Source organism: Equus asinus, chromosome 8 (assembly GCF_041296235.1).
Source record: "Equus asinus isolate D_3611 breed Donkey chromosome 8, EquAss-T2T_v2, whole genome shotgun sequence".
Lineage (NCBI taxonomy): Eukaryota > Metazoa > Chordata > Mammalia > Perissodactyla > Equidae > Equus > Equus asinus.
In genome coordinates this window covers 67,795,891-67,940,069 of record NC_091797.1, presented here as the reverse complement: position 1 = coordinate 67,940,069, position 144,179 = coordinate 67,795,891, and the positions used below count along the sequence as shown (strand labels likewise).

General features: G+C 39.7%; 1 long non-coding RNA gene and 1 pseudogene across 1 annotated transcript; both read left to right on the top strand.

The window, feature by feature from the left end:
* Positions 1 to 30,287: 30,287 nt before the first annotated feature.
* LOC123287043 (uncharacterized) lies at positions 30,288 to 90,697 on the top strand. The gene is made up of 4 exons (XR_011505271.1): positions 30,288 to 30,329; positions 32,215 to 32,334; positions 49,511 to 49,585; positions 90,398 to 90,697. It is a non-coding gene; the product is annotated as an uncharacterized lncRNA (long non-coding RNA).
* A 6,421-nt stretch (positions 90,698 to 97,118) lies between these two features.
* On the top strand, positions 97,119 to 129,830 carry LOC106848034 (protein PBDC1-like; annotated as a pseudogene).
* The last annotated feature ends 14,349 nt before the right edge of the window (positions 129,831 to 144,179 follow it).

Here is a 144,179-nt window from a genome sequence, read left to right as displayed (position 1 = left end):
GAACATAAGAATCTGGAGTTACTGGGGATAGGTCAGGGCTGGAGTTATAGATTTGATCTTTAAAGCAAGAGTCCCGAATGAGATCATGAACATGGAGAGATTGAGGGAAAGAGGAAGATCCAGGAGGAGGAGTAACAAGAAGGAGGCACTTATCTTGGAAGGAAATAAGAATGCATTTTCTAAGGAAAATGGTGCTTCAAGAAAGGTATGGTCAGCGGTGTTCTCACTGAGAAATCAAGTACTGAGTTCTGAGGCTTGACCGTGGAATGGAATGTGCTAAGTAGAGGTACCTGGTGACTTGGCAGGAGGGGCTTCAGTGTCCTCGTGAGGTCAGAAGCCCATGTGGACTGAGCCACAGAGAATAGGGAGGTAAAGAGGTACGCACATCCCAGCAAAAGACCGCATGTAGGCACGGGCTCCAGACCCTTGGCGTCCATCCTGCCTGGGTCCATGCAAGCTCAAGCTCTCCAAACCCTTGAACTTCAGGCTGGCACTTCTCTAAGGCCCATGGTATTCTCAGGTCCTTCCCAATTCTTTCAAGAAGGATTGAGAAGCAGCGGTGACGGTTCTGTTGCCTAAAACTAGTAGAGTAGACCAACACACTCATCTAAATAATGCACAAATTGGCACAAAGAGATTGGTGAGTGTAATTCGGAAGTTGAGGGATTCTGTGTCCTGAGACCAATCTCTAGATTCTTCAAGTAATAGAAAGTTTTCCTGACCTCTGTAATGATCATAATGTGCTTAATATGTAAAATAAATAAGACGTTTGTAATAGCCATGAAGAACAATTAGACAAATCGTGTAATTTTGGAAGTCATCATTGCTGCTTCTTAACCTAAACAAGTCTTCTTTCCTGTTATGGACTGAGTTGTGTCCCCCCACAAATTCTCATGTTGAATGCCTAACCCCCAAAGTGACTGTATTTGGCCATAAGCTCAGAGACATGCTGGGGAAGGGGCAGCTCACAGCAGCCATGCATGGCACGTGAGTTGGGCATGTTGCCAGTCAGGCTGAGGAATTTATTCATTGATTGATTTGTTAAATAAGTATATAATGAGCCCTTGGCACCCAGAACCCTAGTGGTGACTAAACAAGAAGAGATCCCTGAGATCTCTAAGAGATGGCTAAGCAAAGAGACTTCGTTGAGCTTAGATTCTGCTTGGTAGAGACACGAAACAGACATAAATCAGCGAGATGATTTAAGATAGAGAGAGGTGCTGTGAAGATTATGGAAAAGGGTAAAGGGATGGTAGAAAGGCCTACTTTTGACAGAGTGTTCAGAGAAGCAGACAGAGGAAGTGACACTGTGCCCCGGGTAGGAAGGTGAGAAGGAGCCAGGAATGCCAGGGCAGTGACATGCCCAGCAGAGTAAAGCGGGTGAGGGGGATGAAACCTCAAGGCAGGCCAGAGGGGCTTCAGAGGGAAGGTCTGGCCAGAGCTGATGATGTGGGGTCCTGTGGCCGTGGGGAGTGCTTTTCTTCTAGAGTGGGCAGCCACCGAGGGTTGTAAACTGGGAGATGGTAAGCTTCTATCTATATTTTAAAAGGTGATTCCGGCTGCGGTGGAGACGAGTCGTCGAAGGTGAGCCCAGTGGAGGCAGTGCGGTGCCGCAGGGGCTCCGGGCAGAGATGAGGGTCATTCGGGATCCGGGCTGGCAGCAGAAGCAATGAGGAGATGTGAGGGTCAGAATTCATTTTGGTGCAAAAGTTGCCAGGATTTGCTGTTGGATGGGATGTGCCTGTGAGGAGAAGAGAGGAGTTGAAAACACTCCTAGGGATTTGTGGATGTACAATAAACTGAGAAGTATAAGCAGGACTAGGGGAACAAAGCTAGAGTTGTGATTTAGCTCCGTTAAGTCTGGGGTCTTCATTAGATATTAAAGAAAGGGAGGCTGGTCAAGTGTGTCAAATGCCACTTTGGAGGTAAGAAAGAGAGCCCAGGAGAGACCACTGACTTTGGCCAGATAAAAATGGTGGGTGCTTTGGATAAGCGCCGGTTTCGCTGAGCCATGGGGTTGAAAACTGCTTTAAACTAGAGCGTTAAAGAAAGGATGTGAAGCGTGACAAATAAAAATGGCAAGCAATAGGATATATTGGAGTATATGAGGAAGCCATTTGGTATAAACCTAATTCGGCCTGACTTTTTTTTTTCAAAAGGGCCTGACTGTGGCTGTTGAGCACGCATTGCATATCTACTTAGACATTTCCTATGGCCAGAACAAAGGCCCTTGAGATAAAGGTGCAACTTTCCCCCACATTAGCATTTCCTTAGGGATAAGCATTTTTCCTTAGGCTGGGAACTGATTGCTGCACTCACCTCCCAGCTCACCTGTGACCACCCAGCTGGAGACAACAGACTGCCACCCTGCTGTGTTCACCAAGACAGCAGACCTACCTGCTATTTCCATCAATCGCTGTGGCGACAGAGCAGTCTCGCGACTATTGTAAAAGGGACATTTCAATCCTACGTGAAACATCCTCTTTGAGGGTATATAACCACCCTTATACCCCGACTTCTTTGGAGTGCTCTGTTCCTTTGTGGAAAGACTCTCCCAGGTTATAATCCTCAGATTTAAGCTCAGAATAAACTCACCCAAATTTTCATTTATAGATTGGTTATGGATTATTTTCGTCGACAGTTCTTGGCGTAGTCGCGGCAGGATTTCAGAGAAACCCACCAGAGGCCACCTGGAATCTACACTGAACCGGCATTCGGTACCAATAAGGGCCCATTGAGCCCCCCGGATCACTGCATTCTTCAGGTGACCTTGGTGAGTTCTCCTGAAACCCGGACCTCCTTATTTTAAGTCGATGGTCCAAGAGTTTATATGAGCTGGGTAAGGTCTTAAGACTAGAGGTTTTGAGGGGTACCGGTACAGTTCCTAGGTGGAGAAAAACCTAGAGAGAATTCCTAAGCCTCAGGGGCTTAGAGGAGCTTGGAGTGAGCTGGGTTGGTTGTCCTTTTAATTTGGCTTTGAATTGGAAAGAATTGTATTTATAAAGTCTGAACAAACTGCTTGATAGAGAAATGAGAGACTGAATGTCTTCAGCTCCGAAGAAAAGGGACACTTGCTCCTCCCGGCCTTTACCAAAAGGCGCCCTTAGGTGACTAAGGACCTCAGCGGGAGTGTCAGAGGATCAATCCTCGCGACGTGCAGCGGTCCCATAGGGAACTCCACTCTCATTCACGGTAATTAATTACAGGCTTGTCCGGGGACGCGCACATAAGGGCTGGTCACCTGCGCTCCGAGCTCCCACGGCAGTATTAGGCGGCCGGAGGGAAAAACCGAGGCACGTAAGAGTGTTTATGACCTTTCTATGGGGAGTAACACTCACAAGCAGCACACTTCTGACCCACTACACTGTCCTTAGAAGTTGTTCAGACTTTATTAAAAAAAAAAAAACAGACAAGCAAAAAGAAAATGGGAAAACCGTGCTTTTTAAAGCCGGCCAGCTCCCGGATGGACGACCTCCCAATGGAACTCCAGCTGGTTTGCTGTGTGGAAACAATGCTTGCAAGTATCTAACAAAATGGGAAGGATTAACTAAGAATGACTTAAGTGGCCAAAGTGGGGAACGTTCGATATCTCAAAGCTACTGTATTTGTGCACACAAGTAGAAAGAGCCGGCTCTAAAACTAAAGCAAAAGAATGGGAAGCTTATTATGATTGGCATTTAGAGGCTTCAAAACGTAATAATGATAAAGTGAATTCTTTACAGGAGACTAACCGTAAATTGGCAGAGACTGTATCTGAATTTAAAAAGGATAAGAAGCCAGAAACCGTCCCACCCCGTTTATCCCTTCCATCTCCTCCGCAGCTGCCTTTGGAATCTCAGAGCTCATCTCCTTCTTTTCTAAAGAGCTCTATTCCTTCTATTAAAGTAAGTGCTTACAAAAAGTTTTTCTGAATAGAACTAACCCAAATGTCTTCATCTCTCTTAAGAGTTACAATGGCCATTTTCGCCTCCTTTTGAGCCTTGCAACCGGGAAACAAAGAAATCTTTAAGGAGTAAAAGGCTCCACCCCTGGGAGCCCCAACTTTGGGTTTCTGGGCCTGATGACCCCAGCAACCCTAAGTGGGGTGCCCTCTCTTGACAGTTGACTCATTGAGTGTTTTAGTCACCTACTGAGTCAGTTATAAGGGTAGGAGACCTGTGATTTATTCTGTGAACTGTCCTGCTGGGGTTGTGTGCCCAGCATGGGAACTGTTGTGTGACTCTTATCTTGATAACCCTCTGGAAGAGGCCATGAGGGTGAGGTCTGATCTCATCTCTTCTTTTCTTTGTCTGTTTTGCTCATCATCTCTTCTGTTGTCACCAAGTCGAGGTTAAGTTCAGGCTGGACCTGACCAGAACCTGGACCTCCTGTAAAATCGAAAACTTGGGTTTCTCTGTGCCTTTGTGATGCAGTTGGACAGGTAGATCAACCTGGAATGTAATTTGAGTTAAAACCCAGTTTCTGAGAAATCAAGAGTTTTGGCATAAAGTAAGTGCTTACATAAATTCTAAATGTAGTAGAAATTAACCCAGTATCTTTCAAAGTTAACGTCTTGTGAATTAACCTTTGGTAAATGAAAGCTTGTTTAAGTTTGTTGGTTTGATTGAAAATAGTCTTGTTGTCAGAGTTGTCGGTGTTTGCATAACGATGCAGGCATGCAGCCTGGGTTTACTAGTCAAATAAGTTCATGTTGTCTGTTAGAAATTCGTCAGCAAAATAATAGCTTTAAATGAGGACCAGTTTTGTCTCATGTCTCATGAGGTTTTCATAGGTAATCTGAACATAAGTGTTGGAAACAAATGGTTTAAATAGATAAAAGTGGGTACAATAACTGTTTTATGGTCTGTATACTTGGAAAAAAAAAAACACCTTTGAAATTCTTTTTGGTTTTGCCAAGTCAAGTTAAATGATAAAAATCTGAGCATCTGGGTAATTTTTGGATTGGATAGAACAAACGTTGCTAAACATCTAAGTTTATCTGCTTTTGGTTTTTATTGCAGAGATGCTAAAGTCTATGGGTCTTTTACTGTAAAGTGATGTGTTCCTAGAAATTATGAAGTGTTTAGAATGCTGATATAAAAGACAATTTGTAATTGCTTACCTTTTAGTGTTTACTAGGGTCTGTTAATGGTTAAAAGTTCTAATTAACATATGTAATTAAAGCCATTGGAAATTAATAAGGAAAACAGCTCTGCATTCAAGGAAAGTTAAAATGTAAGTTTTCAGTAAAGAAGGTATAAAGAATGGAAATATTTTTGTTTGGTTGGTTAAGAAAGATAAATTTGTCCTAATGTACTAGAAGAGAAGAAAGAAAGCATGGGACAAATTCTGAAGGCAAAAAGAAAGTTGTAGAAGGTTTGTGAAGGAGAAATTCTGAAAGGAGTTTTATGCTTGGTCACATAGACTGAGATTAAAGTAAATCCAATTAAGCAAATGAGTTTTAATGTTAAAAAACAAAACTGCTAACAGATTAAGATCAAGAACCAGTTATACAGGACTGAATGAACTGAGGATGATTATAATTTTTTTACAACTTTTGTTTGGAATATTGTTTTTGATGTGTTGTTTTGTTTTCTCAGATTTAAGGAAATCTTTTCTCTTATGCTAACCATGTCTTATAGCAATCAGTGAAATTATACCTTTGTGAGCAAAACTGAAACATTTGTCTTTTTCTCCCTACCTGATCCCTCCAGAATTTGGAAACTCTTTGTGAGTGAGTATGGCTATTTCTTGGCAATATAGTTATTTGCATAAGTTCAATAAGAATCTGTTCTCCTTGTAACAGTATACATTTGTTATCTTACCAAAACTTTGACTGGAATGTCATGTTTGAGAGAAAGATACAGACTCAGATATGACAATACTGCCTTTGAGGAATAAGGTTGACTTTCTGGAAATAAAGCCACTTGGAAATATGGGCCTGGTACCTTGCTTTACAGAGAGAGATTCCAGCAATCTTACCTGGTAAGTAAGGAAGCTTGCTTATCTGGCAGGTGCAATGAACTTCGAAATATTCTGGGGAATCTCAAGAAAGGAGAGAAGTCACCCAAATCTAAGGTATTGCAGGCAAGGCCTCATGGCACAAATCCTTGGCTTGGCTTTTCTGGCCTCAAGAAGTCTTTAAAGTTCAATCTGAGATTCCTCATGAAAAATTCCAGCAAAGCAGATTTAAGAACCTATATGATCAATTGCTATTCTTGCTGCACTTATGTAAATAATTGGGCCAAGTTTCTTGAAACTAAACTTATTTTGGCAAACCAATTAGTCTTAACTTGACTATCTTTGGTAAAAATGAGGGTGATTTTAGAGAGAAGAATTGTTTCAGTGAAAAATTATAATACGCATTTGTGGATATTAGATCCTAGTTCTGTTAATTGTCTTTGAGGCTTTTTCTACCTGTGAAGTGAACTGCATCCTGAATTCTTCTACTGAAATATCTGGTTACAAACCTCCAAACTAATGTTTTCAATTTTTCCCTCATTTTCATTTGGAATCATTGAGAATTGATCATGCTCTTTTTCCTGAAACCTTGCAAACTGAAGCTGAACAACTTGATAGAAACTTAAGAGAGATTCCTATCTGTTGCTGTGTAAGCTGTAAGCCACTCAAAAAGATACCTGAATGCCCGATGACATCATCAGACATTTCAAGCTGCAAAAAGATGCTTTGACTCTGACATCTAGAAGTCTTCTTGACTGCCTGCGCCCTGGATGCAGGAACTAACTTATAATTTGCTCCAACCATTAACCTTGTTACCTTCCAACATCACAAGGGAGAGAAGACCACGACTGCATTCTATTGTTTAATTTGGTTTACAAATGAGTCTTACTTAAGTGTAGGTGAGGATGTTACACTGTCTAGCCTCAAGAATGCCTGCTACTTTCTGTTAACTCTGCTAACCCAGTAAAAGATTTCCTTCTACAGGCTCAAGAAATTGCCACAGAACAAGAGAAACAGATGTGGCAGTCAAAAGGGGGAATTTTTGACACGCCCTCGCAGATGTGGTTCGGGCCCAATAAGAAACCCACTCCATGGGTCACAAGGCCACTTTCCCTTCCTAAGGGACCCTTTGAGGTATGACAATTGGACTTTGTCCAAATGCCACCATCTCAAGGATAAACATATCTTGTAATGATCTGTATGTTCTCACATTGTTTTGAGGCCTTTCCTTGCAGAGGAGCGATGGCTTTAGGTAAATTATTATCAAAAAGAATAAATTCCTGTTTGAGGAATTCCTCCCGAGTTACACAGTGACTGGGGGAACTCAAATCTATTTGTAATGTTTGGCCAATATTGCAGCATTTCTACTGTGCCTACCATCCTCAATCCTCAGTATTGGTAAAAGGAACTAATGGCACAACCAAAACTTAAATGGCAAGCTTTCAGAAACATTTACTCTCTCATGGCCAAAAGCTCTTATGCTAGTGCTCTTTAATCTTAGATCTATACTTTTTGTAAACATCGGCTGTCTCCTTTTTAAATAATACAACAGCCTATGCAATTAAATGAAGAAATATATAAACCAGGTTTGCTTAAGGGATGTATTACATTGTTTTCATGGTCTTATTGTGGTGCTTAAAAGAAATGAAAGATTTGTAGCTGATTCTTTCACAGAGAAGTCCCAGAACTTTAGGATCATGGACTGTAACCTGAAGAATTTATTTATTGAAAGAGACATCAAATAAGACTCTTTGCAGCCCTGTTGAAAAGGACAATACCAGGAGGAGAAGAAGACGACATCTGTTGTAGACAGCTGTCCCAAGACTCCGGACCAGGCCTGTATTCCCAACCTTATATCTCCTCATTTAAACCTTTGTTATGCTTAAACTGTATACCTATTTTATAATTGTTTGGAATCCTATCATACTTAAAGTGATTAATTTGGAACAGACTGGTCTTGAAGGCCAGGAATTTATCGAGTGACTCCTAATGGAACTCAATGGTTATGTGGAACAAATCTTTGGCCTTGGCTACTGCCTGGATGGCTAAAACATTGCACCCCGAGTTTCCTTTAAAAGCAGGGAAGGAGTCAGGCTGAGTTAAAACCTGTCGCCAATCTCCCTCTCTTTAAGGCCGGATGGGCTTGTTCAGTGTTCCACTGGTATGGCTATATTTGCAGCCATATTTGCTCCTTCTTTGGAGCTAAAAGATGTCATTATTACATATGGAAGATCTGACTAAATTTACTCAAGAAGCCCTTAACGATAGTCAAGCAGGAATAGTCTCATTAAATACTGAAATGCCTTTAATGAGAAGGGCTGTCATTCAAAACAGAATGGCTTTAGATATTCTTACTGCATCCCAAGGTGGTACATAGACAATCATTCAGACTGAATGCTGTGCTTTTATACGTCGTGAATCTTCCAATGTGTCATCTCTGAAGAAGCAAGTGGATGCCTTATGCGATCCGACACGCAGTCTTGAGTTGTTTGGTTAGCTCCCTTCTGGTATCAGTTCCCTTTTCCAATCCAGATTGGAATTCCTATTTCTACTACTTCTTGGAATTCTTGTACTAGCATAATATTCAAACTAATTGTTGTTTTCTTTACTCAGTGTTGTAAGAGTAGCATACAAACTAGAGTAATGATTGCTCGACGGCTTGAGATGGTTGATCTGTCTTATAACCCTGGACAAATTTCCTTTTCTGCTAGAGACTATGACTAAGAATGCATTTCAGACTAATCTTTTCAAAAATGCTGTTATTATCGTTACTGTACTTGTTCTATAATCATATACAATGTAAATGCAAGGTGTCATAGAAAAGCGCATATGCAATGTTTGTGCAACAATCTAAATTAATTACATAACATATGAAATGCTTCCTCTGTTAATAAATATACTTCCATGCTTGTCCACTATTTCCCCCCAACGTGGACAACTAGGCAAATAAATGAAATAAAAGCCTAGCACCGAGGGACATGATGGACCCAGGGCAGGCAGCAACCACCCTGGCGCCGAGGGACAATATTTTGATCATCAATGCTTTCTATCGAAAGATTAGAGATCAAAAGGGGGAAATGACAAATAAAAATGGCAAGCAATAGGATATATTGGAGTATATGAGGAAGCCATTTGGTATAAACCTAATTCGGCCTGACTTTTTTTTTTTCAAAAGGGCCTGACTGTGGCTATTGAGCACGCATTGCATATCTACTTAGACATTTCCTATGGCCAGAACAAAGGTCCTTGAGATAAAGGTGCAACTTTCCCCCACATTAGCATTTCCTTAGGGATAAGCATTTTTCCTTAGGCTGGGAACTGATTGCTGCACTCACCTCCCAGCTCACCTGTGACCACCCAGCTGGAGACAACAGACTGCCACCCTGCTGTGTTCACCAAGACAGCAGACCTACCTGCTATTTCCATCAATCGCTGTGGCGACAGAGCAGTCTCGCGACTATTGTAAAAGGGACATTTCAATCCTACGTGAAACATCCTCTTTGAGGGTATATAACCACCCTTATACCCCGACTTCTTTGGAGTGCTCTGTTCCTTTGTGGAAAGACTCTCCCGGGTTATAATCCTCAGATTTAAGCTCAGAATAAACTCACCCAAATTTTCATTTATAGATTGGTTATGGATTATTTTCGTCGACAAGCGAGAACATGGGAAAGTTCTACCCGGAAGAGGAATAGAGAGACGGGCACAAGGCAGCTGGAGGAGATGGGGGGTAAAGGGAGACGTTGTTAACGACAAGCGAGAACAAGGTTTCTTTATAAGCGACTGGGAACCTGGCGTTCAGAGAAGTGGGACTACAGTCAGCCCTCGCATTTTCACGTTCCACATCTGCAGATTCAACCAACCACAGATCCACAGGCCTACAATGGTTGTGTCTGTCCTAAATATATACATCCGTTTTCTTCTTGTCATTATTCCCTAATCAGTACAGTGTAACAGCTACTTACATAGCACTTACATGGTATTGTTACTGCCCCAGGAGGAGATCCTCTGCTCTCCGCAGGACATGCCAGTAGCCAGGAGGCAAGTGGCAAGAGAGAAAGAACTTTATTACAGCTTGCTAGCAAGAGGGAAGATGGCCCACTCATGTCCAAAAGAACCATCTCCCAGAACAAAGCCTACAGCCCAGTTATATATGGGGCTGGTCTCCAGGTGGGGGAGGTGGCGGGTCTCTGGGTGGGGCAGACATCTGGTCCCAGTTCCCGATAGTCCTTTGTTTTACTGGATATGCATCAGAGAGTGGAGCAATGCCCTAGACCCTAATCTTTCAGTTGTCATTGATGATGGCTATCAGCATGGGCTCTCTGCCTGAGGGGTCGTCACATTCCTAGGATTGTGTCATCCACAATCCTGGAGAACTCAAAAGAACAAAGTTATCAATTTGTAGCACCTGGGAGGGCCCACAGAATCTACAGAGCATTACTGGGTTAGTTAATCAGAGGTCATTTCAAGTTACGTGTTTTCTTTTCTACAATATATCTTCCCTTATGTCAACCTTGTGTTGAGCTGGTATCAGTATTAGGTATTATAAGTGATCTAGAAATGATTTAAAGTGTACGGGAGGGAGGATGTGCATGGATTATAAGCAAATACCACACTGTTTTATATAACGGACTTCAGCATACTCGGATTTTGGTATCCCTGTTGGTCCTGGAACCAATTCCTTGTGGGTGGACTGTATTTGAAGGACTAGGTTGCTAAGTAGGCTGGAAGAGAAGGGACCTGGAGCATAAATAATAATGCTGAAAAAGCTAAAGTTGACAATTGGAGAATTGAAGTTTTCTCCTAAGTTGAATATTGCTCTTGTAAGGAATTTCTGTTTAAGAAGTTGAATATGTTTAAAGTCTTTGCAAATATATATGTTTCTGTCTGTAGCAATCTATTCATTTTTGTAGAACAAACAATTCGAAATTAAAGAATTAGCTTTTGTCTTTCTGAGCTGTGTGTATTCAACACTGCTTTTGGTGGTGACATATATAAATGACTTATACTATAAGTATTAACATTATAATCATAATTTTAAGAAATAATTTAGAGAATTTAATGATTATTCAAATATTGCACTAGAGACTTACCACAAAGTAAAAAAGCTTCTTACTATATTTCAAGCAGATTTTTAAAAAGGTAGTTTTTTTTTTAAGGGGGAGCAGGCATTAGCAATAGAGCAATTTTTGGATTTGAAAATTCACCTTAGATTCTATTGTACAGACTTCTGAAGAGCCCATTGCCCTGCAGCTCCACAGCAGTCACCACTAGAGGGAGCAGAAAACGCCTTTGAAAAAACGGTCAGGGAGCCTCTGAAACGGCTCCTCTGGAATGAAGCCTGAAACAAAATTTCAACAAAGTTTGTGTTGTAATGATTATTGCTTACTTGTTGCTACCTTCTCTTAGGTAGAAGATTTAATAGTAATAGTCTGAAAGCTAAAGTTGGAGAATTGACGTTTTCTCCTTATTTAAATATTTCTCTTGTAAAAGCATTTCTATTAAAAAAAAGTTCAATATTTTAAAACTTTTGCAGAGACATATAAGTCCCTAATGTCTATAAAGATGAAGAAATGAATTCAAAATACAAAACAAATAATGAAATATTTTGAAATAAGCCCCTCTGTGGTATTCTCTAATTAGCCAGCCCTAATGGGAAATAAAAATATAGGCTTTAACTGCCATTTCTTTGTGGAATTAAAGCCAAGGAGATCCCCTTCCCTTTCTGACCAGTCTGTTCCCTGATTTTAAATATTCAATAAGTTCCCAGCCAAGGAATGCATTTTTTCCCCTTTTGATGCTTTTCTGTGGTTCCTTGTTACTCTGTGTAGAATATACTGTGGTTCTGTTTACCTCTGCCTGCAGTGTCCAGGCCTTCGTGGTTTCCTCTACAGCTGTGGGTGTTTCTCATAGGAAACCACAGGTCAGTACAGAACCACAGAACTGATCCTGACAATTAGAATTTTAGCCACTGTCCTGTGGGGTTTTCAGAGCCACAACTGATTCCATACTTTAAATCCAGATCCTTAAATTACTACCATCTGATGCTTGAAATAATCGTGGTTTCTCCAGGGGTCCTGGATCAGCTTTTCTCAGTGTTATTGAAAGTTGATGTGTGCCCATCTCTAAATGGAGCTCTCACAAACCCCCTCGGTAGATGTGAAATCTCTGTGATGAGGATTTGGTTGTTTCTGTGTGTTCTTGCACCCGTCCCATTGCCCGTATGTTGTCTTTGCAGCACAAGTGCACCCTTCCTTATGGTCTCTTTTCCAGCAGTGGGTCTCAAACTTTAGAGAGTGTCAGATTCTGCCGAAAAGCTTGATAAATCATGGATTGCTGGGCCCCAGCAGGGTTTCTGCTTCAGAGTTTCTGATTTAGTAGGGCTGAGAAGGGGCGTTAAAGAAGTAATTATTCATGACACTTGTTAAAGATGGTAAGGAAGACTTTATTCAAAGGGGCTACTTCAACAGAGTTTGTAGTAAGGGCAAGAGATTGGGCTCAACTCTGAATACAGCAGGAAGAGTGGGGATTTAGAGCCGAGGAGTAGAGCAGGGGTCAGTGGATGGAACATTACTAGGAGGAAACATCAGGGGTAAAGGAGGATTCTGGCTAAACTGACCTCACAGGATTCTTGCTGTAGGAGGCTGGAGTGATCAGACATCACTGGGGGGTGCTGGGGGATTAAGACGATATGATTAGATATCAAGAGTGACCAGATATCGAGTGGGGGAGTCTGGGTAAACCAACTTCGCAGGATTCTTGCTAAACTTGGACAATGCAGAGAAGAATATGGAAGCGCAAAAGTCAGGGCCTAGTGGAGAAGAGGGTTCAGAGGCGCCTCACTAGGGTTTGGTCAAGGAGGATCTTTGTCAGAGGGCAAGAATTTGTATTCCTAACAAGTTTCCCAGCGATGCTGATGCTCTTGGTCTGGAGATGAAGTTTTGAGACCCAGAGTTTTAGAAAGTGATGAGTTTGTGCGGAACTGGAATTGGCCACCCCAAGATATGTCTCTTTGGCATGAGGATTATTTTGGGTTAGTTACTTTTAAAAACTGCAGACAGGAAAGAAACTCTGAAAAGTAGAATTTACTTATCCTTTGTAAGAGACATTTACTTTTGTAAGGGAAATCTCCATCTGTAAAGATGTCTCTCTCTCTGTACCAGGAAGGAGGGGGGATGACCTTATCTCTAGAAACTCTTATCAATGGGGAAGGCAAGGACTTAAATCTGCATAATAACCTTACTCATGTTTACTGTGCTTTTTTAGTAATCTCCCACAACTGACTCCCCAACCCCCAACATCCTCCTTTGCCTTTAGCTAAAGATGATATTTAAGGTGGTGGCTTCAGCCATTTTGACGAGTTGCTCAGCTTGCCTGAGCATCTCCCATGTATACATGTTATAAAGATTTGTTTAATTTTCTCCTATTATTCTGTCTCATGTGAATTTAATTCATTTTCCAGCCAGAAGGACCCAGAGCGGGTAGAGGAAATGTCTTCCTCCCCTACAAGTTCCAACAGAAAGAAGAAAACACATGTGTTTGGCTGGTCTACTTGTGGAAAGAGAGCCCTTGTTAGGGACATCGTGAACTTTGAGCCAAGGAGCACATGCAATACCTGTCAGTGTGAGGGGGCCCATGGGCATAGAGAGGGGATGGCATGGAGGCAGGCAGATTTTTAGTTTGGAAGTGAGTAAACAGTTATTTCTCATTGATACCTTGTACCATTAATACAATGACAACATTTAAATGGTGAATTGCTAACTGCTTACGCTATTTAACAAAGCCAGTGTTTGCCTCAATGATGGTGTCAGCGGAGGTGTTAATTTCCCCATTCATTTTTGTGAGGTGTGGGTTTGGTCCTGGCTTTGAAATAGCAAGCAGGGGTTGGTAGGACAAGGGATCTCTGTTCCCATCAGCATGTGTCAGTCTCTTAGTGGTAACCCAGGCTCTCTGCCTCTGAGTGGAGTCCACCTGGCCTACTCCCTCACTTGGCCTGGGCTGCTGGGGGCTGAGCCTGATGGAGTCAGTTTCCACAGATGGCCTGGACTTTTTTGAGCCTGTTTGTCATTTCTTTAAAGACATCTGTATACACAGCTTCTAAGCTCATGCTTCTCAAACAGGGGTGTGTGCTCCCTCCATGTGCTAGGGGATATGAGAAAGTGCAGGATCAGCATGGCAATTCCTGGAGTGATAATTCTATCAGAGACTTTGGTAGAAGGAGGACGCTCTCTGTGCGACACTGCCACTGCAGTGCTTCCTCCTGCAGGGTGGTAGACAGTCTCTGTGGATGCTTCCTGCCCCCCCCCCCACCCCCAAGTTCCCAGCTTCTCTCAACTCTTCTACCAGGGGCTTTCTCCAAAACAGAAGTCCTTCCTCAGCCAGCTGGTAGACAGCTGTCAGTCAATAGGCACAAGAGTCAATGCGCACATTCCCCAGCTTCCAGTCCTTCAAAATGATGGCTCTGAAGTGCACTCTGTGTGGTTCCTCAAAAGATCCTAATGGGATTCAATGCCATTTGCCCACAGTGGCAGCCAGCTCAACTACACACACACACACAAAACAGCATTTATAAGACAAAGTGAACAGAAAAGCCACACTCCAGTGGGTTTAAGCAAGAAAGGGAAGAGAGAGACCGCAAATCCGTGTCCAACAGAAGGAAGGAAAGCAAGTTTCAAGAAGGAGATGGCAGGCATTGCCATCAAAGGCAGTAGAGAAGTCTGGGAAAATAAGAACTCAAAACTTAGAGCTCAACTATACCCTCCTTATGGCTTTTTTTTCCTTCCTTGTCTTGTTTTCTCTGCTCTCTCACTTGCACCCAAGTTCTTTCACAGGCTCTGCTTGGGGAAAAATTCAAAACCGGATAAAGAAGACTCAATATCACTCAAATGTGAAATAAGTAGAGTGCAAAGTTCACACAAAATTTTATGATACACAATAGCACTTAAAGAACTGTGAGTGGATCTGTAATGACGTACTAAGCATTCACTTTTCCTTCCATGGAAAAAATAGAGAACAATTGCTCTAAGTCTGTGAAAATTCTTTATTGCTGTCTCTTTTGTTGTGACACATTCACACCTTAAACCCCCACACTCTGGCTTCAGACCCCACCTCTCCGCTGAAACTCCTAATCAGTAACTTCTGATTGGCGAAACCCAATGGACAGTTTTGAGTTCTTATTTTCCCAGACTTCTCTACTGCCTTTGATGGCAATGCCTGCCATCTCCTTCTTGAAACTTGCTTTCCTTCCTTCTGTTGGACACGGATTTGCGGTCTCTCTCTTCCCTTTCTTGCTTAAACCCACTGGAGTGTGGCTTTTCTGTTCACTTTGTCTTATAAATGCTGTTTTGTGTGTGTGTGTGTTCCACTTATTTGGGCTATTTATTTTCAGCTGCCTTATTCTAGAATAAACATTAAAAGGCAAATCATTTAAAAGTAAGTTTCCTTAATTCATAGTGTTTCCTTTTGTATCAGAACAGAAATAGGATTGGAACACCTGGGAAATTCAGACTTGCCCCCAGACATGCTGTAGCACTTCTTGTAGCACCCCCTGTGCAGAGTGAGTGATTGATGTGTTAACTGATAGGATTTGTCATTTTTGAACCATGTATTGTGACCTGTTTGACACACAGAAAATTTTATAGGAGATGATTAAATGGTATAATCCTGTATAAGAGATTATAGTGAAGTGTTTTTAATAAGGAGAATAATGATGGAAAAAAATTTGACACTCAAGAAAAAAGATTTAGATGTCTTAATAAAATTATAACATGGTTCTTCCAAAATGTATCTGATATTATAAGTGAAAAAAATCTTCAATAATTTTAATTTTATTTTTCACTCTTTTATTTTTTGGTGAAGAAGGTTGGCCTTGAGCTAACACCTGTGCCAGTCTTCCTTTATTTTCTATGTAGGATGTGCCACAGCACGGCTTGATGAGCGGTGTGTAGGTCCACGCCTGGGATCCAAATCCATGAACCCCAGGCCTCTGAAGCAGAGTGTGCGAACTTAACCGCTATACCACCAGGCTGGCCCCAATAGTATTATTTTTATGTGAGAAGATTGAAAAATATCTTTTAGCCTAATGCTGCCAAGCAGGCTGTCATTTTTGGGCCAGAAATTCCTAGACTTGACTAAGCATCAAAACACAGATGTTTCACCAATAAGAGGAAACAATCTCAACCTGGAGCTGGAAAAAAGAACTTGCCACAGTGACATGATTATTTCACTTTTTTTCCATCAAGAGTGTAGATTGAGAAGTTATTACTTTATTAGAATACTTATTTTACTCCAAGTATCTGTTTTAATAATCGTTTAATATTTCTATTCAAAGTAACTAGAGATGTCACATCTTCTTAAGCAACAATTTATGCGTCACAGGAAGGGCATTCTTCATTTGTCGGAAACAAGGTCACTAATCGGTTATTTTACATGTGTTTCTCTTCTTATGTTATCTGGTCACCGTCTCTGCTCTCCTCTGCTCTCCCCTTCCCTCCTCTGCTCTCCCCTTCCCTCCTCTCCTCTCCCCTCTCTTCTTGACACTCAGAGGCTCCGGTATTTGTGAGTTAACTGTTTGTACTCATCCCTCTTTATCAATTTTGTGCTCTTCTCTTTAGCTCATGCCTGAGTTCCTTGGCCAAGTGCTTTGTGGAAAGTGTAGGGAATAGAAATGTCACATAAAGATGGAATGAGTGGTGAAATCAGGCAGTTTCTGTCTCTCCCGAGATAGGCAGATCTTTGAATGCCCTCCCTGGCAGGAGAGAGCCAATGGCATATTCCAACTTTACAGCACAAGGTTCAGGATATTAAATGAAAAACAGTTATGACATGATTGAAAATGAAATGCTTTTCAGAACGTCTTTAAACGTCCAACAGTGCTAAGATAAATGTTACTATATTCATAATTAATTCATTTTACCATTTCTCTTTCCAGTTATTCACCATGGATCTCATGTGAAACCTGTGGCAGAATGAAACAAAGCACTATTCCTGCTTTCCGGAGAGTTTAGTAAATACATTCAAACCATTGTCATTTTCCTGTCAAAGGGGCCATTGTTGAGGGAACAGACATAAACTTTCTTTCCCGCTGAGTAGACCATGTGGAAAAATGCTTATTTTATTTTTTCTTATAAGAATAAAATTGCAATCTTTCAACAGAACATGTTGATTATGCCATCTGGCACATAATTTCTATGCTTAAATTAAGCTGAGAAATCAATTCAGTGTTGAAAGATATTATCCGTTTAACATTTTTTTTTCACTTCCAAGCAATTTGAGAAAGTAGGGCAAAAGATAAGTTGTTTTCATTTCAAAGTATGTGAATTCTATAGGTCTTGAATATTTTCTTCCACATAGAGGGAAATTATAATTTATAAGTGGATAGCTAGGATCTACGGGGATTTCTCATCCTGCGGTTCTGCCGAAACCATACTGTATTACCGGAAGCGCCCTGCAAGATGGGGTGGTGTCAGTTGGAGAGTAGCATCAATTAGTGAACGGGGATTAAGTATAAAGACCTGTCTTAGGGAGTCCTTTACATTTTTTTCAGAGTTTCTTTGTGAGTTCCGGTCATTGCCAATAACAAAGGCACAAAATAAATGAGTATAATACACAAATCAAGCTGCACCTGGAGCTCCCTAACCAGATTAAGTAACTAACGGGTCATGGGAGCTCGAAAGAAGGGAAGTGAAAATGGCTACTTTTTTAACCGGGGAAAAGGAGGACTCCTCATCTAGGACCCTTTGTCATTCTCTTCTTTCCCTCTCTCTTCCTGTGTGTGACAATGAAAATCAATGCTCATTCACCTAAGAACTGCCCAGTGAATAGCTTAAGCCTCAAATAACCTGGGACCAGCCTTTAGCTGCTAAGACAGAGTGGAGCTGATTAATGAACGGTGGTACTGGGAAGCTCAAACATTTGCCACAAATTGTCAGCAAAAAAGAGCTTGAACTGAACGTATAGATTCATATGGTAGAAAAATGGGGAAAATACAAGTTAGAATTCTGCTTTTATTTCTTCGAGTTATTTTAAAAAGTCATCTTTAAAATAGTGGTTAAACATTGTTTTGCTGTTTAAATAAAGAGTAATTATTTTTTTAATTAAGAAAGAAAGAATGGGAAATTCACATTTATTAGCGGAGGAAGAGTCATACAGGTTCAACCATCTGGCGTTGCACTATCTTGAGTCTTTGATGTCACCTGCCTGTTGAGGTCATGGCACACCTGTCCGCTGCCTGGGGCGCTCAGGAGAAAAGAAAACTTAAGTGCTTTCCATACCAAAGGAAGTTTATGAAGTAACTGCAGGCATTGCACATGGAGTAACAGAAAGTCTAGCGTGTAGCTCCAGCTCCATGAGCGAGTCACAATATATTTGGAAAATAGATACTGTAATTTTTGCTACATGGACTTTGCATAGTATAGCAATAACAGTAGTAGTAATATTTTCCATGGCACTTAATGGTTTCAAAGCACATTCATGTGAATTATGTGCCGTGCCTCTCCTTAACCTGCTCTGAGCTGGTATAGTAGCGAGACAGAGAACATAATAGTAGATGCAGAATTGGAGAGACAGCCAAAGTTTTGGAGCTAAGGAAGCTGAAGTACTGTGTCCACTATAGAAAAATGGCATAGCGTAATTGGCACATACGCTTAGGAAATGCTCTCTCACTGTGGTACTAAAATCATGGTTAATTTTTTGCATTTTTAAAAACAAGAGTATCCTGGAGTCTGGCATTGAAAGTTCTCTCAGGTGCTGCTCCAGATGTCATTGACTCTGAGCTGTGAGGACCAGAGAGCAGGCGGACGGAAGGCCCTCTCCTGACTGATGACTCAGCTCGCTGCCCCAGCTCCGGGCTTCCCATGCTGCTACCTCTGGGCAAGCTCGTTGTGACTTAGAACAGTCCCCCTGAGCACTGCTCTGTACTTTTTGGGAATTGGACACCATCCCCTTGGCCCTCAACAAATGAGAGAGAGGAAATGAGAGAGAAAGGGAAACCAGGCAAGAAATGAGAAAAGATCAAGTGCACATTGACCAGAAACGATGAAAGGCACTTTGGCGAGGACAAGCATGACGTAGCGATCCGGCTGGAGACACCAGCGATGGAGCAGTTTGGAAGGACTGGTATCCAGGTGCACCTGGGAAAGAGTTTCTCTGATTGACACCTTAGCTTTCAGATCTTTTTAGCAGTGAATCACCCAGTCCTGCTGGAGGAAAGAAGAAAGCTGACGTCATGAGCTCTAGAAGAACCCACCTCATTGTTTAAAGGGCAGAGCCAGGTGCCTCCCTTGCCCTTGCCCAGCCCTTTATCTCAAATGTAACCACCAGGGGGCTTCTCCAAAGTTTCCATTTGTTCAAGAAACTAATTTTAAAAAGTGAATTAGAACACTATTAAGTTCAAATTCAACCTCCTTCATCTCTTTGCCATGGTTTATAGTCCCGGCGATGCCTCCTGGCTCTCTTGACCACTTTGTTAACTGTTGCCAAACGTTACAAGATACAAAAAATGATGATAGGAAATGAATTGCCCACATTTTCAAGGCTGGAAAAAGGCATGAGCTGAAGAAATTCTAATAAAATTCTGACTCTCACACAATTTGAACTTCCTACCTTTGCAATATGAAATGTACATTTTATATACAATTTCCATGGCAATTTACAGGTGTTAAATTAGGAACAGGAGTAGAGCACAGACAAGGGGATCGTTTAATATAACAGCTACAGAGTTCAAACAAAGTTGGTTTCCTTTTTTTATTATCATCTGGGTGTCTGCAAAATTTCATGCAAATCAATCTTAATTTACTATGTGTTTTGGCTCTTTCATAAAAATATTCTGACTGCGATATTGCTACATTTTGGCTGTAAAATTCTCCATAAATAAGGCACTTATTACATTTTTTAATATGTGGAATGATTCCGTTAGTACGAGTCCAGAAGAAGAAATTACTTACTCCAAGTAGAGAAATCTAGCTTTTTACCAGTTCCCAGGAGCACTGCTGATCCTGTCTGTTGTTCAGATGTAGAGGAGCGTATCAGGAAGACAGTGTCGGATTGCACTGTCCTGAGTGTTTCCCTGTGTTTTTTCTACCACAAGTCTAGGTTAACTTTGGCCCAACTCTGCAGATCTACAAATTGTCAAGCTAAGTAAGCATTTTGCAAGAACTCTCAGGTAAATTTGGGCTGAATCAAAAGATTTTGTTGGTAACATTGGTAACCTAACCCTGTGTTTAATGAGCCTGGGCTCAGCTCTGTGCTGAAATTTACCCCTTGAGATTCATTTTGGAGGATGGGTGAGCAGAGGCCATTGAGTGATAAGCACCTTCCCTGGCCATCATAGTTTCAGTCAATGAAAGAAAATGAAGTATTAATCTGGGGAGGTTATTCTTTTTTTTTTTTTTTTTTTGAGGAAGATTAGCCCTGAGCTAACTGCTGTCAATCCTCCTCTTTTTGCTGAGGAAGACTGGCCCTGAGCTAACATCTGTGCCCACCTTCCTCTACTTTATACGTGGGACGCCTGCCACAGCATGGCATGCCAACCGGCGCCATGTCCACACCTGGGATCCGAACCAGTGAACCCCGGGCCACCGAAGCAGAACATGCACACTTAAGTGCTGGACCACTGGGCAGGCCCCAGGGGAAGTTATTCTCAGATGGTGGCCGATTAGGCTGATCAACTAAGTATCAAGTCAAGAAAGCACAGCAAAGTCCAACATTTGATGTTGCTTAGCGAGAGTTTGAGAACTTAGGGAGAGTTTGAGAACTTGGAGGCACAGAGATTCCTTGGACGACCTCCTCTGAGAAGTTTTTACAAGTGTGTGTGTGTCCATGCTCTTGTTTTTACAGGAGAATTGCATCTTTCAGACCACCCGTCTGTCTCACGCAGGCAGAGCGTGGCAGGGACCGTGTCTCACATCACTGAGCCATTGCTATTGTACTCACTTGTGACTAAAACAGATCAGGGCTGCGTTATTGGGATTTAGTACGAGCAAACTCATTTCTTTTCCACATTCCAAGAGGATTTCTTCCATGAAAAAAAAGGGGGGATAGGAAAGCAAGTTCTAGTGTTTTTATTCAAACATAAGCCTTAATATCCTTTCTGGGCACTCCCAAAAAGGACAGTTGTTTGTAAAAGGAAAATATTAGTTAAGACATACCATGTCACTAAAGGGACCTTTAAAAAGCCATTTGGCCTCCTAGCAGGACCACACTCAAGGCAGAGATCACAATCTATCCCTTTCTTTAAAATCTCCAAAGTGTTTTTGGAAATGGTTAATAATAATAAACGAGATAAGGGAATCCAGGTGGCATGGCCACGCGGGCACCAACAGCAGTTCCTCTGTGTTAGGCGTCAGCCAATTTGCAGAACAAAGCTGACTGCGTTTACAAGCAGTATTTTAAGAATTGAGGTATTATGTACCTTTCAGAACATGTGCTTCTATTTACGCTTTGTCAGCATGCTGGGGCACCACGTTGGTTTTATGCCACTGCATGCGGGTTCTTTGATGAGTATAATTCTGCAAGTTCCAGCTGTTATTTCACCTGTGGGAGCACAAGAGCAAAGACCTCCCAGAGCTTTGAATCTGAAGCACTAAAATTATTTGGAAAACAGCACCACATTTACAGTATATTAATTCTGTTTATTAAATGCCTGATTTAAAAAGAAATTGGTTGTTCTTAAAGGTAATAACAGTGGTAACTAAAAATGAGCAAACATACTTATAGATGTTAACATAGTGTTGGTTGTGGTTATTGTGCGAAGAGAAAACAAGAACTGGATGTCTCCATAAATTATATTGTTTCCAGATATATAATGGTCATTATTTATTATCTGCTAAGTACTGCACATATATTATCCCATTGAATACAGTCAGCATCCTCATTATCTAGACAAAGAAATGGAAACTTGAAAGGTAACTTGCAAAAGGTCTGCCAGGCAGTGAGTCGAGCAGTGACCTCCAACCCTAGCACTCTGATTTCAGAGCCTGAAGTTGGACCATACATCAGAGTCTCGCAAAAGGTGGCACCAGAATACCAGGTGTGAGATACTTTCAGACAGAACGTGGAGGAACTTTAAACTTTTTAAAATAGTTGTGTGTTTATTTTGATGTGTATTAAAGAAAAAAATAAAACTAACTAGCCAATCCATCATTTCCTCCCACCTCCACCATTTCTGCTGCCCTGCTCCCCTCTTCCCTCCACGTCACTGCAGAAACCTTCTAACTGGTTTCCAGAATCTGCTACGTTAGGGTTAGTTCTTCCCACTGAAGCCTGAGTGACGACTGAATGGAAAACACTTGCAGTCACTCCCCTGCTGAAAACCCTCCAGCGGCTGCCCCTCACACCTGAAGGAAATCTCAGCTCCTTCCCGGACCAATGAGGGCCTGTGGCCCTGGCGCTGCTGCTGCAGGAGCCTGGCCTCCAGGCCTCTCGGTCTCCTGCCTTTGTCCCAGCCACCCTAGCTTGCTCGCTGCTTCTGAGCGCAGTGGACTCAGCCTCACAGTGGGCACTGACCCGTCCATTCTCCCTGCCGAGGCCTTCCCAGCTTGCACTCAGGTACAGCTCCTTCAGAGGGTCGCTCACCCACTTCATCTCTTCTCGTCCTTACCTTCCTTCAGTTTTCTCTAGAGCACTTAGCTGACACTATATTTGTAGAATGCCCTATATTGATTTGTTTATTAACTCTCTTCTCCATTAGAACGTAGTCTCTCTGAGAGAAGGTCTCTGTCCATCTCAGTCAGAGACACATTTCCAGCTCCCAAAAATGTGTCACGAAGTACATGCTCAATAAATATTTGTTAAGTGTAATGAATCAAACTGATGATTTCTTAGCTACTGTTGCTTAGAATGAAGATGAATGTGGATTTGTAAAGAAAAATATTAAGGGAAATTAAAGAGTGTTCTTAAGAACTGACAGTACAACGGAGATGACAAAAGCCATGAAAGTAGAATGAGAATGCCTACATTGGGACAACATTATATTTGCTATAGTCCACATAATTAGTTAAAAGTGAGCTTACTTCATTTTCTGTAAACTTTAAGTAATGAGCAAGATTCATACATAAATTAGCCCCCTCAGTTAGAGATATGTGCCTGCCTACGTGGACTAGTACATTTCTACAGAAGGTTAGGTCTGTATCTAGAGTTTGAGTAACTAACTAGAATTATTAAACAAATTGAGAAATCTTGTTATACTCCCTTCTGAATTTTCTGGGATAAATGACATTAACTGATGTGCAGACAAATAAATAAATCTCTCTCTGACTTACACACTGAGCAGTGGCTGTTTGGTAACATCCTTTTCACTCCACTGTGTGTGACTGTCACCAATCCCTGTATACGATCAAGTTCTATAAATTAGGTAAATTGTGTTGAATTAATACCTGGATGGAACCAGTGAGAAACCAATGTGTTAAAAGAGGAAATATTGATTATTCTATTTATATTCACTTTACTGTTGAGCCAGCCATAGAAATTGAATGTGGAGCTTGTTTTAGATCAGCAGTAGTGTGTGGGGTTGAAGTCTCCTGCTTTGGTGGGCGTTTCAAACCCAGTAAGGTCTGTCGCCATCACTCAGAGCTCGTGTGCTGCTCACTTTCATCATCATCACAGCATGCTTTAGCCCTCTCAATCGTGATTCTAATCACCTTTCATCATTCTTGTAGTGAACATGTACCACTAAAAATACCAATAATTAAATCTCTCACCAGAATAAATGAACAGAACTTGAAGGATTAAGAATTTTAAATGGGGGGCAAAAAACAAGGTGTGGAACGTAACCTAAGAATGGCAGCTGCTAATGGATTGCTCAGCTCAGTCCCAGCGCTGGGTTTCTTCTTTAGGGAGCTGGTGTTGAAACATTGTTTGGAAGGTTTTGGCAAGTTCTATTGGAAATAAGGGAAGTTTCTATGATGTTCATTTGATTTAAAAAGTGGGCAAAAGGAGAAAAATCTTTGAATGAGTGTGCCTTGCTCCACAATTCTGATTCAGCAGTGAGGCATGGAAGCCAGAGGGCAGCAGAGAGTGTTCCTCAATGATTGCACTGGCAGACTCGAGCAACTGCAGTTGTTGGATAATAACTGTCTTAGTAACCACAGGTATTAGATAACACAGTTATAACTGTATTAATAACTATAGTTATTGAAATACTTGACCCACTCTCTAAGGTCCTTAGGTGCAATTTTTCCTCTCGTCATTATTTGAAATAAGTGAACTTAGGTAACCTCCTTTCATTCATTCATTCAAGAATATTTAGTGCATATCTACTGTGTGCTGGGTACTGGAGGTGCTGGCAACACAGTAGGAACAAAATGACAAAAATTCTCACACCCACAGGGTTTACATTCCAGTAGGAGAAATAGACAATAAAAACATTGAAAAATGTATAGTATATTAGATATGACAAATACTATGGAGAAATTAAGAAGGAATAGGGGCTTTAAGCCAAAGAACATGAAGAGATAAAGAAGGCCATTGTATAATCATAAAGAGTCAATCCAACAAGAGGATATAACATTTATAAATATTTTTGCACCCAACGTAGGAGAACCTAAATATATAAAGCAAGTATTAACAGATCTGAAGGGAGAAATAGACAGCAATACAATAATAGTAGGGTACTTTAATATCCCACTTTCAACAATGGATAGATTATCCAGACAGAAAATCAATAAGGAAACATGGGACTTAAACTACACGTTAGACCAGATGCACTTAACAGATACTTATGGAACATTCCATCCAACAGCAGCAAGATACACATTCTTCTCAAGCACACATGAACATTCCAATAAGTCATATGTTAGGCCACAAAACAAGTCTTAATAAATTTAAGAAGATTGAAATCATGTAAAACATCTTTTCTGAACACAATGGTATGAAACTACGAATCAATTACATGGAGAAAACTGGAAAATTCACAAATACATGGAGATTTAACAACATGCTACTGAACAACCTATGGGTCAAAGAAGAAATTAAAAAATCTTAAGAACAAATGAAAATGGAAACACATCATACCAAAACTTATGAGTTGTAACAAAAGCAGTTATAAGAGGGATGTTGATAACAATAAATGCCTACACTGAGGGGAAAAAAAGAGCTCAAATAAACAATCTAACTTTACACTTCAAGGAACTAGAAAAAGAAGAACAATGTAAGCTCAAAGTTAGTAGAAGGAAGGAAATAAAGATCTGAGCAGAAATAAATGAAGCAGAGAATAAAAAGACACGAGGCAAGAACAGTGAAACTAAGCGATTTTTTTTTTTGAAAAGATAAACAAAATAGACAAACCTTTAGCTAGACTTACCAGGAAAAAAAGAAGACTCAAATAAATAAAATTAGAAATGAAAGAGGAGATGTCACAACTGACATCACACAAAGAACAAAAGACGATAAGAGATTACTATAAACAATTATGTGCCAAAAACTTGGAAAACCTAGAAGTGGATGAATTCCTACAAATATACAATCAAACAAGACTGAATTATGAAGAAATTGAAAATTTGGACAGACCAATTACCAGAAAAGCGAATGAATCAGTAAGAAAAAAACTTTCCAAGAAATAAAAGTCCAGGACCAGGTGGCTTCACTGGTAAATTCTACCAAACATTTAAAGAGGAGTTAATACTAAGCCTTCCTAAACTCTTCTAAAAAATAGAAGAGGAGGGAACACCTCTAGACTGATTTTATGATACTAAAACCAACCAAGAACACTACAAGAAAAAAAATTACAGGCCAATATCCCTGATGAACATAAATACTAAAATCCTCAACAAAATATTAGCAAGCTGAATTCAACAGAACTTTAAAAGGATCATACATCATGATCATGTGGAATTTATTCCAGGACTGCAAGGATGGTTCAAAATCTGCAAATCAATTGATACAGCACATTAACAAAATGAACGATAAAAATTATATGATCATTTCAATAGATGCAGAAAAAGCATTTGACAAAATTCAACATCAATTCCTGATAAAAACTCTCAACAAACTGGGTACACAGGAAATATACCTCAACATAATAAAGGCTATATATGACAAGCCCACAGCTAACATCATACTCAATGGTGAAAAGATGAAAGCTTTTTCTCTAAGATCAGGAACAAGACACTCTCACCACCTTTATTCAACATATTACTGGAAGTCCTAGCCAAAGCAATTGGGCAAGAAAAAGAAATAAAAGACATACAAGTTAGAAAGGAAGAAATAGAACTGTCTCTATTTACAGATAACATGTCATTATATAGCAAAAGCTCCAAAGACTCCACCAAAAAACTGTTAGAGCTAATATATTCAGAACAGTTGTAGGATACAAAATTAATATACAAAAATCAGTTGTGTTTCTATGCACTAACAATGAACTATCAGAGAGAAAAATTAAGAAAACAATCCCATTTAGAACTGTGTCAAAAAGAATAAACTACCTTGGAATATATTTAACCAAGGAGGTGAAAGATCTGTACACTGGAAACTGTAAGACATTGATGAAAGAAATCAAAGAAGACACAAATAAGTGGAAAGAATTGATATTGTTAAAATGTCCATACAACTCAAAGCAATCTGCAGATTCAATTCAATCCCTATCAAAATTCCAACGGCATTTTTCACAGAAATAAAATAAACAATCCTAGAGTTTGTAAAAAACCACAAAGCTCTTGAATATCCAAAGTCATCTTGAGAAAGAAGAACAAAGCCAGAGGCATCACATTCCCTGATTTCAAGCTATATTACAAAGCTATAGTAATCAAAAGTATGGTATTGGCATAAAATCAGACACATAGATCAATGAAACATAATAGAGAGCCCAGAAATAAACCCATACATATTTACGACCCATAGGTGTTTACAACCCAGAGTTTACAACAAAGGAGCCAAGAATATACAATAAAGGAAGGATAGTCTCTTCAATTAATGGTGCTGGGAAAACTGGACAGCCAGATGCAAAAGAATGAAACTGGACCCCTATCTTACATGACATACAAAAATCAATTCAAAACAGACTAAAGACTTGAATGTAAGACCTGAAACCATCAAACTCCTAGAAGAAAACAGGGGGGTAAGCTCCTTGACATCACTCTTGGCAATGATTTTTTGAATTTGACACCAAAAGCAAAGGCAACAAAAGCAAAAATATAAATGTGGAACTACATCAAACTAAAAAGCTCTGTACAGCAAAGGAAATCATTAACAAAATGAAAAGGCAATCTATGGAATGTGAGAAAATATTTGCAAATCACATACTGATAAGGGGTTAAGATCAAAATATATAAAGAACTCATACAACTCAATAGCAAAAAAAACCAATCTGATTAAAAAGTGGGATAGAGGAACTGAATAGGTATTTTTCTAAAGAAGATATACAGATGGCCAAGAGGTACAAGAACAGGTGGTCAACATCACTCATCATCAGGGAAATGCAAATCAAAACCACAGTGATATCACCTCACACCTGTTAGACTGGCTATCGTCAAAAAAGCAAGAGATAATAAGTGTTGGTGAGGATGTGGAGAAAAGAGAATCCTTGTGCACTGTTGGTGGGAATGTAAATTGGTGCAGCTACTATGGAAAACAGTTTGGAGGTTCCTAAAAAAAAATTTTTAAAGAATAACCATATGATCCAGCAATCCCACTTCTTGGTATATATCCAAAGGAAATGAAAATAGAATATTGAAGAGATATCTGCACTTTCATGTTCATTGCAGCATTATTTGCAATTGCCAAGGTATTAGAAACAACCTAAGTATCCATCAGCAGAAGCATGGATAAATAAAATGTGGTGTACAAGCAAAGGGGCAGTATTCAGCCATGAGGAAGAAGGAAAACCTGCCATTTGTGGACAACATGGATGGACCTTGAGGGTGTTATGCTAAGGGAAGTAAGCCAGACAGAGAAAGACAAATACTGCATGGTATCACTTAGATGTAGAATCTAAAAAAAAAGTCAAACTCATAGAAACAGAGAGTAGAAAAGTGGCTTCCAGCAGCTCGGGAGTGAGCTAAATAGGGGGAGGTTTTCAAAAGGGTACAAACTTTCAGCTATAAGAGAAATAAGATCTTAGGGTTTAATGTAAAACACAGTGGTTGTAGTTGACAACATTGTATTGTATAATTGAAATTTGCTAAGAGAATACAACTTAAATGTTCTCAACCCCCTCCCCCAAAACAGAAAACCTCTAATGAACAGAGATGTGAGGATATGTTAGTTAACTAGATGGGGCAAATCTTTTCACAATGTATATGTGTATGAAATCACAACGATGTACCCTTTAAATGTCTTACAATTTTATTTGTCAATTATACCTCAATAAAATTGAAATCAAAAAGAAAAAGAGGAAGAAGAAGGAATGGAGGACAGGGAATGCTGGGGGAAGGTTTAGTGTTTAAATAAGATGTCAGAGAAGGCTCACAGAAAAAGATGACTCTTGAGAAAAGAGCTGAACAGATGAGCCTGTGGGGTATCAGTCTGAAGAGTGTCAGGCAGAAGGAACAAGTGCAAAGATCCTAAGGCAAGAATATGCCTGATATGTTTGGGGTGTAAACAGGAGGCTAATTTGACTGGATTGGAGTTCTTCCTCTAAGAATACAGCTGGAGGGGCTGGCCCCGTGGCCGAGTGGTTAAGTTCGCGCGCTCCGCTGCAGGCGGCCCAATGTTTCGTTGGTTCGAATCCTGGGCTTGGACACAGCAGTGCTCATCAAACCACACTGAGGCAGCGTCCCACATGCCACAACTAGAAGGGCCCACAACAAAGAATATACAACTATGTACTGGGGGACTTTGGGGAGAAAAAGGAAAAAAATTAAAAAAAAAAAGAATACTGCTGGAAGGGAGTGGCATTACTTTTAGCTTCCTGTTGTACTTTAGGATGCTAGGGCTGAAGGGTACAGATCACATTTTAAGTGAATGTAATTAAAATTGCAACATCTATTTTGATTTCTTCAAGTACTTAAAAGAGAAAATATTAACTTTAATATTTCAACAGCTGGTATTTTATGTAAGTAGTTTGTGGGCTGTCAGAAACAATTTTCCACTAATAAAGCACTATTTGGGTATAATATAGATTAAAGAAATTGATTCTTTAAAACAGAACACAAAGTTTTTGACATTTGAGTAAATGTTGGCTTCTCTGGGGTTGTTTAGGAAGCTGGACACATTCTGGTGAGTGGCTATTCCTCGAAATATTTTGCATTTCCTATTTTGGAATTGTTTTCAAAGATTGGGAAATTAAAATAAAGCGTTATTTTTGATCATTCTCCGCTTTGGGTATATGAATTTGATTTTTGACAATTCCGAGTCATCTGCAGCTGGTCCTGGTGATGGCAGAGGGCCGTCTTACAGACTGATGAGAAGGAAGAGCGTGGTGGAGCTGGGGACAGAGTTGAGCTTCATCTAACTGGACGAGCCATTGTGCACTATCTTCTCTGATTGTTCAAGCACAGGAATGGTGATGATGAGGCTGGGTAGGAAGGTTATTGTAAAGCTGTCATTAAGCACATCCTCTGGGCTGACTTTAGATAAACAGATACTTTAGCATATTAGCTGTGCTTTTTGTGGGCAAAAAAGATTGTTTTTTAAATTGAAATTACCCTTGATATTTTGACATGGGTTTGACTTCAGCAAAGTTATTTCACTTTAGACTAAAACAATTTTATGGAAAGAATGCATGTATAATTTGGGGAATAAAAAGAAAATGAGTGCTCATGTACCCAACATCCAACTTAAGAGTAAAAAGGCAGCAGCACCACTGCAGTCTCCTCTGTGTTTTTCTCCACTATCCCTTCTCTCCTCCCTGGAAGTAACCACTCTTCTCCAGCTTGTCTCTCATCTTCTCTAGCTTGTCTCTCATCTAATCTTCTAGCCTGTTCAGGGCCTGGCTTTGTCTGTTCTCTCTCTGACGGATAGTCCCTGAAAATCCAGAATCTAGGCTCCCAAGTTTGGGCACAGACCTGAAGGCAACCTCTGGCTTCAGGGCCTGCTTACTTCTGTGGATAAGAACTTTCTTGTTCTAGCTTCTGAGGAATTCCTTTACTTTCTGCCAGCCCAGTCATGCGGCGTAGGGCCTGGGCCTTGCTTGCTCGGCAGAAACCCCCAGGCCCATTGCAACCATGTGTCCTTCTGGCTCCTTTCTGGGCAGGCAGCCCAGCCTCCGGGATTTGTAACCATCTGGGCCTGACCAGCCTGGATCCTCACTTATCCCAAGAAAAGACCATCACATCTTACAGGGATGCAAAGCCCCTCCACGTGAGCCACTGTTCTGGGAACGCTGGTTGTACCAAGGACAGCCCTTTGGCAAGCATGTAGCCTTTGTTCCTCTGCCTACTTAAGCAAGCTTTTCTTAGCGGGTGATTGCAGGCGTACCCATACTTCCATCCAGCTGGCTGCCACTGGACACTCTCCCAGTAAGTAAGGCCCGATAAACCTATATGTCTTGTTGGCAGTCTCCCGTCGTTTCTTCAGTCTCTTCGTGCAATATCCTGCCACCCTAGCCCAGCTGGGCTTGTGGCGGAACACTTGGCAAGCCAGCGAGGAGACCAAGGAAACCCCCACGAGTGCCGAAACTATGGGGGATGGGAAAGGGAGATCCATGGGGGAAATCCTGGGTTGGCCGGTGTCCTCCGTGTGGGGGCTGATTACCACCATCCTAGATGGATGGGGCCCACTGCGTGATTACGGGACGCCCAGAAAACTGCAAAGGGCCTAGGGGAAATCCTGCGCGTGATTGATGTGGGAAAACGGAAAGTAGAAGTCCGGGCGGTAGCTGCTGCGGTGGGGGCGCCCTCCTTGGGGCTGTTCGCTGAGCAACAGAAGCTGAAATGGAAGCTAGAGCGAGGGTGAGGCAGCTACAAGAGGAGTTAACGTTAGAGAGGGAAGCAGCTGGTTCAAGTCAGAACCACCAAGGCTCTGTGTACACGCCCATGGCAGTCTGAGGAGAGGACAGAGGTCTGAGCAGCCCCCTGCGGCAGGGGCGGATCCCACCACCTGCCTCTGCGCTTTCAGCAGTTGCATTTCCCCAGGAGGGGTTCCACTGCTGCGGAGCTGGTGGAGCCGGGAACAAGTGAGCTAAATAGATGTGAAAAGGATAAAAATTGGGGGGGGGGGAGGACTTTTTAACAATAGTTATGTTTTATGGTATAAACACTTGAAAAACAGCTTCAAAATCTTTTTGGTAACTTGAAACTTTAGAGTTTTGCTGAATTAAGTTAAATGATAAAAATTCATTGAGTATCTAGGTCATTTTCCAAACAGGATAAAATATTAGAGATTGATTACTAAACACAGATTTGTCTGCCTTTGGTTACTTATCTCAAAGAAACTAAAAGATGCTTGCATTCCTTAATAAACATGTTTTGTACATGCTGGGGGAATTTTCTATAAGAAAACATATTTCTAGAAAGTTTCTATACAAGGAAAGTAAAATGTATGTTTTCAATAAAGAAGGTGTAAAGAGTAAAGATATTTTTCTTTGTTTTGTTAAAAAAGATAAATTTGTCCTAAAGTACTAGGAAGGAAAAAAAAAAGCATGGGACAAATTCTAAATGTAAACAGTAAGTGACAGAAGGTTTGTGAAAGTAAAACCTGGAGGAGTTTTGTGTACGGTCACACTGGCTGAGATTAAAATAAATGTTTCAATATCAAAAGTAAGGCAGTCACAGAAACAGCCACTGGCTCCCGTGGCTGCGCAGGAGCAAGGACAGGCCAAGAGCGTGCTGGCCAGGGCAGAAAGTGCCTGCGGGGGCAGGGCGAAGCGGTGAATGCTGGTCCAGCCACCTGGCCCTGGCAGAAATGGAGGCCAGCCGTGACTCCCCGCCCCTCCCTCCTCTCCAGCGCAGCTTGGCTGAGGCCGAGCAAGGCGGGGACAGAGTCGTCTGCCCAGCGACTGACTGCTGCAGACCAGGGAGCAGCAAGCACCCCTTGGGAAAAAATAAATAAATTAATGAACAACCAAATGCTGTTCTGGTGGCTTTAACAGCGCCCCCACACAGCCTGGGAACACCTAGGCCCCTCAGCTAGAGGGAAGGGCCAAAGGGCCTTGACCCACCCTTCCAGCGCTGTGCAGGTGGCTGAGGTCTTGGGCACCTGGAGGCCACATGTGGAAATAATGTCCTGGTCTACAGGAGTGAAAAGCACTTTGCTCTCTGGGGTGGAAACGAGCAAAATGACTTGCATCACTTCCCACCCCACCCTATGGCAATGCTTCTAGAACACCACAGATGGACAAAACCCCCGTGGTTGCCTTGTTTCATTATATTGGTGATGTCATGTTAACCTCTGAGTCTTTTCCAGACCCTCCAGAAGCCTCCAGTTCCCTCATGGCCCACCTATGCCGACGAGGATGAGTGGTCAATGACAACGAAGTACAAGGGTCTGGATTGTCTGTCGAATACTTGGGTGTTGTCTGGTCAGGTAAGACAAAAGTGGTTCCTGCTACTGTTAGAGATGCGATACAGGCTGACTATCCTCTTTCAAAGTTGGTGCCAAAGGGTATTATCTGGGACTGGGGGACCACCAAGCAGGAGGCCCTTGACCAAGCCAAAGCAGCACTAAAGCAAATCCAGCCCGCAGGTGTTTCAACACAAGCACAACCATGTGAATTGGATGTTTCCAGTTACCCAGAGGGCTTCTGATGGGGTCTCTGGCAGAGGCAAGACAATAAACGAGTGTCCCTCGCTCTGGTCCCAATGGGGAAAGGGGCTGAAAACTGCTACAGTGCCCTGGAACAATTCTGTGCTGCTTACCTGGCCCTTCAGCAGGTGGAGCCCGTAACCCGCTCTCTGCCAGTCACGGTCCGCACTCATTTGCCCATTGCGGGGTGGCTGCAGGATGCTTTCCAAAAGCCCCCCTCTGGAACAGCAGACACTAGCCAAATGGCATGCATAGTTACAACAACAAGGGACCTTCATGAGTAGTCCCCTAAGTGCAGAATTGCATGCCATCCTAGGCCCAGTAACATACATCACAGAAGAACCAAACCCATTAGATGAGGTGCCCATGCCTGGAACTCTGCCAAATGTACCGCAACCAGAAGGACCAGTCCCGGCAGAGGCCTGGTATACAGATGGCTCTGCAAGGGGAAACCCCTCCAGTGGACAGCAGTGGCCATCCAGCCTTTGACCGACAGCATGTGGTTGGACTCTGGCTCTGGATACAGTAGTCAATGGGCTGAATTGCGGGCTGCCTGGATGGTGTTGACTCGTGAGCCCGATCTGATATGCTTCTGTATGGACAGTTGGGCAGTCTGTAAAGGGCTCACCTTGCGGATGGCCCAATGGGCACAACAACAGTGGACTATTAACGGTCGCCCGTTGTGGGGGGCAGAACTCTGGAATGATATCTGGCAAGGGATCCAGGGAATGATGATAACAGTATACTGTGTGTCTGCACATCAGGCGACAACGCTGCCAGGAAACCAGCAGGCAGATGAGTTAGCTCGAATTCGCCTCCTGGAAGAAGCACCAGCGGAGAGAGTGGCAGAATGGCTACACAAGAAGACTGGACATAGAGGGTGAAGAACCTTCTGGGCTATTGCTAAGGCCTGGGGCCTCCCCCTGCGCTATGCTGACGTGGTGCAGGACTGTCAGACATGCCCTTCCTGCTCCTTGTGGAGACCCCGGGCCATTCCCCGGGACACAGGCCAAATAGCCAGAGGCAACCAGCCTACTCAACGCTGGCGGGTGGACTACATCGGCCCCTTGCCTCTCTCTGATGGCTGTTGGTATGCCCTTACTTATGTGGACACGTGTACAGGACTGCTGCAGGCATATCCCAGCCAGAGGGCCACATAGAAGACTACCATAAGAGGCCTGGAGCACCTCTGTGCTGGAGGGTGCCATTTTTTTTAACTCTCCTTCCGTCTAGCGCCATTTCTGACACTCTCCATTTACCTTGCTAGCGCAGCTTGCCCTGACCCAGCGTTCCCCTATGGGCGCACCCCCCAAAGGTGCCTCCCACCCTGCCATACCCAATGGGTAGCCTCAGCCAGGACAGGTGTGCCCCCAAAGTGGCTTCCGCCCTGCAGGGGGAGGATCATCCCTGCACTCCAGAGCTCCTGCAATAGTCACAGCTGCACTGGAGGCCTGCCCACTCACCAGTGTGCCCACAGTTGTTGCAGCTGAGCCTCTCAGCCAGTTGGGCTGGAGGCAGCCTCACCAACCAGTGTGCCCGCAGCAGTCATGGCTGGGTCTTGCAGACAGCCCTGCTGGGGGCCAGCCCTGCACACCATGTGACTGTAGCAATTGCAGTCCAGCCACAACAGGAGGGTGCACACACTCACACAGGGGACACCCCCTGGAGCACGTGGCTCTCATGACCAGGGTGGGTTGTGCTACCGGGTCCCACAGGACACCTTTTATACAAGCCCACTCCTTCAAGACCAGGAGTGGTAGCTGATTGACCTAATATGTAGAAACAAATACAGAGAGTTGGGCAAAATGAGAGACAGAGAAATATGTTCCAAATGAAAGAACAAGAAAAACCTTAGAAAAAGAACTGAACGAAATGTAGGTAGGCAATCTACCAGAAAGAGTTCAAAGTAGTGGTCGTAAGGATACAGCAAAGGAGACAAAAATACACAAAGGGGAAAAGATAGTCTCTTCAATAAATAGTGTTGGGAAAACTGAACAGCTACATGCAAAAAAATGAAAATGGACTACTTTCTTACACCATGTACAAAAATAAACTCAAAATAAGTTAAAGGCTTAAATTTAAGACCTGAAACTATAAAATTCCTGGAAGAATACATAGGGAATAACTCTCTGACATCAATCTTAGTGATGTATTTTTGGGTATGTCTCCTCAGGTAAGGGCAACAAAAGCAAAAATAAACAAGTGGGATTACAGCAAGCTTAAAAAGCTTTTGCACAGTGAAGGAAACCATCAATAAGATGAAAAGGCAACCTACTGAATGGGAGAGATGTTTGCAAATGATATACCTGATAAAGGGTTAATATCCAAAATATACAAAGAATGCATACAACTCAATATCAAAAAATCAAACAGCAAGATTAAAAAATGGGTGGAAGACCTGCATAGACATTTTTCCAAAGATATACAGATGGCCAACAGGCACATGAAAAGATGCTCAGCATCACTAATCCTCAGGGAAAGGCAAATCAAAACGACAATGAGATATCACCTCACACCTGTCAGAATGGCTATTATCAAAAAGACAAAAAATAACAAGTGTTGTCAAGAATGTGGGGAAAAAGGAACTCTTGTACACTGTTGGTGGGAATGTAAATTGGTGCAGCCACTATGGAAAACAGTATGGAGGTTCCCCCCAAATTAAAAATAGAACTACCATACAATCCAGCAATTCCACTTCTGATTATTTATCTGAGAAAAAACAAAAACACTAATTCAAAAAGATATATGCACCCTCATGTTCATTGCAGCATTATTCACAATAGCCAAGATATGGAAACAACCTAAGTGTCCATCAACAGATGAATGGACAAGGGAGATGTCATATATATACATGTATGTACACACAAACACACACACAATAGGATATTACTCATCCATAAAAAGAATGAAATCTTGCCGTTTCTGACTACTGGATGGACCTAGAGGGTGTTATTCAAGTGAAATAAGACAAAGAAACACAAATACTGTATGATTTCACTTATATGTGGAATCTAAAAAACAAAACAAATGAACAAACAAAATAAAACACAAAGAAACTCATACAGGGAACAAACTGGTGGTCACCAGAGAGAAGGGGATGAGGGAATGGGCAAAATAGGTGAGAGGATTAAGAGGTACAGACTTCCAGTTATAAAATAAATGTCACAGGGATTAATATACAGCATAGGGAACTTAGTCAATAATATTTTAATAACTTTGTATGAGGACAGATTACTAGACTTATCACTTTGATCACTTCATAGTGTACATAAATGTCAAATCATTCTGTTGTATACCTGAAACTGATACAATATTATATGTCAGTTATAGTTCAATTAAAAAATTATAATTAGGAAAAAATGATTTAATGAAATATTTACCTCCATATCAGCATGTAGAAACCAGGTTGAAGGAAGAGCATGTTAATCATTATGAGTATTTGGAAGTGGGGAAATACTTGGTTTCTTTAATGTGGGTGACTTGGGCTTTTGCTTTAATTAACTAATTTCTTATCTAAATAAAAGTTGGAATACTCCTGAACATTCTTTAAATTATTTTTCCTACTTCTTCATCTGAACAGAAGTCTGGCTTTCCCTCCACTCTTCCTTCAGAAACCCTTCCAGGGGCTGGCTCTGTGGCTGAGTGGTTAAGTTCCTGTGTTCCGCTTTGGCGGCCCAGGGTTTGGCGGGTTCGGATCCTGGGCGTGGACATGGCACCGCTTGTCAGGCCACGTTGAGGTGGCGTCCCACATCCCACAACTAGAAGGACCTGCAACTTACGATAGACAACTGTGTACAGGGGGTTTGGGAAGATACAGTATTAAAAGAAAAAAAGAAATTGGCAACAGTTGTTAGCTCAGGTGCCAATCTTTAAAAAAAAGAAAGAAAGAAACCCTTCCAAAACGAGGCTATTCCTTCTTCTCCCCCTGCCTTGGGCTCGTTCTTTCTCTAGATTTCTCCTGTCTGCATTTCAGGTGGCAACACCTGGCATCTCTCTTTTCATATGTTCATCATTCACCACTTCTCTAACATTTGTGCTATCAGAGCTGATATCCTGGACACCCTCCTCAGTGATTTAGGCAACAAGTCTTCCTCCCTGACCCTTCTGCTGCCGTAATTCACCTACACTGAGGCAGCTTCCCATTTCCCAACCTTCTATGCTGCAGCCTTCATTTGTACTGCTCTTCACTCCATAGACATGGCCTTATATTCTCTTGGAACTGCTCCCTCTGACCCTCTGACCTTGGAAATCTCCTCTAGTACCTTCTACCCTTCCTACTTGCCCGGTCCACATTAACAAGAGAATGAAGCTCATTTGAGTAAAAAAAACAGTCTCTAGGTGTCTTTGCTTTTTATGAGATACTGTCTGTAAGTGCTTTGTAAATCAAAAATCATGGAAATAAGGTAAACAGAATTTTTCTTTCTAAGAATTTTTATCATCATTTCATTTTACCTTTTTGGAGGAAATTTTGACAAAAGAACATGTGGAAGAAGACCCAATTAATCTTTTCTTATACTGAGGTGGCTCTTTATATGATTAAATAACAAAATTTGCCACATTTAGTCTTTGTGTCAGTAGATGTGTTCTAAAGAATTGCAAACACACATTTTTGGGGTGCAGGGAAAAGTAAGCTGGTTAGGGATTCTGGCAAACTAGACAATGCTTGTTGCAATCAAAGTGTTACCGCTCAAGAGCCGTCTGCCTGCCACAAGACATGCCAGTAGTCAGGAGGCAAGATGGCAAAAGATTTTTATTATAGCTTGATAGCAAGAGGGAAGATGGCCGACATATCTGAAAGAACCATCTTACAGAACAAAGACTACAGGACAGTTATGGAGGGGGCTGATCTCCAGGTGGGGGCAGACATCTGGTCTTAGTTCCTGACAGTCTTTTGTTTTACTGGATATGCATCAGAGACTGGAACAATGCTCTATACCCTGATCTTTCATTTGTCATTGATGATGGCTATCAGCATAGACTCTCTGCCTGGGGGTCATTGCATTCCTAAGGAACTCAAAGGAACAGAGTTATCATCTTATCAAAGCTGGGAGGGACCATAAAATCTACAGAGCTTGCAAATCCCTCAGAGACAAACCCTTGCTTATCCAGGCAAACTAAAGCAAAGATTCAAGTGGGGCTGGTGAGTCAGGGTTAGTTACTCAGAAGTTATTCACAATTACAATATGGTTTCTTTTCTGCAATATGGCTTCCCTCCTGTCAACCTTGTGTCAAGCCAGTATCAATTCACCCCTTTTGTTATTCATCCTCAATCTTGAGGCATATCCTGTTGATGAGGGGCATAGGCTGTTCCATCTCCTTGAACCAGCCTCTTAGTAAGACAGTGATGCAGGTAGGTGGTCTCCCAAAGTCAGGCCTATATTGTGTAAGCAAGTCTCCAGGTATTTAATAAGAAGCATTTCTAGAGAGACAAAAAGAAAACCAAGATTAATGGTGGGAGCAAATTATAAACCAGTTTCTGAGTCCAGCCGGCATCCAGTCAAAAAGATTTCTAGCTATCAGAGTCAAGGCATCTTTTGCAGTTTGAAATATCTCTGATGATGACATCAGCTGTTCAAGTATCTTTCTGAGTGGCTTACACAGCAGCAGACATGAATCTCTCAAGTTTATACCAAGTCCTCCAGCTGCAGTTTGCAAGGCTTCAGGAAAAAGAGCAGGTTCAGTTCTCAATGATTCTAAATGAAAATAATGGAAAAAATTGAAAACATTGGTTTGGAGATTTGCAGCCAGATATTTCGGGAGACTAGAAGAATTCACAATCCAGTCCTGTTAACAGATATAAAAAAAAACCCTCAAAGACATTTAACAGAGCTAGAATCTAATATCCATGAATGCATGCTATAGTTTCTATTGAAACATAATTTTTCTCTCTAAATCACCCTCACTTTTTATAAAAGATAGCCAAATTAAGATTAACTGGTTTGCAAAATACGTCTCGTTTCAGTAAAACTTGGTCCAATTATTTACATAAGTGCCGCAAGAAGAGCAATTGATTATATAGGCTCTTTTAAATCTGCTTTGTTGGAACTTTTTATAAGGAATCTCAGATTGAACTTTAAAGGCCTCTTGAGGCCAGGAAAGCCAAGCTAAAGACTTGCCATCAGATTTTGCCTGCAATACCTACAAATCTGGGTGGATTTCTCTCTTCTTGAGGTCCCCCAAAATATTTCAAGGTTCCAGGCACCTGCCAGATAGGTGACCTTTCTTACTTACCCAGTAAGGTTGTTAGGAACTCTGTAATCAAGGTACCAGGCCAATATTTCCAAGTGGCATTGTTCCAGAAGGTCAACCGTTATTCCTCAAAAGCTGTCCTGTCATATCTGAGTCTGTATGTTTCTCTCAAATATGACATTCCAGTCAAAGCCTTGATAATATAACCAATGTCTCTAATTGTGTCCTGTTATAAGGAGAACAGATTCTTATTGAACTTATGCAAATAACTATATTGCTGTGAAAACAATACTCACTCACCGAGAGTTTCTAAATTCTTGAGGGATCAAGTAGGGAGAAAAAGATAAATGTTTCAATTCTGCTCACAAATGTATAATTTTACCAAATTGTTACAAGTCATAGTTAACATGACAGAAAAAAGAAAAAGATTTCCTTAAATCTCAAAAAACCAAAACATTTAAAAAATCAGCAATATTTCAAACAAAAGTCATAAAAATTATAATCATCCTCATTAGTTCATTCAGCACTGTGTAATTTGTTCCTAATCTTAATCTTCTGTTAGCAGATTTATGAGGTCATCAGTTTCTCTGTCAGAGTTCTTCAATTCCTTACCCAGTTCAGGTTTATGATCTGAAAGTTTATCAGAAACTTTAGAGTTTATCAGAATGCTCTAGAGTAAGCACCAGAGTCCTTTCCACGAATTTCTCCGAAGATGAAACATATTTTGCAAAGGCATCAGAGTAAAACAACAACTGTCTGTAAACAACAAAAGACCCAAAAATCGAAATTGACAAAGAAATTTGGTTAATTTTGTGACATATGACACTTTAAAATAACCAGAATTATGGCTGACAACCAGGACAGGCCAGACTTTTAGGTATGTTATATAACTTTAAAGACATTTATATCAATAACATTTACCTACATAATACCACCTAAGAAGGTTTATCATCACTTATTTGACAATGCTTTCCATGTAATTTAACACACCAAATAAGCCTAATTAGTTTAGTATTTTCCTCCTTATAGGAAGAGAGAGTAAATTTCTTTGAGAAGTCGCAGGGTCCCTCTGAAAATCCTCAGAGAAATTCTCTTCCTTCTTCCAGGTCAAAAGAAAGCCTTTACTCAGGATTTGAATACTTTTTGGCATGGTGGGGGAGAGCTTGTCAAAAATATCAAAAGAGTTTAAAACACTTCTTCAAATAGGAAACAATGCTCACTGTGAAACAATGCTCAGTTATCTATTCAATCAAAGTGACGACAGAAACAGTCAAGGGCAAACAGAGAATTAAAACAGTCAAAAAAAAGGAGAGACCTCAGTCTTTCTGAACATAGGAAATTATTTTAACAAAACATAGGTTTTCTGTAGACTTACTCAAAAAATAAAGAAAGACCTTTTATAAGCTCTTTATCAAGAGCAGACTAAAAGTTCAAGAAAATTATCCTTTTGAGAGAGAAAACCAAATTTTACTTTTTGCACCAGTTTATTTTTGACATAGGAACTCATTTAGTTAAGTGGATTTACTTTAATCTTAGCCAACTTGATCAGGCATAAAACTCGTTTCAGAATTTCTCTTTCACAAACCTGCTATAACTTTCTTTTTACATTCAGAATTTGTGCTTTCTTTCTTCCCTTCTAGTACTTTAGGACAAATTTATCTTTCTTAACTCAACAAACAAAAATACTTCTATTCTTTATGCCTTCTTTACTGAAAACATAAATTTTTCTTTCCTTGCATACTAAGATGTTTGCCTTATTAATTTTTAGTTGTTTTAATTGCTTATGTTAATTAGAATTTTTAACCCTTACAGACCCTAGTAAAAACTAAAAATGTAAGCAATTATGAACTGTCTTTTATATCAGCATTCTAAACACTTTTCATAATTTCTAGAAACACACTACCTCATAGTAATAAAATACAAGGTGTGTTTGCTAATAGACCCAAACACTTTTTAGTTTCGCTGTAATAAGAACCCAAAAGTAGATAAACTTAGATAATTTTAGCAATAATGCTTCAGTATTTTATCTTATTTGAAAATGACCCAGAAACTCAATAAATTTTTATCATGTAACTTAATTTTAACTTAGTACAACTCTTAAGTTTTAAGTTACCAAAAAGAATTTGCAAGCTGTTTCCTTTTTCAAGTATATAGACCATAAAACATAATTATTGTACCCATAACCTCTTATCCATTTTCATCTATCTAAATCGTTTGTTTCATGGGGCCGGCCCGGTGGCGCAGCAGTTAAGTGTGCACGTTCCGCTTCTCGGCGGCCTGGGGTTCGCTGGTTTGGATCCTGGGTGTGGACATGGCACTGCTTGGCACGCCACGCTGTGGTAGGCATCCCACATATAAAGTAGAGGAAGATGGGCACGATGTTAGCTCAGGGCCAGGCTTCCTCAGCAAAAAGAGGGGGACTGGCAATAGTTAGCTCAGGGCTAATCTTCCTCAGGAAAAAAAAAATCATTTGTTTCCAACAATTACATTCAAATTACCCACAAAAACTTCATGAGACATTAGACAGAATTAGCTACTGTTTAAAGCTATTATTTTGCTGACAAATTTGTAACAGATAACAAGAGCTTATTTGATTAGTAAACCCAGGCTGGCTGCCTGCATCATATCCAAATACCGACAACTCTAAGAACATGCCTATTTCAATCAAACCGACAAACTTAAACAAGCTTTCATTTACCAAAGATTAATCTATATCATTTTAACGTGAAAGACATTGGGTTAAATTCTATTACATTTAGAATTTATGTGAGCTCTTACTTTAAGCCAGTTAAACAGAGCTTTTAATTCTGGCCATACTGTCCAGAGGTAAGATATCACACACATATAACATACATATAGACACACATACACAGAGTCTCCACAGCTATTGTTTTAAAATTACTGCCAAGAATCAGGTACAGTAGTACAAAGCTCCCTAGTTATGAATCCAAATTTTGTTTTAAGCCTTTTTACCAATATTTGTGTAGAAGACACCCAAGATGCTAGATTTTTGGTGAGAGTGCTCTTATGGCTGTTTTTTCCTTTTTTTTTTCTTTTTTTTGTCTTCAGTCCTAGGAATTAACTACATCACAAAGGCACAGAGAAACTACTCAAGTTTTCTCCAAGATGAAGCTTCTGGGGAATAAACAATCCAATTGAAAGTGTTTCTAATTAGTTAAAATGCACCCCAGGTGTGAGTCTCCGGGGATGCTTGGAGTGTTCCCTACAGCAGTAAAGCCGGCGTCTGACTGTCAGTGGGCCCAGAGAAGGGTGCAGAACCCGACTGCAGGCATCGATATAGTTACAAGATTTGGTCAAGTCCTGCTCAGCCCAGGCACTTGGTCCCTGAGTCAGCACAAGGCGAGCCAGGGAAGAGACAAAGGGCTGGAGTGGGTTAGGGGCTGGGGCTCCCAATGCCAGGGTTGAGAGTTAAGTCTCTGGCAAAAGGTTTTCAAGTTTTTGATTTTACAGAGAGTCCAGGTTCAGCTCAGGTGCAGGCTGAACTTGACCTCGACTTGGTGACAACAGAGGAAGTGGTGGACAAGACAGATAAAGAAGGGGAAGAGGTGATCAAGCCTTGCCCTCATAACCTCTTCCCAAGGCTTTATCAAGATAAGGGTCACACAAACAACAGTTCCTGTGCCAGGGCACACAGCACTGGCAGGACAGTTTACAGAATAAATTACAGGTCTCCTAGTCTCATAACCAACTCAGCAGGCATCTAAAATACCCAATGGGTCAACTTACAAGAGAGAACAACCAACTTGGGGTTGCCAGGATGATCAGGTACAGAAACCCGAAGGAGGGGCTGCCAGAGATGGAGCCTTTGACTCTAAAGATTTCTTTCTTTCTTGATTTGAAAGCTGAAAGGAGCCCAAAATGGCCACTGTAACTTTAAATTATCCCAGTTATCTTGCCAGCTGTTTACAGTTATTTCTATTTTGTGGGGATTTTCCCAAGGCGGCCACAACAAACAAGGTCATTTCTAAAGAAAGTCTGTTATGATCACACAGAAACTCAGTCCCCAATCAGCCAATTTTAAGCTATTTACCAACACAGACACTGACACAGACACAGAAAAACCAGACACCACTGTACTAGTTCCCAGATTTAGGGTATAAAGTCCTACAACTGTTCCCACTCTGAGTGTGCACCCAGATGGTCCTATAGGACCCTAGATGGCCCTGCTGTAAGTGGAAGGATCTCAGATGGAGGGGAAGGGAGTTCACGAGCATCCTTGAGGCTACTTCCCCTATTCCAGATTAAGCCTGTTGACTCACCAGATGTAGTTTCTCTTCCTACCACAAACAGCGTTAGGAGGCAGCAGGCATTGGTATAGGAAAGCAGGAAGGGCAGTTCCTTGAGACAAAGAGAGCCTTGGCAGCTGCTAGGGACTTACCCAATGGGTTGCCTGTCCAAGGTTGACTGGCCATGAGCAGGATTTAGGGTCCCTTTGTTGTCGCCAAATTGTTACTGCCCAAAGGGGGTCTTCTGCCCTCAAGACATGCCAATATTCAAGGGGCAAGGTGGTAGGAGAGAGAGGATTTCTTTATTACAGCTTACTAGCAAGAGGGAAGATGGCTAACTAATGTCTGATAGAACCAATTTACAGAACAAAGACTACAGGACAGTTACAGAGGGGGACGATCTCCAGGTGGGGCAGACATCTGGTCTTAGTTCCTGACAGTCTTTTTTTTTACTGGATATGCATCAGAGACTGGAACAATGCTCTATACCCTGATCTTTCATTTGTCATTGATGATGGCTATCAGCATAGACTCTCTGCCTAGGGGTCATCGCATTCCTAAGGAACTCAAAGGAACAGAGTTATCATCTTATCAAAGCTGGGAGGGACCATAAAATCTACAGAGCCTGCAAATCCCCCAGAGATGGACCCTTGCTTATCTAGGCAAACTAAAGCAAGGATTCAAATGGGGCTGGTGAGTCAGGGTTAGTTACTCAGAAGTCATTCAAAGTTACAATATGGTTTCTTTTCTGCAACATGGCTTCCCTCCTGTCAACCTTGTGTTGAGCCAGTATCAAAAGGGGCAGCAATTACTTATCAAACAAACAGGCCCAAACTGGCAGATCTTCTGTTTTCAAGTTGGAAACATGAATTTTTATGTGAAATCTCCTAATATGTGTATTTTGGCAACTAATGTAAACTTTTTTAAAACATCACTATGAATGCCAAATCAAAATCTCCGGCAGGCACATGATCAACTTGTGACTTGTGTTATAAGTAAAAAATACAAGTATATATTTATATAAGAAAATAATGATAACCTTAGAAAAAAAGTCAAGAATCAACTTTTATTGTTAACAGCTGAAATTTCAAGACTCATTTCAAAACAAGTCTTCTGGCCACATTCGTGCTGCTTTGGTATTATATCCATGGGCAAAGTACAGATGTACAACCACTCGTAGACCAAGACGTGTCTCTCCCTCTCGGATCCTGTCGCTGGAATCCATCCCCAGCAGTGCAGTGCGATGGTGTTTCTCCTCCGTGGTTTGGTGCCTGCAAGGTTTGCTAGCTTAAGCCTTTCAGCTGGGGATATCAAGGTTTTAATCTCTCCAGTTAATGAGGTAGTTTTAACACTATTTCCAGGGCAATTCAGTCAAATAAAGATTATCTTCTGGCCATGATTATAATGATAATCAATATTGGAAAATATTGACCATATAGGTTAGGGAAGATTTTAATGGATCCAATTGTGAAAGGATCTAGGATAATATTTTAGACAAATTGATAAATGGAGATAAACGTTTTGTAGTAACACACCCACAAAATTCCTTTTCAGTAAATGTTTGATTATATTATTATATTGTAGAAGTATGAAAAGAGAATTCTATCCTGTTAATATCTGTCACAGGGGAATTTTTTTTAATACCATCAATAGGTAGCCTTTTATGTTACATTCTGGTTCTTAATTCCAGTTATTATCCAGTTATATGGCACTTTCCATACCACTTTGAAGTTAATAGGTTATTCAGAGAGTAGAGAAGTTGAATGTATGCATAAATCAATGAATGAAGTGCTCCAAATCATCAATAAGTTAATATTTGTTCTTAATTTTAAAAGCTCCTGAGATCAAAATAGGATAGATATATTTAATTAAAATTTTTTGTGTGTGTGTTCTACAGATTACTTGTCTTTGAGGACAAGAAACACTGCCTAAGTATTTGGGATTTGTCAAAGAAAGAAATTAATATCATTTTGGAGTCTCTCATGCTTGGGTCTTTTTCATTCTTCTCTTTCTTGCTCTTGATCTGGCTTATTAAATGACTATTTGGGAAAAGTTTTAAACTGATTCACAGGATTGTTTTCATATGTATATTCTTTTGACAAGTGTAATTTACATTCGTATTGTCTTCTAGTAGAGAATGAGCAAAACAGTCCTAGTTAAAGCAGAAAAAACTAAGATTACTCAGTTTTGCTTGGTAGGAATTGTAAAAACAACCCTCTCATTTCCTTTTTCTGGAAATGGACTCTTACCTTTTCAATATAAAATTATTTTTGTTGAATAAATTAAGGCAAGTGATGTGGGGTTGGTGAGCCGAGGAGTTGAAAGAAAGATTTCTTATACTCTCAAGATCTGGCAGTAGTGCTCTTTTATTTAGAGAGTAGTGTAGAATAGCATGGGGACAGGACCCATGGGCAGTCAGAGCTTCTGCTGCCGCTGCTTCTGCTGCCCCCGCTGGCATGGGGACAGGGCCCATGGGCAGGCAGAGCTGGTGCATGGGGACAGGACCCACGGGTGGTCAGAGCTCCTGCTGCTGCCTGAGTTGAAGATTAGGGCTAATTTTATAAGGCATGGGTACGTGACTTATTTTTACTGGAAAAAAGAAAAGATGATGTAAAAAGTCATTAAATGATTTCAGTGCAGATGGGGTCTGGTTATTGTGCGGTCATATAACTTTAGATACGAATCTGGCCATATAGATCGGCATGCAGGTGAGGATGCCCCGGGCTCCTCTCCCTGGGGCAGCCCTAATTCATATCATAAAAAAATCCACTGAGTCGTATAGTTTGGCATGTAGGCTAGATCACCTTGGGCTTCTCTAGCTGGGGCAGCCTTAATCCACATCAGCAAGTATAATGATAAATATTTTTGAAAGATTTCACTTGCTTTGAACATGTGTTCAAAGAAAAACTGGAGCCTTGCAATATTATTTTGAAATATTTCTAAAACATACTTCAGCCTCTCACCCATGTTAGACAGCGGATTCTTACCTATTTGTGTCCACATTACCCTACAGCTGTCCATCTTTGTTCTTTTTTTTTGCTGGGGAAGATTCATCCTGAGCTAACATCTGTTGCCTATCTTTCTCTCTTTTTTTTCTCCCCAAAGCCCCAGTGCATAGTTGTATATTCTAGTTGTAGGTCCTTCTAGTTTTTCTATGTGGGATGCCGCCACAGCATGGCCACTGACAAGTGAGTGGTGTGGTTCTGCAACTGGGAGCCAAACCTGTGCTGCCAAAGCAGAGTGCACCAAACTTGAACCACTAGGCCATCAGGGCTGGCTTGATCTCTGTTCTTTAAGAGTAAGACTATGTAAACCAAACGACAGGCAAAATTTCTTTTGCTTATATTTATATTTGTTAATCTTTATGACCTCTGTCTACCCCCTCCTTTCCCTTCACTTTCTTATCTGAGCTTGATGTCCAGAAGCCACCCATCCTCTCAATCCTGCCAATTCAGTTGCCTGTCTTATGGAGAGCCCTTCATAGTATGTTTTTCTCTCACTCTTCTCTCCAGATATACCTTCTTCCTGAGCCCATTTCCCCAAAATGAATCTGTCCTGTACAAAATCTCTTCAGGACCTGTTCTTTGCTCCTATGGTTCCTCATAACAAAATCTCATAGTTCACTTAAAATTTCCAACATTTCACCAAGCTTTTGAGTTGAGGAGCTTAAACAAGGTGCTACGTCCAGGACCATGCTTATGAAGGATATGGCGCAAGTCTTCCAGTTTATCCTGAGAAGGGGCAGCAAGGGACAGAGCAAGAAAGTAAGTAGATATTGACCTTTGCCTGGTGCTTCTAAGCTGCCCTGTACAGCTCCAAGACTGACTTCTAAATGCAGTGGCCATGAAGAACTAATAATGTGACTTCTTGAGAGTAACAGTGAGAAATCTGATCCCTCCAAGGTAATTCTAGAGAGATTAATCTACTCTCTGTTATGTTGGAGGATGTGTTGCTTTTCCCTTGTAAGCCTAAGCAGATCAAGTTCTGTTTGATGCAGATAATAGGCTTACCTGCATTATCATTAACAAGATTTGTTCATTCTTTATTTTTTTATTATAATTTAATATAATATTTGATACAAAAGAATATATGTAATAAAAATGGAAACTATGAAGCGTAATAGCAGAATATAAACTCACACCAAAACTGATGCCATTCCCACTAACTAGTATTTCCCCACGTGTTCCATTTATGGGCCAGAAGTGAGCACTATCTCAATTTTAATTTTTATTATTTTCTTACCTTAAAAAGTAACAGCATTTGGGCCAGCTGAGTGGTATAGTGGTTGAGTTCGCATGCCCTGCTTCAGCAGCCTGGGGTTCACAGGTTCGGATCCCCGGTGCAGATCTATACACGGCTCATCAAGCCACTCTGTAGCAGTGGCCCACATACAAAATAGAGGAAGATGGGCACAGATGTCAGCTCAGGGACAACGTTCCTCATGCAAAAAGAGGAGGATTGACAACAGATGTTAGCTTAGGGCCAATATCCCTCACACACACACACACATGAAAGTAATAGTGTCATATTTGTATACATTTCTAAACAATATGTTGTTTAAATTTTGAGGTTGACAATTGTATCTTATAATTTTAAGTGGCCTGGGACTTTCTTTTTACACTCAACCTGATATTTCTATGAGTCTTCCATTTGTGTCTAGTTTATTCATTTTCAACTATTGTATAATAACTCATTGTGTAAGTAGAAAAAAATCAATTTATCTATTTGCTGTCATTAGATATTTGGGGTGTTTCTAGTTTTTTTTGTTTTTATAAACAGTGCTGCCATGAACATTTTTGTACATATTTCATGATACATGTTTGAAAATTTTTGAGGGTGTATAGATATGAGGGGTCATTGGGTAAATATTAAATTTTATAAGATGATGCCAAATTCTTTACCAAAGTGGCTGTGCCATTTTACACTTCCCCTGGCAGTCTGTAAGAATTCCCATTGGTCCGCTTCTCTCCAACATTTTATGTTGTCAGATTTCTTGGCAAGATTTGGCATCCTTTGTATTCTCACTTTACACTTCCACAATTACTGAGATTGGTTGAGGGTACTGTCATATTTATTTCCTGTTCTGTGAAACATCTGTTTGAATCTTTTAGCTATATTTCCATTGGGTTGTTTGTTTTTTATTTGGTTTGATTTTCAGAATTTCTTTGTATATTCTCCATATGAATCCTTTGTCAGTCACATTTGTTACAAATAATTTTCCTACTTTAGGAAGTATATTTTCCCTTTTGAACTGATGCCATTTGATTAATAGAAGTATTTGACTTAGCACTTGTTATGTTTTCTTTTATGGTTATAGTTCTAAATAGTTTTGAGAATTTCTTTTGCGTAATTATGTCTTTGATCCATCTGTTATGGATTTTTGGGTATGGTGTGAGGTAGGGATCCAATTTCTTTTTTACCCATATTGATAACTGATTGCACTAGCGCCATTTATTGACTAGCTGCTAATTTCCCCACTGATCTACAAAGCCACATCTGCCAATTATCAGAATTCCACAAATCTCTTTCAGATTCTCTTTCCTGTTATTTTTTTGGGCAATTTTCGTATCTCTATACCAATTAAAAAACATTTATTTATATTTGATTTCTGGTGGGTCAAGTTCCTCCCCTTTTTCTTCTTCTTTATGAGTATTTTATCTATTCTTGGTGTTCTTCTATATAAATTTAAAAATTAGCTTATCAAATTCCATGGAAGCTCTACTGGGATTTTGGTTAGAATTACCTAGAATCTATACATCAAATCAATTCTTTCTTTAATTTTCATTCATTTATTTGTTTAAGAAATATTCATTGAACCACTATTGTAGGTCCTGGGAACAAGATAGTGAAGGAGGATGACCTCTGAACTCAATGAACCTGCAGTTTAGAATGGAGATAGGCATCCAGACACAACTAAATACAGCAACAATAGCAAACCTTTTATGGGATTTATCATGTGTCAGACATTTTTCAAGTGATTTACATACATTTATTTATTTAATTCATAAAAAGTCATATGAAGTAGACGTTATTATACTTGACAGATGAGGAAATTGAGGCCCCAAAGTAGAAACAGCCCAAATATCTAATGACAGGAAAATGGAAAAATGACTCTTTAAAAAAATATTGATACAGTGAGCTATTACATAATAGTTGAAAATGAATGAAGAATACACAAGAACATGGAACACTCATAGAAATAGAATAAATTTGTGTAGTCAACAAAGGAGAAGAGGGAACAGATTGTAGTGTAATTTAAAAAAGGATTAGATGTTGAAGGGGAGTATGTTGGAAGAGCCTAGCTTGCTGCCCTAATAAGAAGGGGTAAGAAAACTATTACCCTTGGCCCAAATCTTGTCTGCTGTCTGTTTTTGTAAATAAAGTTTTATTGGAACACAGCCATGGCTGTTTGTTTATGTATCATTGATGGATGCTTTTGAACTACAACGAGCACAGCTGAGTAGTTGTGACAGACCATTTGGCCTGCAGAGTTCTGAAATATTTCCTATATGACTCTACAGGAAGCATTTGCCGAGCCCGGGGTATGGTTCAGTTCACTGGGTGGATGAAATGCCCTGATGCGGGAAGTCCGAAAGGTAAGTAGCTTACTTTGGGACAACTCGAATTTGAGGGATTGTTGTGAACCCAGAAAAATATTTTACTCTTGATTCTCAAGTGAGTGTTTAAACCCCTGGACATTAGGCACATCTCAAATTCTGATACTTGAGTGGGCCATTTGATGTCAACCCCAGCATTTTACTCACACTTTACTTACGTTTTTAAATTCAGGGCACCTGGGGTTTTTCCTTTCCTTACTTTTGAGATCAGCTATATATTTACATTTTTTAGATTGTTACATGCAACATTTCTTTGGTTTTGAGTAAGTGGGAGACTCCTTCATCTGTCTGTGATATTGATTAGAAGTTCTAAAAACTTCTACTTTTTCCATTTTTGTTTCTTATACAGATTCTTGTTAAAATTCAATGAGAGATTTCTTTGGGGTATCTAAACTAGTGTAGTAAAGGCAGGAATTTCTGGTGATCTAACTTGAAAGAAGGTCTGAGTATAATAACCTAGCAGAATAAGAAGTTAGCATGTTTCTTTTTTATTCTGATACAATATGAATTCTGCCCACAGTAGTGTTGAAAGAAACTATGTCTGTCAAGATTAAGTTTTCTGCTGGAAGTGTAAATTTGTATAGCCACTTCGGAAAATTGTTTTATAGTGTATTCTAAAGCTCAACATACATATAACCACTTTTAGGCAACATTCAAGAGAAATGAGTGCCTCTGTCCAGAAAAACACATGTATCAGAATGTCTATAGTAGTTTATTCATAATAGCCACAAACTGGAATCAGCCCATATGTCCATCATAGGACAACGAATAAACAAACTGGTGTATTAACACAATGAAATACTACACAGCAATAAAGAGATGAAAGTACTGAAACACGTAAAAATAGAGATGTCTCAAAAACAGTACATTGAACAGAAGAAGCCAGATGCTAAAGATACTGTTTGATTCCATTTGTATTTCAAAAACAGGCAAAGCTAGTCTATGACTAGAGTTCAGAATGGTGTTTATCTGTGGGAGTTCAGGGAAGTAGTCACTGGGTAGATACACAAGAGAGCTGTTTTGGGTGCTGAAAATGTTCTCGATCTTGGTGGTGATTACACAGATCTATTATAACACATGTAAGAATTCATCTAGCTGTACACTTAATATTTGTGCTCTTTGTGTAAGTTATACCTCGTCGAACGGGAAAAGGTCAAGCTGCCTTGGTAAGTGCCTGGAGTGTGTATGTTCTATATAGGTGAGAGAGACACTAGGTATACGAATCGAAAAGTTTACGATCTTTTATGAAAATGGTAGATATGACTTTGATTCTTGCCCCAAAGAGGTTCCATTCCACCTCCTAATGCAGATTGGCTATAGAGATGACCAAAGAAAGAGTCAACTTTTTTCTCAAAGAAAGCTTTGGATTTGCTCACGTCTTTGGGCAATTATTATTTGAGATCTTAGGATTACAGTCATGCATCACTTAACTTCTGGGGATACGTCTTTAGGTGGTTTTGTCATTGTGCGAACATCATAGAGTGTACTCACCCAAACCTAGATGGTATAGACTACTACACACCTAGGCTGTATGGTACTAGTCTCACGGGACCACCATTGTGTACACGGTCCATCGTTGACCAAACGTTGTTATGTGGAGCATGACTGTACAGCTACAGAAAATAGAAAACTGTAGAGGAGCCCGATTTTCTGTAGTATGGTTTTCTAATGAGCTAGCTACAAGATATTCTCATGAAGTTGAAGAGCTAATTTGGATGATATGAATGTAATTTAGATTTTGGCATAATTAATATTTAACTTTTCTTTCCTGTGGTATTTCAGTTTCTTAAGGTCAATCTTAGCTCATGACAGTCAAGCTATGGCATGTATCCTGTTTAGTTTTACTTTTAAATGCATTTTATTATATGATAAATCTTTGAAAATTTATGCTTTGCATATGAGCTAGATGGCTATTACTATTCAGGACATTTATTTACCTGTTGAATCTGTATATCCAGCCCAGTTGCAAATTTTATGTTTTACACTTTTCTGATTTTCTTGAATTTTTAAAAATGAGCATGCATTACTTTTTAATCAGAAGAATAATTATATCTATTATATATTTTATATAATTTACTCCAGTTATATATAATTTTTATATATACTGTTATATATAACTTACATATATATTTATTTACTCCAGTTATCCTTCCTGAATTCCATACCCATCTATTGGGAATTCAGCAATAATGTTTAATAAGCAATTCTCTAGTTTATCATATCTCAAACCAAACCCCTTATCTTCTTCCCTATATCTAAGACTAGTACCTTCACGAGGACAGTGACTCAGGCCATCAACTAGGGTATCATGTTCATAGTTTTCCACATTCAACCTAACAAAGAGGCCTGTCTGTTCTACCTTTTCAGAATTTCTCCTATCCACTTCATCTCTATATTACTACTGTCCCTCCAGTCCATCCTGCTAAGGTTACAGGAGTGATCTTTCTAAAACACAAAGTTGATCATATTACATCGTTGCCAAAAATACCATTGCCTCTTGGATTAAATTCAAACTTCTTGGCATGCCTGGGGACTCGATTACCTGACTCCCGCCTACCTAATTCCATATCCAGAACTGATGCTCCAGCCGTGCCAAACTTCTTGCGATTATCTTCCCCTGCCAGGAGCATTTAAGCTCTTGTACATGTTGTTCCCCTTATGTTCTTTCCTTCCACCCACCACCATCTACCTACCTATCTTTCAAGACTGAAAGTAACCTTCTACTCTGACTAGTTTAATCTACTCATTTTTCACCAACTGTACCCTATGGTTTTCAGCACCTATGCTTGTGTTCATATGCTTTTCCTCAACTTGAATGTCTTGATCAATTCTCTTCGTGCTTCCAGGCCTTTCCAGGCCTATAAAATAATTCAAGGTTATGTTAATAGCCAATAGAGAGAATTCAGATCAAGAATCTGTTCCGGGGCTGTTGCATTTGGATCTTCCCATTTACTTAGGGTCATCCTGGCATTCTATGAAAGCAGTGTGTGGATGAGCAGAAGAGCAGGGGCCAAATCTTTTTGGCTGCATTTTGTTATGCCATGGCTGTACGGGAATATGGTTTTAAGTAACGAAGCAAACAGGATGCTGAGAAATTGGCCAACTGGGGACATTCTTGATAACCATTCTGGATATTTAAGATGAATGAATGCTTTCCGACGTGGGCTTGGATTAGGGAACTGGCTTGTCAACTGTTGCTCCGCTGTGTAGAGGCCGCTGGTGTTAGACATTTGCGTTTGATTATATTTGACTTACTCTGATGTCTAAATCTACTTTTTGACAGGGAAACCTAAAAGAAAAAAATGTCTACCTAGAAGATTCCTTGTGAAACACTCAGGGTGATGTGCAACTTCGTTCTTCCACATAAACAAAAATTTTGTCTTTAAATTAATAAAGAGTTCTCAGGGCACAGGACAGCCAAGTTTCTGTCATCCTCCATTACACAATGGGAAACGGGAAAGAGAAGAAAGAAATGTGCTGGGAACACAGTGAGCCAACCGCCCCACTGATCCTCTTCCTGTGGCCTAATTATGGCCACTCTGTGGAGGATCAGTCATATACTAGATAAAATGAAAAGATTCTTAAACTGAAAACATTCTAAGCTGAGAAAAAACCTACAGCAAACTGAACATACATCTGGACATTAATTTCTTTATCTACTTGTGATGTCTTGGAGTGTCAATAAACGTACACACAAAATATTAAACTTCTGGCCATGTTATAACAAATGACCATTATATTACATCTATTCTAAAAATCATTCTTTATCTTTTTCACTATCGTAATAATTAGAAATGAACCAAGCAGCTGCCTCATTGTTTGAGAAACAGTTGTTTCATGGCAATACTGATCCCAACTTTAGCAGTCACCAGCTTGCTAGGGGTTTACTTTGAACATTTCAACGATAAGTGACAAAGTCCTCATGTTTAAGTATGGTATTCTGATGCGAGTCACATCCAAGAACTTCAGAAAGAGAAAAAGGAAGAAAGAACATTGGTCAAGCTTTTTGTTTGTTTGTTTCAACGTTACATGTAAGGTTACTGCCAGATGTTCACATTTCATCTTGCCTGAATAAAAATCTTCATTCAAAATGTCAATATCATTTAACAGCAAAAGCAATATAATTACATTACTCAATAAACACTTAACAAGACACAGACATTTTCAGCTAAAAGAAGACTTAGCAGAGTGTACTTTTTAGCAATTTAGTAGTTAAATTAGTAAAAAAAAAAAAATCCCCCCCACCTTTTTTTTTTTTACAACATCTGGTGAACAGTCTCTAATTTCTAAAGTTTTGGAATGAAAAAGCCACTGCACAAATTCAATGCTATGAACAATTTGCCAGTTGTTTACCTTTATGCCAATCTTATCCGCCTACCAGACAAATATATTTCAAATGTGCTTTCTGTATTAAAAAACAAAACAAAACAGAACAAAACAAAAAAATAGCAACTTTAGAGTTCTGGACATGAAATTAATGCCATTCAGTTCACCAACTGTCATGCATGTTTTAAGATGTATCATCCTCTTAGCACTGTAAAATCAGTCTCATTGTAAAGAAAAATGATTTAATGGCTATACCTTCACTTTAGTTTGCTACATTATCCAGATAGGCAACACATTGAGAGAAGGGAGGGCAGAAGCGGGACTGGAGTATTTGCCTTATCTCAGTCAGTAGTTTCAATTGCCTCTTCCTGCCTGTGCTGGTACAGTTTGAGAGAGGTTAATATGAATGGTCTCATGAATAGGTTAAAAAATCCGCCAACCCACGAGAGTCACTAGTCCTACCCACTCTTGTCAGTGCCATAAGAACAACGTACAGAATGGCAATGAGGAGCACCAACAGCCTGAAATACTTATATTGTTCCGTATTTTAATCTACTTGCCAAATCCCCTCTCTTCTAAATTTTTTAAAAAGATTTTATGGCTGAGTTAATTTTCATGCTTGGTTTATCCAGATAATATCAAGCTACATGTTGCTCTGAAATGTATGACATCAGTCATTGACATATATCAGAGGTCAAAACTTGGATCTTTGTTAGAGCAGCACCTTGTATTGATTAGATACATTTCTTCTCAGAAACACGAAGGATTGCACATTCACAAAATGCATCCTCATAGAAATCACTTGAATTTTCAAGGATAAGGTATAGCTTCAATTTATAGATGACAAAATAAAGATTAAGGATCTAATTCCGGCAGAAAGGTGGGTCCTTACTGGGAGGCAGACATCTGTAGTGCGAAGAAAATTGGGCTATAAGTCAAAAGACTAGGGTCACAGTCTAAATTTTGCCATTAGCTGTGAGAAATTGGACAAATCACCCATTCTTTGTCCATGCCTTTGTTCCTCCATCTATAAGTGGAGGTAAAGTTCAATTCGTTTTTGTATCCTCTCAACTGTAGATTCAGAGTTGCAATGAGTATCTAGAAATAGACAATTTCTATAAAAACTATTTTGAAAAAAGTACAATTGTATATAGACTGAATGGCAAAAAGTCTTCTAGAAAGCAGAAATAGGCCTTGTTTTTACTGGAGATACACTCTGATAAGCCACTTGTCCTTGGAGTTGAGACCCCTAAAGGAACTGCTTGAAGAAAATAGATTGTCACCATAGGCTAACTGGTGGGTTTTGTTCGGCAGAGTAGGTTAGGCAAAGTGAGGGTATGAGCTTAATATTTAGATTTGGTAGAAGGAAACTTTCCAGGTCTTACAGGGAAAGAGAAGAGAAGAACTGAGTTGGTTGGCAGGAAAGAGGAACTTTGAGGAAAAGAATAAAGCTGCTTAATGGGAATTTTTACTAATTTCCTTTTAGGAAGTGTGCAACTTAGCTTTTTATCCACACCTCCACAAATTCTGAGCAATCAATCCACTTCTTATCCACACACTGTCCCATTGGACTTTTGAAGATAAGGAGAAGTGCTGTGTGTGGTTTTAAGATAGCATGGAGTTTTGGCTAAGGTTGCCCCTTGGGGGCTTGCTCACATCCGGGTTACAAATAAGTCAAGGAGAGGAGATGTCTGATCAGACAATCTGAAGATACGGCAAGATTAGCCTCAAGAATAGTGTCCTATTGCTGCAGTGGGATGAGAGATGACCTTTCAAATATTTCCATCACGTATTTAGGTTTCATGCGCTGGTACTAAACAAAATAGGCAGTCTTTCATTCAGATGTATCCTCTTTTAGTGTGTGGACAGATACAATATCTTTAATTTTGTCCCTAAATTTGAAAATAATTGAATGAGTGAACTTTCCCTTCTTAAAGACCAAGAGAAAATGGTTATGCATGCAGAAGCTGAGAATACGCTTATATGTGAAGAACCTGATGTTTTATTATAGCTTCCGTTATATAGTAGCACTATGCAAGTTGCAAGTGTTAGCTATTGTTATTGTTATCATTATTATCTCAAAGCCTGGCTTACCAAAAATATGAAATAGGAGAAACACATCTTCCAGGTATAGAGAACTTACCTCTTACATAAACTAAACTCAAAATCAAGGATTCTGATTTCACTCGCCTGGACATTTTTAGAGCTCCCAGGTGACTGAATGTTCAGTCGAGGTTGAGAACCACTGCCTTTAAAAGAGCCACAATTGTTTTCTTTTATTAAGAAGAGAGAGGAGCATGCCTGTTAGCATGGCCATCATCAAAAAGACATGAGAAGATGCTGGAGAGGATGCGGAGAAAAGGGAACGCTGTGTACTGCTGGCGGGAATGTAAACTGGAACAGCCACTATGGAAAACAGTATGGAGGTTCTTAAAAAAATTGAAAATAGAACTACCACATGGTCCAGCTATTCCACTTCTGGGTACATATCCAAAGGAAATGAAAACAGGATCTCAAAGAGATGTCTGCATTCCTATGTTTACAGCAGCATCGTTTGCAATAGCCAAGGCATGGAAACAGCCTAAGTGTCCATCAATGGATGAATGGATAAAGAAGTTTTGGTGTATATATATACAACAGAATGTTATTCAGCCATAAAAAAGAATGAAATCCTGCCATTTGCAACAACCGTGGATGGACTTTGAGGGCCTTATGCTGAGTGAAATAAGTCAGAGAAAGACAAGTACCATATGATCTCAGTTATATGTGGAATCTAAACAAACAAACGACAAAACCAACCCCAAAATCAAACTCATAGAAAAAGATGTCAGACTTGTGATTACCAGAGGCGGGAGGTGGGGAAAGTGGGAATTGGAGGAAGGTGGTCAAATGATAGAAGCTTCCAGTTATAAGATAAATGCGTGCTAAGGATGTAATATACAACATGGTGACCATTGTTACTACTGCTGTACGGTATATGTGAAAGTTGTGAAGAGAGTAGAGCCTAAGAGTTGTCACAAAAAGGAAAGACAGTTTTTTCTTTTTTTGTGTGTTGCATCTATATGAGATGGTGGGTGCTAACTAAACATTGTGGTCATTATTTCACAATATATATGTCAAACCATTATGCTGTGCACTGTAAACTTACAGAGTGATGTACATCAATTAGAGCTTAATAAAACTGGAAAGAATATATATGAAATTGATAACAGTTCTACTCATAAAATATTTTCATTACAAAAGTGACAGTTGAGGGAGGAAACATTGATTATATTTAACAGGAAACACGACAATTAAAATTAGTTTTGGATGTTAAAGCATTTTATTTCCTCTGTTTAATATTCATGCAGGCCTTTGGCTCATTGCTTTTTCCTTATCTTGCCAGTAGTTGATTGGTTAGTCTGTTTTCCAGTTTAGTTCAGATTGTATTTCTGTAGACAAAAGATCCACTTCTCTTAGCTGTCTGGCAAAAATCATGCTTTTATGAAACGTCTTATCAAAGTGCAAATCTATGTTTATTCTAAAGATAAATGGTAGAAATCTCTGTTACTATTCTAATTGTGTTATATTCTTGTAGGTGTATATTGGTATGTTGTTATTTTAATTTACAATTCCCTAATTACGTATGGTATTGATTATCTTTTCATATGCTTATTTGCCATCTGTATGTCTTCTTTGGTGAAAAGTCTGTTCAGATCTTTTGCCCATTTTGTAATTTGTTTGTTTTTTTCTATTGCTTTTTTTCATTTATCTATCTATCTATTTATTTATTTATTTTTCTTACAAGATAAATTTTTTTAAAAGACTTTTTTATTTTTCCTTTTTCTCCCCAAAGCCTCCCGGTACATAGTTGTGTATTTTTAGTTGTGGGTCCTTCTAGTTGTGGCATGTGGGATGCTGCCTCAGCATGGCTTGATGAGCGGTGCCATGTCCACGCCCAGGATCCAAACCGGTGAAAGCCTGGGCTGCCAAAGTGGAGCGCACAAACTTAACCACTTGGCCACGGGCTGGCTCCGATCTATACATTTATTGATAAAAATTGTATATATTTAAGGTGTACAAAAAGATTTGATATACATATACATAGTGAAATGATTACTACACTCAAGCTGGCTAACACATCATCTCCTCACATACTTGCCATTTTTGTGTGTGTGAGGAATGCACCTGAAATCTACTCTCTTAGCCTATTCCCACAGCATCAATACAGGATTAAGTGTGGTCCTCATGCCTGTACATTAGATCTCTAGACTGGTAACTGGTTTTACTCTCTGCTTCTATGAGTTTGGGGTTTGTTTTCTTATTATTGAGTTTTAAGAGAACTTTGTATATTTTGCATAGCAGTCCTTTATCCCATATGTGTTTGACAAATATTTTCTCCCAGTCTGTGGTTTTTCTTTTCACTCTCTTAAGAGTGCCTTTTGATAAGCAGAAGTTCTTAATTTTAATGAAGTCCCACTTATTAACTTCTTCTTTCATGGTTGTGCTTTTGATGTTGTATCTAAAAAGTCATTGCCAAACTCAAGGTTACCTAGATTTTCTCCTAAGTTACTTTCTAAGAACTTTATGGTTTTGCATTTTATGTTTAGTCTATGACACATTTTGAGTTAATTATTGAGAAAGGTATAAGGCCGGTGTCTAGCTTCATCTTTTTGCATGTGAATGTCCAGTTTTTCCAGCACCATCTGTTGAAAAGATTAACCTTCCTCTATCAAATTGCCTTTACTTCTTTGTCAAAGATCAATTGACTCTATTTGTGTAGGTCTGTTTCTGGATTCTCTATTCTGTTCCATTGACTGTCCTTCTCCCAACATCACCCCGTCTTGATTACTGCAGCTTTATAGTAGGTCTTGGAGTCAAGCGGTGTCAGTTCTCCAAGTTTATTCTTCTTTAGTGCAGTATTGACTATTCTGGATCTTTTGCTTTTCTATACAAACTTTAGAATCAGATTGTCAATACCCATAAATAACTTGCTGGGGTTTTGACTGGGATTGCATTGAATCTATAGATCAAGTTGGGAAGAACTGACATCTTAATAGTATGTCTTCCTATCTGTGAACGTGGAATATTTCTTCGTTTATTTGGATCTTCTGTGGTTTATTTCACCAGAGTTTTGTAGTTTTCCTTGTAAGATCTTGTACATATTTTGTTAGGTTTATACCTCAGTTTTCATTTTTTTGGTGCAAATGTAAGTTATGTCGTTTTTAATGTCAAATTCCAATTGCTCACTGCTGGTATGTAGGAAAGCAGTTTAGTTTTCCATATTCACTCTGTTTCCTGCTTAATATAAAAGCTTATTTGTTCCGAGAGGTCTTTTTTGTCAATTCTTTGGGATTTTCTACATAGACAATGATATTATCTACGAGCAAACATAGTTTTATTTCTTCCTTCCTAAACCTGTAAACCTTTTATTTCCTTTTCTTATCTAGTTGTGTTGGCTAAGACTTCTGGTACAATGTTCAATAAGAATGGTTAGAAGGGACATCCTTGCCTGTTCCTGATCTTGTGAGGAAAGCATCTCGTTTTTCACCGTTAAGTATGATGTTAGCAGTTGATTTTTCATAGATGATCTTTATCAAGTTGAGGATGTTACCCTCTACAAATTTTTAATTAGGAAAAATCACGCAAACCATATGCATGAACACATTCTCAGTGCAAAGACCTCAGTGAAGAACTATGTATGATAAAATGTTTCCTCTACTTTCTCTTCATTCCTGGTTCCCACTCCAAGTTACTCTTATCATCTCAGAGGTGATGTTAATAGTATTATGTATATTCTTTAATTTTCTAAAAATCACATAATTTTTTATACACACACACATAATGCAGTTTGGGGGTTGTTGTTTGCTTTTCCTTCTTTTATGAACGAAATCGCGCTGTGCAACAATCACATCTATTGACTGGTCATTATGTGCTAGGTGCTGTTCTACTATATTCATGCAATTAATCCTCACAACACTATCTTTGAAGTAGATGCTATTATTATTTTTATTTTGTAAGTAATAGACAGAGAAAAGTTTAGTAACTTGTCTCTATTCCCCTGGATCTGCTCCTTCCAAGGATGACAATGACCTCCTCATTTGCCAATTCTCAGTTCCCATCTTTTTTGAGCTATCAGTGATTGATTACTCCTATCTCTTTGATGTGCTTTTGTCTTTGGATTCCAAAAAATCACTTTTTCCTAGTTTTTCTTCTATCTCCCCGGTCATTATTTTTCAGTCTTCTTTGCTGTTTCCATCTATTATCTCTAAATGAATGTTAGAGTACCCCAGGGCTCAGGCTTTGGTCCTCTTCTCTTTTTTATTTACACTTATTCTTTTGGGAATCTCATCTAGTCTCATAACCTTGAATACCATTTATATGCTGATATCTCCCAAACTTACACCTCTGGCTCTGAGCTCTCTTCAAAATTCACCCTTATAGGTCCAGTTGCCTACTCAATGTATCCAGTTGATGTTTACTAGACAAGTAAAACTCAACATGAATATATTGAACTCCTGATATTTTTCCCCTGAATGCTCCATCTACAATTCTCTTCCAGTTGTTAAGACTTTCTAAGTCTCAGGCAAGTGCATCTCATTGGTAAACTCTAATACATATACCAGAACTCTAGCTTCAAGGGAGTATGGAAAATATTCTTCTTTATTTTATATGCTGACCAAATAGAAAGGGGATTAAAAGGCAGTTGAAAGGGGCTGGCCCCATGGCCGAGTGGTTAAGTTCGCGCGCTCTGCTGCAGGGGGCCCAGTGTTTCGTCAGTCGGTATCCTGGGCGCGGACATGGCACTGCTCATCAAACCACGCTGACGCAGCGTCCCACATGCCACAACTAGAAGGACCCACAACAAAGAATATACAACTATGTACTGGGGGGCTTTGGGGAGAAAAAGGAAAAAAATAAAATCTTTAAAAAAAAAAAAAGACAGCTGAGAGAGCCAAACGAAGTTTTCCACTGTCAGCTTACTTACTTTTCAAAAAATAAGTGAGTGTGAAAATTTTATAGTTTATTGATTAATGCCCTTATTTTTAATTTTCTTTGCTTTTCTTAGATTTTTTTTTAATGTTCTTTTTCTAAATTTCTGAATTGGAGGCTTAACTTATAGATTTTCATCCTTCGTATTCTCACATGCATATCTAGGGCTATGAATTTTCCTCTGAGCACTATTTTATTTGTACCTCATAAGTTCTGATATGTAGTGTTTCCATGATAATTTCTAATAATTTCTGTAACTTTGTGAAAAGTTTCTAGCTATTCTTCAATTTCAGTTTTTATTCCTTTCTGAACAAAGAATTGTTTAAATAAAAGCTCTAAAATTTTCAGGTACAGGGATTTTTTTGTTTATTATATTATTATTAATGTACAGTTTTATTTCATTTTGGTAAGAGAATGGAGCTTCTATTATTTGTACTTTTTAAAATTATTGAGGGATGTGGTCAATAGCCTATAGTTGACTTTATGAAGTTTCCATGTTTATGTGAAAATAAGATATATCTTTTTTCCAGGGCATAGAGTTCGATATACATCCACATATATGCATCTCATTATATTAATTATATCTTTTCATAGTTTTTTAAATTCTCATTTACTCTTTGTTTTTATTTTATTTTTTTATTATTATTTTTTCAAGGAAGATTAGCCCTGAGCTAACATCTGCTGCCAATCCTCCTCTTTTTGCTGAGGAAGACTGGCCCTGAGCTAACATCTGTGCCCATCTTCCTCTACTTTATATGTGGGACGCCTGCCACAGCATGGCTTGCCAAGTGGTGCGATGTCCGCACCTGGGATCTGAACTGGAGAACCCTGGGCCACCAAAGCAGAACATGCGAACTTTACCGCTGTGTCACCAGGCCGGCCCCTCTTTTCGTATTTTTTGATTATTTGATTTGTACTGGATTGAGACATGTGAAATAAAGTTTCCTATGACTAATGCATTTCTGTGTATTTCTTCTTAGCGTAATTATATTATTTGATATATGAATATAGATATTTTTTGAGGTATAGAATTTCATGAATTGATCTTCTGTCTGACTTAATACTTTTGCTCTGAAATCATTCTTAAATAGTGTTGAATTAACTTTTTTGTTTGTATTTGTCTAATATCCCTTTACTGTTGTTTTATTTTTAATGTTTGTATGTCATAATATTGGCTTTTGCTTTGTGGTACAATTTGTAAGTCTGTTTCTGTTATTAAGAATGTTTTGCTCTTTTACATTTGTTGACGTGATCGTACGCCGTTCCCATGTGCCAGTATATTTAACATTATACTTTGATCTTAATTTACAATTTTTTCATAATATGGCTTCTATTTTCTTTATTCTTTTCCCACTGTTTCTTCTGATAACTTGGATGATTTAATTTCTCTTTAATAAGGTTAATTTTATAAATTTACTTTTATATTTCTTTAGACAATATCTTTTGACTTCCTTCTATGAACAATATTATATTTAATATTATTTTCCCTTCTCACCTTCTCCTCATTCCCCTCCACCATTAAATTTTAATGAGTTTATTCTTCTTAGTGTTGTTTTTACGCCTTTAAATATATTTCTACCTTTATTACTTGATTCATCAGCTCCAAGTGGCATAATTTTATATCCACTCTAAAAGATAAGGATGAAATCGGCATGTTTATACTTGTTGCCCCTCCTCTTTCTTTCTTCTAATTCCTTTCATGGTGTTACATCTCCATGGCAAGATTTGAGAAGTTTCTTGCATTCAACCCATGTTTGCTTTACTCCTAACCCTGCAGTTTGATGGATTTAGTGTTCAGTGTCAGTTTTTGGCCAAAGTCTACCCTTTAATGATTTTTTTAGTAAGGGGTCATGGGAACAGAGTTCTTGCACATTCATGAAATTTTGCTGTTGTCTTTTTACGTGAATGAGAGTTCAGTTGACTGTAAACTTCTTAGACTGTCTTTTCTGTTCTTGAAGACATTACAGGTATGGCTCCCTGTCTCCTAAGGTTAAACCTGCCTGTGGAGAAAGCTGAGGCCTGCCCGATGGCTTCTTCTAAGACGGCTTAACGTAATATGCATTTCTTTCCCGGCTGCTCATGAGATTCTTTCCTAACCTTAAAGTCCCATAACTTTACTAGTACATTTCATAATGTTGATTATTCTTTGTGAGCGTTTCTAGTACTTCTCAATTGGTAAATTCAAATCTAATTTTATTTCTTGTAAGCTTTCTTGAATTATATATTTTTTAATTATAAAATCATCTAAATAAACATAAAGGTATAGAGAATAATAGAACAAACATCTCCATGTCTACCACCCAGTTTTACCAAATCTTAAAGTTTTGCCGTATTTGCCTCAGTTTTACTTCATTTTATTTTGCTTTATTGTTTTTGGAAATACAATACAGTTGAAGCTCCTGAAACACCTAATTCCATGCCCTCTGACCTCCTCGGGGTAGTTGTTATTTACAGTTTTGTGTTTTTCCTTCCCTTGCTCATTTACATTTATTACTGCAAATGTAAATAATACGTAGGCAGTACTTTGTATGTTATCCAACTTTACATAAATATTATCATAGAATACATATTATTCTGCATCTTGTTTTCTTTTATTCCTGGGATAAACTCTGCTTGGTTGTGATGAATTAGTTTTTAATAATCAATACTCAGTTTCTTTTATTTAGGATTTTTTTCATCTTATTTATCTGTGAGATTGATGAGTATCTTTCAAGGTAGCCATTTGGCAGCCCATTCTCAAATATTATGATTAAGTGTTAGAGATGTACCCTTGTTTTGTCAAAGGTGAAACCTGCACTTCCATTTCTTATTGCTTTTGAGTGATTTCTGTGAACAGCTATTTTACTAATGAAAATCCTACTCTTTTTCTTTTTTGTGTTATTTTTGTCAGGTTTTGATATCAGCCTTCTACAGAATGATAGAAGTAATGTGAAGTCTTTCTTCTCTCCCTATGTTCTGTGAGAGTTTAAACTGAATTAGAAGTATATGCCCTTTGAATATTTGAAATGATTTACTGGTAAAATTGTTTGTACTTGATTCATTTATGAGGAGATTGCTTTCTGAGAGCTTTTTCAACTGAGTTTGCGTCTTACTGTATTTGCATTTCCAACTCTTAATGGAGGGCCCAGCTCATAATAGGGACTAGATATATGTTGTGCTTGGTTGACTAGAATGTTTGTGACCCACCTTCAGGCAGAGGAACCTCCTTACTCCCACTTATTATTGCCTAAAATTCCACAATTATATCACTTTGATCTAAACCTATAAAAAGTCATCATCACCTGTGAAATGGCAACAGTTCACAAAATTATTACATAATAAGCCCTATTAGTCATTTTAAGCTTCACTCTGAATGAATTGCTTAGATACTTTCCTGATTCTTGAAATTAGAATTTCAATGGAGTGTGAGAGGGAGAGGATAGGGCAGACCTTGTCACAGAGATGGGGGTGGAAAAGCACAGATGGAAGGGAGAGAAGAGAAGACGGAGGAGGAGGAGGGAGAGGGATGGGAAGAAGGAAACACAGTGTCCGTGAGATCAAGGAAGGTTTGCTAACACGTGGAGGAAGCACACAGAGATGAAATGACCAAATACTAACTTTGCTTATTTTACACTTATACCCAGAATTGACCCTAACGCTAGATAACATTGGATTTCCTGATTGGGTAAGACAAATATTTCTTCCAGGCATATTCCATTGAAGTCATTTTGTTTTTCTAAACTTCCTGCCTCTTTTTCTAGTTTATGAAAATCTCCTTCAACAGGTGCTTCTTAATGACTAAGCGTTTTTCCTTACCCACCTTGTCCTGCTTCCCCTTGTTGTCTGGCTCTCAGTGGTGATTTTCTAGTGATCTGGCAAGGGGAGCTTTCAACTGGACAGCATCCTAGTTATCTTTGATTTGGCCTCCAGGTCCTCTTTCCACCCGTCTCCCCTCTGCCCTGCTCCCAGGAGGGTAATCCATCTGTTCTATGTCAACAATATTGCTTACAGAGGCAACAGGAGAAGAGTGAGGTTGGTCTGTTTATCCTCTGGCTCCATCCAGGACTACATGGTTTGGCTGCATGACTCTGTCAAAACCACAACTCCTTCTGTGTGGTTTTTTCCATAAAGCTACCCTCTCTGCCTTCTGGTAACATGCCTTGCTCCTTTAGGCCTGGGAGTGGTAACAGCTCCCTGCTGTTGTAATGTTGAGATGGGCTACTTCATTGTCCCAGTGGCTTTCCCTGAACACTTCCCATGCCATCCATCTGTCTCTCTCTCTATCTATCATCTATTCATCTCTCGATCTACCTAATCTGTGTATGTATGTAGGTTTGTATCTCTCTATCATCCATCCATCAATCATCTATCATCCATCTATCTATGTATCTATCATCATCTATCTATAATCTGTTCCTCTATCTAATTATTAATCATTTACCTATCTATCATCTGTACATGGTCGGCCCTTTGTATCCACGGTTTGCATCTGCTGATTCAACCAACCTTGAATGGAAAGTCCTATGATGGTTGCGTGTGTGTTGAACATGTACAGACTTTTTTTCTTGTCATTATTCCATAAACAATACAGTATAACAACTATTTACATAGCATTTACATTGTACTAAGTATTATAAGTAATTTAGAGATGACAAAGTATACGGGAGGATGTATTTAGGTTATATGCAAATACCATGCCATTTTCTATAAGGGACTTGAGCATTTTGGCATCCAAGGGGGTCCTGTAACCAATCCCCTGTCGATACTGAGGTACAACTGTACTCTATCTTTCCTCAGATATTTTGCAATAGTTCCTGTATTAAACTTTCCTCAATCACTCCATTTGAGTGTAACATCTCTAATGTCTGACTGACATGGTAATTGGTATCAGAAATGGCCCCAGGAAATAAACATTCACAATGGAATTCTGGCCTTGGGTTGCTCATATCCTAGAGGAATATACAATAACTTTGCTAGGAGGAAATGAGACTTTGGTCAACAGCAGCATGTAGTGACAGTTCTGTAAATTGTCCCCAGTTCTGGCGTGAGCTGAAGTGCAGGTGGAGGACTAGCAATGGGAGATAAAATGCCTGTGGCCCTTTGGCTACGGCTACAACAATGATAAGAGGATTGTAAGGTCAGCTGGCTCTTTCTGCTGGTGCTAGAAAATATAAGAAAAGAAAAGAAAAGGAGAATTAAAAATGGTGATTATTATCACTATTTACTCAGGATACACTCAGACAGAAAGCCTGGCAGCTTTGTAGGAGTTCCTCACATTCTGCAGTTGCACAGCAGATATGGCCGAAGTACAAACCCTGGGAACCTGATGTATGGGTTGCAGAGTTGCAGCACCAATGAATGTACAGCCCTATGGCTCTTACTCTAAGGTATTGGCACTGGTGGGGAAGGAGTAGGACCCTCAGACAAGGAATGGGGCATTTGGGCAGATGCAGAAGAGGCTAAGAAGTTTAAACCTCCAAATCCCCCTGAACTCTTGCCATTAGGTAATCCCTTCCTGATGCATAAATGCTCTTCATGATGCACTCAGGGAATTTGCTAATAAAAGGATGCCGATGCTCCTCAGCAGTAAGTCGCTACCAACTTCAGTTTCCTTCAGGCCAATATGAGAATTAGATCCCCAAAGAGCTCGAATGGAGGAACATAAGAACTACTTTTGGAGGAGTGGCATATCCACCAAAAAAGCTGCAAGATCTTGCCAATTTTTGTCTGCTGGAACATATATGGGAATGTATTCTAAGGGTTTTAGACCAACAAAAGTGAAATATAAGGGTTGATTTGGCTGTATGTGTTGCCATGGGTGCTCACATTCATGATTTGGAATTTAATATATTGGCCTGGGTCTACCAGGGTGGTTAATTGAAGCCCGGACTCAGCTGATCTAGAGCCATGGGAGCTCAAATTCTGGAACCTTCCTAATGGTCCAGGAAAATGGGAAATGTGCAATGGACCTATTAGGTGCAACTTGATTAGCTACCTTCTAATAAGCCCCCTCTTCCCTGCCTTCTTCACCTGCTTTCCCAGCAGGGCTGGGAGGACATTCCCTTAAAGAAGGTATTTAGCTAGCAAGGAAGCACCGACATCTTTGAAAAGCTCCCCGTGTCTGGCATATATAGGCCAGAAACGATGGTGGAAGATTCTGCACCTAGAAGTAGCGGAGGCCAGTTGAAAGCACTTAATTGGCAGAGTCAAGGTGAGTGGAATTACTCTAACAAGGCACAGGGAGAGCGGTAATCATGGATCTGCAGGAATGGCTAATTGACCTAATTGTCACAAATGAAATGATGGGCAGCTTACCAAGGAGACGCTTGATGGATATTGGAGGAAAAATTCTAAGTTTTGTGGGCAGAAAGCTAACCTAAATCACTGTGGTGGGGATTCATGTCCTAATACCAGTGCCTACACTTAAGGCAGTTCCCAGAACCAAGCTCCTAGACTGAGTGGAAGGAAAGGTTTTGGGAGGGAGGACGCTGCAAAGCGGCCACAGGTGTAGACTGTCACTCTCCCCGTGGCCTTCCCTGAGGAGACCTGTGCATTTACCAGGATGACTGCACACTGGAGAAAGGGAAATATCCAGATCTCTTGTGGTTTATTTGATACTGGCTTCAAACTGACTTAAAACCCCACCATGGTCCACAAGATAGAGAGGAAACCTAAGGGGGTCAGGTGATTAAAGAGTCTTGGCCCAATTCTGTCCCCAGTGGGGCAAATAGGACCATAGTTATTTCCCCAGGCCAAGAATGTATAAAGGGAGAAACATACTTGGTTTTAAATATAATTAGTATCTGGTAGAATCTCCACTTCTGTTCCCTGATGAAAAGATGAAGTAGAAGGCCCTGGAAATGTGCCTCTTTTCTCATTCGCTCCACGATTGAATGTAGTAAACCAAAAGCAAGAAAGCATCCCCTGGCGAATTTCAGAGATTTTAGACTTGGAAGATGTAGGGTAGTGATTTCTGTTATATCCCAATTTAATTAGCCTCTTAATCTTAATTCTGCTGTTGCAAAATCCAGCTGATTTGTGGAGAATCACCATAGATGAGTTGTTCTTGTATTTTATTGTGCATCAGAATCACCTGGAAGGGCATTAAAGACAAATTGCTGGGCCCCGCCCCCAGAATGCCTAATTCAGTGGGTCCGGGGTGAAAGCTGAGAATTTGCATTCCTAACACGTTCCAGGTGATGATAATCTTGCGGATCCTGGGACTGCTCTTTGAGAACTTCTTTTGCAGATATCCAAACTTCAGGTGGCGATGCTAATTCCAGCTATTCTTTTGGATGTAGTATATTTTCTGGAGCAAATGAACCTATAGCTCTTGCCATCTGGTATATAGTATTTGAACTAGCTGAAAACCATTTTTTCCATCCTTGGAAATGAAGGTACTCAAAAGCAGTTTGCCTTCATGGGGCAGTGTACCCCCTCCTCCTGCCTCAGAGTCATAGCTGTCCTCCTGCCACCATCGTACTGTAAACTGGGGGGAAACTGACTATTCTGATACCCCATAGACCATCAAGGTGGTCCATTACATGGATGATATTATGCTCATAGACCTAGTAGGCAGGAAATCTCAAGCACTCTAGATGCCTTGGCAACACACACGCATGGCAGAGAGTGGGAGATAAACTCTGCAAGAGTTCACGGACTGAGTAGGTCAGATCCACCCAGGAGTCTGGTGGTCTGGGATACTTTGGGATATAATTGCTAGAGTAAGAGAGAAATTGCTGTGTCTTATGCTGCCCACCATGAGGAAAGAATCCCAGTGCTGATGGAGACTTTGGAAGCTGTGTGCATCACATTTGGGGATGTGGCTCTGATCCAGTTAGTGGGTAGTCCATAAATATACCTTTTGTTTTTTTCAGCTTGATTGGAGTATAATTTGCACAAAGTAAAATTAATTAAGTTGATGAATTTTGACAAATGTATTCAACTATGTAATAACCACCAGACAACCAAATCGTGATATAGAACTTGTTCCATCACCCCAAAAATGTTCCTTTGGGTTGCAGTCAATCCTAGTGACCGCTCATCTGCTCTCTATCACTGTGGTTTTGCCTTTTCTAGACTTTCATATAATGAAATCATATAGTATGCAAGTCTTTTGGGTATGGCTTATTTTCCTCAGCATATCAAATTTGAGATTTATCAGTGTTGTAACATATTCCCTTTTATTGCTGAGTAGTCCACTGTATGGACATACCACAGTTTATTTTTCCATTCCCTAGTTGAATGTATTATTTACACTTTTGGACGATTATGAATAAAGATGCTACAAACAATTATCTACAGATTTTTGTACAAAGATAGGTCTTCACTTGGATAAATACCTAAGAGTGGAGGTGCTGAGTCGTATGGTAAGCATATGCTTGTACAAAACTGTCCATAAGAGCAGTTTATAGGAAACTGCCAAGCTGTTTTCCAACATGGCTGTAGCATTTTGAACTCCCACTAGCAATGCACGAGAGTTCTAGGTACTCCACAGCCCCACCAGAACATGGTATTTTTAGTATGTTTTTTTAATTTCAGCCATTCTCATAGATGTGCAATGGTATCACATTTTGGTTTCCATTTGCATTTCCCTGATAACTAAAGATGTTGAACATCTTTGACATCCATGTATCTTCTTTGGTGAAATGTCTGTTCAATTCTTGTACCTATTAATGTTTTCTTCTTATTGTTAAACTTTGAGAGTTTGTTAAATATTCCAGATACATGTCCTTTGTCAGATACATGATTTGCAAATATTTTCTCCCAGTCTATGGCTTGTCTTTTTATTCTCTTGACAGAGTGCTTTGCAGAGTAAAGTTTTAAATTTTGATGAAGGCTGATTTATCAGTTTTTTCCTCTTATGGATTGTGCTTTAGCTGTCCTGTTTAAAAACTCTTTGCCTAACCCCATGTCATAAAGATATTGTTTTCTTTTAAAAGTTTTACATTTAGGTCTGCAACATATTTTGAGTTAATTTTCATATAAGGGGTGAGATATTGGTCAAGTTGCATTTTTGTTTTTGCATATGGATGCCCATTTGTTCCAGCACAATTTGTTGAAAAGACTATCATTCTCCGCTGAATGGCCTTTGCACTTTTATCAATGACCTATTGACCAAATTTGTGCAGATCTATTTTTGGACTCCTTATTGGATCCATTGATATATGTGTCTGTCCTTTCACTACTTTTACCCTGTCATGATTATTGTAGCTTTATAGTAAGTCTTGAAATCAGGTGATGTGAGTTCTCCATCTTTGCTATTATTTTTCAAAATTGTTTTGGTTATTCTAGTTCCTTTGCCTTTCCATATAATCTTTAAGATCAACTTGTCTATATCTCCAATAGATCTTGCTAAGATATAGATTGGGATTATATCGAACATGTAGACCGTTTTGAGAGGAATTGACATTGTAAATATGTTGAGTCTTCTGATCCGTGAGCATGGTATAGCTTTCTATTTATTCCAGTATTTTTTAACTTATCTCAGCAATGTTTGGTTTTATAGTTTTAATGTATTATCCTTGTACATTTTGGTTAAATTTTTTCCTAAATATTTTATAAATTTTGATGCTATTACAAAATATTTTAAAATTTCAATATCCAACTGTTCATTATTAGTTTATAGAAACATAATTGAGTTTTGTATATTGACCTTGTATTCTGTGACTTTGCTGAACTCATTTAATAAGTCTAAAAACATTTCAATAAATTTCATGTGATTTTCTGTGTAGACAATCATATTGTCTACAAATGGCGAGATTTTAATTTTTTCTTTCCAATATGTATGCCTTCTGTTTCTTCTCCTTGCCCTAATGGACTGTTTAGAACTTCCAGTACAATGTGTAGCAGGAATGGTGAAAGAAGGCATTCTTACCCTGTTCCTGTTCTTAGAAGGAAAGCATTCAAAGTTTGTCCACTAAGTATCGTGTTAGGTGTAGGTTGTTATGCATGCTTTTTATCAGGTTAGGGTATTTGCTTCCATTCCTTATTTGCTGAGAGTTTCAGTGTGCATGAAAGCTGAGCGTTAGTCAGAGCCTTTTCTTCCTCCATTCAGATAATTATGTGACTTTCCCTCTGTAGTCTGCTAATGTGTTAAATTTCATTGATTGATTTTTGAATGTTGAATCTTGCATTCCTGAAGTAACCACCACTTAGTCATGATGTATTATTTTTTTAAAAATGTTGCTGGATTCAGTTTGTTAATATTTTGTTAAGGATATTTTCATCTATGTTCACGAAGGAGATAGATCTATATTTTCCTTTTCTTGTAATGTCTTTGATTTTGGTGTCAGGTAATGCTGGCCTTATTCAATAATTTGGGAAGAGTTCCCTCTTCTTCTATTTTCTAGAAGAGATTGTATAGAATTAGTATTACTCATTTGTTAAACGTTTGGTAGAATTCATCAATGGAAACATCTAGGCCTGTGTATCCTCTCAAGTGTGTTTGATTAGTTCGGATCTTTCAAGGAAAGATATTTCCTTGTCCATTTCACCCAAAATTTTAAAATTTACTAGCATAAAGTTGTTCATAATACTTCTATATCATCCTTTAAATGTCTGTAGGATCTATAGAGAATTTCACTCTCTCATTGCTCATATCAGTAATTTGTTTCTTTCTTTTTCCTGATCAGTCTGGCTAGAGGTTTGTCAACTTTGTTGATCTCTCTCAAATAATTAGCTTTTGTTTTCACTGATTTTCTCTATTGTGTTTTTTTATTTTATTGATTTATGATTTACCTATATTCTTTCTTTTCTTCTGCTTACTTTGGACTAATGGGAAGCACAAGCAAGAGATTGGAAACAATGAAGAAAATGAAGTCTGTCTGTCTGTCTGCAGCTCCTGTCAGATAGCCTTCTTTGAATTCCACTAATTTTCCCCTTCCCTTTTCTCCTCAGGTCAAACAGTACTAAGAACTTCCTCCTGTCGTTAGCACTGAGATACTGCGTCAGCCCTGCTGATACTCCTAAACCCTGCCCACACATTTATAATGGTCTCTTCATTGAACTCTCCTTACATAGTGAATTTATGTCTGCTGAAACAGATAGATTCTTAGAATTAATTAATTTATAAACAGACTTTATTTTTTAGAGAATTTTAGATTCACAGCAAAATTGAGTGGAAGGTATGGAGATTTCCCATCTACCCCTTGCCTGCACGTATGTACCTGCATGGATGCACAGCCTCCCCTACTATCAAAATCCCATATCAGAGTGAGACTTTTGTTACAACTGATGAGCCTACATCGACACATTATTATCACTCAAAGGCCATAGTTTCCGTTAAGGTTCACTCTTGGTGTCCTCTGTCTTATGGGTTCTGACAAATGTATCCAACTTATAGTATCATAGTAATTTCATCACCCTGAAAGTTCTCTGTGCTCCACTTATTCATCCTTCCTTCCCCCCGACTCCTGGCAACCACTGATCTTTCTACTGTTTCCACAACATTGTCTTTTCCAGATGTTATATAGTTGGAATCATATAGTATGTAGCCTTTTCCTGCTGGCTTCTTTCACTAATAATATGCATTTAAGGTTTCTCCATGTCTTTTCATGGCTTGATAGCTCATTTATTTTTAGTGATAATAATATTCCATTTTCTAGATGTACCATAGTTTATTTATCCATTCACCTACTGAAGGGCATCTTGGTTGCTTTGAAGTTTTGGCTATTATGAATAAAGCTGCTGTAAACATACGTGTCCAGATGTTTGTGTGGAGGTAAGTTTTCAACTCTTTGGGTAAAGATCCAATTGCTGGATCGTATAGTAAGAGTATATTTAATTTTGCAAGAAACTGCCAAACTGTCTTCCAAAGTAGCTGTACCATTTTATATTCCCATCAGCAATGAATGAGAGTTCCTGTTGCTCCACATCCTCACCAGCATTTGGGGTTGTCAGTGTTTCGGATTTTGATCACTCTAATAGGTATGTAGTGGTATCTCCTTGCTGTTTTAATTTGCAGTTCCCTAATGACATGTGGTGTTGAGCATCTTTTTGTACGCTTATTTACCATCTATGTATTTTCTTTGGTGAGTTGTCTGGTAAGCTCTTTCCCTCATTTTTTAATTGGGTTGTTTGTTTTCTTATTGTTGAGTTTTTAAGAGTTCTTTGTATATTTTTGGATAACAGCCCTTTATCAGATATGCCATTTGCAGATAACTTCTCCCAGTCTGTGGCTTTCCTTCTCACTCCCTTGACATTATCTTTTACAGAGCAGAGATTTAAATTTTAATGAAGTTCTGCTTATCAGTTCTTTCTTTCATGGATCATACCTTTGGTATTGGATTTAAAAAGTCATTGCCATACCCATGGTCATCTAGGTTTTCTCCTGTGTTATCTTCTAGGAGTTTTATAGTTTTGCATTTTATACTTAGGTCTATGATCCATTTTGATTTAATTTTTGTGAAAGGTGTGAGGTCTGTGTCTGGATTCACTTTTTTGCATGTGGATGTCCAATTGTTCTGGCACCATTTGTTGAAAAGACTATCTTTTCTCCGTTGTATTGCCTTTGCTACTTTGTCAAAGATCAGTTTACTATGCTTATGGGTCTATTTCTGGGCTCTCTGTTGTGTTCCATTGATCTATTCGTCTGTTCTATCACCAATACAACATTGTCTTAATTACGGTAGCTTTATATTAAGTCTTGAAATCAGGTAGTATTAGTCCTCTGACTTGGTTCTTCTCCTTCAGTATTGTATTGGCTGTTCTAGGTCTTCGCCTCTCCATATAAACTTTAGGATAAGTTTCTCAATATTGACAAATACTTTGCTGGGATTCTGATTGGAATTGCTTTGTAGCTACAGATCAACTTGGGAAGAATTTACATCTCGACAATGTTGAATCTTCCTATTCATGAACATGGACTATCTCTCCATTTATTTAGTTCTTCTTTGATTTCTTTCATCAGAACTTGTAGTTTTCCTCATATAGATCTTTTACATATTTTGTTAGATTTATGCCTAAGCATTTCATTTTGCAGGGTATTGATGTAAATTGTATTGTGTTTCTAATTTCAATTTCCACTCATTCATTGCTGGTATATAAGAAAGCAATTAAATTTTGTATATTGATCTTGTATCCTGCAACCTTGCTATAATTGCTTATTAGTTCCAGAATTTTTTTGTTGATTCTTTTGAATTTTCTACATAGAGCATTATGTCATCTCCACACAAAGACAATTTTACTTCTTCCTTTCTAATCAGTATATTTTTAAATTCCTTTTCTTATATTATTGCATTACCTAAGATTTCTAGTATGATATTGAAAAGGAGTGGTAACAGGGGACATTCTTGCCTTGTTCTTGATCTTAGTGAGAAAGCTTCTAATTTCTCACCATTAAATGTTATTTTAGCTATAGGTTTTTTAGATGTCTTTTAGGAAGTTGAGAAAGTTCCCCTCTGTTCCTGATTTCTGAGAGTTTTCATCATGAATGGATTATTGTCAAAATGCTTTTTTTGCTTCTATTGATATGATCATGTGAATTTTTTTTCTTTAGCCTGTTGATGTGATTAACGATACTAATTGATTTTTCAAATGTTGAATAAGCCTTGCTTACCTGGGATAAATCTCACTTGGCTGTGGTGTATAATTCTTTTTATACATTACTGGATTGAATTTGATAATATTTTGTTGAGGATTTTTGTGTCTATGTTCATGAGAGATATTGGTGTGTAGCTTTCTTTTCTTGTGATGTCTTTGGTTTTGGTATTAGGGTAATACTGGTCTCATAGAATGAGTTAGGAAATATTCTCCCTGCTTCTAACTTCTGGCAGAGCTTATGGAGAATTGGTATAATTTCTTCCCTAAATTTTTCTACAATTTACCAGTGTACCCATGTGGGGTTGTGCTTTCTGTCTTGGGAGGTTATTAACTATTTTTCAATCTCTTTAATGGATGTAGGCCTATTCAAATTGTCTATTTCTTCTTGTGTGAGTTTTGGTAGATTGTGTCTTTTAAGGAATTGGTCTATTTCCTCTGGGTTAGCAGATTTGTGGGCATAGAGTTGTTCATAATATTTCTTTATTATCCTTTTAATGTTCATAGGATCTATAGCGGCATTTCCTCTTTCATTTCTGAGATTGGTAATTTGTGTTTTTCTTTGTTTTCTTGGATAGCCTGCCTAGAGGCTTACCAATTTTATTGATTTTTTCAAAGAGCCAGCTTTTGAGTTTGTTGATTTTCTCTATTGAGTTGCTGTTTTCAATTTCATTGATGTTTGCTCTAATTTTTATTTCTTTCCTTCTGCTTACTTCGGAGTTAATTTGCTCTTCTTTTTCTAGCTTCCTAAGGTGGAAGCTTTGATTACTGATTTTAGATTTCTTCTTTTCCAATATATGCATTCAATATATAAATTTCCCTTTAAGTTCTGCTTTTACTGAGCCCCACCAATTTTGCTAAGATGTATTTTCATTTAGTTCAAAATATTTTGAAATTTCTCTTGACATTTCTTCTTTGACCCATATGATATTTAGAAGTGTGTGGTTTAATCTTCCAGTATTTTAGGATTTTCTAGCTACCTTTCTGTTATTAATTTCTAGTTTAATTCCATTGTGGTCTGAAAGCAGACATTGTATAATTTCTATTCTTTTAAATTTAAGGTATGTTTTAAGGCCCGGATGTGGTCTTTCTTGGTGACTAGTCCATGTGAGCATGAGAAAAAAGTATATTCTGCTTCTGTTGGATGAAGTATTCAATAAATTTCAATTCTATCCCATTGATTGATGGTGCTGCTGATTTCAACTATGTCCTTACTGATTTTCTCCCTGCTAGATCTGTCCATTTCTCACAGAGGGGGTGAAGACTCCAACTATAATAGTGGATGAATCTATTTCTCTTTGAAATTCTATCAGTTTTTACCTCACTTAGTTTGATGCTCTGTTGTCAGGCACATCACTTAAAGGATTGCTATGTCTTCATGGAGAATTGACCCCTTTATTATTATGTGATGCTCTTTTTCATCCTTTTTAACTTTTCTTAGCTCTGTAGTCTACTCTGTCTGAAATTAATGTAACTACTCTTTTCTTTTGATTAATGTTAGCATGGTATATCTTTCTCCATCCATTTACTTTTAATCTATTTGTATCTTTATACTTGAAGTGAATTTCTTGTAGACAACCTATATTTAGGTTTTGTTTTTTAATCCACTCTGATAATCTCTGTCTTTTAATTGATGTGTTTAGATCATTGATGTTTAAAGTAATTATTGATATAGTTGAATTAATATCTACCATATTTCTTACTGTTTTCTGATCATTGTCTTTGTTCTTTGTTCCTATTTTTGTCTTCCGCTCTTTTTATGCCTTGTGTGCTTCTGAGCATTTTATATGATTCCGTTTTGTTACCTACCTAATGCTCCTCCCCTAAATTCATACATTGAAATCCTAACTCCCATTGCAATGGTATTAGGAAGTAGGGCCTTTGTGAAGTAATTAGATCATGAGGGTGGGGCCCTCATGATGGGATTAACGCCCTTATAAAAGAGGAAGAGAGATGAGATCTTTCTCTCATCACCAAGTGAAGGTTCAAGGAGAAGACAGTATCTGCAAAGGAGGAAGAAGTCTCTTCACCAGACACAGCTGGCAGGTTAATCTTGGACTTCTCCCCCTCTAGAACTGGGACAAACAAATGTTTATCATTTAAGCCACCCAGTCTATGGTAATTTGGTACAGCTGCACAAGCTGACAATATAAATTTTCTCTCCTTCCTTTTTCTTTTTTTTTTTTAAAGATTGGCATCTGAGCTAACATCTGCTGCCAATCTTCTTTTTTTTTCCTTCTTCTCCCGAAAGCCCCCCAGTACATGGTTGTATATTCCAGTAGTAGGTCCTTCTGGTTGTGGCATGTGGGACGCCACCTCAGCATGGCTTGATGAGCAGTGCCATGTCCGCACCCAGGAACCAAACTGGCAAAACTCAGGGCTGCTGAAGTGGAGTGTGTGAACTTAACCACTCGGCCACAGAGCTGGCCCCTTTCTCTCCTTCTTAGCACATCAGTTATACTTATTTTTTTAAACCTTTTTTTAGTGGTTGCCCTAGAGTTTACAATATACATTTATAACTAATCCAAACCTATGGTCAAATAACACTATGCTGGTCCATGGGTAGTATAAGTACCTACTAATAACAAAATGATCCTATTTCTTCCCTCCCCTCCTTTGTATCATTGCTGTCATTTATTTCCCTTATATATAAGCATATATATTTATATAAGCATATTTAATCATATATATTGTTGCTATTATTTTGAACAAACTGTTGTCTGTTAGATAAACTAAGAGTAAGAAAAATAAAAGTTTTAATTTTACTTTTACTTATTCCTTCTCCAATGCTTTTTCTTTCTTTATGTAGAGCTGAATTTGTGACCTATATCACTTTCCTTCTCTCTAAAGAGCTTTTTAAAACATTTCTTGCAAGGCAGCTCTACCAGCAACAAATTCCTTCAATTCTTGTTTGTCTGAGAAAGTCTTTATTTTTCCTTCACTTTAAAAAATTAGTTAATTAGCTAATTAATTCCAAATTTTTTGAGGTATAATTGACATATAACATTTAGTAAGTTTAAGGTGTGCACCATGATGATTTGATACACTCATATATTACAAAACGTTTACACAATAAGAGTAATTAACATATCTTTCACCTCACATAATTGCCTTTTTGTTGTTGTTATGGTGAAAACATTAAAACTCTACTCTCCTAGCAACCTTCACATATAAAATACAACATTGTTAACTATAGTCACTATGTTTTACATTACATCCCCGAACTTATTCATCTTACACCTGGAAGTCTGTACCCTTTAACCAACATCTCCACATTTCCCACACCCCTTAGACCCTGGCAATCACCGTTCTCCTCTCTGTTTCTATGAATTGGATGTTTTTAGGTTCCACATATAAGTGAGATCATAAAGTGTTTGTCTTTCTCTGTCTGACTTAATTTCACTTAGCATAAGTCCTTCAAGGTCCATCCATGTTGCCACAAATGGCAAGATTTCCTTCTTTTTATGACTGAATAATATTCCCTTATATATATAAAATATATTACATTTTCTTTATCCATTCATCCGTTGATGGAGACTTAGTTTGTTTCCATGTCTTAGCTATTGAAAAAAATGCTGCAATAAACATGGGAGTGCAGGTATCTTTTTAAGATAGTGATTTTGCTTCCATCAGATGTATACCCAGAAGTGGGATTGCTGGATTGTACGGTAGCTCTCTTTTTAATTTTTGTGCAGAGTGCCAAGTGTCGGGGCGTGTGGTGGCTCTGGGTCCAGAAGGGCCTGATGCATCTGTGTCTCAGGCTGCTGGGGTCCACGGCATTGACAACTCTTGGTCCTTGGCTAGTGCTGTGGGAGTCCTCAGTGGCTACAAGGGCTGTTAGTGTCCTCACAGGTGCCTTCAGGTCCGATGGCTAGGGCCCAGGGCAGGCAGTGGTGGTGGCTGGAGCTGGTGGTATGCACACCTCGGCTGTGAGGGCTGCAGGTGCCTGTGTAGTGGTGGGGGCCAGTTGCAGACACACCTGTAATGGTGGGTCCAGGGCAAGCAGCAAGGGCAAGTGCCAACTGTGAGCACAGAGGCAGGCAGCTGGGGTGGCCTTGCCTGTCAGTGTGCTCTACTGTGGCTGCTGGGTCTTATCACAGGCACATGGCAGTGGAAGCCAGTGTTGGGAGCCAGGCCAGGGGCATGCTGTGCACAGCTGGAGGGGTAGCTGCAGGTGAACCCTGTGGTGCCCACCAGTGACAGGAGACAGGGCCTGATTGGGGCGCAGAGTCAGCTGTGAGATCTTTGGCTCTGAGTGAGCACTCCTGCTGCTGCACTGTCTCCCCACAGGGGCATGGCAGTAGAGGCCCAGGACAGGCGTTGGGCCGGCACCATGCAGGCGCGCAGCTGCAGAGGCTGGCCTGGAGCATGCTCATGTCGGTGGGGGAGAGCTGTCGGGCTCTGGGCTGGGCTCTTGGGCTTGTGCAGCGTCATTGGCCAGGGCTGGGTGTCAGTGCGCGTCCTGGGTCTGGCAAGGGTGGGGGCTGGGGAAGGAACCAGGAGGGACTCAGGCATCTGCCATAAGTGAATGCAAACACCTGTGTGGCAAAACCCAGAGAAATTTTGCAGGGGCTCTGTGACAGCTATGCCGGCCATTGGTTTCTTCAGTGGCAGAAGCTGCTGGAGTCGGCTACAGAGCAGGTCCCTGGTAACCACGGTCCTTCCTGCTATGTGTATCTGTCTCAGCGTTGCCCATCTTTGGGTGGAGGGAAACCAAAGCGGGTCATTTGTGTGGTGCCCCAAAAGGCTGGGAACGCTGATTGCTCACTCTGCTCTTTCTTTCCCAGTGAGCGGAGCTCTTTCTAGTGGGGGGGTTCCCTCTTGGTGCTGAGCAGTGCCAGCCTGGGGAGGAGGTGGTGAAGGCAAAATGAAGCTGTGTTCCTTCCCTTTTCCTACAGTTCTTCTCTGCTTCCTTGTTCCACTGTGTTGCTGAAGTTTCTTAAGTGCATTCTAGGTCTCTTCCAGAGCTGTTTTGTGTGTGGACAGCTGTCTAACTGTTGGTCTTTGTGGAGGAATGAGACGAGGGTCTCCTCTGTGCCACAATTTTGCTGCCCTTGCATTTTCCTTCACTTTGAAGCATAATTTCACAGGGTGTAGAATTCTAGGTTGGTGGTTTTTTTTCTCTCAACACTAAATATTTCACTCTACCCTCTTTGTGTTTTCATGGTTTCTGAGGAGAAGATGGATGTAATTCTTATCTTTGCTCCTTTATAAGTAAGGTGGTTCCCCCCCCGTGCTTTCTTTCAAGATTTTTTCTTTCTTCTTTTCTTTTTTTCTGAGGAAGATTGGCCCTGAGCTAACATCTGTGCCAATCTTCCTCTATTTTATGTGAGATGTCACCAAAGCACGGCTTTACAAGTGGTGCTCGGTGTGCATCTGGGACCTGAATCTGCGAACCCCAGACCTCTGAAGTGGAGTGTGTGAACTTAACCAACATGTCACTGGGATGGCCCCTCAAGATTTTTTCTTTGTCTTTGATTTTTTGAAGTTTTAATATAATGTGCCTAGGTGTAGGTTTTTTTTTTTTTTGCATTTATTCTCATTGGTATCCTCTAAGATTCCTGGGTCTGTCGTTTTGAGTTTGATGTTAATTTGAGGGAATTCTCAGTCATTATTGCTTCAAATATTTCTTCTTTTCTCTCTCCTCTTTCTGGTATTCCTCTTATGCATATGTTACACTTTTTGTAGTTGTCCTACAGTTCTTGGATATTGTATTCCATTTTTTTTTCATTCTTTTCCTCTGTTTTACAGTCAGTTTGGGAAGTTTCTATTTTCATACCCTGAAGTTCAGAAATTCTTTCCTCAGCCATGCCCATTTTATTAATGGATCCATCAAAGCATTTTTTAAATTTCTGTTACAGTGTTTTTAGTCTCCGTCATTTTTTTGTTGTTGTTCTTTCTTAGGATTTCCATCTCTCTGCTTACGTTGCCCATCTGTTCCTGCATGCTGCCTACTTTTTGCATTAGAGCCCTTAGCATATTAATCATAGTTGTTTTAAGCTCCTAGCATGATAATTCCACATCCCTGCCATGTCTGTTTCTGGCTCTTGCTCTGTCTCTTCAAACTGTATTCTTGGTAGTCCTTGTAATCTTTCTTGATAGCCTGATGTGATGTACTGGATGAGAGGCCCTAGTGACGTGGTGGTGAGGTGTGGGGGAGCAGAAGCAGTCTAGAGTCCTATGATGAGGTCTCAGTCTTTCAGTGAGCCTGTGCCCCTGGGCTGTGAACGTCCTAAGTGTTTCTCAGTCTTTTCTCCCCACTTGGGTGGCACGGGATGGCTGGAGGGGACTGGAGTTGTGTATTTCCCTTCCCCAGGTTGTTTAGGACCTGGGTAGTTTCTCTTGAGGACAGACCTTGTTAGGAAGAACAGCTCTAGCGTATTTCAAAATGGTTACTTTTCCTCTGCTGTGCCAGATGTGTGGGAGGACTTTCTTCTGACATTTACTGGGAGGACCTGGTGGAACCAAAGGAGGTGAAACTCACAAAAATGTGGGCACTCTATTATTGGGTCCTCCTGGAGTTTTCAACTCTCAGATATGTCCACAGAGCTGCCAGCAGTTTGTCAGTTACATTTCAGGTTTTCCTACCCATTACTGGTTCCCATGGAGGTTTCAGGTCGGGGCTTTCTGCCCCTGCGAGTTGTGATTCTCTGTATCCACCTGTCCGTCTCTCCAATTTGGGGGGCAGCAGTTTGCTCTGTGACCTCACTTCTCCAAAAGATCTAAGAAGAGTTCATTTTTCAGTTTGTTCAACTTTCTACTTGTTGTTAGAATGGAGTGATGACTTCCAAGCTCCTTATACGCCACATGAGAATTCAGAAGCCCAGGATTTATTTATTTAATTATTTTTTTAAATTGGGGTCATAAAAGTTTATGACATTGTGAAATTTCAGTTGTAGATTATTATTTGTCAGTCACCATATAAATGTGCCCCTTCACCCCTTATCCACCCCTGAACCACCTTCCCCCTAGTAACCACTAAACTGTTCTCTTTGTCCATGTATTTGTTTATCATCCACACATGAGTGAAACCATATGGTGTTTGTCTTTCTCTGTCTGGCTTATTTCACTTAACATAATACCCTCAAGGTCCATCCATGTTGTAGTGAATGGGACGATTTTGTCTTTTTTATGGCTGAGTGGTATTCCACTGTAAATATATACCACATCTTCTTTGGTTAATCATCAGTTGATGGGCACTTGGGTTGCTTCCATGTCTTGGCTATTGTAAATAATGCTGCAGTGACCATCGGGGTGCATAAGCCTCTTTGTATTGTTGATTTCAGGTTCTTTGGGTAAATACTCAATAGTGAGATAGCTGGGCATATGGTATTTCTCTCTCTCATTTTTTGAGGAATCTCCATACTGTTTTCCATAGTGGCTGCACCAGTTTGCATTCCTACCAGCAGTGGATGAGGGTTCCCTTTTGCCCACAGCCTCCCCAACATTTGTTATTTTTTGTCTTGGTAATTATAGGCATTCTAATGGATGTAAGGTGATATCTAAGTGTAGCTTTGATTTGAATTTCGCTGATGATTAGTGATTTTGAACATCATTTCATGTGCCTGCTGGCCATCTGTATATCTTCACTGGAAAAATGTCTGTTCATATCCTCTGCTCACATTTTGTTCAGATTGTTTGCTTTTTTGTAGTTTGGTTGTATGAGTTCTTTAAATATTATGGAGATTAACCCCTTGTCAGGTGCATGATTTGAAAATATTTTCTCCCAGTTGGTGGATTGTCTTTTTGTTTTGATCCTCATTTCTTTTGACTTGCAGAAGCTCTTTAGTCTGATGAACTCCCACTTGTTTATTTTTTCTTTTGTTTCCCTTGTCTGAGTAGATTGGTATTCAAAAAGATACTTTTAGGACTGATGTCAAAGAGTGAATTTCCTGTATTTTCTTTTAGGAGTTTTATGGATTTAGGTCTTACCTTCAAGTCTTTGATCCATTGTGAGTCTATTTTTGTGTGTGGAGAAAGATAATGGTCTACTTTCATTCTTTTGCATGTGGCTGTCCAGTTTTCCCAGCACCATTTATTGAAGAGACTTTCCTTTCTCCATTGTATGTTCTTGGCTCCTTTGTCGAAGCTTAGCTGTCCGTAGATGTGTAGTTTTATTTCTGGGTTTTCAATTCTGCTCCATTGATCTGTGTGCCTGTTTTTGTACAGTACCATGTTGTTTTGATTACTGTAGCTTTGTGGTATATTTGAAAGTCAGGGATTGTGACGCCTCCAGCTTTGTTCTTATTCCTCAGGATTTCTTTGGCTATTGGCGGTCTTTTGTTGCCCCATATGAATTTTAAGATTCTTTGTTCTATTTCCATGAAGAATGTTTTTGGGATTCTGATTGGGATTGCATTGAATCTGTAGATTGCTTTAGGTAGTATGGACATTTTAACTGTGTTTATTCTTCCAATCTATGTGCATGGAATATCTTTCCATTTCTTTATGTCATTATCACTTTCTTTCAGTAATGTCTTACAGTTTCATTGTATAGTTATTTCACCTCCTTGGTTAAATTTATTTCTAGATATTTTATTCTTTTTGTTGCGATTGTAAATAGGATTGTGTTCTCGAGTTCTGTTTCTGTTAGTTTGTTACTGGAGTATAGAAATGCCACTGATTTCTGTAAGTTGGCTTTGTACCCTGCAACTTTGCTGTTGTTATTGATTATTTCTAATATTTTTCCAATGGATTCTTTAGGATTTTCTGTATATAAAAGCATGTTGTCTGCAAACAGTGAGAGTTTCACTTCTTCACTACCTATTTGGATTCCTTTTATTCCTTTCTCTTGCCTAATTACTCTGGCCAAAACCTCCAGCACTGTGTTGACTAAGAGTGGTGATAGTGGGCACCCTTGTCTTGTTCCTGTTCTCAAGAGGGATGGCTTTCAGTTTTTGCCCATTGAGTATGATGTTGGCTGTGAATTTGTCATATATGGTCTTTTTTATGTTGGGGTACTTTCCTTCTATACCCATTTTATTGAGAGTTTTTATCATAAATGGATGTTGGATCTTGTCAAATGCTTTCTCTGCGTCTATTGAGATTATTATGTGGTTTTTCTTCCTTATTTTGTTGATATGGTGTATCACATTGATTGATTTGTGGATGTTGAACCATCCCTGTGTCCCAGATATGAATCCCATTTGATCATGGTGTATGATCTTTTTGATGTATCGCTGTATTTGGTTTGCCAAAATTTTGTTGAGGATTTTTGCATCTATGTTCATCAGCGACATTGGCCTGTAATTTCCTTCTTTGTGTTGTCCTTGTCTGGTTTTGGTATCAGGGTGATGTTGGCCACATAGAATGTGTTAGGAATTCTTCCATCTTCCTCAATTTCTTGGAATAGTTTGTGAAGGATAGGTAATAAATCTTTGAATGTTTGGTAGAATTCCGGAGAATTCTACCAAGCTATCCGGCCCTGGACTTTTATTTTTGGGGATGTTTTTGATTACTGTTTCAATCTCTGTACTTACGATTGGCCTATTCAGATTCTCTGTTTCTTCTTGATTCAGTTTTGGGAGGTTGTAAGAGTCTAAAAATTTATCCATTTCTTCTCGATTGTCCAATTTGTTGGCATATAGTTTTTCATGGTATTCTCATAATCTTTTGTATTTCTGAGGTATCCATTGTAATTTCTCCTCTTTCATTTCTAACTTTATTTATTTGAATCTTCTCTCTTTTTTTCTTAGTCTAAGTGTTTGTCAATTTTGTTTATCTGCTCAAAGAAGCAGCTCCTTGTTTCATTGCTCCTTTATACTGTGTTTTTTGTTTCAATTTCATTTATTCCTGCTCTAATTTTTATTAATTTCCTCCTTCTGCTGAGTTTGGGCTTTGTTTGTTCTTCTTTTTCTAATTCTGTTAGTTGTAGTTTAAGATTGCTTATTCAAGATTTTTCTTGTTTATTAATGTGGGCCTGTATTGCTATCAATTTCTCTCTTAGAGCCGCTTTTACTGCATCCTATATGAATTGGTATGGTGTGTTTTCATTTTCATTTGTCTCCAGATATTTTTTGATTTCTCCTTTAATTTCCTCAATGATCCATTGGTTGTTTAGTAGCATGTTGTTTAGTCTCCACGTGTTTGTCTCTTAACCAGCTTATTTCTGTAGGTGATTTCTAGTTTCATAGCATTATGGTTAGCAAAGATGTTAGATATGATTTCAACCTTCTTAAATTTATTGAGGCTTGCCTTGTTTCCCAGTATATGGTCTATCCTCGAGAATGTTCCATGCACACTTGAGAAGAATGTATGTTCTGCTGTTTTTGGATGGAGTGTTCTATGTATATCTATAAAGTCCACTTGATCTAGTTTTTCATTTAATTCCACTATTTCCTTGTTGACTTTTTGTCTGGGTGATCTATCCATTGATATAAGTGGGGTGTTGAGGTCTCATACTATTATTGTGTTGTTGTTAATATCTCCTTTTAGGTTTGTTAATAGTTGCTTTATGTACTTTGGTGCTCCTGTATTGGGTGCATAAATATTTATAATTGTTATGCAGAATTTATTTTTCAATTTTAACACATATTTATAATTAAAAAAAACTTGTAGGAAAAGTGTGAAAATATTCTTCTCGTGGATCTGTTGCTAAATTTAAGCTAGTTTGGTAAAGTCATTCTGAAATTGTTAGCCTTGAAATCCACTGGCTGCATTTGTCAGAGATCTTATAAAATGATAGTATTTATTGGAATTACTCTTTGATCTGTGCTAATAAGATATCACTTAATCTCCTTAATGATGGCTTTGTGACTATTGGTTGTACTTGCTTTGGCTGCATAATACTAATTGAGTCTACAGTTGTGCAGGAAAATTAAAGAGAAAGCAGAGTTTGTGATAGTCAGGAAAAACAGGAGTCATTGAAAACCTTTGTGACAGTGTCTGAACCGCATCTCAGGAGACACAGATGTGTTTAAATCATCATTCTTGCCCTTAAAGAGCAAGTAATGAGGTTGAGGATACATTTGTAAAAACAGTAGTACAAATCAGCCCGTGAAGAGGAGTATGACAGCAGCAAAAATCAAATGTTACAGGGACACAGAGGCTTCATAGGTAAAATGCTCTTGCCATATGTGGAAACAAAATAACGTCCCTCACCCATCCCCCATGAAAGATGTCCACAGCCTAATCCCGGGAACCCAGGACTGTGTTATTTTACATGGCAAAGGGGAGTTAAGGTAAACAGTAGAATTAAGATTGCTAATTGGCTGACCTTAAGGTAGGGAGATTATTTTGAATTATCTAGGTGGACCCAATGTAATCACAAGCGTCCTTAAAAGTGGAAGAGGGGAGACATGAAAGAGAGTCAGAGGGAGAAGGGACTACAGACGAGTGGTCAGACAGATGCAATGGTGCTGGCTTTGAAGATGGACGAACGGGGCCACAAGCCAAGGAATGCGATGGCCTCTGAAAACCGGAAAAGAGGAGAAAACAGATTCTCCACGAGAATTTCCAGGATGAGCTCAGCCCTGTCCAATGCTGTGATTTTAGCCTGATGAGCCCTACGTCAGCCTTCACGCCTGATGAACTGTAAGATAATTTGTGTTGTTATAAGCCACAACATCAGTGGTAATTTGCATTAGGAAACTGATATATCATATCTGTTCTATATTCAGGCAAATGGAACAGCAAAGGAAAGGGCTGGAGGGGCAGAGCTGAACAACAGACAGCCTGTAGGGGCTGGAGCCAGCTTTGGAAGGACCTTAACTATCACGCCAGAGTTGGGCCTTTAATCTTCAGAACAAAAAGAGAGTCGGTGAAGTTTCTGAGCACAGCAGTGACATTCTTGTTTTTGCCTACTAAAAAGAAAAAGTGATATTTCCTCATCCAGAGTGGAATGCAGAGAGTGATTGGGAAAGACAGACTCGCTTTTCTGTTTTGCCTGCATGATGGCTTTCTAGTGAAGCTTGGTGTTCTGTTTGGGTTCCCAGAGTAAAGGATCGTGCATACTGGCACGTAAAGCCAAGGTGTGGAGACATGAAAGATACCTCCTGTGTTCACTCATGATGCCACTACGTTACTGGATCATTAGGATCATTGTCTGATCCATTCTGGCATCTTTTATAATATATTAATATAAGTACAAACTCACTCCAAAGTCAATTCTTTGTTATTTTTTTTTAACAATCTGCTGTTTTGGATGATCTCTGTTTCTAGTTTCTGTCATTAATGTAAATAAGCACAAACTGCATGACTAACCAAATTCATTGAAGAGGAATTGGCCATTGAAATAGCAAAATATAAAATAAAGATTAAATTGAGTCTCCACCATTTCCTTCCCCTAGCTGTGAAAATTTCAAAACCAGCTCCTTACCCAAAATGGCCAAGTTGTAGGCCTCTAGGTTGTGTGATAACATAAGTTTGGAAAATGCTGGGTATGTAAAATTATTTAATTGTGAATCTTCATGAGATCTGTATGCTATAGAGCCCAGTAAGTTCCTAAACTTATTTCAGGATGGAAGCCTTTTGCTGGAGTGTGTTTTAGGACTAGTGTTCCTCCAGACGCATGGCGGGAAGGCAGGGAGGGGACGGGGCATCGTGCTGTGTGTGGAGGCTGAGTGTCCAGGCCGGTGGTGATGCCCAGAAGCTTGGAAACCTGGGTGAGAGGCTTTACGTTCTGGATCCTCAGTTTCTAGGCTCTGTGAAATTAGTTTATTACCTCTTATTCTGCCATTCCTTTAAGTTGAATAGGAAGGATCTTGTTTCACATAGTTCACAATCACTAGACTTTTTCTCAGATTATTTTGTAATCTTCATTATAGTTTAGTCATATTAATGCTGTGTTACTTGCTAAGCAACATGAGAGCTGTCCCAAAATGTGATGGCTGGAATATGAATATGGAATGTTTGAAAGCAGAAACGACCTCACTGGGGAAAACTAGAGTCTCATGAGACATCTTCTTGTACATATTTTAACCCTTATATCACACATGTGACGTCAGAAGTGCAGGGAATGTGCAGACATCACAGGTGAGGCCAGAGTCCCGTGGGGGTGAGCACACACTCAGGGGGGCGTGGCCAGGAAGTTCCCCATGTCTAAATCTGCAGGTCATACTCACATCTGGCTACTGTGGATGCAAAACAGGTTTTTATTTAATAGTCTCTAGACATCTGTGCTCGACTATAGTTTTGATACACATTGGATTCTTTTTGAAGGGTCTAATTTCACCACACACTAATAGAGATAATTGTTAGGGAGGAAAAAGGGATTTACAAACCAGAAATGTGAAGTGTCACAATGTTTTGAGATATATATATATAATTGTGTACATTATGTATTATGAATTACGCAGACATATATATTCACATATATGTGCAGTGTGTGTCTGTGTATATACACATATATTTCTAGATTATGTACGTATATGTGCAAATATATGTAGGTATATACAGCAAAGCATACTTGAAGGAAATGCACTAAAATGTTAAGAGTGGCTGTCTCTGAATTGGAATTGTAAGTGATTTTTCTTCTTTACTTCTCTGCATTTTACAAATTATCTAAAGTGAACATGTATTATTTTTGTAGTCAGGAGAAATAAAGATTCTTTTTAAAAGTTGAATAAAAAAATAAAGCATGTTTTCCTATGATCTATGGTGCATGCTTTTTTTGACTCAGGACAAACATTCTATATTTGTGTATTGGATAGGAGTGCCTTTGTCTTATAATTCTTCAAACCATTTACCTATTTAAGTTATAAAAACCAGGACAAATCAGCTAGTTGTCTATTACTAGTCTGTTTGTCTTCATTGTGTTTATCTCTTAACTTTGATAGGAAAAAAATGATACTGTTGTCCCTGAAAGTTATGTAATAATTTCACTTTAGGCCAACTGAATCTTAAAAGTAAGTGAAATAGTGATCAATAAAATATGGAGAAATGATTTTAATTTTGAGAGTCTCATTAGATTAGGAATGTGTGATGGTTAGTTTTATGTGTCAACTTAGCTGGGTTATAGCACCCAGTTATTTAATTAAACACTAATCCAGGTGTTACCATGAAGATATTTTGTGGATATGGTTGACATACACAATCAGTTGACTTTAAAAAGTAAAGGAGATGACTCTGGATAATGTAGATGGGCCTCACCCAATCAGCTGAAGGCTTTAAGAGCAAAACTGAGGTCCCCAGGAGAATTTATGCATCAAAACTATAGCATCAACTCCTGCCTACCAGCCCTACACATTTTGGACTTGCCAACTCTCACAATCAAGTGAGCCAAATCCTTCAAATAAATCTCTCTCTCCTTATTATCTGTCTTTCATTTATCTATCTGTCCATCCATCCATCCATCCATCCATCCATCCATCCATCCATGTAATCTATCTATCTATCTATCTATCTATCTATCTATCTATCTTTCTATCTATCTATCTATCCATCTATCTCTCCTATTGATTAATTCTGTTTCTTTAGAGAATCCTGACTGATAATAGATTTTGGTACTGGGAAGTGGGGTTCTATTGTAGCAAATATGTAAAAACGTGGAAGTGGCTTTGGCATTGGGTAATGAGTAGAGGCTGGAAGAATTTTGAGGGGCATGCTAGAAAAAGCCTACATTGCTTTGAAGAGAGTGTTGGTAGAAACATAGACATTAAAGGTGGCTCTGGTGAGGTCTCAGAAGGTAGTAGATGGCATAGAAAGTATCCATTGTCTCAGAGAACACATATACGGTCATGATAAGAATGTTGCTAGAGGTGTGAATATTAAAGGTACTTCTGGTGAGACCTAAGAAGGAAATGAGAAAAGTGTTTTTGGACACTGGAGGAGAAGTGAGGCTTGTTGTAAAATGGCAGGAAATTTGGCTGAATTATGTTCCACCATTGGGTGGTAAGTAAACTTGTAAAGTGCTAAACTTGGATATTTAGCTGAGGAGATTTCCAAACAAAGTGTGGAGGGTGCGGCTTGGTTTTTCCTTGATGTTTATAGTAAAATGTAGGAGGAAAGAGATAAATTGAGGCAGGAACTGGTAAACAAACAGAAACCAGCATTTTATAATTGGGAAAATTCGCAGCCTGTCTATATTGCCAAAGATGTCAAGGTGCGCTCTGGAGAAAGGCCCAAGGGTAAGGCTGGGCAACCTTTGTTGAAGAGATTGGGTATATGACTTAGGGATCCACCAAAGCATTTCAGCAGAAGTTGGAAGCAGGATAGAGTTATCCAGGAAAGATCTATGGAAGACCCTTGTGTCTAATGTCCTGGACACCTGTGATATCTGTGAAAGGCCAACAAGGTTTTTGAGAATGTTATACCAGCAGAAACACTGCCAGCTTGGACTAGAGGGGACAGACATGGGATGAAATGCAGGAGGGTTGTCAGGCCTCTGGGATTCTGCAAGCAGAAAATGGACTGCCCACATAGTAGGGCTGACTAGATCTTTCTTAGGGCCTCCACAGGCCTGGAGGACAGATCATGGAGACAGAGAGGATTATTCCCAGGCCTTGAAACTTAATGGAATTTGCCCTTCTAGGTTTCAGATTTGCTTGGGACAAGTGACCCCTTTATTCCTTCCATTTCCTTAATTTTGAAATGGAAATGCTTATCCTATGCCTGTCCCACCATTGCATTTTAGAAGCAGTTAACTTGTTTTCTAATTTCACAGATCCACAGATGGGAAGATATTTTGTCCCAGAATGGCTCATACCCAGGGTCGCAACCATAAATGATTTAGATGATAAGATTTGAGACTTTTTGAGTTGATGATATTTAATTTGCGATTTTGGACTTAGAGTTGATGCCAGATGACTTTTGGGGAAGTTGAGATGGGGTGGATGTATTTTGCACGTTGGATGAATGCGCATTTTGGGAGCCAGTGGGTGGACTCCACAGGGTTGAATAGTGTCCCCCCAAATTCATGTCCACCTAGGATCTCAGAATGTGATCTTATTGGGAAATAGGGTCTTTGCCGATGTCATTAGTTAAGATGTAGTCGTACTTGAGTAGGGTGGACTCTAAATCCACAATGACTGGTTTCAGAGACACGCAGGGAGAAGATGGCCATATGACCACAGAGGCAGAGATTGGAGCGAGGCATCTGCAAGCCAAGAAACACCAAGGATTACCGACAAACACCATCAGCTAGAAGAGGCGAGAAAGCGTTCTTCCCTGGAGTCTCCAGAGGGCCCGCTGCCCCACCGACAGCATAATTTCAGACGTCCAGCCTCCAGAATGGTGAGAGAACCAACTGCTGTTGTTTTCGCTCACCTAGTTTGCAGTTTCTTATGGCAGCCCGAGTAAACTAAGGCAGAGTGGGCATGCATTTTCTCACGTCCTCATCTTGGCAAACAGGTAAGAAGCAGTAAGAAAGAGAAGGAAAGCTCAATTTGCGTTTTCGAGCCTGAATAGTATATTTCTACACATGTATAACCTCTCCATGTTGGATAGCTGCTGCTTCAACCACTGCAGTGCCAATTAGAAGTGAAATGAAATATTAAGAATGAGAAAATCCAGACGGTCATTGGTGGCTACCTGCTGTGTGACTCATTTGCTGATTTGTCCAGCCAAAGAAGCCTGGAAAGCTATGATAGCGTGCTCTGAATCGGAGAGCTCTCTAGATTTTGAGAAACACATATCTTCTCTGACCATCTACAATTTCGAACCCAGAAGAAAAACAAGTTCTCCGCTGGTATTTAAACTTATAATTGCCGTTTTATTGCTTTCTAACTCGAATTTTCCTGATCAAGATTTTACTCTAAGAATTCTTCTCCCTGGGCTATGGGGTAGCTCACTTGGCCACTCAGAGAACCCAGGCGTTCCTCACTCTGCTTGGAATGCATTTATTCTTGGCAAAATGCGACTTCATGTTTTAGGGAAAAAGGATTTAAAAAGGATTTTTAAATGGACTCCTAAGGCTCCTTGAAGAGTAGATAGCTTTTAAAAGACAACACTTTAATGGGCTTTGGGTAGGCAGTTCAAAAACAAAAGTATTGAATATCCTTTTAAATGTATATGGGTTTAAAAAGCAAGAAGGGAATGGATTTGGCAAAGTTTCCTCTGGATTTTACAGAATTCAAAGTGCTTGGAAAATTTCTACCTATATACCCAAACGCAACTGCAAAAAATTTATAAATGACCTGGGGAGATAACAAAAGTGATAGGTGCAAATGCAGGCAGTGTACAGCTGATGTGCGGCTGTGCGTGCTGAGCTCTTCTCTGAGTTTCCTTCCGTGGAGGAAATGGGAAGGATGGGCAGAGGGGTGGGGAGAGAAGGACGAGGACCAGACTGCAGTACAATCGCAGCCGCTCCACTGCTCACGGCGTTACCCCAGAAATGGAACCATTTGTTACATATTTTGTGCTGCTAACATTTGGGAGAACAGGGGACAATGGATCTTGATGTAAAATATGAATTTTATAATAGTGAATTAGCTTGTTCATTTAACAGAAAATAAGCAAAGCTTAGTACAAAATTGATTCAGTTATAACCTCCCTTTTCTCCTGCTTAATTAAGTGATATGATGAAGCCAAAACAAATAGCTCTATGCTTTGTAAAGGACAGGGAAAAATACTTCTATGTTTACTCGCATGTGGTAAGTGACAGGCTGGTACCCGCCTGAACTGCGGGTTTCTAAGCTTGCAGCAACCACTCCTTAGCAACTTGAGTGTTGAACTAACGAATTATTACTCTGGCTTTAGAACAGAGAAGGAAAAAATAGATACAATCAGTTCTGACAAACCCCCAACATCTGTTAAGCACCTACTGTGTGCCAGTACTGGAGGTAAGACACAATGATAATGATATGAAGGCACTCCAATTGTCAAGAACTCCAGGGAGTGTGGTAAAGACAGGGCATGGTTATCTCATTTGGGTTTCCCCAGAAGCAGACACTGAGACAAAGATTCGAGGACTACTAGTTTATTTAGGAGTGATCCCAGGAAGCACGGGTAGGAAAGTGAAAGAAGTGAGACAAGGAAGGGAAGGAGGCCAACTCAAGCTAGCTACCACCGTAAGTAACTGGTCTTTCCACTGGGAAATGGTACAGAACATAACTTGATGTTAGCCTACCCAAGAGTGAGGGAGATGGGGTAGTTACCTTCTTGTTCCTACCCATCACTGGCTAAGGGCTGCTCCTGGGTGCATTTACTCCCCAGCACTTCTGGTTTTCCCTGAGCAGGTCTAGAGGGAGCCTTCAGTTGGAGAGTCACAGGTTTTTGTAATAGGATGGTCTCAATGGGTCCTGGAGGATACAAGGGTGAGACATCCCCAGCATCTGCTATCATAATTGGCTGGGTAGAGAGTGGCCCACCAACAAGTGTAAAGGAGTTCAGAGGAAGAAGACAGTATTATGGGATGTAGCAAGAAGGGAGAAATTTGTGGAAGGGGTTGGGAAATGATTCAGGCTCTAAAAGACAGGAGGGGGCACAGTGAGCCAGGGTGGTAAAGAGGGTAATTTCAAGGGCTTCTGAAACCTGAGCTGGCAATGAAAGATTGATGGAGCAGAGTCTGCTCAGGAATGCCCTGCAGCACAAGCTGAATAGTCTATAATGTACTATATTTATAAGACTGTAGGTATTCAATATGAAATTCTGAGCAAAGACAGAGTGCCCCTACTTGTCCCCCAATATCCATTTTTTCATCTCCTATAGCAATAGAAGTTTGGCTGGGCACATAGCTGGCTGAATAAAATACAGATTTTATTCCCAGCCTCTCTTGTAGCTAGAAGTGACCAGTGACCAAGTTCTGGCTGGAGGATGTGAACAGAAAGGATGTCAGCAACGCCTACACTTTGTCCTCACTGGACATGCTCTCATTGTCCACTCCCTTCCTTCCTAGTGGCTTGAATGTGAGCTTGGTGGAGAGGGTCATGCGGATGAAGGCAGCACTTTTGGGAGAGCAGAAAATCAAGGCAGATAGAAACCACCCCTAGAAACTTTTGGAATAGAAGCACATACCATCATTTTGGGTCTTTGTCAACAAGGCTTAACCTATATTCTAATTGGCAGATGAGGGGAATTAATCCGGCAGCGATCTTCAGAGTATACCTTGGAGGGAAGGACACAGCGGACTACACGTGTTTTACGTTTGCCACGATTCTGTGGTTGGTGTTCTCTGCCGTGTTGAGCTTTTTCATGGTTCTGATGCTTAATTCTTAGATCGTTACTTCTTGTAGACCTCAATTTCCATGTTTAAAAACTAATATTATGGTAACAAGAGCTCCTGGAACATTGGAAGGAGCAGAAGACCTGACAGCCTGACAAAGTGCAGAGAATGTTAAGGGAAGGTCTCAGGTAGATGTGGCTTCAGCAAGGGAAAGACACCTGAGAGAACATCCTGGGAAAATACGGAAGGAGAAATCTCAGGGGGTGTGACTGTCAGCCAGCACATTCTAGAGGATGCGTGCTTGTATCAGCGTCAGTTTGAATGTGGTAAATGAGGGACATCCAGCTGAGAAAATGAATTGGGTTGAGTGTCTTGGTAGGAGTTGCAGTAGCAATCATCTTAAACTAATTCAGCTGGTATTTGGCAATTGATGAATTGTAATATTCTATATTCACTTACAATCTAATCAGATAAAATGGTCCAGATTTGTGTAATATAGCCAATCAGATGAGATTAAAATCAGATGTGCGTTTACTCTCAGTAGCTTTGTGATGCTTATGCTAACGTGAGCTTAGAGTTTAAGAGTCGGCGGCATGGCTGTGCTTAGGGCTCACATCTTGGCCGGAGGCAACACAATAGCATCATCTGCGTGTGTCCTAAGGATGCTCCCAGGCCAGTGAACAGGAGGGGGTACCCCTGAAGGCACACTTCAAAGACTCGAGAATGTTCCACAGAGGAACCAAGGCTCCTCCATTGGGGTGCACCATGGCAATGGTGCCCCTTGGGCACACTTCCCTGCAGTGTTCAGAGAAGGGGCATCACTGCTGTGAATTGAGCTACATTTTATCAAGGCTTGTGCATTTTCGGAACTTTATGCCTAACTACAGAAGAGCTTTCCAGGGCTTACAATGCTGGGCACAGGGCAGGTACTCAATAAATGTGTGTGTGGAATAAATGAACAAATAATTGACCACAGACTTGGTGCTGACTGTCAATACCTATATGATCGATTGTTGAGCATCCCAGAACTTTGGTAACCATGTACTCCTTAGAAACTCAGTCCCCCAGGGTGGTGTCGGTCCCTAACTTTCGTTCAAGATTTTTTTTTTCTTTTGAGGATTCAGAGAGATTCTTTGCCCTGTTCCTTGCACTAATCAGCCTCTTTCTATAGATCAATATGTCCATTTATATCTCTAGCTTTTATAGGGCAGTAATTTTGCAATGCATCTGTAATTCATTAGCATGTAAAATACTCTGTAATTGGAACCAAAATAATATACAGTGGTCTGAGAAGTCTGGCAGCAGAGGATAAACTTATTTTAAATAGGTTATTGATTATATTTTCAAATCATATATTTAATATGCTTTCCTTCAATCTCCAGACATCTTTTTCAGTATAGTAAATCCAAATTTAAAGCAATAGGTCTAATCTTTAGTCTGGAACAAGTACAGTAACAGCCCATTTCCGCCATGTTCCCAGAACCTTTGGATGCCCTGTGGTGTACTTACTGTGATTTTGTTCCAGACCTACAATAGGATCAGTGCTTTAAATTTAGAGGTACTTCCTCTGAAAAGCTGTCTGGAGGTTGAAGAAAAACATTGAATATATCTTTTTTTTGATAATATAAATAACATGCTGTTTAAAAGAAGGATTTTCATGTGTTTGCAGAATTTTTGTACATCCTGTAATTGATAAGTGTCTTAAAAAGTTTATTTTAAATTCTTTATCGTGGATTAGTTACAAGAGAACAAGTGCTTCGGCATTTATTTCCAAGAGTCTACTTACAATATGTTCAAAAATAAAATAGAAAGATTGAGGTTTTGGCTTGATCCAAACTTTACTCTCTGCAAAAAATACTTTAAAAGGAGAAAATAATAAATTTGAAATAGGAAATAGGGAAAAGTGCATAATATTCTCCATCAACAAATCTGTCTTTGAAATACCCCGAGAGGCCGGCAAACTCCATGTGCTCCATAAAGGCACTTTACAGGGCACTTAACGGGTGGGACTTGTAGGAGTTGAATGAGATTTTTTTTAAACTGATGTAGTTTTCACAGGCTGACGCCCTTTAATGTTTGAGTGAAACCATCTTGGTTTTGAACACTTGGGCACATTTCACCATCAGTCTTGTGTCAAATGGCCCTGAATTTGAAATGAAAGCACCCTTCAGATCTTTGGTTTGAGGTGGTGTCATAGACAAATCTGAGTTTTGTTCTCATGACTTATCATGATCTCTTCCAGACCTTTGATGTATTTGTGTCTAAGCTCAGCGATTACACCGGAAGCTCTGCACATTTGCTCTTCACTCCCTTACGAAGGGGTGCAAGGCAGTGGCTCTGCTCCAGCTCCTCTGCTGTCTGTAGGGCGAGGCTGGGTCAGGGCTGGAATCTTCATCTGGGAACCCCTTTGGATAAACGCTTTTGCCTTCGTATATGTAAACCTATCATGGGTACCAATAGGTGTCGACTCCATGCCGAAAGAGTCACAGTCATTAATCGCATTCCCTGAAAGTACCAAGGTTGGCAAATTTGAGGTCTCAGCAAAAAGTAGGGATTAGAGAAAATCAACAGAAATAGTAATACCCATTTAAATTCTAGAAGAAATTAGTTTCCAAAACAAACTAGGCTTGTTAATGTAAAAACCTGCTTGCAGAGTTAATCCTTCTCTGGAACCACCTTCCGTCCATTTCCGGGGAGCAGAGCTGGTCGTTGTCTCCTCCTGAAGCCGACTCGCTTACACGTGTTAGTGGTGCAGCTGGCACCTCTTTAGATGTTTCTGAGCCAGCCCTTACTGGCTGGAAATGCAGTATATTTTATATTTGCATTGTCCTCTAGTTTTTTCTACATACGCCTCAGGGGGAAAATGCTTATATATCCTCCTGACCTTTTAATAAATTATTGCTGGGATTAGAGACACATTTTTCTCTACACGAAGTTTTGCCACCCTCAGCACTGAGATGTCGGGCTGTGAGTGGATCCCTGTGTGCCTTATCTCAGACACCTGCTGACACACAGAGGGCAGTGGGGCCATGACGACAGTGGTGGCTTTTCGTTTTAAGGGACTGATCCATATAGACTGCAAAATGTCAATCTACAATACAAAGCCTGGTTATGTCAAGGTGTATGGGGATTAACTCCTCACATTGATGTCCTGCTTTATAACTGGCCAGCCAGTATCATCTACAGCGTAACCTCTGACAGGACTGCCTGCAGCCCCCTCCGGTGGTTAGGTAGTTGAGATAGCACACTCATTCTGGCCACTAATATCCTCCCTCCCTTCCTTTCTTCCTCATAATACAAGTATGCTTATATTGAAAATGCAAACTATTTGTAAAAATATAGTTTATCCCCTCAGCTGCCTACAAAGCTGTTTAGGTTGCCGTGAAATCTAACAAATGAGTGCTCTGCAGGACACTATCTGATCAGGCCTATAAGGGTTGTGAGGACCAGGCGCTGCTAAGTCCGGAGGCTCAGCGAGAATGCAAGATCCTTTCTGCCAGTGAAGAATGGAGTGAGGCACAGAGGCAGGATTTGAGCCAGGACTTCAAAAATGTGTAGGGTTGTCGTGTTTTTAGTAGACGAAATGTGAGAGAGGCTGTGTTAAAGGTAAGCAATCCCTGTAGTTTGGTTAGGGTCTGGGCAGAAGGAGCGAGCGACATGAGGGACAAGCGAGACCCTGAAGAAAGCATGACAGCGAAAAGAGCCTGGGACAGGGGTTGCCTGTGGGACGGCTGGGCCTTCCTGACGCTGTGCGAGGCCAGCCGGGGTAAGGGCTGTTGCCTGTGGCATGGGGACACCACGCTTCTATGAATAAAGCTCAAGCCCACCTCTGTTTTCCTTGTTAAAACAATTATGATTCATTCTCAGGCCTTTCCCTCAAAAATCTCTCCCAAGGGCCGGCGGCGGTGGCCTAGTTGTAAAGTTCAGCGGGTGTGGTCTGCTCTGCAGCGGCCCTGGTTCAGCTCCCCAGCACAGACCTGCATCACTTGTCTGTCAGCACCCACGCTGTGGTGGCCGCACATGCAAAATAGAGGAAAATTGGCAACAGACATTAGCTCAGGGAGAATCTTCCTCAGCAAAAATAAAAAAAAAAATCACCCCTAAGCTAGATGTTATCTGTACTGGACTAGTGTAATTATTTGTGAAAATCCGAAATCAGAATTTCACGTTTTTCTTACTTTTATTTCTATCAAATTTTATCTATTTGTTTTTGGCTCTTCATTCTGAGCCTGGAAGTCATTTTGGAAGTAGATGCTGTCACCTAACATGTTGGCTGTCCCCACCAACTTGGTCTTAGGAGACTTCCCTCCAGGCCAACATCAATGACGCGTCAACACCCTCCGGGTCACTGCCGCACCGCAAGCTAAGGCGTGCTCATGGCGCTTCCATGCAGCCCTCACTGCTCTGCTGGGTCAGACACTGCAGAGACCACACTCGTTAGGTTCTTCTGGTCTCCAAGCCTCGCGATCCCATTGCAAACTAAATGAATTCATTTGGTTGGATGCATCCTTTATTCCTTTTTAAGCATAATCAAGCTATCAATAAATTGACTATTCCATTATAGTTTTTCATATATCTGTATCAAATATTCCAGCCAAGAACCCTAAAATTCATCTTCTTGTTCTTTCTTGTATAAAATTAGTATGTTTGTCTGTCTCCAGTGTTCTGGCACCTCTCTTTGTTCAGCATGATTCCTTAGATATTACTAAACGTGGTAATTTTCCACTTTTCAAAGATTTCCAGAAGGTGATTATATCCAACAAATGTCCCCAAGTAAGAACATGAATGAGGGAGTCAGCTATGTGGTGCCCCTGGAGGCACTTCTCCCTGCTTACCTTCCCCGTGGGTGCCCTGCCACGGCACAGGTAAGATCCAGGGCATCACTCCAGGGTCCTGTCCCTAGACATTCCCTCAGCTTGTTGCCCAGGAGACTGAGGGGAAGGAACAGCAATTGGCGGAGTCGCAGTGTTCCCATGATGACCTAAGGAAAAAGAATCTGGAATCAGTTTGCAAGTCTTTTCTATGCCTCCCCGCTTGACTTACTTTTTTGATGGGTATTTTTATGGTAACTGCTAATAGAAGGTTTGCCCTGCTCCACCAGGTCACTGCCCCCGGGGAGTGTGTTTCTGCAGAGAAATCAATCAGTTAACATCTCTGGATGTCAGGGGTACTAACAATGCAGTCAGGACCCTTCTGGCGCTAACCGCGGTAATATCCAGGAAGCAGGTATGCCATATTTGTAATAAGAATAGCTTTACTTGTGTGGTCAGTGTGTTGTTTCATGATTAATATCACTTGTAAGTTCACTGCGAACTTCTGTATCAATCTCCTGAGGTTTGTAAAAGTTCTCTGGGACTTTCATCGTTTGCACACTTAACTCCAAGCTCTAGTTAGATTTTTGAGGAACTGTGGCCCTTATAACATTATCCCATCACTGGGAGAAGCCCCAGGAATTTATGAAAACATGTCTATATGGGAATCCTGCTATACCCAAATAAGGAGATAATTTCTATTTTTTTCTGATTAAATGCCTGCTCTCTTTTGTCCAGCTCTTCTGCGGCACTTTAAGTGGCTTTTCTTGGTGTGTGTCCTCTTTTGTTTAACCATGGAGGAAATTGAAGTGCTTCAGGCTTTTTCATTCTTGTATAAATCCTTTGCTGCTTTTTCTTCCCAGTATTTGGAAAAGTCAAGGTACCCTGTGAGCTGCCAAGCACACTGGGGTGGGGGCTGGAAGAGGTCCAGGCCCACATTAGGTCTCTCCACTCCTTTCCAGATCATTGCCAACTTCTTGTGTCAATTGCCTAAGGTTTGTAAAAGTTCTCTGGGACTTTTGTCCTTTGCACGCTTTACCTCCTATCCTCAAAGAGTCTAATTCCAAAATAACCCACTAATAAGGATTCTGATTAGCAATCAATGATGTAGACCAACCAGCAGGGAAGCATTTGGAAAGAAACACTTCCCTGGTAGGGGAATTGGACACAGAGAAACTTGTCCAGAACTTAGAGTTAGACCGGCTGGCTGTTAGGCGAATGGCTGAGACCTATTTCCCCCTTTTGATTCAATGGGAAGAGGTCAGAGGGCTGCTGAAAAGCATGCAACACGTCCAGTTTAAAATAGGTCTTGGAAGACATTGAAAGAAGAAGGAGGAATGTGGGAATGCAATGGGACAGGGTTCTTTGATCTTAAACCCAGTCAGAATTTTAACTAGTTGTACGTGCAAGACCGAAAAGAGGGACTTACCCTAGAGCAGGCTTCTCCAAGTGAAATGGAAGTTTCAAGAAATGACTGAGTCATCCTATTTCCAACTGAATCCATCATGAAATTCTGCGAGATTCCAAATGAGGGATCTTCCTTATCTCCATGTATTTTGAATAAGTACAACCATTGGTAATTCAGAAGGTGTCTTTGTAGCAGAGAGAGGATTGTTAGCTATGAATTACATGCTATATGTTATATATACACACAATATAATGGGAAGAACTGACTATCCTTTTTCTCTTCCCTTCGTTTCTCTCCCCAGTTCTTAAGAGCTCTGGATGAGATAACTGGTGAGGACTGTGAGGGTAAAGAGCAGCTTCAGGAAAGAATCCAGGGACCAATTAATTTGGAGATTGAATCTAGAGGAATAACTGGCAAAGAAGCATAAAAGCAACAGCCATGAAGCTGGAAGGAAAACAGAAATGGGATATGACCTAAGCCAGGGGATGAAAGCATCTCAAATGGTATTTGGTGTCAAAACTGTTGAGAAGTTGGGGTGTGGCCCGGTGGCATAATGGTTAAGATTGTGCACTAGCTTCGGAGGCCCGGGGTTCATAGTTTTGGATCCCGGGCATGATTCTAGCACTGCTTGTCAGGCCATTCTGTGGCAGCATCCCACATAAAATGGAGGAGGATTGGCACAGATGTTAGCTCAGCAACAATCTTCCTCACAAAATAAAACACAAAGAAACCTGTTGAGAAGTTGAGTGCGATGAAGCTGGAAAAGCAGCCACTATGTTTGACAAGAGTGAGCCTCTTGCTGAACTTGACAAGAGTAATTTCCATGAAATAGCAGAGAGAAAGGTCCATATGACAGACTTTACAAAAAAGAGTCCAGCTGTTCAAGAAATAGCATATTCATTGTTTGCAATGATAAGAAATTCAGGGAAAAAATCTGACCTGGCTTCCAAGTCCCCTCTAGACCATGGGACAAGATCTTTGGTCCCCATTTCCACCTACCTCCCCCTGTGGGACTTAGCCATCAAGGGACAACACCAAATCCTGGGTCAAAACTCTGAGATGTCTAGGAGACTAGGTGACATGGACTAAGGCAATTTGGGCCAGGAAAGTACTTATTCTTTTTGTGATTTGCACCAACTCTTTCTTTCATTCCTTCCTTCATTCAAAAAACATTTTGGAGCACCCATTACTGATCACTATTAGAGATGCAGGGGGGAAAAGCAATACATAAACCTGCCAAAGTCTCTGCCTTAATCAGCCCTTATATTGAAGTAAAGACATCCGTATATACCTATATCTTGATGCAAATGAAGACTCGGGATGAGATAGGAGAAGGGAAGACCTGCTCAGGCCCTGGAGTAGTAGCTTCCAACTTCACATGCACATTAGAATCGTTTGAGTGCTCAGCCTCCTCTCCGATAGGTTGATCATTCCATCTGGGAGTGAGGACCTGGGCATCAGTAAAAATCTCCCCAGGTGATTTCAATGTGCAGCCAAAGTTGGGGACTGCTGCATTAGAGCATGGTTCTCGAGGTGTGCTCCCCGGACTGGCAGTGCAGCATCACCTGGGAATTGTTGGAGATGCAAACGTGGGGCTCTCACCCCAGATCTGCTGAATGAGGAACGCTGAGGGCGGGGCCCAGCCATCTGTGTTACGAAGTCCTCCGGGCGATTCTGACGTGCACTAAACTCTGAGAAGAACTGCATCAGAGAAAGCAACTTTCCAAAAGTCAAAAGGAGGAGAGGCTGGCTACAGAGGTCTCACAGGACATACACGTTTACAACCAATCCACACAGTGGGGAGTACTCCTAGGCCCAGGCCTATGAAGGGCCAAAGAGAAATATTCTTGCCCTCAAGGAATTTGTAGTCCATACTGGGAAACATACAGAACAATTAGAAATCAATAAGCAGTAGAGAATTATGGGTAAATAATTACCCATTTATGTTCATACATTTATGGATGATTTTCTGGAGACATAGGTGACATTACAGAGACTATCCTTTAAACTTCAATATGGCTCTTAAACTTCCATCACAGGTTGACTGCATACAGTGTTCTGCAGTCACATCTTCTCTCCTACAGAGTTGCACAGGCTTCCTTCCACTGTCTCCTGGCATTGGTTGTTGGAAGACTCTGAGCTTAAAAGGAATCTTCCCTTTGTTTTTCTGCTTGAAAATTGGGAGAAAATGTTCATAATCCTTACAATTTAATTGAAATTCAATAAGCTAACCAGGATGTGTCTCAATGACTAATCTCTATTTTTTTTCTGAATAAAAGTGTGGGGTTTTTATCTTCAGATTCAGTACTTCACTCATTTCAGAATAATTTTTGTATTGTATTGTGTCTCTGGTTTTTTAAAACAGAACTCAAGAATTCTTATGTGGGCAAGTCCTAATACCCCATTGCTATTAAAAGTTGCTAGAGGTGTTTAGCACGGGATATTATCATAAGGCTGGAATTAGTTTCTTAGATATGATACCCAAAGCACTAGCAACAAAAGAAAAAACAGATAAGTTGGACTTGACCGAAGTTAAAAACCTTTTTGCTTCAAAGGACACTATCATGAAAATGAAAAGACAACCCACAGAATGGAAGAAATATTTGTAAATCACAGATGTGATAAGGGTCTAATATCCAGAATATGTAAAGAAGTCCTACAATTCAACAATAAAAAGACAACCCACATTGAAAATGGGCAAAGGATTTGAATAGATTTTTTTCAAAGAAGGTATACATAAAAAGATACTTGACATAGTCATCAGGCAAATGCAACTCAAAACCACAGTGACATCTCATTTCACAGCCATTCGGAGGCTATGATCAAAAAAGATGGACAATAATAAGTGTGCAGAGGATAGGGAGAAATTGGAACACAAACACTGCTGGTGGAAAAGCAAAAAGGTGCAGCCAGTTTTGAAAAGGGTCAGTTAGTTAAACATAGAGTTACCGTGTGACCTAGTAATTCCACTCCTAGGTACATACCCAGGAAAACTGAAAACATATTTACAACAGAAACTTGTACATGAATCTTCTAAGCAGCATTATACACAATAGGCAAAAAAATGGGAAAAGCTGAAATGTCAATCAACTGATGAATGGATAAACAAGATGTGGTGTAGCCATACAGTGAAACGTTATTCAGCCATAAAAAGGAATGATACATAAAAAAGAACACTACGACATGGATGAACTTGAAAACATTAAGCTACATGAATGAAGCCAGACACAAAAGATCACATGTTGAATGAATACAGGCATATGAAATTTCCAGAATAGGCAAGTGTTAGAGACATTAAATCGATCAGTGGTTGCCTAGGAGAGGGTTGGGGGAGCAGCTGGGAGGAAGGAGGGAGTAACTACGGTTGAGTGTGGGGTTTCTTTCTGGGGTGAGCCAAGTGTCCACAACTCACTGTGGTGATGATTGTGCAACTCTGTGAATATACTAAAAGCCATTGAATTGTATACACCAAATCAGTGAATTTTATAATATGTGAATTATATTTCAATAAAGCTGTTAAAAACATAGTAGGTTTTTGACTTATATGCTTCCAGTCAGTTCCCTATGCCATTAACCATACCCAAAAGATATTTCAAGAATAATTCTCAGGGTTGCTTAATTCCTTTGCTTTTTTGTCCTCCTGCCTCTCTAGGCCCTCCGCCCTGTCATTCTCCTCTGGTTCTTGCTCTCTCTCTTCCTGTTTCATCTCTGGGGCTTCTGCAACAGCTGTGGTGGCCACACCTCTCCTGTGTTCTTTGTCCTCAGGCGGTTCAGCAAATTGATAGGTTTTATACACCCTTGCTTTCAAAACATCTTTTAGTCCCATCTGTTAATGCCTGGGATCTAGAAGTACTCGGTTTTTCCAATTCTTTTAAGACTCCAAATTTCTGGACTTGCTCTGTTCACTTTTATATTTGCTTCTTGCACACTGGACCAGTCTTTCCTGAGAGCATTTCTTCTTGAAACACCTTAATGAACGCTGCCAAGGCAGCCAACACATAGCACTCACCTCCAGTTTTCCTCTGTCTTCCCCTGAGCTCCAAGGCGTGGGTGCAGGCTGCCTCCCGTGTCTACGGGCAGTGGCTCTCCCAGACATCTTGCTTCTGGGTGACGTGGAGCTCTACGTTTCCTGCCTTCCATGTCAGTCTCCTTGACTGCTGCTCAGAGACACACATGGTGGATGTATGTCAGGGCAGCTCCCCTTAGTGGCACTCCCCGATAGTGAGGTACCAGTGGGGGTTTTTGAAAGGGAGGGAAAAAGATCAGAACAGAGGCTTGTGGTGGTTGTTTAATAACGGTAAAGGAGGGTCAAATGGATTCACGAGGAAGCGGAATTAAGCTGTTTCCATTCCTCAGGTCTCTCTGTCCGCAGCAAGCGTCTCATGGAGCTGACTGTGGAAGTGAGATAGCATAATAGAGACACGTCAGCTCGGGAAGGGTCCCTGGCGCTGAGTGTCGGTCAGGGTCAGCTCAGATTTCTTCCTCTACCCTTTGCCTCTTGTCATGCTCTGTGGTGTTTGGACAATTTTAATTATAAGTACCCAATGAGGAGGAATAAGGAAGCAAGTCAGCTGGAGGGAATGAGAAGAAAGGCGGTTACCAGCTTTCTCTTACTGGAAGAAAATAATTCTGGGACCTCAGGAGATCAAGAGGAACAGAGGGTGAGCATAACACTTTACTCTGCTTCTATCTGACAATGAAAGAAAAAAGGAGCAGAAAGAAGCCACATGGACATGATCCAGGGGAGAGGGTGCAGAGATTTTGGTTCAATGAAAGTGCGAAAATGTTCTTCCTTTTTAAAGCAACGTTTCTTGAATATTTCCCCATGTTATTAATTATGCATTACTTGGCACCATGACCTTTAATCACTACCATTGTTTGCCTACACTACATTGGCTTAACCAAACCCCTATTGTCAGACATTCATTATTACCAGCTTTTTAAAACGTGAGTTTTACTTGTCTTTAAAACATTATTTTGAAAAAAAAAAACATAAGTAGTCCAATCAATTCCCATAATCCTAAAACTAGGTTCACCATTTCTTTGCATTTTGTCCTATTTGTTTTATTATTATAAATTGTGGCATCACGGAAAGAAGGGGTCACAGTAATTTCTATACTATGTAAGCACATCAACAATATAAATCTACCAAATCATCAATCAGCCAATTGTTCCAACTTAGTTCCAACTTCGTGCTCAAGATTCTGAGGATACAAAAGGAAAATGAAATACGGCGCCTATTTCCAAGAAGCTTATAGTCTAGGTGGCATACTAACTTACATGAAACCAAGGTTAAATAGGAAGACACTGTAAAGTAATGCAAGTTCATAGAAGGCTGGAAGAATTCCAAACTTATAATTACAAGGAAACTTGGAAATCGTCCTCTCCAACTGCCTTATTTTATGAATGAATCCTCTCTACATAATTTCTTACTAGTGATCCTACAGTGTTTGCTAAAATATTTTCAGTGATGAAAACCCACTCCCCAGCAGTGCAGCGCAGCCCACGTCAGCTCTGTGTGCCGGGGTTCTTCCTTATACTCAGCTGAAAAGAGGTTTGCTCTAACTTTCTCCTCTTGGTCCCACTTTAGCCCCAGTAGATGCTACCTGGCTAATACCATCAGATATCCTTGGTGGAGTTTGAATGCCAAAGGCAGAGCAAAGTATAAACTCTGAGTACCAGGAGCAATCTGAGATGTTACCCAATCCCCCCTCACTCCCAGCCAGCTGGAAATTCTGGATTCTCTCAGTCCTTTCCCAGACTTGGTTTTTAGCCTGAAGACTCTGAACACTAGAAGAGCAAGCCAAGTCTCTCCTGGAGAATGCTCTGGAGGTTGCTAAAGGCACTGATGGATTGGACAGAACCTGGTCTGCTAAGCTACCCCATTCCCACGTTACCTACCAGGTTACCTGTCTATCTTCAGCTTCCACAGAAAGGACCAAGAACTCTGTGGGCTGCAGGTAAGACCATCCTCCTCCTTGGCCTCCATACTCCCCTCAGCAGAAGTCAGAGTGGAGCCACGGGGATCAGCATTTCAGAGTTTAGAAGGGAGCCCTAACAACCTCTCCTCTTCTGGTCCCTATATCACCACTGTGGAATAAAGAGGTGGCCGGGACTCTGGGTCTTTACCACTCCCTCTCCCCACTCCCATCCCCTTAGCCAAATTCTATTGATGTCTGCCTCAGACTATCAGGCTCTTCCATCTCATTCACATTTATCTCCACAAGATGCCCAAACTTCTGGGGTCACCACCCCCATCCCCACAAGGCTTTGTACATCCACTTTTCTGACTCTATTTCCCTTCTCTCTCCAACTCCTGAAGCCAGAGGTGGATTACCATGAATCTAATGAAGCTTAAGTTTCAGGGCCACTCACATCATGTGTCCCTTCCCAGGTTGGGTTTTTTTCTCCTCCAGGGCAAAGGAAAGGAAGCAGCAGTGCCAGGCTGATGTTGGAGGCCTGGAGTGCTGCCCCCCTGGGGGTCTCTGTGTCCCGGGAGGGGTCCTGGCCACTCCACATCAAGACTACTTGCTTCTACAGACGTCTCAAGCATCCACACTCTACAAGAATCGTCTGAACGCTCTTTGGCTGACTGGGAGCCTTGCCAAGTGAGCTACGAGGGCTCCAGTTCTCCCTGCACAGGCCCCTGAGCAGGAGCCTCTGAATGGGAAACTGGACAAGTTTTAGTTGTGGCATCCCCAATAAGGAAATTATGAAAATTGAAAGAAAAAACTATCAATAAGTTAAAAAAGCAAACAATCAATAATAAAAGAATCCCAGCTCATCCAGCTCAAAATAGATGGAGAATATTCCACCATATTGATGGGTCTAATTCAAATTTATGCCTGTTTTGCTTTCCAGCGGGCCCTCATGCTGCTGTGCTGTCCCTCCACATTCACCTGGTGCTCTTATTCATTTGCTTTCCCCAGCTCTTTCATATCGTCTACTCTTGCCTCAACCTCCACATCTCCTCCTCTGTCCTCACTCTCAATTACTTCTCATTTCAGAGAGAACATAAAAACTCACAGAAAATATCTTCTATGTACTCCCACCAGCAATTTACCTACTCACCTGCATCTGCTGCTTTTCTGCATATCTTCTTTTGGTGGCCGTGGGTGACTTTTTTCCCTTCCTGGCTGAGTGCACAGAATTCCATCTTCCCCTATTTACTATCAGATCTCTCTCCAGCCATCTCTCCCCTCTCTCTATACCTTTGATGTCCTTTCTCTACTGGATCTTTTCTGGCAGTGTACAAACATGCTGTTGTATCTTCCAGCCTAAAAGTCCCTCCTCTGGACCCCACATTTCACTCCAGCTACTACTTCACTTCCCTATTCTCCTCTACAGAAAATCTCCTCAAAAATTATCTGTATTGGCTGTCTCTAATTTCTCTCTTCTTATTCTCTTTTGAATTTTCTTCAGTCAAGCTTTTCACATCGCCCTTATCAAAGTCATCAAAGACCAATGATGCTAATCCAGTGGTCAAATGTAACCCTTTATTCTACTTTTATGATCAGTGACATTTGATGCAGTCAATCATTCCTTCTTCATTGAAACATTTGCTTTGCTAAGCTTCCAGAAGAGGATGTCTTCTTGATTTCCTCCAACTTCACATGCTTCTCTTTCTCAGTCTCCTGTGCTGGTCTTTCTTATCTCTCTGACCTCTAAATTCAGCTTGCTCCTGAGCTAAATGCTCGGACCTCTTCTCTTGTCTAAATATGCTCAGGTTTTGGAGTTCTCATTCAGTGTGATGGCTTTAAATATCATTTGATACCCTAAAACCTCTCCAGATTTATATCTCCAGCCCAGATCTTTCTCTTGAAATCCAGATTCAGACATCCTGCCCTCTCTTTGACATCTCACCCTGGATATCTAATAAGCGCTTAAAGATACCACCCAAAAAGCAAACTCCTGGTCATGTCAATAAGTTGTAACTTCGACTTCTAACTTTTCACTTCAGCACACTTCGAGTCGTTTTTCTCTTTATCTCACACCCCACATCAAATCCATGAGCAAATCATTTTGGTTCTACCTTTAAAATATATTCTGAATCATAGCTCTCCCCTCTCCGCTGTGCTTTTTCAGTTAGGGCTTTGGAGTGGCTTCCTGGCTTATTTTCTTGCTTCTGTCCTTCCAAGTCCTGCTCCTCTACCCTCCACCTTTCACAGTGGTGTTTTCTCAACAGAGCAGCCAGAGTGATTCTTTAAACATGTAAATCAGATTATGTTATTCTTTGGCTCAAAACTTTCCAGGGCTTCCCATCTCTCGAAAGGAAAGTCCAAGCGTCCGACAGGGCCCTACAGGAGACTGCCTCCCATTGCCTCTCTGACCTTCTACTGTTCCCCTACTCACTCATTTGATTCCAGCCTCTCTTCCTTGTTCCTCCAGCCTTCCAGGCATACTCCTGCCTCGGGGCCTTTGAAGTTGTGTTCACTCTGTCTGGAACTCTCTTCCCCCAGATAGCCTCATATCTCATGCCCTCATCAACAGCAAGTATTCGCTCAAACGTCTCTTGCCTGATCACCTTTTTTAAAATTGCAATCTTCCTACCTTAGAACTCCCATCTTCCTTACTGACTTTCCTTTTTCCCATAAAAATTGTTATCATTTACATACTATTTTTGTACGTATTCATTTTGTTTATTGCCCCCACTAGAATGGAGGCTATAGTTTTATTTAACACTGTATGCCCAGTGCCTCGAGGAGGGCCTGCTACATATTAGGTGCTCAAAAACAATTTTCGAATAAATGGACGAATGATAGATTTGTGCTAAAATGAAGAGACCAGCGGAGATGAGACGGCAAGCAAAGCTTCGTGTAATTGAGGCAGCAGATCCTGTGAATGGGAGCAGAGAGGGGGATAGAGGGAGAGGAGTGGGCTGGGGCAGAAGGAGGAGAAGGTGTGCAGAGGAGCAGCTGTGCCCTCTGAATGGCGGCTGACTACAGAGGAACAAGCCCTCGTATTTTGGGAGGGAGACTTCTAGACACACTGAGGAGTCAGGGAAGCTGATGTTGGACCGCAGAGCAATGCTGTATTATGGGTGACATTTCAGTCTCTGTGACTTCTAAGATGTTTTCTTCTCTCTCTTATATATACTGTATTTGGTAATATACAGATGCATTATTCCGCCCCCCCCCCCAAGACTTGTAACAGAAAATGACCCTGGATCAGTGCCAGTGTTGTGGATGGAATGTTAAAAATTTAAGACAAAGAAGAACATTAAAGACAGAAGGGAGTTCACAACACCCCATTGTCCCTACTTAACAACTCACATCAGAATAGTTTCTTAAACTGTTTAATTACTCCGTTAACTCTGAGAAACACTTATGCACTATATAAACGAAAAACACCTAGAAGGGTTAGTGGAATGTTGATAGAAGCCCAATCTATAAGTCTACCATTTGCAAAGAGTGGACTGAAGGACAATGGTCATGCCACGACCTCCTAGTGGTGGGGTGATGTCACACAGTAACCCCAAGACTGGAGGTTCACACCCACTATTGCCTTTTTTTTAAGAAAAATAGCAAACCGCTTGTTCATAGGTAGAATTTTGGTTATTCCCTTCACATTAGTTTTATATTTTATTGGTACCATAACCCATGGCTCAAAGTCAGTGGAAGCATTGCTACAAAATTAGGTAGATGCTCCATATTAATGATTTAGTAAATTAAACTAGGATCAAAGTTGCTGAGTGGCAATTTGCCCACAGAGACTTGAACTAATAATATGGACTCTAGAAATCAAGAAGAGAAGCAAGAAGCTGATGGATATGTCAACACAACAAGAACAAAGAAAACAATCTCCACAGTGGCCACAATCACAACATTTTATACACTTGAATATTAGATCAAAGAAACTTGGAGAATTTAGTAGCTACTGAAGTGAAAATGTATCAACAATGATTGGTAACAATATACAGATGCATCAACTCTCTTGTTGCTACAGGTTAATGAGGAGAGTGGAGTTATATCCTGCACAAAAGACACTAGCTAAAATCATCAACTACAGCAAATAAATTATGAATCAAGGAAAAAAGCTAATTTTTGCCTTTCATAGGTAGTAAACAAGGCCAAAGTCTTTTTGATATTTATTGTGCCTCCCAAAGGCGGGGGTGGGGGGGAAAGAAGTGGATTCCTCTTTTAACGGGTCCATTTTGTGCCTGTTAAAACTTTTGGACGTAAGAAAGCACGCTATAGACTTGTGTTAGCATGTTGTGCCAATTTCATGAAAGGCCATCGTGTCTAATTATAAGAAAAACTGTACCAGAAGAAAGAATCTCAAGTGAAATTGATATTTGTGTTCAGGCAAAATGGTGGGTGAATGAGGATGGAGTGAAATTGTGAGCAGACAAAAAGAGGTCCAGGCAACCTGCTGGGCTTTCTAAAATCTCAGCTTTGTTAGTCTATGACAAGTTTTTGGAGGATACACTTCTTTAGCTGTAATTGTGGACAGGCTAAGGCCAGTTGTAAGCTTCAGATGCGACTCTCACTGTGTGATTTAAAGGATTCAGGAAGAAAGAGTGGGACAGGTGGGTGCAAACTTGGGCTTCTGAAGAGAGCTGACGGGCGGAAGGAATTGGTCCTCTGACCAGCAAGCGGGTGAATTAAGACTTGGGAAGCAGAATATCAAGAGGCGGTGGGAAAATCCCGTAAACGGGGCATTTAGCGATGCTTCCAACTCTGTGGCGAGTGTTACTGTTTGAAGATACTGATGGCTCAGGATCTAATAGAGTGAAGCCAGTGATGATGAAGGAGAACCATCTGGATAGTAGCTGCAAGAATGGATTTCCAGGAGGGTGGCTTCCCGGCTTTTGAAGATGAAACTTTCCCAGTCTTTTAGGACGAAGACTGAAACTTTTGATACGTTTTTCCCCCTCATTTTTTCTGCTTATTACATATGTACAAATGATAGCTATTAAAATACCAGTTTCTGACAGAATGCATTATTTTTCATTCCCTTTTCTTGTTTGTATTAATGTTAGGGTTGCATTTGCTTTCAATCATGGAGTCGCATGTTATATTTCCTTCAAAATTACTTTTTCTCTATTCTTTGTAACTTTAAACAATTTTTGTCCACTTATACTATAACTACCTGTTTAGGAATTCATTCGAAGTTTTATTTTGCTGCTTGTTTATATAAATGTTTACTGCTATATTTGCCTTTCATGTTTTCTATTAGAAGTCAGTCAAAGTTACTTTATACCGTGGCTTGCTTTTTAGCTCTTAATATTCACTAGAATACAATAACGTTATTCATTCTTGCAGGAGCTGTGTACAGTGTGAGACTTAATTTCCCAGTAAATATGCTGTGTTTTGTTACCTAGTATACATCCCTATTAACCACTATACGCTTTCTTTAGCACTGTGATTCAATATTTTCCTTTCATAGTTCATATATCATATTGCATATCCAGAACTTTGAAGCCACTTTCAACACAGGTTGAATTTTTTCAAAAGATTTTCTTGTAAAATTGGGGTGCATCTTATATACCTACAGATTTTGTATGACAGTAAACCTGATGTTTACAGAGAGTAATCAACAGCCAGGGTAATCTAAGGGTATCAATTTCCCTGCAACCTGAAATTGTCTAATTAATGCAAGCCTAAATACACCGAGTTGTATTTATCTCAATGTAATTTGAGTCTTGATGTAGTTGGTTCAAAAACAGAGAGATTGGCAGTAGAGAATTAGAAGAATTATGCACACTCTTGTATCTATTCTAGCTGATGTAGAAAACCAAAATATTAATTTAGTAGCAAACACTAGTTTGTGATTTCTGAATTCTTCCTTCTTTTTTCCAGGGAAGAAATATTGCATTTATTAACAAATTTATGAATAGAAAAATAAAATACCTCTGATTTCAAATTTTCTAAATAAGTTTGTTAAGATTTCTCAGGAAATCTTAAATTTCTTGCTTTAATATTTTGTGTTTAATGCCTCTTTCTGCCTTTTCTATTGGAAAAATAAAAAAATACAAATATTGAAAGAATATAACAAAAACTCAGATGTTCACCTTTCAAGATTAACAAATGTTAATGTGTTAAAATATTTGCTTCAGTTCTTTCTTTATATAGAATAAATGAAGCATATAGGTAAAGTCAAAGTCTCTTTTGTATCTTTTCTCTACAGATCTATTATAATTGGAGAAGAAAAATGATGAAAGGGGAAAATCTCTATAGTTTGCTTTTCCTGCTCCCAAGTGGAACCATTGAAGGCCCTGCAAAATCTCAGTTATGCTAGAATCTGTCACTCGTGTCGTCTCTACTTTAACTTCGCAGACTGTTGGAAAAAAACACTACAACCAAAAACGGACAAGAGGGGGGGACAATCTACAGCCTGAGATGCTTCAACTTTTGTCCAAGTGATTTGTAGACACATCATTTTGCTGCTCGCTCCTCCCTCTTAGGGTTTATTCAGGAACCACTCACATGTGGCTCACGTGAGTGTGTGTATCAGAGAGCACTGGGCTTGAAAGGCTGCTGCTCAGAATCATAGGATTTGGAAATTCAATTTTGAGGATTATATATCAAACCACCTTCGTTTTACAGTTGAGGAAACTGAGGCTCAGAGAGTAGAAGAAATGTTTTCAGGACACATAGCCAATTCATGAATGAGCAAGGCTAATTGAATCTGTCTCCTTTTCTTCCATCTCCCTATTAATTCAGCTGTTTTCTAACCAATTTGAACCAGAGCCTGCAATTTTAATATTCAGGAAGTTTTAAGATCGTATTTCTTATACCAAATTTAGAGTGAAGGGAAAATTGAAGAAATGCTTTCTTCTGCCTACTTTTAATAAGACTTGAGTTCTAAAAGGAGAAGTTGTATAAAACAGCAGAAAGAAGTTCTCAGATATAAAATATCTTTTCCCAAGTGAGTGTTGTGTGATTAAATGGTTAAGAGAGCAAAACTTCCCAGATGTCAAGGACTGCCTTCAAAATGCTCTTGGGGATGAAAATAGCATTGGCTGAATACCCAATGATAGAAAAACAGTTTGTGCTGTTTGCTAATTCTAGAACGGCCCTGTGCCCATGGAGGAGTCTTTTATGTAGGTCTTCTAACAGAATCCTGTGTGTGTCTGCATGCATTTTTCATCAGCTTTTCTCATCACTGACGTCGCCTTAGATACCGGATCTCCTAGGAGAAGGAGAGGATAGCACCACATCTTCTTATTTGGTTCGCGCGCCTTAGCTCATTTAGTCTTCATGACAGCCAGAAAGTGTGTGTTCTTTGGCAGATTCATTTTACAGACTACAGCCTAAAGAGAGACTTCCTTCAATGTTAGAAATGACTCCTACTCAGCCACAACAGGTTGGACAGAAGTGCCTCGTCTATACCCTGCAAAATTTTGGTTTCTGTGCTCTAGATTCAAAAACAGTTTATGTTAGTGATCAATGCGGGTACTCCTTCCGGTTGGCCATTTCAGGATGTGATATATTGCAACAGATAGACTCAGAATAAGACAGAACTGGCACAGGTCATTCAACCTGGGTGGCCTTGAGTTTGTTACACAACTTCTCATCTGCAAAATGGGCACAATAACATCTTATTGTGAAAATTAGAGTTATTATTGTTATAGAGTTATTATTGGAGCTGTTATTGCTATTACTCATATAGTAATACAAAGTAGGCATGGAAAGATGTCTGACTATGTGCATGGGGGAACCCATGGTTAGACTACAGATCCCTGGATCTAGAAAGCCCTGGCCTAATTCTCCACAAAATTGTACTGTTTTCTCCTAACTCTCCATTTTCTGCTCAAGTTTCCTACTGAATTGAACCTATTGATGAGATCTGTTTTTCCACTATATCCTTAAGAATTACGCTATTGCCAAAAATGGTGTCATGCTGCTCTTAATTTACCTTGCCACATTTTGTCGTTCTGTGTAGCTCAGAGTAGATGCACTGACTTGTGTTAACTGAGGGCTGGCATGGAAGTTTCAGGTCATTGCAGCTTCTGCCAGCAAATTAATCACAACCAGAAAGGCTGTGGTGAAGGCAGAATCAATCACAGCCTCACTGAGGGCCACCAGAAACACTGCAGTGTCTGGAACATTGATCTAACCAACAGGCTTTCTCCGAAAATAAGGCTGATCCTCAAAACTCTTGACAGAGGCTCAGTGACAGTACAAAGTGGAAAGGACACTTTGTCTTCATCTCAGGAAGGAAGTGGGTTGCTGTATTAATGAGCAACATGCCCACTTATTTTCTTGGATAGGAAAATAAATTATAAGAAAATCTGTCCATTTTCATTCATTGCAGCAAATTTATCTCTTTTTTTCTTAACTAAGAAAAAAAGGAAATCAGAGTAACAATCCAAAAGAGTGACAATCCAAAAGCTATTTATATTTGGCCTTGGGATTTGTTCTTGTACTTATATTTTAATATGTGCCTGAAGTTATGTCCGAAATTTCACTTTTTACGAAATAAACAACATGCCGCCCGCTCGCCACACACAAAGCTGGGGATGAAGAGGAGAAGCTGAGAAGCGGTTCAGCTTCTCCATCCAGCTTTGGTCCAGGTGCTCCTGGCCCCTCAGCCAACTCTGAAACAGACGACATCTTCTTTCAGGCTGGAGCTAGCCAGGCAGAACTGCCTTCCCTCACTGCCTTCTCTCTCAAGCATCCCCACCTCCGCTTCAGAGAAAAGAAGAAACTGTGAGATACAAACAGAGGACTAACATATAAACAGAGATGATGCTGTGACTAAAAACTGAAAAGCAAGATTTGCTCCAGGTATTTCATGATCCACGTAACAGACATGTCACAGGACTGTTGACTATTAGAAACACGTATTTCATTTTCTGACCACTCTATCACTATTTGAGCATCCCTATGGGGCATTTTAGTGCTCCATGCAGGCTTTAAGGAGCTTGAACACGTGTATAGTAAACGTCAGCTCTTTGACATTCAATTTTGACTCAGCTATTAAAACGGCATTAAATGTAACTAACACAATTTCTTTCTCACCTCAGTTTTTTTGTATTTTATTTGTAAGTTTTACCGCTAAAAATGAGGTTTTCTTAGATCATAGAATCTAAGAGTTAAAACGCAGTTTGAAAGACTTTTGTGAGTAACATTTACTAGAATATTTTCTTATTACTCATAGTCCACTTTTCATTCAAATACTTAGACGTTTTAGTAGTAATAATTTGTTCAATGTTTTTCACCAGAATTTATTTTAGAGTATCTCAGGACCCTAGCATCTGGTTATATGTCATTTAGAAAAAAATGTTTTATTTTAAAAATGGTATTTATAATCTATTTTTGATACTTTTAACAAAGTTTAAATGAATTAATTATATCAGTTTTTTCATCTATGTATATAAATGCAAATATACACACAATTCTTTATGATATATGTAGGAAGCATTCATGTGTTCAAAATCAGTGTAAGTTTGGGAAGTGCACCCGTTATCTGGAATGTGTAACAAACATGTAATAATAAGTTTCTAGTTTAAATCCAATAACTGGATTTTTTCACAAACTGGTAGCGGATTTGGTTAGCTGCCTACTTAATCCTGGAAGTTGTAGCGTGACTTCTGTGACGGTGACTCCATTTCTGTTCCTCGAATCAGCCAGCTCTGCGGCGTGGGGGAGGGGCACTGTGGCAAGGGGGACGGAGAGGCCCTGAGAGTCCAGCGAGTCCAGAAGTGCTTCTGGTTTCAGGAGCCGGCGCTGTGTCCGCTGGGGAGCACATCTTAGCCCAGCTGCTCCGCACTGGCACACACTTACCCTGAGGGGGCTCTTTCTCCAAGAGCTTTTGTCTCTTCCTTCCTGTGTTATCTGTTAAGGAGAAGCAGGGAGGAAATGTTTCCCATCCTGCCTCTGGCTGAGCCCTTCCCAACAACCTTCTCCTCTAGATACTGGTGGGCCCCAAGCTTCTGGTACTGAAGATAGTAAAGAGTAAGAGAATAAACTTTGAGGAGACAGCTTTACATTTTCTCAGGAAATTAAAAAGTAGGTTTCTTAATAGATAGAATAGCACATAGGGCTTTTTATCCATGTAAATATAAGATAAATTTAAAATATTCATAGCTTTTCACAAAACATCACACTCATACATTTCATTGGTTCACAACAAAATGCAAAAATGTCTATTATGTAAAATAAGAGATTTAATCAAGCTAACTGTGTTAGAAATCCCCCCAGTTGCCCTGAAAACACTGCCTTCCAGAGTGGAGACACGCCTTACTGCCATCTGTTTCAGTGCCTCCATTTGGATGCTTCTAGTGATGGATTCCTGTCCAAAACGTAAAAACAGGTAACAAATCCAGACTGTAAAGAAATGGAAGCTATAACTATAAAACCCCAGGGCAGAAACAAGATACTCTCGCTGCGTCTGGCAGTCCTCATAACCTGGTCAGTGTCAGGAGGCGGTTCCAGGTTTCCTATGGCAATGAAATTATATTGGGGCTATCATGGGGCACACGGCTGCCGCCACAAAGGGCGCACGCTCCAGCCCGGTCTTGTCCCTGGCCCAAGTCTGTCTCCTGTAAACTTGCTTTCCCAAAAGCTTCTCCCCTGCCGATTTCTAGCATTGCCGTTGCTTTAAGAAAATGTACTGGGAGACTGCTCTCAGTCTGGCTGCTTTTGTCACCAACAGTGTTTTGTCTTTTCTTCCCAACCTCTGCATCTTGGGCGCTGATGAGCGAAGGATCAGGTTTCAGCTGCACATGTGTTTCACTGTATCGAAATGTGCACAGCTTAATAGAGTAAACACGGATATATCTGAGGACCAGGAGACGGAGTTCCCTGATCAGCATCAAAGAGTGCTAAGCTGTAAACAGTCACTGGCTATTTTCTGAGAAAAAGGAGAACTCCTTTAAGACAAAGTCCTCCATTCTCATGAGCCCCTTACAACCAGAAACCATCATCTAGCATCACCAGGCCAAGAGAATAAATCATTCTCTGTTTTTTTGTTTCTTTGCTTTTGATAGGAAAGATGAGTTGAGCTGGCCTCTCACAAAATGTAAAATAAATAAAAAGACTTAGAAAATGTTTTGCTGATGTTTTAAATTTCTCTTTGACTTCTGACAAAGTAAAATAAAGGACCTACCAGCACAGAAATGAAAGTCACCTACAATTCGGCATAAATGTAAAAATCCCCAGGGCCAGCCCCATGGCCGAGTGGTTAAGTTCGCGTGCTCCGCATCGGTGGCCTGGGGTTTCGCTGGTTCAGATCCTGGGAGTGGACCTAGCACTGCTCATCAGGCCATGCTGAGGCGGTGTCCCACAGAGCTCAAGTAGACTATACAACTATGTACTGGGGGGTTTTGGGGAGAAGAAAAAAAAGATTGGCAACAGATGTTAGCTCAGGTGCCAATCTCTAAAAAAAAAAGTCTTCATAATATTAATAATAAAAACCACCCCACACATACAAGAAATGAGGGAAGCTAATATTCTTTGTAGATTTGAAATATATGAGAAATTAAGGCTGTTTTATTGAAGAAGTGATAGCTCGCATCAATCTTGCAGGCAATGATATATAATAAAGAATGGGAGGGAAAACTACTCAGTGTGATTTTCCATATTAAAATGTGTAAATTGTACCACTTTAGAGAGGTACCCATAGTAGTGAGCATGCAAACATACTTCAAATATGGCAACAATAATCAACATAAGCACACTCCCCTCTTTCCGATTTCTTTTGCACGTAGGTCCTGCTGATAATCCTGAAAATGGTACATTTTCCTTTCCAATGATGAGTGAAGACCAACTTCCCTCTGCCTTCTTTCTTACTTCTAACAAACGGAGAAATTCCTCTGTTCAGAGCACTGTGATGGCTTCCTGAGCCTCATCAGGCTTTGTTAGTTTTCGGAAACCAAAGCTTTTTATCTAAAGGCAGATTTAACGCAAAATTCCTTTCTTCACTGTACTTTGCATATATATAAAAACTCTGTATTTTCCAAAGGACATAATTTGTTATCCATTTTCTTTTTAAATATTTTTGTCACAAACTTAAAGCATAGTAAGCCAATTTGCATCCTTTAACTCAAAACACTTATTTATTTACACATAAACTGATTGAAAAAAATTCTTTGCCCCAGGCAGTACAGGGATATGTTTTCAAGTCTCCATAAAACAGAATAAGGTACTCCCTGTAAACTTATCCAGGACGATAACTGAAAGTCTAATAAAATATACTCATTCATCTGCCTCAAATGAATTTTTGATATTTCCCCATCTTCTCTTTTTTAACCAAGAAATTCAGAGTAATGTATCTTAAATCAAACATTCACTTCTGAAAATTTGTAAAACTTTCGCAAGATTGAAGGTAATCATTTTCAAAAAATGGCCAAATGCTTACTGAGACTTTTAAGCATAGATTTTGAAGCACTAGTCCTAGGATTACGTTTTCTCAACAAATCAGAAATAATTTTAATATTTATGAAGCTAGAGGACTAATCTATTATATTATGAAAACCAAAGAAAGTTGTTTATGAATTTTATTTTCTTTCACGGTCTCCTCTATTTTAAATTTTTTAAAAAAGGAAACAAGTTTAGGAAAAATATTCAGTAAATATTAAAGTTTCCATTTTAAAAACACTAAAAAATTGAGAGGTACTCAAAAGGCAATACATATGTTAAATAACTGTACTAAAAATAATTTTCATAGGGTTCTAAGCCTTAGAGAAACCTTATTGCTATTTATACATGTTTTGAATTTTTATATATTTTTTCCATTTTTGTTAGTTGCCTTTACACATTGTTTTAGTCAAATCTTTCTCTCTTATGTGATTTATTCTTTTAAACAGAAATGAAAGAGCTTCTTGGTTTTATGTTTTTGTTAGGATTGAAATGAAATTCTTTAAGATTAAGCACTTTCCTTGTGAAAAATGAAAAGTGGTAAGAAGGCAACAATTCTGGACAGGGTTTCCATAACAGCGTTAGGACTGAGTCAAAGTTTTACAATTTCTAGGGAAAAAATAGGATACTAATACTCAGCAGCTGAATTTATCTTACTCTATACACCAATTAATAGTCATGTGCTGTCTTCATAATTCTAAGATTTAAGACAGGAAAAGAGTTCCAAGGGATTGATTTTGAAAACACACTGTCACATTCAGCCAGCAGGGGTCGCAAAAGAATACGCAATGCCTGGTGCAGCTTGCTTGCTTTCCCAGGCGAGCTGCAGGATGGCAGAGCAAGTACCATGCTCCTGAGGATAACAGGAGAACCACATTTCCAAAACAGGAGACAATGAAGTTTGGACTCATGTTGCAAAGTCACCTAGATTACTGAAAAAAAGAAAAGAAAAAGAGATTTGAAGAAATACTTCTGAATTTGCTTTTTCTTCCCCCCAGGTCTTTAAAAAATGGTTTTAACTAAAGGACCACATAATGTATGATTCCACTTATACGAAATGTCCTAAACAGTCAAATCCATAGAGACAGAAAGTAGCCGGCTGCTTGGGGCTGGAGGAGGGGGAGGGGGTGGAATGGAGGTTTGGGGGTCATGGCTGAGGGGAATAGGGGCTCTTTGGGGTAAAAAAATTCTAAAATTGTGGTGACACATTTATAACTGAATATATTAAAAACCATTGAATTTTACAGTTTAAAAGAATGAATTATATGGCCTAAAAATTATATCTCAATAAAACTGTTTGCTGTAGACACGGCACTCTAGAAATCTTAACATGGAAAGCTCACATTTATTTTCTAATGAGTATTAACGGATTTTTGGACAGTTATAATATGCCTTAATGATTTAAATTTCTGTCAGTGATTTTATTTCAAACAAATATAGATTGATTTATATTATTTCAAGTGAGACCAAAATAATTTATCCAGAGCACTGGGAGAGAACAAGTCAGCCAGGAGCAACTTCCTGGGCAGCGCACACAGCTCCAGGCTCTGGGCTCAGCCCCCTACCAGCTCACCTGGGGGTGGGGAGCGATTTTCAGGCCCTGGGCCCAGCCCCCCACCAGCTCACCTGGGGGTGGGCAGTGATTTCCAGGTCCTGGGCCCAGCCCCCACCAGCTCACCTCGGGGTGGGGAGTGACTTCCTTCACCTTTCTGGATTCCTTTTTCCTATCTGCAAAATGACTGGCTGAGCTGTACCCCTCACGGGTTGTTTTAGCTCTCCAAATCATGTAGTATCTTCTCAGTCCATTTGCTTCTTTGTGGCTTAGCAGAAACTTAGCAGCCTTTTTGTTCATTTCCAGCAACCTCTGTACAGCATCCACACAGGATCTGAGCGAGGATGGAGCCGGGATCTTGTTGTCAACACTTGCTGAGACTCCTTTGGCAGCAGATGTTTGAACCTTTTGCTAAATTACTTGGATTTGGACGTCTGAATAAAACATTACTTGTATTTTAAAGTTTTAATAAAGTTAGCTTTTTTATTAAAAGTATTTAATTAAAATTACAAGAATTTCCAAAATTGGAATTTTATGTGTAATAAATGATATGGCCGCAGTCAGCTTCATATATGTTTTTAATACACCTACAGTCCAACTCTGCCCCGTGACGTTTTAACTCGGTATTTTTAAATTTAGGAAAGTGGTGATATGTATTTTTCAGACATAGGAACATTTTCAGAGAAATGTGTTTTGAATCATAGAAAGAAAAATTCCAAATTGATTAACTTTATACTCCTTTCTTTATGAAGAAAGATCTTTTGCGGTTCACTCTTGAATTCTCTCATTTCACTGGATCTTTATACAGCCAGTAATTGTAACACACTGGCTTATTTGTTTTCCTTTCCTCTTTAGGACAAATACTTTAAAGACATCAAAACAAAGGGTCATCTGCTGTTCTCCGCAAGAAGCGCAGTCCCAGCGCCGTCTAGGCCTCACGGCTGGAGAGAAGATGGTAAAGCCGGTGAAGTTTGCCTCGACAGTTTTGACTTTGCTAGTTTTAACTCAGCTCCTCAAATTCCTTCCTTTCGTTATCTTCCTGTCTACCACCAGCACCCAAACAGGCGAAGAGAAGGTTGAAAGGCCCGAACGCGTCCGAGGAGAAGAGCCGCGCCAGCCAGCGCCCAGGAGGCAGCCTGCCTCCGCCACCTCTCAGGGACCGGCCGGTGTGCTTTTCTTTATTCGCACAGTCTGACAGCAGTGGTCACGCCCGCCCCGTCTCTCTTGAGGCTTATTCCTTTGACGGTGAACGTTTCAACTCCTGGAAGGAGTAGAGCATCTCCCATTCACAGGGAGAATCTCAGACTCTTAGAACTGGCTGGGTGCTTTGAGGCTGCCTGGTCCATCTCCCACCCGCTACATCAGACTCCTGCTCCGAGCAAACGGTCTCAGTTTTTTTTCAGGAACAAGCGGCCACTCCCTTGCTTTAGAGTAGTGAATGCTCTCGTGTTGCCATAGCTTGACCTCTCTCATAACGGAGGCTGCCCCTCCAGCTGTCCACAGCTGCCCATCCAGCGCTCAGCCCTTCTGAAGCGGCTCACCCTCTCAGAGCCGGGCTGTGTCGTCTTAGCCTGGAGGAGAAGGTCGCCACCGAGGAGTCTTGCTCCCCGTCCAGGTACAACACTGTCTCATCAGAGCAGTGGTCTCTATTTACTTCTATTACTTATATGATAGCTGAATACTTAGAAATAAGGCCAACCCTACCAGCATGTTAAATGTATTTTCTTACTTTAGGATTATGAGCACCAGTGCGTTAGGCACCTGCTGCATTCAATTCCAACATACTTGTGTCAGGAACAATTGATTTAAGTTTCTTTCTCATAACCAGAAAGCACGTCCTGAGCGGTTCAAGACTCTGTGATGCTTTATGGTTAGAAGCAAAGAACGGTGCTGAGATTTGCATTCTATCCTCTGATTGCTTATAATTTATACAGTGAGGAGACCTGGAATTATATGATGCAGCGATGGCAAAATAAAACGTTAAAGCTGTGGATGATTAGTTAGATATTTATGTAAAAATCATCTTAGTGATATAAAGCAGAGAAAAATGGAGATTGCATCCTTTCCTCTTCTTATTCCGCCTTGCAGGGTTTTTGGAGCGAAAGGAGCCCAAATCATAGAACAAACGAAACAAGGGGCGAATCCAGGCCGGCCAAGGGACCCTGCCTGAGCGCGTCCACGTGGGCGCCCGGGTGGCGGCGCTCCGCCTCCCTCGGGGCGCGGGGCGGGTTTGCTCGGCCCTGAAGTGGACGAGGACCCTCAACACGTGGGCGGAAACGTTGAAAAGTGATGTGGAAAACCCGAGCGCTTTAAGGCGTTAGTCTAAGCGCGTCGACGTTTCAGTGGATCCGTGTAGTTGTCATGTGGGCGTCTGGACGTCGGAGGCCCGTTTTCCACAGGGGTGGGTTTGCCTGTCCTGGTGGCACAGGCAGAACCGCGCTCGGAGAGAACGAAAGGAATGAATACGTTCACGTTAAAATCAGCATTAGGAAGCACTTTGAGCAGTAGAGGCGGTTTAATTATGTAAACAATTTTCACATAAATATTTATAGTAGCTTTTAAAGGTAACGCTGAAATAAGTCTATGAAATAGAAAGACACAAGTAAATTTTTTTCACAGACTATTACACAGTATGTTTATGTTACAAATTGTAAAACGATTATAACTTTTAACAATATCTAGTCATTCATAATGTTCCCCCATCGCTGCATTCAGCCAGTGTAGTATGTTATATTTACCAATTCTACATGCCACAATTTGCTATAATTTAACCCATTTTCAGAAATTTTATTTTCCACATCAATAGACACGTGCAATTTTCTCTGAGGAAAGACAACTGAATTTTTTTAGAGTTGCCAGATGTCCGGTTTTAAACCAGGCTGTCTGGTTATTTGAGCTTTTACACTGTAAACAAATCAAGGAAACTCTGCAAGTAGTTATGGCAAATATGTTCTAATTAGGTAACCTTCATCGTTACATGGCATAGCTGGATCAGCTCACTCCTCCAAGTTGAAGTTCTCAGGCGACTGGCCCCGGCGTCCAGAGTCAAGCCTTCTGGGCACCTGAGCCACCGTGGGGTGACGGGAGCTTAAACGTGCACGGCTTTCCCTGCCAGGAAACAGGCGCCTCCGCGAAAGAGAAATGTGTTCTCGTTCTAAAATGGGGATTCATTGGGGAAAGTTTTCATTTTTCTCATATATAGCAGTACTGTTTTGTGGGTAAAGAATAGCTTTATTAAAAAAAAAAAAAAAAAAAAAGACTGGTTGCCATACAACAAATCTTTCTTTTTTCCCAGAGTTTAAAGTGTTTTCTTTAATTTAAAAAATATTAACGCTCTTTTTAGTATTTTCTTGTAAAAGTAAAATGTCTGGTACTGCTTAGTTCAATTAAGTGTACACATACTCATTTACACAGCAGTTCTCCTGGGCTTACATACCAAAGAGTCCCACCTAGCTCCATGAGGCGTTACTGGAGGAGGCAGGGGGATGAGGCAGCCTGGATGTCGGTTGCTGGGAAGGAGACTGGGAAAGCGTGGTAGGGGCACCGCGTGGGGCAAATAGAGGCAATGCACTAGCTGCACGCAACCTGCACTATGGAGAATATTAAAAGCAAAGTGAGGAACAAAATGTGTAACAACATTGTTTCTATAAATTAAAAATATATTAACACAAACATACAAAGAATGATGCACATTAAACACATGAGTGTGGCTGCCTGTAGGGGAAGGCAAATGGGAGTGACAAATGGGGATAGAAGGGAGAAACTCATAAATACACACATCTGTAAAATGAGAGACCAGCCTTGCGTGGATCAATTACATGCTATAGATGGAGGATACTCAACGCTCTAACTTTTGGTTGAAAAAATGCAAACAATACATACAAGTATAAGAGCATCAAGTTAAATGTGAGCATGTCTTGTGGAGTACCCTGCCTGGTTCCAATCTCTAGAGGCGGCCACTGTCAGCAGTTTCAAATAGTTTGTATATTGTTTCAGCCTCACTTTAGTGCATATGCAAAATCTAATTTTCTTTTGACAAAAATGGCATGATGCTATGCCTACTGTTCTGCACTTTGCTTTTTTCTTTCTCTCACACAGTTACACACACACAAACATAATTATATATAATTGTTGTCCTCTCATAACTATAGACATAGATTGGTTTCCTTCTATTGTCCTCTGTCCCTTCCTTCTTTCTTTCCTGTTTGAATCCTGTGTATTGATAATGAGGAGCCATTTTGAACTATGAGATAGTTAGCCCAGCTGCACTTCTCACATTTCCTATCTTCATCTTCCAATTGTTGTTAGTAGCACAGTTATTTGTACGATGGCCAGGTTTTCTATCACTGACCTTTGTTTCTGTAACTGTGATTAATAGCATCGTTCAGCCTTAGTCCTGTACCTTGGTTGACTCAATCATACTTCCAGTTGTTTCATAGCAATTTGCCCCTTGTCAGCTCTGGCTTTGCATGTTGAAATGTTGATATGGAAAAGGGTAAGTCAGCCTGAATTTTCCCTCTTGCCTGTGTCTTACTCCTGACTAAATTGTCATAGATTCTTTCTTTCCCTTGAAGATAAGCAGCTTAACCAGAAAATGTCTCTGTTGATCAGCCTTTGAGTGTTTCTTCCGCTTTATTTGTTTTGTTGTATCTTTTCCAGTATGTGTCTAATATTTATTGATATTTCCCACCACTTTTATTTCTTTTCTTTTTTTTTTTCTGCTTTATGTCCCCAAATCCCCCCATAACACAGTTGTATATCTTAGTTGCAGGTCCTTCTAGTTGTGGCATGTGGGATGCCGCCTCAACGTGGCCTGACAAGCGGTGCCGGGCAAAACCCTGGGCCGCTGCAGTGCAGTGCGCGAACTTAACCACTCGGCCATGGGGCCGGCCCATATTTTTTAATTCCTTTCCATTTTGTACACTTTTTCTTAAGGCTATCCGTGTCACTTACTCAGCAGTGTGCATTCCACATCTTGTCGACTGTAATGTGGTACTAATTTCTGTAATGATTTGGGAGCCACTAGCACAGGAATCTTGTTATTGGAATCTGGGAAAATTCATAGAATTTATATGCCAGCAACTATAGAGAAAAATTCTGTGAGCCATTATTAGAGACTGCTATGAAGATGACACGGGAATGGCAAACATCAGAGGCATGAAAGTGCTCATCTAAGTGAGAGGTTGCAGGGCTGGTGTCAGCCCTTGGAGTGGCCCAAAGCCACCAGCTCCTCCATTTTTCTGACCAAAGGCTTCAGTGTCCTTGAGCGAGTGTGTGGCAGGTGAGGAGTTTTTGTGTGAGATTCATAATGCATAACCATCATTATTCCTAGCCTTTATGACTCATCACCGGTGAGAAGGGACTTTATGTTCTAGGCATTCCTGTTGGCTGTTTGCTAGGAAGGAGGAGCATGGCTTGGAGGACGAGAAGCTCCTAAGCCAGGTCTGTGCCGCAGCCATTTCTAGCTGAGAATTACTGAATCACCCTAGGTTCAACCCAGCTCTGAGTTTGTTCATTTTCATTGCAATACCTAATTACAACTAGCTATTGCTTACTTCCATGTAGGCATCAGTGGTGGCACTTTGGGAGCGTGGTTTATTAAAGGAGTTCAGCCTGTGAGGATGCCAGGACAGATAAGACATGCCAGAATGGTATAGAGTTGGACTCAGTCTCCTGAAGTCGGGTCCTCAACAGATCACAGGGGTGGCAGATACTATTTGTGTATCCAACGGCCAGTCCTCCTTCTTTCTTAACAGAAGCCAAATTTTATATAGATGGCAATATGCCTAGCACTAAGGGATACGTCATGATTGCTCTATCCACGCAGGCCTGTTTCTCTTTGCCAGTCAATGGTAGGCATTGACCCATTCCTGCCACTGCGATATAAGGAGAGGTTGACTTGGAGAAAGATTTTCCTCCCTGATATAGAGCTGCATGAGGATAAGGCCATTGACCCCTTCTGTCTCTCTCTACTTTGAAATGTTCCATGATAATATTGGCCCTGCCATCATACATGTGTCAAATTTTTCTTTGGTTAGCTTCCCTCATTGTTTCAAGATGGTTGCTAGCAACCACTGGGGCGAGATTTTCTGTTCATCTTAAGATTTTGTTCCTATTAAGCATATTAATTTCTCTCCCAGATGCCCCCAAACAAACTTTTCCTTGCACTCATTGGCCCGAATGGAAATATAGGAGTGACATTGCTGCCATTAGTTTATGCTTTCTGTGCTGGAAAGGAGACTGAAAAGTCAGCACACCGTCCACTCAGTACGAAACTGTCGAAGACTTTGGAAGGGGGCGGCCTGCGGAAGGAAAGGACCAGAGAGAGACATTTTCTTTTTCTCCTAATCAGAGAAAGGCTCTAGAGAGCAGGCGTTGAATTCTTTGATGATTTGTTTGCCTTCAGGAGAGTGCAAAGTCTCAGAAGGAAAGTTTTCTAGAAGAAACTTCGACAAAATCAGGCAGAATCAAACAGTCTTCCCCACAGATTTTGGAGATTCAAAATTTTCTTTTTATGTTTGAAAGTCATACATTCTATGTCTTTTTACTTTGGTGGTTACTCAGTCTTCTGTGTATATTTTTCTAGCAAAGAAAAGAATAGAAACACAAATTAGCTTTAGATTTTGCTAGAAAAATATACATTGAAGACTGCAAGTTAAAAAGGTACTGTACCCACTGCCCTCAGCTGCTGAGTGTCCCCCATCGTCACCTCCTTGAGGATCCTTGGTATCACCCATATCCTGCATCTGAAAGGATGACGCCTGTCACAGCTGGGGACACTTTCCAATACTAAGATAGTGTCCATTCTATTGGTCCCTGCTTGAGTCACACCAAGGTTAATCTTTTTCATTCCTACACATTGATACCTTTTTCTATTGTTGCTAATGAAGATGTTAGTTCTTCTCAAATTTTTTGTTGGTAGTAGAAATGTTATTCATTTTCATATATCAATCTCAGAGCCGGAGACCTTGCTGATGTGCTCTTTCTCTCTCTTTTTGTCTTTGTAGTTAACGATATCATCTGCAAACATTAACAGTTTTGTTCCCTCCACTCCAGTTCATATATGATGCAAGAGGATGTATTATTGTTAACAAATATTTCTTTTTCCCACTCTGTGGAACGCGAGCGGCCTGATACTTACCATGTCCAAGCAGAGGCTGTGAATCTGCTGGCATTGTTGGGCTGAGCGTCTCAAGCCCGCCCTCCTGACAGAACTACACGTCTGCACTAGTGACGTGTGCTTCAGCCCATGATCCGATGAGGAGGCACATGAAGCAGATATCCTGGATCTGACTTTCATCCTGGAGTCATCCTCAGATGAGCCGAGCTAACTGCAGCAACCTCCAGACCTGTGAAAGAAAATGAAGGGTTTGTGGCAAGCCGCCAACATTTGAAGTAGTTGTTTTGTACCATTATGGTGGTAAGAGCTGACCAATACATGTCATTATTTCTTTTTCTCTACTTACTGCATCGGCTAGCTCTATAATGGTGAATGAAGTGGTGATGGTGGGGATCCTTGTCTTGCTTCAGTTTTTAAAGGAAATACTTCTAAAGTTTTATCATTAAACAAAATATTTGTTTTACATGTTTTGTGACATTTTGTAGTCTTTTTTAGTCTTAATTTGAAAACATTTTTCAACAGGAAAAGGAGGTGAATTTTAGAAAATGTTTTTCTGCATTCGTTGATATGATCCTACGGTTTTCATAGACCTTATGAGTTGTATTAATACCTTTCCAATGTTAGAGCACCCTTGTGTCCCTGGGTTGTACCCAGCTTGGTCACATTGTACTTTCGTTTTTAAGAAACTTATACATGGCCACATTTTATTTGCTTACATTTTACTCAGAAATATTACATCCAGGCTTATGTATGACATTGACTCGTAATTTCCTTTCTAGTATTTTCTTGCCTGGTTTTGTTATCGTGTTTAAAATAGCTTCGGATCAGTTAGGAAAGTTCCCTCTTCTATAAAATTAGCAATATCTGTTGTGTTATAAGAACTTGCCTGTAAACACATCTGGGCCTCATGTTTTCTTCGTGGGAAACATTGAATTACAGATCCATTTTATTTCATTGTTATAGACTCATCAATGTTTTAATTTCTTCCTAAGTCAGTTTTGTCATTTTTCCCCCCTAGGAAATGTACAGTGCTTCTCAAATAGATTGACATAAATTTGTTAGGAGTGTTCTCTGGTTAACATTTAAAATTTCTGCTCTGTCCATAATTGTAAACACAGGGACCGAACACCTGCGAGGCCAGCCTGTGGCCCCAAACTCTCAGGGGAGGCTTTACCTATACCCCCAACACCGATGAGAGCATCAGCGCTCCTGTGAGTGGCCTGGTTTCCTGCTCCTCCCTCTGCTGAGAGTGCAGCCCCTGTGGAATCAGGCTTTCTGGGTGATTTCTTAATGTGACTCCCAGCCTGCCACAGACCCCACTTTCCTCTCCTTGAAAGTGAAGTGTAGACCACAGCAACCATGGATTCCCCACCACCCTCAAGGTGGCTGATGACTTTGGCACTCCCCTATGACCTTCATTTCATGTTCCCATTTCATTTCTGGCCACAGGAAGTGTTTCTTACTCTCTTGACAGCTATTCATACATCAAAATGGTGCTTTTTATATTTCATCCAGTTTTTTTATAAGGAGGATTATGTAGTCTGCCACATAACCTGAAAAAAAATTTCTCTTTCTCCTAGTGCATGAATAACAATCTGGATATGAAATTTTGTATTCACAATTATTTCCCCCTGATACTTAGAGGATATTGTTCTGCAGTTTTCTGGCATCTTTTGATACTGCTAAGAGGTCTGCTGTCATTCTTAATGTTTCTTTGTATATTATCTGTCTTTTCTCTCTGATTGCTGTGATAATTTTCTCTTTACCTTGATGTTCTTCAGTTCTGCTGTATGTTCATCTGTGGATTTAAAGAAAATAGTCTCTGCCGTACTGAGTAGGATTTTTTAGGCATGGAATTCATTTCTTCCCTCATTTCTTGAGTGTTCTCATCCACTCTCTTGGAGTAAAGCTCCTCTGGCATTCTCTCTATTCTATCCTCATCGACCTCCTCCTAGGTGATTGACAGAATTTTTCCTTCTGCACATATCTCTTAATATTTAATTTGTATTCTTCATCTCATTACATTTATATGATACATTCTGGAATTTCCTCTATTCCATCTTCTAATTCACTAATCCTTCAGCTAAGTATGGGCTACTATTTATCTGCAGAGTTTCTTTCTGATTCTCTTTTATATCTACTCATTTTTTCTTAACCTTTTGATTGATTTTCTAAGTGGTATTCCATCATGAATTTCTTTAACATTTATATTTAATTAAAAATATGGAGGGGCTAGCCCTGTGGCCGAGTAGTTGAGTTCACATGCTCCACTTCGGTGGCCCAGGGTTTCGCTGGTTTGGATCCTGGGTGCGGACATGGCACCACTCATCAAGCCACACTGAGGTGGCATCCCACATGCCACAACTAGAAGGATCCATAACTAAAAATATACAACTATGTACTGAGGGGCTTTGGGGAGAAAAAGGAAAAATAAAATCTTTAAAAAACAAATACAGAAATGTACAAACAAGAGACAAAAAGTCATTTCCGGGAAAGTGAGGCCGTGCTTTGTGAGCTGCAGCATGGAGGTGACTAGTGGAATTAATGAGCTGGATTTGGAAAGCTGGTGTCAGTGGCACATGCTCCTTCTCTCCCAGCAGATCTTATGGAATGATCCTGACACCGAGATGGCTTGGGCCATGAGAGCAATGCAGCATGCAGAAGTCTACTACTGATTTCATCAGTTGACCCACAGTTCTGAAACTCACCAAAGTGGATGAACAAGTCTATTCCGACTTCTGGGAAAATTCTGAGAAACTCAGGATAGATGTTTTTGACTTAGAAGAGCTCAACTCAGAATTGGCAAAAGAGAAGTGGAGGCCATTCCCCCAGCAGTTTGATGGGATTGCGGAAGACTTCGACTATAGTATTTTGCTGCAACTGTACTGTTTTCAGGCCTACATGGAGGAAAACACCATTTTGCCTGCAGGATACAATTTTTTTGCCATTGAAATTGCTCAAAATTGAGAAGGCTATAGCAAAGCAGTTTACACTAGTGTTCAGGACAGAGAAGGAGAGAAAGGAGCCAACAACAGAAGAAAGAATGGAGCTGACTGTGGAGGAGAAGAGAAAGGAGCCAACAGAGAAAGGGAAGAAGAGAAATCAACAAAGGGGCAGAAAAAGAGAAAGAAACTGACAAAGAAATCAACAAATGTGGTGAAACAGCTGTGTAAGGTAGATAAGGAACAGCACTCTAGAAACTGTGACTCAGCTGAGCCTACAAGTACCAGGATGCTATTTGCACAGATCCCTTTGGCTAAACGTACGTCTCTGTGCAACTGAAGGGCATGTGGAAGAACATCTTTCTAGCCTAATCTGGAGCTGTTCTGACCATTCTTTTGTATGAACTGTCTTAAAGACTATTGGTGGGATCTCAGTTGTTTCTTTCTTGGTATATTGTTTCTTGATTCTCACCACTGGTCAAGTAAGAAATTTTGTAAATAAATTTCTTTTGGTTCTTAAAAAAAGTATGAACAAGGTGACATCAGCATCATGGCAGAGTGAACTTGCCCAGGACTCTCTCCCCTCCAACATACAATGAAAAGGGGCATCCACACTCAAACAGAGGACATCCTAACAACACAAACACCTCAGAGAGACACGCAACCATATGAGGGAGGGTGGAGAGGCTGGAGTCCCCCTCAGAGGAGCTGGAACAGGGTAAGAGAGAACTTCGCTCCCTCCCCTAAAGACTGCGATTGTGACCACGGGAGGATCCAAGAGGGAAGGAATGGGGGAGGGATCGCGCAATCTAGAGATCACCAAGGACTCCTTAGGGCCCTTGCAGCCTAGAAAGTAGTCCTCTAACGGGGTGAAAGCTTTCATGGGGGGTGATCTCATCAAGCTAACATCCCAGGAGAACAGATAGTAAGAACAAGAAAGCCTGGAGAGCATGCAGGAGAAAAAGCCCCTCCCCATACCTGCTCCACTGCCTGGGATTTCGACTGAAGGTGGAGGGCTCAGATTACATGGCTCTTGACCCATACCCAGTGGCAATAGGCAGTAACTGCAACCAAATAATATCAGGATACATACGATCTTACCCACCTCCTCTAGCAATATCAAACGCTATATCAAATCTCCAGACCAGAGATAAAGCAACAAGTACACAGAATTCAGTCCTGAGGACACAGAAATATGTAATCTAAATGACAATGAATTCAAAAGAGCTATCATCAAAAAACTCTATGAGGTAAAAGAGAATGTAGAGAAACAATTGACTGAGTTCAGGAGCTGCTTCACAAAAGAGATTGAAACTATAAAGAAGAGTCAATCAGAAATATTAGGGATGGAAAAGAGAAAGCAAAATATGGATTCCCTGGATGCTTGAGTGGACATCATAGAGGAGCATGTCAGCATAATCAAAGCTGGACATATTTAAATGTTCCAGATAGAGGAGAAGAGAGAACTAAGACTAAAAAGAAATGAAGAAAGTATCTGAGAAATATCAGACCGATTAGGAAATACAACAAAAAGATTATAGGTATTCAAGAAGGAGAAGAGAAGGCAAATGGAACAGAAAGCATGTTCAAAGAAATAATAGCAGAGAACTTCCCAAACCTAGAGAAAGAGAGGGAAATCCGTGTGGAAGAGGCTTCCAGATCTCCTAGATTTGTCAATGCTAAAAGACCTACTGCAAGGCATATAGTAGTAAAACTGGGAAAAATGAATCACAAAGAAAAAAATACCAAGGGCAGCAAGGCAGAAGAAAATAACCTACAAAGGAATTCCTATCAGACTTTCAACGGATTTCTCTACAGAAACTTTACAAGCTAGGAGAGAATGGAATGACATATTCAAATCTTTGGAAGGCAAACATTTTCATCCAAGAATGCTCTATCCAGCAAAAATATCCTTCAGATATGATGGAGAAATACGAACATTCCCAGACAAACAAAAAATAAGGGAGTTTGTAGCCACAAGACCCTCACCCCCACAAGAAATCCTCAAGAAGGCCCTCATACCTGAAAAAAATAAAAAGGAGAAAGGGGTTACAAAGCACGGAGTAAGGAGATAAACAGATAGATGGACTCAGAATAGGATAGCAAATATTCAAGTATAGCATTAAAGATAATAGGGAAGGAAAACGCCAAAAACAAAGATAATCTTGTCAGTTTAACCACAAACTCACAACACAAGATGGAATAAGATGTGAGAAAAACTTAGGAGGAGAGGAGGAAAGGATTGAATTGGTCTAGGCTAAGGAAAGAAGAGGCCATGAGGAAATGGACTATCTTATACATGAGATTCTGAATACAAACCTCATGGTAACCGCTAAACAAAAAAGCAGGACAGAGACACAACTAATAAGGAGAAAACAAAGAAACACATCATAAAAAGCTACATAATTCAATGAGTAGACCAAAACACATAGGATGAGAAACAAAGGAAATGCGGGAGAACTGGAAAATGAGTGATAAAATGACAACATTAAACCCTCATGTATAGATAATCACCCAAAACGTATTTGGATTGAATTCTCCAATGAAAAGACACAGAGTTGTGAGATGGATTAAAGAACAAGACCCAACAACATGCTGCCTCCAGGAAACACATCTCAGCTCTAACAACAAACACAGGCTCAGAGTGAAGGGATGGAAGATGATACTCCAAGCTAATGGCAAACAAAAGAAAGCAGGTGTTGCAATACTTACATCAGACAAAGTAGACTTCAAGATAAGTCAGGTAAATAGAGACAAAGAGGGGCAGTATATAATGATTGAAGGGACACTCCATCAAGAAGAAATAACACTTATAAATATCTGTGCATCCAACACAGAAGCACCAAAGTTCATAAAGCAACTATTAACAAACTTAGAAGAAGGTGTTAATAATAACACAATAATAACAGGGGATCTCAACACCCCACTCACATCAATGGATAGATCATCTAGACAGAAAATCAACAGGGAAACAATGGAATTAAATGAAAAAGTAAACCAGTTGGACTTAATAGACATATATAGAAACCTTCATCCAAAAATAGCAGAATACACATTCTTCTCTAGTGCGCATGGAACATCCTCAAGGATAAACGATATGCTGGGAAACAAGGCAAGCCTCAATAAATTTAAGAAAATTTAGATAATAGTGTCCTTTCTGCTCACAGTGCTGTAAAGCTACAAATTAGTTACAAGAAAAAAGTGGATAAAGTGACAAAGATGTGGAGACTAAACAACATGCTATTGAACAAGCAATGGATCATTGAAGGAATTAAAGGAGAAATCAAAAAATATCTGGAGACAAGTGAAAATGATAACACACCATACAAACTCATATGGGATGCAGCAAAAGCAGTATTAAGAGGGAAATTCATTGCAATACAGGCACACCTTAACAAACAAGAAAAATCCCAAATAAGCAATCTCAAATTACACCTAACTGAATTAGAAAAAGAACAAACAAAGCCCAAAGTCAGCAGAAGGAGAGAAATAATAAAAATCAGAGCAGAAATAAATGCTCTTGAAACAAAAAAGGCAATAGAAAAGATCAATGAAACAAAGAGCTGGTTCTTTGAGAAGATAAATAAAACTGACAAACCCCTAGCCAGACTTACACAGAAAAAAAGAGAGAAAGCTCAGATAAAGGAAATTCGAAGTGAAAGAGGAGAAATAACAACAGACACCACAGAAATACAATGGATTATAAGAGAATACTATGAAAAACTATATGCCAACAAAATGGATAACCTAGAGGAAATGGATAAATTAGTAGACTCTTACAACCTCCCAAAGCTGAATCAAGAAGAAGCAGACAATCTGAACAGACCAATCACAAGGAAAGAGATTGAAACAGTAATCAAAACCATCCCAAAGAATAAAACCCCATGAGCAGACAGCTTTCCTGGGGAATTCTACCAAACTTTCAGAAAGGATTTAATAGCTATCCTTCTCAAGCTATTCCAAAAAATTAGGGTAGATGGAACACTTCTTTTTTTTTTTTTTTTTAAGATTTTATTTTTTCCTTTTTCTCCCCAAAGCCCCCCGGTACATAGTTGTATATTCTTTGTTGTGGTTCCTTCTATTTGTGGCATGTGGGACGCTGCCTCAGTGTGGTTTGATGAGCAGTGTCATGTCCGCGCCCAGGATTCGAACCAACGAAACACTGGGCCGCCTGCAGCGGAGTGCGCGAACTTAACCGCTCGGCCACGGGGCCAGCCCCATAGATGGAACACTTCTTAACACATTTTATGGGGCAAACATCACTCTGATACCAAAGCCTGACAAGGACAACAAAATAAAGGAAAACTACAGGCCAATATCGCTGATGAACATAGATGCAAAAATCCTCAACAAAATTTTGGCAACCCGAATTCAGCAATGCATCTAAAGGATCATACATCATGACCAAGTGGGATTTATACTAGGGACACAGGGATGGTTCAACATCCACAAATCAATCAACGTGATACATCACATCAACAAATGCAGGAAGAAAAACCACATGATCATCTCAATAGATGCAGAGAAAGCATTTGACAAGATTCAACAATTTATAAGAAAAACTCTTAACAAAATGGGGATAGAAGGAAGTTACCTCAACATAATAAAGACCGTATGTGACAAATCCACAGCCAACATCATACTCAGTGTGCAAAAACTGAGTGCCATCCCCCTGAGGACAGGAACAAGACAAGGATGCCCACTGTCACCACTCTTATTCAACAAAGTACTGGAGGTTTTGGCCAGAGCAGTGAGGCAAGAGAAAGGAATAAAAGGAATCCAAATAGGGAGTGAAGAAGTGAAACTCTCGCTGTTTGCAGATGACATGATCTTATATATAGAAATATATATAAGATTATATATATATGTATAGAAATATATATAAGATTCCCAAAGATTCCATTGGAAAACTAATGGAAATAATTAACAACTACAGTAAAGTTGCAGGGTTCAAAATCAACTTAAAAAAATCAGTTGCTTTTCTATACTCTAATAATGAACTTAGAGAAAGAGAACTCAAGAATACAATTCCATTTACAATCGCAACTAAAAGAATAAAGTACCTAGGAATAAATTTAACCAAGGAGGTGAAGGACTTACACAATGAAAACTATAAGACATTACTGAAAGAAATTGATAGACATAAAGAGATTCCATGCACATGGATTAGAAGAATAAACATAGTTAAAATGTCCATACTACCCAAAGCAATCTACAGATTCAATGCAATCTCTATCAGAATCCCAATTACACTCTTCATGGAAATAGAACAAAGAATCCTAAAATTCATATGGGGCAACCAAAGACCCCGAATGGCTAAGGCACTAGTGAGAAAAAGTACAAAGCTGGAGGCATCACAATCCCTGACTTCAAAATGTACTACAAAGCCATAGTGACCAAAACAGCGTGGTACTGGTACAAAAACAGGCACACAGATGAATGGAAAGGAAGTGAAAGCCCAGAAATAAAACTGCACATCTATAGGCAGCTAATCTTCAACAAAGGTGCCAAGAACATACAATGGAGAAAAGATAGTCTCTTTAATAAATGGTGTCAGGAAAACCGGACAGGCACATGCAAAAGAATGAAGGTAGACCATTATCTCATGCCATACACAAAGATAAACTCAAAATGGATCAAAGACTTGAAGATAAGTCCTGAAACCATCAAACTCCTGGAAGATAATATTGGTAGTACCTTCTTTGACATCGAACTAAAAAGGATGTTTTCAAATACCATGTCTTCTCAGACAAGGTAAACACAAGAAAAAATAAACGAGTTCATCAGACTAAAGAGCTTCTACAAGGCAAAAGAAACCAGGATCAGAACAAAAAGACAACCCACCATTTGGGAGAAAATCCTTGCAAATCATATATCTGACACGGGGTTAATCTCCATAATATATAACGAACTTACACAAGTGAACAATAAAAAAAGAAACAGCTCAATCAAAAAATGGACAGAGGATGTGAACAGACATTTTTCCAAAGTAGATATACAGGTGGCCAATAAACACATGAAAAGATGTTCAACATCACTAATCATCAGGGAAATGCAAATCAAAACTACACTAAGATACCACCTTATGCCTGTTAAAAATGGCTATAATCACTAACACTAAAAATAAAAAATGTTGGAGAGGGTGTGGAGAGAAGAGAACCCTCATATACTGCTGGTGGGGATGCAAACTGGTGCAGCCACTATGGAAAACAGTACGGAGATTCCTTAAAAAACTAAAAATAGAACTACCATACAACCCAGCTATCCCACTACTGAGTTTCTACCCAAACAACTCGAAATCAACAATCCAAAGTAACATATGCAGCCCTACGTTCATCGCAGCACTATTCACAATAGCCCAAGCATGGAAACAATCCAAGTGCCCATCAACTGAGGACTGTATAAAGAAAAGGTGGTATATATATACAATGGAATACTACTGAGCCATAAAAAAAGACAAATTCATCCCATTTGCAACAACATGGAAGGACCTGGAGGGAATTATGCTAAGCAAAATAAGCCAGACTGGGAAAGACAAACACTAGATGATTTCACTCATGTGTGGAATATGAACAAACACATGGACAAGGAAAACAGGTCAGTGGTTACCAGGGGAAGGGGGCTGGGGCGTGGGCACAGCAGGTGAAGGGGAGCACTTATATGGTGACAGTCAAGAAATAACGTACAACTGAAATCTCACATTGATGTAAACTATTATGAACTCACTAAAAAAAGTACAAACAAGAACAAGAAAATAACAATTAGCTGTGTTTTTAACATCTTAGCATCTTCGTTTCCAGTCTTTGCTATTGCTATTGTTTTAAGGGGGAAAGAGCTTCTACTGTTTTTTTTGAAATGATTTGTGTTTATTATGAATAATTTAAATGCTGAAAGAAGGTCTACATATAAATATTAAAAACATTAAAATACACCCCAAATCCTACCCCCAGAAATATTTATTATTAACAGTTGATGAACATTATTCTAGACATCATTCCTTACATATGCATGTATAGAAGGATAAGTAAATGAAAATACTTTTAGGAAAATGGGAACATTCTATCGAAGCTATTATTAATTTTTAAAAGCTATCAAGTTTAGTATAACTTGAATATACCAGAAAGATATGAAATTAAAGAAATAAAAGAGTAAAAAAGAAGCAAAACTAAAGAAACCATTGAACTCTAAGTAATGAAACTATCAAACTCCAAAAACTTTTTTCCATAAGAATTATTATTTTTTAGAGAAATACTCTAAAGTTGAAAAAAGAGATAATTATCAATATGGGATCATTGTGTTTTTGAAATGATGAGTCAGTTTTGGACAATATCACGTGATTTCCTGTTATGAAGAGTGAGGACGTTTACACTCATTTCCCCACATCACCCCTTCTCTCATCTTCCAATATTTGTTGGTTCCAGCATTTTCACATAGCCTCAATTTATAATATGCACATTCCATTCTGCAGCAAAAATGTTTATAGTTATTTAACATTATTTCCATAGTTAATGGAGTTAGTACTTACCATATGTCCTTTCAGTATGGCTATTCCAATACTGATGTCTTTATTTTAATCCTTCTCTTTTTTTTTTTTTGGTCTGGAATTATTGACTGCAGTTTTCCTGTTTTCAAGACACACTCATAGGGACTGTATCCCCTAAAGCATTTCACAATTTAGAAGGTTTATGTTCTTCCAGACTTTCATGATACTGTAGTCTTTGGATCATGGTTTCCTTCAGATCTTTGCAGCAGCATTTCATTATGTTGATAGGAAAAATACTAAAGACAGGCTAAGTTCTTTTCCTTAACATTGATTTACTTTTTCTCCCGGGACAACTGAAGATTTCTTCCTTTATCTTTGAATTAGAATAGCTTAACTAGGATGTGTCTCACTTTTGTGTGCTTTCTATTAAACTTTCATAACAAGAAAATTGAAACAAACATTTTTCCATACACTCAGCTCCTTTTGTTTGCTTTTCTGCTTCCAAATGCCTTTACTGCCAATTATCTTTATGTTGGGTCTTCTGTCTTCTGTATCTATTAGCTTTGATTCAATTCCCTTAATCTTGCCATATTCATTCACTAGGATTATTTTGAACATTTCCTCTATGTACATAATTCAGTTTTCAGTCATGTCTAATTTATACACTGATGTTTCTAGCACATATTTTCATTGTGAAATGATTTATTTTGGCTCTTAATCTGTTTCATTAGATTTGAATTCAAACATTTATTCGACAAATATTTATTTATTTATTAAGTACCAGGCACAGCACAGCTCATTCAATGTTATCACCTAATTTTTGTGTTATTTTGAGTTGATCACCTGCTTACTTTGCATTATATAGTGCAATTGTGGAGAATTTTCTCATTTTCTTTGTGAGTGTGTGTGCCTGTGTGCTTGTGTGTATGTGTTAGACTGGAACTTTTTATTTATTTATTTTTTTTGCTGAGGAAGATTCCCCATGAGCTAACATCTGCTACCAATCTTCCTCTTTTTGTATGTGGGCTGCTGCCACAGCATGGCCACTGACAAACAAGTGGTATAGGTCCACGCCTGGGAACTGAGCCTGGGCCACTGAAGTGGAACACACCAAACTTAACCATTGGGCCACCAGGGCTGGCCTGGAGTTCTTAACTTTTGATGAGTAAAGTCTTTCTTTTTAAAAATAAATTTAATTTTCTTTTATATATTTGTATAGTTACCATGGTTTTTGATAGCTCTGTCCTGACGTTCTGCTCACTGTTGTGCAATGATGGTAACTTCCATTACTCTCTTTTGCAAAGCTGCTATACCTGGCAAACAGCTTACAACCTGTTACTGTTCCTTTATCACGAGGAACTGGTGGTGAACATGTTGGTTGGCAGGAAGGGAAGAACTCTTCTGAAGAGGTTGGTAGTCTTTGTTAGAAAATATATGTCCTAGTCTTTCTTCTGAGGCATTCTTGAATATGCCTACCGAGGTTTAACCCAAACTCATTTTTAAAAATTTTTATTTTATTGTGGTGAGAACACTTAACATGAGATCGACCCTTTTAACAATTTTTAAAGTACACAATACATTATTGTTGATTATAGGTACAAAGTTGTACAGCAGATCTCTAGAGTTTATTCATCTTGCCTAACTGAAGCTTTATGCCCATTTATTAGTAACTCCCCATTTACCCTCCCTCCAGCCCTCGGAAATCACCATTCTGTAATTTGATTCTATGCATTTAACTATTTTAGATATCTCATATCAGTGGACGTGTCTTTCTTTGCCTGGATTATTTCACTTAGCATAATGTTTTCAAGGTTCATCCACGTTGTATCATGCATCAGAATTTCCTTCCTTTTTCAGGCTGCGTAGTATTCCATCATATGTATAGACCACATCTTCTTTATCCTTCATCTGTTGATGGACATTTAGGTTGTTACCACATCTTGGCTGTTATGAGTAGTGCTGCAATGAACATGGGAGTGCTAATATTTCATCAAGATCCTGAGTTCAATTCTTTCGAATAAATGCCTAGAAGCAGGATTCCTGAATCACGTGGTAGCACATTTTTAATTTTTGAGGAGCCTCCATACTGTTTTCCACAGTGGCTGTGTCATTTTTCATTCCTACCAATAGTGTAAAAGAATTCCAATTTCTCCACACCCTCACCAACCCTTGCTGTGTTTTGTTCTTTTGATAATAGCCATCTTGACAACTGTGAGATATTATCACCTTGTGGTTTTGATTTGCATTCCCCTGATGATTGGTGACATTGAGCATTTTTTCATATACTTTTTGGTCATTTGTATGTTTTCTTTGGAGAAATGTCTGTTCAAGTCCTTATTCTATTTTTCAATCAGTTATGAGTTTTTTTAGCTATTGAGTTGTAGGGGTTCCTCATATATTTTGGAGATTAACCTCTTATAAGACATATAGTTTGCAAATATTTTCTTCCATTCCATAGGTTACCTTGTCACTGTTGATTGTTTTCTTTGCTGTGCAGAAGTTTTTTAGTTTGACATAGTCCCACTTGTGTATTTTTGTTTTTATTGCCTGTGCTTTTACATCATATCCAAGATATAATTGCCAAGACCAATGACATGAATCTTCTCCCTTATGTTTTCTTCTAAGAGTTTCACAGTTGCAGGCCCTAAGTCTTTAATCCATTTAAAGTTGATTTTTGTGTATGATATAAGAATTCAATTTCATTCTTTTGCATGTGGATATCCAGTTTTCCAAGCACAATTTAGTGAAGAGACAATCTTTCCCCTTTAAGTATTCTTGACATCTTTGTTGAAGACCAGTTGATCATATGTGTGTGGACTTATTTCTGGGCTCTCTAATCTGTTCCATTGATCTATGTGTCTGTTTTATGCCAGTACCATATTGTTTTGATTACTGTAGCTTTGTAATATATTTTGAAATCATGAAGTATGATGCCTTCAACTTTGTTCTTCTTTCTTAGGATTGATTTGGCTACGATCCTTTGTGGTTCCATATGAATTATACATTTTTTTCTATTTCTGTAAGATATGTCATTGGGAGTTTGATAGGTATTGCACTGAATCTGTAGATTGCTTTGGGTAGTATGAATATTTTCATATTAGTTCTTTCTATCCCTGAACACAGGATGTGTTTCCATTTGTTCCTTCTTTAACTTTTTTCATCGATGTTTTAGTTTTCAGTATACAAGTTTTTCAACTCCTTAGTTAGGTTTATTCCTAAGTATTTTATTCTTTTTGGGGCTATGATAAATGAGATTTTTTTTTCTGATTTCCTTTTCAGAGAGTTTGTTGTTAGTTTATAGAAGCGCAATTGATTTTTGAATATTGATTTTATATCCTGAAAGTTTACTGAATTCATTTATTAGTTCTAACAGATTTTTCTTTTTATGGAGTTCTTAGGGTTTTCTATATATAAGATCACGTTATCTGCAAACAGGGACAATTTCACTTCTTCCTTTCCAATTTGGATGCCTTTTATTTCTTTTCCTTCCCCAATTGCTCTGGCTAGGACCTCCAGTAATCTGTTAAGTAGAAGTGGAGAGATTGGGCATCCTTGCCTTTTTTCTGATCTTAGAGGAAAAGCTTTCAACCTTTCAGTAGAATATAATGTCAGTTTTGAGCTAACTATATGACCTTTATTATATTGAGGTACTTTTCTTCTATTCCTAGTTTGTTGAGAGTTTTTATCATGAAAGGCTGTTTAATTTCATTAAGTGCTTTTTCTGCATCTATTGAAGAAGCTAATGTGATTTTTATCCTTTATTCTGTTAATGTGGTGTATCACATTAATTGATTTTTGTATATTGAACCATCCTTGCATCCCAGGGATAGATCCCCCTTGGTCATGGTATATGATCCTTTAAAGTGCTGTTGAATTTAACACATTTTGCTAGTATTCTGTTGAGTATTTTTGCATGCATATTCATCAGGGATATTGGCCTGTAGTTTTATTTTCTTGTGATGTTTTGGTCTGACTTTTGTGTCAGGGTAATGCTGACCCCATAAAATGAGTTTAGCAGAGCTCAGTCCTCTTCAGTTTGGCTGCAGAGGGGGCGGTTTGAGAGGAATTGGCATTAATTCTTTATATGTTTGGTAGAATTCACCAAGAATGCCATCTGGTCCTGGGCTTTTCTTTGTTGGGAGGTTTTTAGTTCACTGATTCAATCTCCTCACTAGTTATAGATTTGGTTAGAATTTCTATTTCTTCGTAATATAGACTTGGTAGTTTGTACGTAGGTATGTTTCTAGGAATTTATACATTTCTTCTAAGGTATCCAGTTTGTTGGCATGTAACTGTTCATAGGAGTCTCTTAAGACCTTTTTTATTTCTGTGACATCAGTTGTAATGTCTCTTTTTCATTATTTATTTGAGTCCTCTCTCTTTTTTTCTTAGTATAACTTAGAGTTTGTCAATTTTTTTATCTTTTCAAAAAACAAACTCAGTTTAATCTATTGTTTTCCTATTTTCTATTTAATTTATTTCTGCCCTAATGTTTGACCTTTCCTTGCTTCTGCTGGCTTTGGGGTTAGTTTGTTCTTTTCCCCACTAGCTCCTTGAGGTGCAAAGTTCACTGCACTTTTAATATTTACTCAGAAGGGGAAAGAGCAGGAACTTCCCTATGGTTTGCTTATCTTCTGATTCTGAGATAGTACTGAACATTCTAAGCATTTTTTTGATTCATCTTCTTGGCTTCTTTTGAGGAGAGAGAAACGAGGTGAGGTTAGGATTAGTTGCTGAGCTTTGCTGCTTTATTCCAGAATTATATATTTCTTTTATTGGTTGCCAGATTTTGAAATTTATAGGATTAAGTTATTCTGTGGGTGAATTTTTTTATTGTGGTGATAACTCATAACATGAGACCTACCCTTTTAACAAATTTTTAAGTGTATAGTACAGTTTTGTCAACTATAAGCTCAAAGGTGTACAGTCAATCGCTAGACATTGCTCATCTTATATAAATGAAACTTCACACTATTGAACAGCAATTTCCCATTTCCCCTTCCTTTAACCCCTGAAAACCACCATGCTGCTTTCTACTTCTATCAGTTTGACTATTTTAGATACCTCATACAAGTGGAATCATGCAGTATTTGTCCTTCAATACCTGGCTTACTTCACTTAGCATAATGTCCTTAAAGTTCATCCATGTTGTTGTATATGGCAGGATTTTCTTCTTTTTTAAGGCTAAATAATATTCCATTGCATTTATCACCACATTTTCTTTGTCTATTCATTTTGTTGATGGACATTTAGGGGTTAGGTGAATCTTTGCTTAGGTACTAGGATTGGGAGATTTTGCAGTATAACCTCAACTCGCTGACTTAGCAGCCAGGAGCAAGCTGCCCACCAGTGATGTGGCTGGAGATACAGGCGCTGTGGTTGGTAGGCAGAGAGACCCAGGTTTCTGCTCACAGGCAGGCAGCACATTGTGGGGTTTTAGCTGCCTGCAGACAGCCATATTCTGACTTTTGTCTAGGTTATGGACCTTCTATTTTGACTCTCATTGCTTGAGCAAGTGTTAAAACCCCTAACTCCTGTGGTTGTCAGGAGGCTGCAGCTTCAAATCCTACTCATTTCTCTGCGTCCTCGCCTCCTCTTGTGCTTTATTTCATGCTGCAGAGACTGCTTCTAAATATTTCATCCTCTCCCTGGCACTTTCATCTGTTCAGAGAGGAGGAGGGAGATTTCAACATGTGCTCTGCCTGCCATCTTGACCCCAAGGACAAGCCTTGTAGATATAAAACCTCTGGAGTCACAAGACCATGGTTGAACGGAAACAGGGCCTAGAAATTATGGATCTTAATTGATATATTACACTTTCAGACAATTCATGCATAAATAAAACTTAGGGAATAAAGGAAATGTATGGATGAAAACACAGTATGAGAGGAAAAGTCTGGCACTGCCATTAAGCCTGGGACAGAACCAAAATAATAACGAGACGGAACAAGTCAAAAAGAACCGTTTTCTAGGCAAAAGGAAAAAACATTCCGCAGCCCAAGAACAGTGTATTTGTACCATCAGAGCATGAAGCATCTCAGAGAAATGGAATAACTATCAGTGAAACCACCTAAGTTTTCGCAAAAAGCCAGATGTTCTTTATGGAAATACTTACCTACTATAATTGGGCCTTTTGGATATATTACTGCTACTTGTTGGAAGAAATGATACCTAAATGTGGTGAATAAATATCACACCACACCCTTCTTTGCAAAAATACTTTTGTGACTTAGAGATGAGGCTTTAAAAAGACATTCATAAGCAAGTCATGATTTTTAAAAGGACATATGCATCTTATTATGGTTTTTAAACTTTTTAAGCTTTCATTTGGCCATTGCCCGACAGCTGGGAATGTTCATAAGAAAATTAATAACTATTACCTAAAAATCTTCTTCAGCTCTAGAGAACAAAGGTTTGAAGGAGTCAGAGCAGACAGTTACACATATTGAACATTTGTGTTTTTAAGTCAACTTTAGTTTAACAGAACGTGCACAGACTTTCAGAGGTAGACATTAGGGTCCAATGATTTTTCAACGTAACCAATTCAGTTTCCAGATGATAAACACAGGCCCTGGAGGGACTAGATGATTTCTGTAAGGTTACGTAGTCAATGAAATGATCACTGCTAGAAACTGAGTTCTATTCACAAATAACCTTATTAATATCGTTATATTATTTTTTCCCAGTTTTATCCTTTATCTCATCCTAAATTTGTCTGATTTTGGGAGTAGGGGGAATTACTTTTTAAAAATTATGTATCTCAGAGAGTTCTTCAGCTCAATGTCGATTTTCCTTTCTTTGCAGCATTTGAAGATGCTGTCCTTCCTTCTTGAGCTCTCTCTGCCCTTAGATTCTGTGGTACCACATTTTCTTGATTCTTATCCATTTCTGACCACTCCCTGTAAGTGTTTCAATTGGTACCTCTTTCGAAGCTGTTCTGAAATACACGCATCCCCTAACCTTGTATCTTTGATTGGATTCTCTTTTTGTAACCCAATTTCCTCTCGGGGAATACTCACTTCCATCTCCTAATTATCAATTCTCCGCAGATGACTCACACATCTTCATGTCTAGCTCCAATATTTGCCCGAGCCTAA